This window comes from Crassostrea angulata, chromosome 4 (assembly GCF_025612915.1).
Source record: "Crassostrea angulata isolate pt1a10 chromosome 4, ASM2561291v2, whole genome shotgun sequence".
Classification (NCBI taxonomy): domain Eukaryota; kingdom Metazoa; phylum Mollusca; class Bivalvia; order Ostreida; family Ostreidae; genus Magallana; species Magallana angulata.
The window spans coordinates 32,315,233-32,439,400 of NC_069114.1; the positions used below are offsets into that span (position 1 = coordinate 32,315,233).

The following is a 124,168-nucleotide window of genomic DNA, read 5'->3' on the forward strand; positions in this document are numbered from 1 at the left end:
TGCAAGAATAAAAAGGAGAAGTTGTATCTGGGAAGGAAGGAATTATTTTCAGTTTTGATTTTTATCCCAATCCCTCCTCTTAATATCAAGCCATCTGATTTTAAATTCTAATTTTAAAAAATAGGCTAGAAAAGTTTTTAAAAAGGACGCAGTATATCCGAAAATTAACAAAATAATTTGTTTCGAATTAGTATGTAAGTTGATATTCTCCGCGCTTGCTCGAAATATCTAGTATTTAAAAAATAAATAGAATTCACTTCCATTTGCTATAAATGAAAATATATTCATATGTCCGATTGCACGAAAATCTGCATTGAGATTTCACTATCAATTACAGAAGTAAACAGTGACTTTGTAGACAGCACGCTTATCGCCAAACAGGAAGCGAAGGATGAGGGCGATGAGGCGGCCCTGGAGATCTTGTAAGATACGCACCTGGTCCAGACAATTTCTGATATTTTCTTTGGTTCGTTGTTTTAGTATTTTTTACTCTATATATAAAAAGATATTTTTTAAGAAAATATTCCAACCATTTCGTCAGGTTTGTTGGACAGGTAAAAGATAAATAGTGATTTAGGAAATTGTGGTCCGAGAGAGGAAGGGTTAGAATAGGCATTTTGGTATAAAATTTTCTGTAAGTTTGAATGACAGTAAAATAATGTTTTGGAAAGAAAGCAACATCTCTGCAAACAACAGGTTTTGAACTTAATTTAAGCATAGTTTGCACAAAATAATGATCCGCTTCTGAATTGAGATATCTTTACTAGTCTTTTATTAGTCTTTAAATATTCATATATACAATACATGAACTACTATTTTATTGTGTCTCAGTTTGCTTCTATCATAAAAAAAATTAACACGATTTGGCTATGTTTAAATTTTACTGAAAAATATACAATGTATGTATGGAAGTATTACATGAACATTGGAATAATTATTTTCTTTTTTCTATAGCGGGGTAGATACAACTAGTTTCACAATGGACTGGTTCGTTTATTTCATGACACGATTTCCAGAATTCCAAGCAAAATGTCAGGAGGAAATTGACAGAGTTGTTGGTAATTAATCCATATTAAATATACCCAGTGTAAAAGATTGAATGGGTGTCTTGATTACATTTCAGTGATAATTATTATCACTGAAATGTAAACTTTATTAACAATTTTCAAGATATTGTATAAATTATATATCATGACATGTGGTGATAACAAACAGTGTTAAAAATCAAAAGTCCATAAGAAAAAATACAAAACAGGAGGAGAGAGCACAGACCTCTAAAAAGAGTTAGAGGTAGGATAAAGTGCGATGGAGGAGTGAGCATCCTCCGCTGACCAGTCACACCTGCCGTTTGTTCTTTGTCGTAATCGGGAAAAACGGAAAAGTCCGTAGGCAAATAGGTGATTAATTATGGTCTAACAATAAGTATGAAAAATCAGCAAACGACGTAGTGAAAGATTATATTCGATGACAAGGTCGTTGTATCGACCACAGAACGTACGAAAATATGACTTCATTCGAGACTGGTGATAGTGGTCCTGTTTTATCAACGTGTTTGTCAATAGCTTGCCCCGCCGTACAAACTGTTCGTATAAAGCATGCCCTTGCGTATCAAATTAACTGAGAGGCAAAAACTCAATTTCTTGTGATTTTTTGGAAGAATAGAAGACTGGATATTTTCAGCAATTTTGATACTCTTCATTATGAAACTAACTCGCTGCTTTCCTTGTGTGACTATCTTGTGAATAAAGTGACTCAGCAAATTACGATTTAGAAATCGTCCAACTTTAGTTTGCAAAGAAAAAATCAAACCAAGAGAAACAGGTCTTAAGCTTTGTTAGCGGATTTTAGTACCATTATGCTAAAGAAAAATATAAATTACCTTTTGAATCATTTACAGGTCCCCATCAGCCCTCGATGAAGGATAGAAGCAAACTGGATTATACCGAGGCCTGTCTATTTGAATCGATGCGACTTTCAAATGTTCTTGGTCTAGGGGTCCCACACATGACAATCTGTGATTCACAAATTGGTGAGAATAAATTAACCTTTCACATTGAAATTCTATTATTTAATTTACTTTATTTATTCAATTAATTAAAATCTGAAAACATTTTGAACAATTATGCGAGCTTACCTGTTTCTTCATGATCAACATTTGAATATTTTGAAATCAGGAATCTTCAGAAAAGAGGAAACTTTTTCTCTTATAATGGGCGTTTCATATGAAAGCTTTAAACCTTATCACAATATTTTGAGAATTTGGAACACGTTTTAAAATATTTCATCTACTGATTCAGGGGGATACGATGTACCAAAAGGCACTACTGTATTAGTTAACTTCTGGGCACTTCACCATGACCCTAAACAATGGAAGGACCCAGAGCAATTTGACCCACATCGCTTTCTTGATGAAAACGGTAAAATGAAATTTATAAAACCGGAAAGTTGGCTTCCATTCTCAGCCGGACGCCGAGTTTGTTTGGGAGAAACGTTTGCCAAACCAGAGATCCTACTGATGTGTGCCAATCTTCTACAGCGATTTGAAATAAGTCTCCCAGAGGGCGTGAACCCAATTTAGAGTATGATATTATATGCAGGGATTTGGTGTAGAGCTTAATTCCGATTACAAAATCGTGGTGAAAGAGAGAAGTAGAGATTAAAGAATAATGGCGCCTGCGATCCTTTTTGTATTACAGCCACAGTCAAATTGTTATAGAAAAGTATTTAGATTGATTGCGAAATATGCAGCAGTAGTATTATCATATTTGTTATATCTAAATGTTGTTACGTTATCATTTTGTGGAACCAAATATGGAATGTTTTTGAACAATTACGTGTTAAATACATTCCGTTACAACGCATATCAGAATTTTTGAAAGTTATTTTTTTCAAATTTTCTATTCTTTCCTATAAAATACAATGTAGTTTGTTGGGTTTAAGTATAAATTGTTAACAAAAACATGTTTTTTATTGTTATTTTTCTCGTTTTTTAACTCATTGGAGTTAGAACTGTATATAAACAGTGCCTGTTTGGGAGGGTAACAGTTGCAATTGACACCCCGAGGAAACCATTGTCAAACGACGCGAAGCGGAGGTTGACAATAGTTTTTGAGGGGTGTCAATTTCAACTGTTATCCTCCCAAAGAGGCACTATTTATTGTATTATACTGAATGTCTTAATTTTAGAGATTTTTTACTGCTTTTATATAGAAATGACGTGAATTCTACGGCGAACCGTACGCGCATGTAACAATTCCTTGTGTTACCCGTTGTGTTGCTAACGCGGAGGGTAATAAAACTGATTATCAACTGCCTCTTAACCAATCAGATTTCAGTATTTAACATGAAAGTATAATAAAACGAAATGGTAGTTATCTTACTTGTAATTCAAATGTAAAATAATTCATACCGAACACAACAACTCTACAATTTACGCATAAATATTTAGAGACTGTCCATATAAAAGCCAAGCGATATCAATGGTTTTACCCTTTAACAAAAATTTCTAACCAATTATATCTGATGAACATGTACTCCTGCAATCTGAGGATTTTAACATGCCTGTATTTATGCAACTTCTACCTTGGTTTTGATATATATATATATATATATATATATATATATATATATATATATATATATATATATATATATATATATATATATATATATATATATATATTGTACACACTCCTCAAAGCCTACATCATGATAGGAATACCATCATTCAGCAATTTAAAAATTCCTGTATATTTCAACTCATCTAAGGCAGATCCCACCAAACCTTTCCTCATGGAAAATGTAGATGTTTTTAGTAATGCAGATGTAGATGAAGTTAATAAATGGCTAAATCAAAAGAAAAGCGAGTTCTCTTTTGGAAAAATGCAATTTGAAAGAAAAAAAACTGCCGGTGACAAAATGTTCTCTTTTTAAGGTCTTCCGTTTCCAACGGAAGACCTTTCTATTATTGTGCTGGTTAAGATTATTCTTCTTTTTCTTTTTTTTTTTTTTTCTTCCTAGACGCGAACTTTGAGGCTTCATATCGTGCTCATTTCTGAACGGTTTTTGCTCAAATTTTCAGGGCTAATGGACATTACAAAACACTATCTTCATCAATTCATAAAAGTTAGAATTCCCTTTCCGGTAACGAGTTATTCCCCTTTTAAATTTTTTTAGGGCCTTTGGTTTCCAGACAAAGGCTCCGAGACTATGATAGCAGGGAATGGGAATCCAACGAATTTGAATAGCAGAGACATTGTAGTGGTGCACATTAGTTTTTGTTTTTAGATTACGTATTTTATTTAGGAAAAGGTAGGGGGTCAAAAAACAGGATTCCAAAAAGTGCAAAAATTTAGACATATTTTCCTTTATATCTTTTTAACAAAAAATATTTTGTAAAGACATGTAGAATAAAAGTTGTGCAAAATATCAAGGGCTTTCATTTAACACCAATAAAAAGGGCTGGCCCCTTAAATTAAGGGCCAATAGCCTCCAAAAGTTTTTGCTTAATAACTCAAAAACGGTTAAGATTTTGATATGGCTGTCGCTGGAAAAGTTGCTTGTTGGGATCTCATAAAGGTCGTAACAATGTTATTTTGTAAGTGATTTGTGTAGTATGAGTGTAAAAAGCTTTACATGTTGACATGTACCTGTTTTCATTTGACAAGTTAACGAAAGTCTTTGTGCGTACAACTGGCATAAAGTTGCCGCAGAAAGTATGCTGGTTTATACAGGAGGCATTAATTCATAAGAATTTTTGTTGTTGTTGGAGTATAAGCTTTTCCTTTATGAGTTAAAGTCATTGTTGTTAAGTTCTTATAGTGCACAATCATTAAAAACGGCAATTGGAAAACAAAACATTCTTTTTCTTTTCTAGTAAACCACAAAATTTGGAATTAAAGAACTCTGTGCATTACATTTTAGTTATTAACTCCATGCATTTAAAATCTACCTTGAATCAGAGCTGCATGTGTGTGTGTACCATTACGTAAGCTCTCCCTTGCCCGCGGCCGAGAAAATCGGTTACCATGCTCGCGGCTGGACTACCTAGCGGTCAGCGGTTATCTAATACACGAGAGTTGCGTCTCTCATATATGAGTTTATTTTGCCGCGAACTCAAGAATTGTTTTAGTTTTGATTACACAAAATCTTTTGTGGATTAAACGAGTGGATGTCAAGTAAGAAATAGTTCATTTAATTAATAAAAGCAATGTCATTCTCTAAAGCAATAAAAGACATAGATCAATTGTGGGGTTTAAGTTTAAAATATATAACTTCTATTTGATAGAGTAAGGTCATTATACTGCAAACTTTTCAAATCTTCCTTGGTTCTGAGCTGTGCGTTTCTGTGCGTTGTACCTTTACGTAATCTATTCTTCGTCCACGGCCGAGGAGATCAGCCACGGCTGCATTACCTAGCGGTAAGCGGTTATTTAATACACAAGATTCGCACACCGCGACTTCCTCTTACATGCATATGAACGTGTTTGAGTTAATATAGCCGTATATACAAGAACTGTTTTAATTTTATGTTATAAAAGTTTGTCCTACTTGTATATATATTTAATTAAATATTTGAGTGTAAATGAATATTAATGAACGATATTACTCCAAATCGGAAAAATCGTAGACATAAACTAATGGTTCGTTTGTTCAGGTAATTAAAGTTCTTTAAAAACTGTACAATTAATGTTTTAAATCAACACGCCCCCTTCAAATATTAAACCTTTAAATGATGATCATCCCTCGCACATGGCTGAGGAGATCCGGCGCGAGTGGATAAGTGATCCGCCGTCGGTTCGTATTCTTCTACATGTACCTTATGACGCGTTTATGTTTCATATTTTGCAGGGACACAACTATATTTTATTATGTTTTCAACTATTATATTGGTATAAGACGAAAATATAAATTGATTTTACTTGTACAGTTGATTAAGCATTGATTTATACGACAGCGTACAAGGTAATTTAAACATGAAATCAAATTATAATCAAAGTTCCATGTTTGCGGTAGGGGTTAGCACGATAAAGGAATGCCCTGAATTGAGGCATTCGATTATTATTTTAAAAAATATTCACATGAGTTTAAACAACTTTAGATTAGATTCTATCGGTCACATATTAATCACTTCTGTAGTTTCATTGTGGAAGCGAACTCATTGCTGCCCCCCCCCCCTTTCCTCCCGCCCCGCTGACAGGTGCTCGCGCTGGATTTTTTTTAATTGGAGAAAAGATAACAAGATCTGTCGAAAATCATTTTTGGTGGATTCTTCTTATGTGTAACATTTTGTTTCACTTTCCCACCCCTTTGTTTATTCGGCCAGTCTGTGTTAATTCAATTGCCGCATGCGACCGAGAATCTTGTGTCGCTTCAGCGCACACAACTCAGAACATTTATAGCCCCAGGTCATCAATTGTTATGTAATTGAGTAACAGTTGGAAGGGTGATTTTACTACATAAAATAATAAAATCATAATATAATCTATTTGAATTGAGTACCATGCGTATAGATTCCCATAATAATAAATTTTTTTATTTCCTCTCTATGTTTACATTTAATTTTGTTCAAATAATTAATAAATTTTCTATCAGTTAAATTGTGTGCTTCATCAAATTCTTCATCAAATACTGATTCCGATTACCTTGAAGTCATTAATTTTCCATTGGCTTTTGACAAAAGAGAGACGCCTGACCATCCAATGAAAACAAATACACAGAGTTTGATTGACAGGTTCAGCCAGGTGCAGGTCTCACCCAATGTCCGAGGTTATGTGTGCTGTTTGTACACAGCCGAATGGTCTCAGTAAGAGTTATCAGTAGGAGTTATCGATGTAAATAAATAATAAAAATACATGCCTATCAAAACATGATCGTGCAAGTTAAAGTTGATTTAGGTTTGTTCCAATAGAAATCATGTTTCACTAACTGTATTTAGTATTTTTTATGTATAGCGAATTTAATATTGTTTCAGTACTGAAACATCGCATGAAAACGTTAAATATACATTTACTCTGTAACTAGTCGTCTTTTAATACATATACCTTTCTTTTGTTTGTTAAAAATTCGTTCAATTTTGTTAAAGTAATGTAAAACACGGGCGCCATTTTGAAACAATTAACTTGTCAGAGAGTTCCGAATGAAATCTGATGAACATTTCACACGGTTCTCGCACGCTTTGCCCGAAACGCTAAACGGTTTACACGAAACTCTAAAAGGTTTACACGAAACGTTTCTCGCACGTAGGCCGCACGCTTTTTTGGTGTAGTAGTACGTTTTAGGGTCTGTAAATTTTGTCAGCACGCAATTTTAAACTTGCACACAAAAATTTAGAAATATTTTAATATAGAAGTTATCTTTGAGAAAAGTTTACGTGTTTTGTAGGCGGGTTTAGTTTATAAAAGAAATACACTTCCTGACATGAATCACGAGTACATACTGTTTATAACAATGCTTGCTACCCTTTGAAAATTTAACTCGCCATTAAACATTTCATTTTTTAAAGAATGTTTGAAACGATTACATAAACTCTGCTCGACAAATAGTTTTCCTAAAATATTTTCTTCCTTTCTTTGTTCAAAACACGTTTTATATACAGGCTTGCAATCACAACACGTTTTTATAACAAAAGCAGAACTGAAAGTATAGTCATTATAATCGTTTGACACCATATAACATATATTTTCAACTCGCAGCAACAACGGAAGACCTACTCGGGGCTTTGCCACGAGCTCTGCTCTAGTTTTAATACTGTTCCAGGTAACTAATCAAGTTGAAGATTCCGATGTTTATTAAATGGTCTGAAAATTATTTAAGTGTGGAACAACTTTTTCAATATCTTATTTTTATATTATATGTGATTTTACATGGATAATTCACGTCACAAACTTCCGTTAATTTCGATTAAGTTAACCGAGCACGTATCAAGGACGTTTCGGTTATTTTGGGTATAAACTATTGTCAGACGATAGAGATACATATGTAAGTAAATAGATCAGTTATTTACAACCTAAAATTCGCCAGAGTTCGGTGGGTCAAGTAAATAATCCTCAATTCTAAATAAATGTTGTTTAAATCGACCCCCTATAAATCTGAGACGGCGAGTGTCGTCCCTTTACATTTTTGATTTGAATAATTATGTGTTAAATGCTGTTAGTTACAATACACTTTAGAATTATGTTTTAACTTATCATCGTAGTTTGTTTTCGGATACAGTAATACATGTATTTATAAATAGTATAAAAAAAAAAAATTCTGCTGTTACTTTTCCCGATTTTCATCGAATTGGAAATTAGAAATCGACTGAAATGGTAGTTTATTTTACATGCAAATCAAATGTAAATAATTCATAGCAAATCCGACACTTCCCATATCTCAAACTACTACAATGTACTAGATTTTTGAGACTGTATCTTCTCTCAAATGGTAATGCAATCAGTCATGCTCTTCGAAGACATACAGTTTTGAGAACCAAGAAAATCCGTGAAAATATTTCTCTCCACCTATCATATGTTCTTAAATCTCTGCATATGTAATTGGTGATTATAAAGAGAATCTACGTCACTTTAAAGTTAACTTCAGTTGCATTCGATTACTAGTATCTTGGTAAGTGTCAGGGAAGTAATTTGGCTACCAAAGTAAAGTTGGACTACAAGGATAAGTAGATAGATCAAGACACGGTTGCATTTGTACGTGTAGTTATAGATACCTAAAAATCCAATATTTAAATTGTTGTTTATAATATCAAATATGATTTTAAGTGTTTTAAAAAACGGACCTAAACAAATGAGATTAATAAATTTTATGTATGAAATGGTTTACTTGTGTATTTTGATTGAATCACTAAAACTTGAATGTTAGAAGTCTAATAAAATGCGAACTACAAAGGAAGGAAGCCTTTATTAAACTAACACAAATTTGTCTATATGTATAAACAATACATTGATATTGAATTTCGATATCGTATTTCAGATTTCGAATATCGATTTAGCCTTCTGGGGCTCGTTTCATGGAGCTAAAATTTTTGGCCTAACTTTAGTCTAGTCCGAGGACTTACATCGAAGCTTAGTCGGGCGTATTTTGCATTTCATAAAGCGGCGTAACTAGAGGCGTAAACTTTAGACTATAGCTTTAACATAAGTCCTTGACAACGCAGCTCTGCACATGCATAAAATTGTTTCTATTACTTTTTATATGTACAGGTGTATGTAGCATGTGAAAATAAGAACAATTTTATAGGAACTGGCAATTGTAATAATTTTTATTTAAAAATATTTAAGATTTGATAAACTCTTGTTTCACACAAAGGTGATAATTTTTAAATAATATTCCTTTTTCTTCAAAAATTTACCGGACAAAAAATATAATATCGAAATTAAATTATAAAAATAGATAAAACATTAAACGGAAACCCAAAAAATGGTGAAGTGTTTACGATTTTCTGGAACACTAGCGCAAAGAGTGTTATTAAGTGTCAAAAAATGTTTCATCCACATACTAGTAATACATGTACAAATGTTTAATTTAAAGCGGACTTACTCGGTATTATTTTGGTTGAAGTACACGACTTGTGTAATGTGCTCAATAGAATAATCAATATAGCATTTTAAGTAATTAGGAAGTCCAGAATATATGTTATTTTATTACTTTTATCATATTGAAAATTTTGAATTTACTTGGTCGGTGTAAATTTACAAGTTGTCATACTGATGTTTACATCCAATTTTCTGACCTTTGTCGCTCTTTGTCATTGAGCATTTCAATTAAAATAAATTTTAGGGGTAATAAAACAAAATTAATGTTTCTTTGTTTTCAATCATTTCGCGATGCTTTTTAATTTAGCGCGATATAATGTATTCTATGCATGTACATGTATTATAATGTTACACTTTCTGTATCCAGTATTTAGAAAGTATTTATCAATTCAGTTTGAATTGCAGACTTGTCTAAACTCTAATGTGTCATCATTCTTGTAGTTAAAAACCATGTATCAATAACGTCATAATAATCACTTTAAAAAGAGATTCACAAATTACGTTTATGATTGTGCATTAGTAGCAGTGAGTTTAATCGGCTTCGATTTTCAGTATTATTTGCATTCAATATTAATGCATCTACAGGTACATACATCGTAGGTTATAAAGATATACTGTCCATATATCAATTACAAAAAACGTTAGCTATTTTGGGGGTTGGAGTAGGAATGAAAATAAGGAAATTAAGAGTGAAATTGAAGTTATAGATATACTACGCCAGCTCCCCCCCCACCCCCCCCCCACCCCCACCCCCATCAAGCATTAGGATATTGAAGATTTTGGAAAGTTGGGTTTTTTGTTTATGCTTGTCAAGATTTTTATTTGGACGTGTCTGGCCCCCCACTTTTAAAAACAATGCTACGTGTCTGTAATGTTACACACAAACTCTGAATATTTTTCATCACCTGTTGGTGCACTCGATTTCAGTGCTCTAGATTTATTCTGCGCATGCACTTTCAGCAAAAGGTCTATCGCGCATATCAGACAGGCATTGCCAGTCTTCTCTCGACTGTTTTTGAGGCCTTGTGAAAAGGGTACTTGTAGGCGAAGTTTCATATAGATATAAGGTAGGTACACACAAACTCGTGTTATGTGATTCGCCTTCAATATGGCGAGTTAATCGTGACAATTTTATACTACATTGATCTCTTCTAACAGAAAAACTCTGTATAAATATACGAGAAAACAATCAAGCTTTAAAGCACAGGGGCATCGAACCCGCTCTACACTCTATATAAATAATACACAAGGGAAAAATCGAAAGTAGGACACGATTTGTAAACATTGTCAAAAAACAGCTTACTTGACAAAAGTTACGCAAATCCTCCCACACAATGTTGCAAGTGTGGTCACAAAACACGTTCACATTGAAATATTCCTAATAAACTCGATAAAAAGCGTTTTTATCTCATTAAAACCGCTGTCTGCTGCAGACATTCAATCTCTTCGTCCAAGAAAAGATAACTCTGTACTTTCGCCATCCGAAATCTCTCGGGACTCTCTATGTTCAGTAATGATATACATGTATTGTAAAAATCCGCGAAACATCAATAACAAAACAAAGAAATAATTTCATACATCTGCAGATCCGAACTTGCATCGGGGGTAGGGGTGAATTTTGAATGATGGACAATCTTATTTTAAAATAGATAAGTAGAATTCAGTTTAAAATGTCAAAATATATACATATTTTTTTTATATAATGTAGATCTGCTGTCACAATGTATATATTTATGGTGTATATATTTGTGGTCTTAAAGATAATGATTGGAAATTTGAGAACAATGAATTGTTCGACCTGCTACTGCAATTACTTTATACTGACCATGAGAGCAAGACCATTTGATTTAGAAGAAAGAGACTTGCATAGTTTAAATTTAGTGAAGAAAAATATTTAGTAATTTTAGAATGAACAATTAATGATGATGAAAAGGTGTTGAAACAGTATTTAATTTTAAATATTTTTTCTTATTCTCAGAAATGTAAATGAAAAACTACTTTGGTGTTGACATATAATTTTTTTAACTATTTTCTTATTCAATAATCAAAATACTCATAATTCATTAATTGTCTTTGCAACCCATTTCTTCAAAATTAATTGTCATTGCCTAAGAATCTCAGCATTGTTTTAATTGTCAATATCAAATTACTAGTATATTTACATTTCTACAAAAGATTAAATGATAGGAAATATATTTGTTTTTAAACAATTGCATTTTAATTACGGTAATTAAAGTACATGCCAAATATATCGGAACGAATGTTATTATGTAGGTACATAAGACGTTTCCCCACACATTTAACAGTTTACCGCCGAAATTTCTACTATCATCACTGAACATATATAGAGAAAAAGTACAGAGTTATCTTTTCTTGGGCGAAGAGATTGAATGTCTGCAGCGGACAGCGGTTTTAATGAGATAAAAACGCTTTTTATTAGGAATATTTCAATGTGAACGTGTTTTTTGACAACATTTGCAACATTGTGTAGAAGGATTTGCGTAACTTTTGTCAAGTAAGTTGGTTTTTTTTTTGACATTTTTTACAAATCGTGTCCTACTTTCGATAATCGATTCTTCCCTTGTGTATTATTTATATATGTCATAGAGTGTAGAGCGGATACGATGCCCCTGTGCTTTAAGCTCATGAAATATTGACCAATGTGATTAAAGCATTGTGCAATGCAAAAAGCAATGTTCAGTGCGAAAACGAATTGTTCAGTGCAAGAAAACATTCTTCAATGCAAAAAAGCAATGGCTAATGGGGAAAAAAGCGTAAAGCAATCGTTGTAGATGATACATAGAGAAAGTTACATGTGTTTGCTCAATTTAAAGTTCATATAAAAAGGTTCCGATCACAATAGACAATTATTTTATAACCTGCTTAATATATAGAATATATAATTGAATCAGATATTAACAAACATTCATACGACATGCTTGATTGAAAAAAGAAATATTTTCTCTTCAGAAATTATAGTACACTGTATTACAGTATTTATTTTTTATCAATAGATATGAGTATTAAATATTAGTTGGGTTGAACGTTACAAAGAGCACATAATCAACCAAAATTTGAACGAATTCCGATCCTCAGTCATGTTCAATAACTCTAAATTATCCGGATATATTTTTCATTCGTACCATTAATCTGCCTTTCATACATGTACAAACAACTTTAATTAATTAGTCTTCTAGTTTTAATCTTATGATCAGGTATTCAATGACAGGCTTGGCTTAATGGATTCACTAAGATCTACTACATAATTATAGGTAAAGCCACCGATACTACTTCTTTTAAAAAAAAATTGATCTCAACTTGTTTATTCATTCATTTTATCCACCGTGGGCAAACTTTGAAAAATGCATGGACACCATCAATTATTTTCCTTTCTTTATTTCATTTATAAAAGTTAAGCACGAATAACATTTTTATGATGAAAAAAAGTACATTGGGACTGAGGGTTGGATGACCTTTAAGAAAGTACAATTGATTTACACTGCTAACAACCATATCATGGTTTAAGTCTTATAAAACCAGTAATCAATTTTATGGTCCGATTTCATACACTTCCCGTTTATAGCATCTCCTATATAAATCTACATGACCCATCAAATGTGTTTGAAAACTAAAATTTGTCCAGCTAAGGTAATTTATACGAAAATGCATGTATTTCTTACTAAAATGAGTTTGGTTTTTTTCCTTGTAGAATAACACACAAAAGAGGGATTAAAGTAGCCAATCATGTTGAAGTTGTCCATCAACATCCAGACCATTTTGGCGGGAATGAGCATTGGTCTTTTTGTGTACTACGTCATCAAACGGATGCGGTATCGTCTGCCACCTGGACCATGGTGTATCCCACTTATTGGGCATTATAAGAGTAACGATGTGTTTAATTTCACTCAGAGAGATAACAAGTTTTGTTTTTCAAAATAAATCTCAATGTTAACTATTATAAGCTCCATGTATCGTTTTATTTGTACATAAAATATAGGACGTTTAGAATTATGAATAACAAGCAAGCGTTAAAATATTATTTTATTTCCTATAGTTTATTCATCGCCTGAGTTTCACTTAAAAACCGCAGCGCTTGCAAAGGAATACGGTCCTATAATCCGGCTGTCTGTTGGTGTGTATAAAATTCAAACACTCACAAAAAAGCACACTCGCACGCACACACCTACACACACCTTTGATTATGAATTGTTTCACAAATGGATTAACATTGATAAAATCTAGGAATTACAAATGTATTCTTTACATTTATTGGAAAGGTCCCCAAACCTGGGTTGTTCTTAATGACATCAACTCTGTGCTGGAAGCAATGGTAACCAAAAAGACCGATTTTGCTGGAAGACCACAGATTACATCAGGTACGTGACAGTTGTATCATGAATGAAAAAAGAAAGCCCCCCCCCTTTTTTTTTATAGATTATCTTTTGCTATATAAGTTTACGTAAGAAATTACATATGGTACTTTTACGACATACACGTACAACTAAACTTCGGGTAAAGGATGATATCCCTTAACAAATGAAAACAGCCCCTTTTATGCAATTATGTATAGGAGATCTACCAAGCTTTCGATTATTTTAAAGAAAAGAGTGAATAAATGTGACATATTCTGATATGTTTTGGTAGCTTGGATAGTTTTTTTAATGTTAAGGTTGACACATTATCAATGATTTTGCACACCCTGTAACAGTGAATTTCGTTCTGGTTTGTGAACTTGTCCTTTCAGTGAATGAAAATGAATAGAATGGTTGGATCTTGGTAGAATAATCGATATGTATATGAAGGATTTATTATCGTTTTACTAACAGCGTTACAGTTTGGTTTGCTTGTCGAGGCGTGCTTAAATTTTGTATCCAGGGCTGGTTTTTACAAAACTATCGTAAGACCTATAATAAGACATACTAGTACTTAAGATTGTCATAAGATCTGATTTATGGTAGTCATAAGATTTATCACTTCTGTTTCACGAGGCAATCTTAAAAGTTATATTGTAGAAATCTTAAGACAATTTTAAGTCACACTTCAGGCTTGCGTATACTAATTTTTTTGTACATTATAAAAAAAGAACTAAGGTTACGTGTGGGATGTTTAATTTTTGCTTATATTAGTTTTAAATTTTTAGATAGTTTATTTGAGTTACAAATATTAATGAGTTTTATGCTCTGAAATGATAATTGATTTTGCACCCACTGAAATCTATGTCACGTGACACACATGTGTACTAGAATTTTAATGACCGGAGCAGAACATCTACTAAGATTAATGTAAACAGTTTATCTTTACCATAAATAATGATTCATATCTCCCATATGTTTGGTTCTTTTGAATAGAAATAGGATTCTATATGAGTAAACATATCAAAAATTAAGTACCTGCAAGATAAAGAGAAATTCCTAAAAAAAAAAAAAATTACTGGGGATTGTATTTCACACCATCCTTTAGAGAAATGCACAGGAAATATTATCTTCTCTATAATCTTTAATTTTGATTTTAATTGCTATTTGAATACATTGGAATTTAGCGCATTACTCTTTTTAGTTAAAAAATAACATCACAGCATGCAATCATGAAATATTGGGGTAAAAATAATTATTCAAAAAGCAAATATATCAGAGAAAGGGTGGAATTATGCTATAACTTGTGACTTTTTAAAAAATATTCTTTAAAGCCAATGTAAATAGTATAAAACAAATGTCAAAACTGTCATTTCAGGTGATGTGTTTACGGAAGGAGGAAAGGATATAACCCTGGCTAATTATTCAGCTTCCTGGAAATTACATAGGAAAATAGTCGGAAAGGCCCTAAGGTCAGTTGCACCGTTACTTTTTTCCTATCATGAATATTGAAGTGAAAATGATTACTACGTTTACTTTATTCAACTACAATCAATTTTTAGGAATTATCTTCAAGGGGATTTATTGGAAAACATGATTCAAGACAATATGAATAAATTTTTGGACAAGATGGCCGAAGAGAAAGGACCGTTCGTTTTCAAAGAATACATGGATCTGATAATTTTTCATCAACTGTACACAATATGTTTTGGAGAAAAGTAAGACTCCTAAAACCTTTTGCTTCGACACAAACAGAAAAAATTAAACTTTTTATTTTATTTATATTTTTGGTGAAAAAAAATAGAACTGGATGACAGTGACTGCATAAATAACAAACGACCAAATAGTCGATCCAAGAATTTAGTATAATACAATATCAACTTATAATATTGTCATTTTAGCATATTGGCATTTTACTCGAATACCTTGTAAAATGTAATATAAAAATGTGTTTTTAATATTTAATATAATTACAACGTTAGTCCAGAAATTATCCAACGTAACAGATAAATTAAGCTCCTGTAGAACATACTTCATGTCTTTATCTGTATTGATTAAAATGGTTAAAATACTTAAATGCAAAAGGATGTTTAACATTGAGATAAATCAATTTTCCACATGCCTCTCGCCAATATATTTCTTTCCATCGTTTGAGATAATCTGGCCTGTTTAAGCAAGTTAACTTGCATAACTTTTACCAAGCAGAAAAGAGAGCGAAGAAAAATTATAGATATTATTTTGAAAATATCTTATTCAAATTATGAAGAATTTTCACGTCGGTAAAAGAATGTTTTTATTTACTTTAAAGTCAATTGTGTTAAAAGGTCCATGAACTGAAATCATATATATAATGATTTTATAAAGAAAAAAAAAATAGACAAAATTATAACCTTTTTATATATTCTTAATTTCCATAAGACGTCCTGTAGATGACCCAGAGGTGAAAAGATTTATTAAATTAGACAATGACCTGCTGGAGAAATTTGGTTCGGGTTTCTTTGAAGACGTATTTCCCTATCTGAGACACATCTTTACGACGGCTAAATGGAAGAAAATGCTTGTGTTGACAGAAGAAGTGCTGAACGTTCTCCGGAAGAATTTGAAAGAACACAAAGAAACTTTCCAGCCAGGTGATAAATCACAAGTCTTTACAACATTTCTTAATCCCTCTCCAAACCCCAATCCTTAACCCCCCCCCCCCAAAAAAAAAAAAAAAACCGAAATGTACCTGTATGTGTATAAATAATATAATTAAGAATATATATTTAAAAAAATTAGATTTAACTTCCATTGGCCTGAGTGAAAATATATCATATTTACATATACATCCACACGAGACTCTGCATGAAGATTTCACTATCAATTACAGGAGTCAACAGGGACTTTACAGACAGCATGCTTATCGCCAAACAGGAAGCGAAGGATGAGGGCGATGAGGCGGCCCTGGAGATCTTGGATGACACGCACCTGGTTCAGACAATATCTAATATCTTCTTTGGTTCGTTGTTTGATTATTTTTAATCTTTGTTTAAGGAGTTTTCTTTAGAAGGATTTTTTCATAACTTATACTTGATCTATCTTTTAATTGTTTTCTATAGCGGGGGCAGACACTACTCGTTTCCTTATTGACTGGTTCGTTTATTTCATGACACGATTTCCGGAAACCCAAGCAAAATGTCAGGAGGAAATTGACAGAGTTGTTGGTAAATAATAGTTATAATACATATTGAATATACATAATCTAAAAGACTGAAGGGGTTTTTTGATTACATTGCAGTGAAAAAAATAAGTTACATTTTATAAAAAAAAATTTCAAGATATTGTATAAATTATTTATCATGACATGTGGTGAAAACGGACAATTTTCAAAATCAAAAGTCCAAATGAAAACCATAAAACAGGAGCAGAGAGAAAACGGACCTCTAAAAAAAATTGAGGTACCGGTAGAATCTGTTGTCGGTAATGTATACATATTGTAATATATCTGCATCTATATGCATATATGATAGGCATACATGTATATAGTGTAAGACATTGAAGGAGTATTACATGTCAAAGAATGTAATAAGTTATTACATGTAGTACATGTTTGTTACTATTTCTTGTCATCTTATAGAAGTTTGAATAATTTCGGCATTTCCGTTACTTTCCACCACAGAACACACGCTGTGATTTCATATTGTGATTATCTTTTGATTGAAAAAATCAGTGCTTCAGAAAATTATGATATAAAAATCACCAAATATTTAGATTCTTCAATTGTGGTATAATGTTAAAATTTACTCTTTTATCATGACATTACATATAAAATTATAGAATTGAAAATAAATTATGTAACACATAAACAGTATTATAAAACTTTGTAAACTTCTGTAGGATCGAAGCAACTTTCAATGAAGGACAGAGGCAATTTAGATTACACCGAGGCCTGTATATTTGAGACGATGCGAATTTAAAATTCTGTTGGTTTTGGGATTCCACACATGACAGTCTGTGATTCACAAGTTGGTGAGAATAAAATTATTCTTTTACATTGAAATTCTATTATTTTTTTCATGTATCGATTTATCTAAGATCTGGAATCAATTTTGATTAATTATGCAGGCATATCTGTTAATTAGGGACCCGCAAGGATTTGCGGGTGCCCTATAGTAATCACTCTGTCTGTCCGTCCTTCTGTCTGCCGTCTGTCACTTTTCCGTCCACAAATTTTCTGTTTTTTTCTAATAACTTTTTTTATGGTTGCCCAATCAAGTTCAAATTTGGTATGGTAGTTCAGTAGACAGAAATAAATATTTTGGTGCTAAGTTTGGTTCTCTATGTCTTTTGATTTGGAGCTGGGGTGGTGGAGTAGATTCCTTAACTATGCATAAGAATGAATGGGCAAAGAGAGATAACTGCTGAGAATGTTACCATTGTATACTTGGAAGGCTGTGCAATATTTGTCCTTTGGAATTATTAACCTTCCACAGGAAGAAAATCCTAAGCTTTATCTTTATCTGTCACATTGAGATTAATTACTGCACTGCCTGTGTCTGCAAATGAACTTTGTTTTGAAGTTAAGGTCAATTTTGAATGATGTGTAGTGTGTACATTCTTTGAAATATGGATTTAAAATATAATATTCATACTTTATTTTGGTTAATATACCGTACACAATGATTTATGATAATTTTATTGAATTCTAAAATCAAAATCTTATTGTAAATTTAGAAGAAAAGGATAAGAGAGCAGAACAATTAGTCCCCTGGGATTAATTATCTTGCCTGCTGCAGAAAATTTAGAGGCTTATCTCTATCTGTCATATGAAGATTAATGAACACCTTTGTCTGCAACTGATGTTTGTTTTGAAGTTGAGGTCAACCCTGGGTGATACAATGTATTTGCATTCACTGAAGGCTTGCATTTTATTAAACACCTGTTTAAATCTTTTTTAAATACACATTTAATTTAGTTTTTTTTATAAGACATGAGGTTATCCCTGTTTTATGCAGATACAAGGTTACTATTTAGAGTTTTTGGACATTCAGGAATTATCTTGAAATTTTAAAAATACAGTTGTTACTTATAATTTTGAATTTTTTTTTAAATGTAATCAAATTAAACTCTCATTCCATGAGCTGCACCATTATATTTTTACCCCTCAGTTTAACACTTTAATTGTTGGATGAAAATCATATCCAACTACAAATCATGAGATCCTATATATTGCAGTTCTTTAAATCTTATGCCGGGCATTTATTTTTGATCATTGTTAATATATATATATAAAGAGTATGGAATTCAAAGTTTTTTTCACTTCTCCATATTGATTGTCATAGCGGGGCCCTTCCTGACTGGTCAGTTTTCTAGTTTTCATGATCAACATTTCGAATTTTTTTTAATAAAGGGATCTTTCGAAATAATGATGTTTGTATTCTAATAATGTGAATTTCATTTTTAAATTTTCAACTAAAATTAATCGCAATACTTTGAAATTTCAAAACACGCAATAAAGCATTTTCTATTCTGATTCAGGGGGATACGATGTTCCAAAAGGCACCACTGTACTTATCAATTACTGGGCGCTTCACCATGACCCTAAACAATGGAAGGACCCAGAACAATTTGACCCACATCGCTTTCTCGATGAAAACGGCAAAATGAAACCCACCAAACCAGACAGTTGGCTTCCCTTTTCTGTCGGACGCCGAGTTTGTTTGGGAGAATCTTTGGCCAAATCAGACATCCTACTGATATGTGCCAATCTTCTACAGCGATTTGAAATAAGTCTCCCAGAGGGCGTGAAGCCGAATTTAGAGTGTCATATGAAGGGATTTGGTATGGAAATGCCATCTGATTACAAAATCGTGGTCAAAGAAAGATCTGGATGATCAAACATGGTTATGGACTAGTTAAATTGTGCGTGTACATTATTTGCACGATGTAGGATGATGATGATTATTACATATGCAATTTTTTCAAAAGAAATGTGTTTCTAGCGTCTTTCATTATATTTCTTTCCAATGATCTGCAAACGGATCCTTTTTTGGTTATATAACTTCAGCTTAATTTGAAAAACACTATAACGACCTACACTGTCTGGAATAGATAAATGTACTTTAAGCTCATTTTGTTGGAACAACTGTTTAAAAATTACAAGTTCAACAATTCATTTTAAATATACTTCTCTTTATAATTTCAGTTTCTAGCAACGATCGATTTTTATAGAATATTCCATAAATAAATACGTTAAAATCCTTTTCTATATGATCGTATTCGATCAAATATTCAAAGCTTGCAATTTAATAGTGATGTTTTCTTTTGTTTTTGCCCAACCGAACAAAGTATTTCTAGAAGTATTTTATTTAAGAAAACAGCAACAAACACAGACTTCTATGAATGATAGAAGCAAATCAGTTTACACCGAGGCCTGTATGTTTGAATCGATGAGATTTTCGATTGTTGTAGGCAAAGGGGTCCAATACATGACAATGTCTATTTTTCATGATGTTTGTCACACTGGCGTAAAGAGCAGGGGCCCGTTTCACTAAAAGGCGTAAGATACGACGAAACTTAAGTTAGGCCTTAGGGCGTACGCCAAAATTTAGTCCGGCGTAAACTGCGTTTCACTAAGAGGCGTACGCCTGGCCGTAAACACTAGTATATCGGACTAAGTTAAGGCCAGACTTGCGTCCTTGACAACGAGCTTATGCACATCCGCAGACAGATGATAAACAGTAGAAAGAAAGATAGATAGATAAATAGATATATATTCTTTAGATAGATAAAAAGATAGAGACTTGTCAATCGTTCTTGCGTGAGAGAGAGAGAGAGCCGTAAAGAATTCAAGTATATTAATCCTGTTAAGTGACAAAATCACACTGCAAAACTTGCTAAAATGTTTTATTTGAAAGATATATTTGATGAAGCATATAGGATATGTTCATTAAAAATTATTAACTCAACAGACATCTTTTGTTGTCGATATCTACGGTGATTTAACCATGCTTCGAACACCCTTGGAATTTTTCTTTTTATCATGCGTCAATTGTTGTCCAAGGATAAATATTTTTTTACTAAATTTTCTGGTTTACTCCTGCTATATCATTGAAAAAAAACCCAGTGAATTTGTTTAAAAATAGAAAATATAGCGAATTAATGCAGTATTGAGCTATTTAACCATGGATTGGACAATATCAAACAAGCATCGAACAACCTATCACAGATACTAAAAATAGAAGGTGGAGGGGTGGAGGTGGTTTATAGATCGCTTTGAAAATTTTCAATGCTTAGCTATCGGCGTCCTGAAAGAAGTGAGAACCCACGCTCTTAAAATGACGCTCCCAAGATTTTACCGCGGAATAAATTCATTGGTTACCTCCGGCGACGTTGATTTTGTGTCCATATATGAAGATGCTGAATAACTTTTACAATACCGCAGGAAAGATAACTCTCGCGAACTTAACAGAAATCATCAATATGCATAAAATATTTTAAGAAATCTTAAAAATCATTTATCCATAATTGATAATTTTCAAAATAGACCATTACTGCATATAGCATTATTTCTCACTCATGAAATAATTAACCTCTATCCGCTCAAAATTGAACCACCTGAGCCCTTCATCTTTGTACAGCAAAACATCACATAACAAATATGTATGTTGCACTCTGCCACTTTTGTGACTTTATTGTTAACCAAATTTGATTTGAAATAATCAGGAAAATGACAATAGATGATTATATAACAATAATTAATAAGTTCATAAAATTATGAATATTAAATTCTTTACCCATAATATTTTACAACTAAAATAATCCATATCTCCCATTACTGATGTAATCAATGATGTGATTGATTAGATAATTTATGACAAACATAATCCTTGTGGTCTGAAAGCGCCATGTACTTGATTAATTCTAATTAAATCAAGTTCAGACCCCAAGGAGGGAGGGAGAAAATTTTAAGTGGCAAAGTGCATTCCTATACCTTTAAAATGGACTAATATTTGCCAGGATATACATATGCCTTACAAACTTTAGTCCCATCAACATGCAAACACATACAAATACTATTCATGCATGGGTAAGGATATACATATGCCCCACCCAAAAAGATGTACAATGTAACCTAATACTTGTAATATATAGTAATCATAGGTAGGAACATACATATGTCTAACCCATTCAAAGCTTTGAATGAAAATAACAACTTATATTTCAAATTATTTTAACGCATTATAAGTTATCAAGAAATATACATATGTTCCTGAATAACAGTGTATATCCATAAGTTCACAGTCAGTCTTTGCTCTCTCTATACTAGATTAACTGGTCTAATATAACTTTTGAATGCATCTGATTTCCATCGACCTAACAGTCTAATTTTGCTGTCACTCATGCCAATGTCCGCACAGTGCGACGCCATGCCTATCCGGAAAGAATGGCTAGTAATGCGACTCATATCCAACTTTGCAAATGATAGACAGTTTTTTAATACCGCCGAAAGTTTACCCCTGGAAACTGGAATATTTGGTACATAACAAAAAAGTGGCCCATTTTGTACTCCTCTTAACTTAATGTAGTCTTCTAGGCATTGAACTGGACAATACTTTTTGTTACTTGCCGAGTGAATAGTGAGAAAAAATGGTTTGCCCATGTGATGTTTATATGTAACAAATTTGATAATTAAAAGATCTTGCTGCCTGGAAATTTGATTAAACAGAATTAAATTTTTGTTAATTACCTTTTGACATGATGTTATTTCCCAAACTCTCAAGAATCCATAAAAGGCCAACAAAAACATTGCTTTAAACAAGGCCTTTTCAAATGCATTGGAAACTGTAACTGGTAAAAAGTCACAAATTTGATGCAAAATATTTTTTGTAATAGGTATTCTAACATCTTGTGAAGGTTTCAGTTTGCGTGTTGATAAGAGCAATTTTTGTATTAAAAAAGACGAGCATGGATCCCCAAAACTGTTGAGCTTATGGATGTAACTAATAGCTGAGAGATATGATGAAATAGTTGTTGCAGCATAGTCCTTTGAAAATAGGTAGGCAACATAATATACCAATATGTGTTGCTTCACTGGGAACTCAATAATTAACTCGTATTTCTCGGCAAAATCTTTAAAAACTGTCCAAGCATGAGAGTACGAAGCTAAAGAAGAATTAGTAAGGCTCGCATCCAATAGTCTTTGTATGTCACCTCTTAATTTGGAAAGGGCGGTAGTGGAGATATGTTGACTGGATTGCTGTCGGCCCAGGGTGCCAGTTGTAAAAACTGATTTACCTTTGAACGAGAAAGACAATCACATAGTAAATTTTCTTTTGAAGTCAAATGCTGAGCTTTAAAATAAATATTAAACTTCAAGCATACCAATACCAGTTTTCGCAAAAGAAACATGATGTGCTTATCTTTTGCTGTTTGTTTATTAATGACATGAACCAGTGCTTGATTGTCTGTGTTAAACAAAATGCACTTATTAGCCATATATTTTGACCAGACATCAACAGCCAAAACTATTGGGTATAATTCTAAAACTGCTATGTTCTGATTTTGCCAACTGTCATTCCATTCTCCTTTGAACCACTGACTACCAAAAACCGCAGCATACCCAACAGCTCCAGATGCATCTGTATATAACCTTAGTTCAGTTGAACTTAACCATATATCTGGGAAAAACATTGAAGAACCATTAAAATTACTCAAGAAATCATACCAGACACTTAAATCCTCCTTAACTTGTTTCGTCATCCTAATTCTATAATACTGCTTTTTTACTCCAATGGTCAGATCTATTAGCCTCCTTAAAAAGGCCGTGCCTGGCAACACTACATTACAAGCAAAATTCAATAAACCTATAATTGACTGCAGCTGCTTTAATGTTAATTTAGATTGTTCCATCGCAAACTGGATTTTGTTGACACACTTTACAATTTTTTCCTTTGGTAATCTGCATTCCATTTTTGTTGAATCCAATTCATAACCCAGGTAAGTTATAACTTGGTTAGGACCACATGTTTTTTCAAGTGAAATGGGAACCCCAATATCTGAACACATATTCAAGAAAGATTTAAGCTTGTATACACATTGAGTTGGCGATATATCCACAATGATAAAGTCATCCAAAACATGTGATATACATGGTATACCAAGTTTATTTTGTGCTATCCATTGTAGGGCTGTTGAGAATCGCTCAAATATTTTACAAGATGAACTTAGACCAAACTGCAAACATGTATCAAAGTAATATTTACTCTTCCACTTGAACCCAAGAAACTGATACTGAGATTGATGAATATTTATAATTCTAAATGCTGACTTAATGTCAGTTTTACAACAGAAAGCACCTTTTCCACACTTTTTTATGAAATGAATAGCATCTGAAATAGATGAGTATTGAACAAATGACTCATCAGATGGTATGCCATCATTAATTGATTGATTTTCTGGGTATGACAAATGATGAATCATTCTAAATTCACCTGGCTCTTTCTTTTCAACCAAACCCAGTGGTGAACACTGTAAATTGGAAAATGGTTTATTTTCAAAAGGTCCTTGAACTCTACCAGCCGAAATTTCTTTTTGTATTTTTTGATCAATAATTTCTGGTCTTGTAAGAGCCGAATTTAAATTTTTTGACTCTATTCCAGGACATTCTCCAACAAAGCCTAAATAAAAACCCTTTGAAAAACCCTGAACTAAAAAATTAGTTTCATCTTCATCATACCCTGATAACCAATGAGCAAGTCTATTTACCTTGATTGGTGTTGGGCCCTTGCTTGGATGTGCCAAATAATTTTGATTGGTTATATTGTTTCCCTGTATTTGTACTACCTGTTTGGTTTTGATACCTCTGCATAATCCGAAAGGGCTGCTTGGCTTGCTTTGTACATTGAATAAAAGGGTGTGACCCGCCGCAGTTATAACATCTGTGTTGGAAGCGACAAGAAAAGCCTGCTGAACAATTCTTACCTGAATGGTACTGGAAACAGACACCTCTTGGCATAGAGCTATATGACATATCTTTATGACTTTTGTTAGGTTTTGAAGATAGAGCTGTCGTCAGTCTGGCATTAACATATAACTCCATGTGTACATCACCCCATGAAACTTGTCCTTGGGCAACAAGCATCCTAAAATCGGTGTCGTAAGCTTTCCAATTGCCCTTGGCGTCTGCAATATCTCTGACTGATTCTAAATGTTAAGCTAATTTAGCTTGTTGTTCTGGATATTTAATACAATAAATTGCAGCAAATCTATTCCATGCTGTAAGCCAGTCATGCATGGATGAGAGAGTTACCTCGCTTTGGGAATCGTTCTCTACCTGGTGGATTGTAAGCTTGCCTGGACTGTCACCATCTTCGACCTGTATAGATAACTTACCTTTCTTTTGTTTGTCTTTCGACAAAAGGCTTGCAAATTCTATATACTGGTTTGACCAAATTTTTGATTTAGTTTGATCCGATACCCTTGCATCAATTGGTACTGCTGTACTAACAAAACCTGTCGGACACTTACCAGCGATTTTCTCAGTGTGATCCACAACTACCGCTTCAACTGAGTGTTGAATAGCGTTGTCCAGATGTCTAGATTCTCTTACCAACCCGTCATTATCATTGTTGTTAGATGCCCCTAGAGGATTTATACTAATACTCCCCTGAGAATTTGAAGCACTGTTGCTGTTAATGTTGTTTATCAGCGTTGTCAACTCGTCTCTAATTGTGGCCGTCACCCGCTGGGTCACCTGTGCTGTGATGGTTTCCAGTACATCGGGGGATAAAGCTGGCGAAACGGATAAAGCTGGCGAAACCACTTCCAAGTTCATTGATGTCCTGCGTTTCTTTTGTTTTGAGACTGTTGATGGTTTTGCGCGAGCTTGGCTTGTTCTTTTTGGTGGCATACTTATTCTTGATGACGATAACTAAAATGATATTGGTTAGTAAACAATTGTCAACATCCGGTCTGAATAGATCGGAAAATATATGATAAAACATAAAAATTCCGGAATACTTAATTATTATTATTTTTTTTTTTTTTTTTTTTTTTTTTTTATTGTGTAGTTTATTGAATATTAACTGACAAACCTAAGGAAAGCATAAATGAAAAGTAGATTTAAAAATAAAATCCACTAACAACGCATGCATATAAAATTGTTGTAAATAAATTGTAATGTAATAAAATAAACCTCGGGAAAAAAAAAAAAAATTAATTTGTAAGGAAAATACAAATAAATTTGTGTTAAACACAAGTAGATTGTGTTTATTCCAATGCAATGAGATCCGCCTCAGGGAGGCAAAATTTTAAATTTGAAAAATCTCAGGAAAATACACATTCCAGTGCAATGAGATCCGCCTCAGGGAGGCAAAAATTAAATATGAAAAATCTCAGGAAAACACAAGTAAATTGTGATGATTCCATTGCAATGAGATCCGCCTCAGGGAGGCTAAAGAAATATGAAAAATCTCAGGAAAACACAAGTAAATTGTGTTGATTCCAGTGCAATGAGATCCGCCTCAGGGAGGCAAAAATTAAATATGAAAAATCTCAGGAAAACGCAAGTGAATTGTGATGATTCCAGTGCAATGAGATCCGCCTCAGGGAGGCTAAAGAAATATGAAAAATCTCAGGAAAACACAAGTAAATTGTGTTGATTCCAGTGCAATGAGATCCGCCTCAGGGAGGCAAAAATTAAATATGAAAAATCTCAGGAAAACACAAGTAAATTGTGATGATTCCAGTGCAATGAGATCCGCCTCAGGGAGGCTAAAGAAATATGAAATATCTCTGGAAAACACCAATAAATTGTGATGATTCCAGTGCAATGGGATCTGCCTCAGAATGGCAAAAATTACATATGAAAATTATAATGAAAACACTGGTAAATTATGCTTATTCCAGTGCAATGAGATCTGCCTCAGTGAGGCAATAAAAATTTGAAAATTTACAGGAAAACACAAGTAAATTATGATAAAACTATGTGATGGATATCAAATACGGGATTCCATTCCTTGCTTATTACAAGAAATAAAATAATACTAAATATGTATGTAGATCTACATATATAACGTTATAGATATATATATGATTACTTTGAAATTACAAGAGATAATCGCCCTAAACTTTAACGCATTCTAGACAAAATAAGTCCGCGCAAACTTCTATAGAGATGAACGTTGCCTTGTTTATTGAGGTGGACGCCGTCAAAAAGAAATTTATGGTCACACGCCTTGAACTTGGGCGAAGGGAAGAGGTCATTATGTACGGCGGCGTGGAAGGGCCAGATGAAAAAATAAAAAATTCTTATTTGTTCGGACAAATAAGTTATTTGTTCGGACGAATTACGATTTGTTCGGACGAATAAGTTATTTGTTCGGACGAATTAGGATTTGTTCGGACGAATTAGGATTTGTTCGGACGAATAAGTTATTTGTTCGGACGAATTAGGATTTGTTCGGACGAATTAGGATTTGTTCGGACAAATAAGTTATTTGTTCGGACGATTTAGGATTTGTTCGGACGAATTATGATTTGTTCGGACGAATTAGCTATTTGTTCGGACGAATTAGGATTTGTTCGGACGAATTAGGATTTGTTCGGACGAATTAGTTATTAATAGTGGTACATGTATGAGAGAGAACGAGAGAGAGAGAGAGAGAGAGAGAGAGAGAGAGAGAGAGAGAGAGAGAGAGAGAGATATGTCATAATCATGGATACATAAATATGAAAAGTCTAATCAGTTTACATGATCATGCGCGGATCCAGAAAAATTTACCGGGGTAGTGGTGGTGGTTGGGGGGGGGGGGGTCTGACAGATAGTTTTGTTTGCGGGGTGGGGGTGCAAGGCCCCCCCGACCACCCCGGCTCTAGATCCGCGTATAGATGCATGCCAACTGTAGGCAGCGCAGGTTTTTTCTTTGCTAACTATAAGTTTTATTTCATCATTTCATCTACATCATTACCAGAGCAGATACATGTAGTCTAAATATACATGTAGTCTTTATATTATAAAGTATAAGTAAAAACTAGTTTGTTTTATAAGTCACTTAAGTAATTGTGCGATTATTACAATTCCACGAAGCATATCAGTTAACTTTGACCGTATACATGTATATGTATAAAGTTAAGGCGAAAGATAATTTCGTATGTCCAGTGTCCCAAGTAAACAGGAGAATGACTACATTTTCAATATAAACATCGACAATCGAAATCCACCTGCGGAATCATATAATTATGGCTAGTGGAATCATTTCTTCTGGCATTGCGCGAAATAAAACTTATAGTTAGCAAAGAAAAAACCTGCGCTGCCTACAGTTGGCATACATCTATACGCGGATCTAGAGCCGGGGTGGTCGGGGGGGCCTTTCACCCCCACCCCGCAAACAAAACTATCAGACCCCCCCCCCAACCACCACCACCACTACCCGGTAAATTTTTCTGGATCTGCGCATGATCATGTAAACTGATTAGACTTTTCACATTAATGTATCCATGATTATGACTCTCTCTCTCTCTCTCTCTCTCTCTCTCTCTCTCTCTCTCTCTCTCTCTCTTTCTCGTTCTCTCTCATACATGTACCACTATTAATAACTTATTCGTCCGAACAAATCCTAATTCGTCCGAACAAATAAGTTATTTGTCCGAACAAATATCTAATTCGTCCGAACAAATCATAATTCGTCCGAACAAATCCTAAATCGTCCGAACAAATAACTTATTTGTCCGAACAAATCATAATTCGTCCGAACAAATCCTAAATCGTCCGAACAAATAACTTATTCGTCCGAACAAATCGTAATTCGTCCGAACAAATCCTAATTCGTCCGAACAAATAACTTATTTGTCCGAACAAATATCTAATTTGTCCGAACAAATCCTAATTCGTCCGAACAAATAACTTATTCGTCCGAACAAATCCTAATTCGTCCGAACAAATCCTAATTCGTCCGAACAAATAACTTATTCGTCCGAACAAATCCTAATTCGTCCGAACAAATCCTAAATCGTCCGAACAAATAACTTATTCGTCCGAACAAATAACTTATTTGTCCGAACAAATCATAATTCGTCCGAACAAATCCTAAATCGTCCGAACAAATAATTTATTCGTCCGAATAAATCGTAATTCGTCCGAACAAATAACTTATCCGTCCGAACAAATCGTAATTCGTCCGAACAAATCGTAATTCGTCCGAACAAATAACTTATTTGTCCGAACAAATATCTAATTTGTCCGAACAAATCCTAATTCGTCCGAACAAATCCTAATTCGTCCGAACAAATAACTTATTTGTCCGAACAAATATCTAATTTGTCCGAACAAATCCTAATTCGTCCGAACAAATAACTTATTCGTCCGAACAAATCCTAATTCGTCCGAACAAATCGTAATTCGTCCAAACAAATCGCTTATTCGTCCGAACAAATCCTTATTCGTCCGAACAAATAACTTATTTGTCCGAACTAATAAGAATTTTTTATTTTTTCATCTGGCCCTTCCACGCCGCCGTAATTATGTTCCCAGAATGAAGCAAATTCAAATCTGTGCAGAGAAGATTTGAGAAGGATATTTACTTCATCCACAGTACTGTTGTAATCAAAACATTGCTTAAATCGTGGCAACAATTTACACACATGGATCTGAGCGACTCCAAATCTATAGTGCAGTACCGATACAAGAGATTCAATATTTGCTGCCAATTCTTCGGAAGACGTCGCACGTCGAACATCATTGCCCCCAACAATTAGAATTATGTTACGAGGTTTTACTTTTTCAATGAAACTCGCATCCTCGCGGAGAATGCCCGAAATAGTGCGACCTCCCACTCCTCTATAAAATATCCTATGATTTGCTCTTAGACCAAGATCCTCACAGTACCTAACATCCTCATTACTTACTAGGAATTGCTGAAAGCGGCGTACAATAGAATGACCCAATATAAGTACTTTATTGGGCTCCATCAGTAAAATAAAACAAAAATATAAAACTTACCGCTTTATAGATCGCTTTGAAAATTTTCAATGCTTAGCTATCGGCGTCCTGAAGGAAGTGAGAACCCACGCTCTTAAAATGACGCTCCCAAGATTTTACCGCGGAATAAATTCATTGGTTACCTCCGGCGACGTTGATTTTGTGTCCATATATGAAGATGCTGAATAACTTTTACAATACCGCAGGAAAGATAACTCTCGCGAACTTAACAGAAATCATCACTATGCATAAAATATTTTAAGAAATCTTAAAAATCATATATATATATATATATATATATATATATATATATATATATATATATATATATATATATATATATATATATATATATATATATATATATATATATACATGTATATATAATCCCCATACGGAGGGAATTACATATAATATGTGGAACATATGTCACAAAATGCCTATGAAGTATTGATTTCCATTAAGAGCAGACAGCCGATCGATGATCGAAATCTTTTTCAATGACTTAAATGTAGCACGCTTGACAGCTATTGTGAAAGAAAATACTTATGGTAACTCTATCAAAATACTGCGCAAGGAATATTACTTTCTTTTTTTACGAAGAGATCGACGATTTTTATAAAATTCAGCCGCGAATGAACTTCCATAGCATGGCCCATTAATATCCTCAGTGCACATTATTGTATATAAAATGTCGGAATTTGCAATTCTTAATAATTGATTTATCCATGGAATGCAAGCCAAGGAATACAAAGAATGAAAAAAGCCTATACAGCTAGGTTTGAAATAAGAACTTTTTATGATGCTTGCACTGATTAAAACTCCAGTTTCTTTATTATCAAAATATACGCTATTAATTCAGGAAAGCTATAATTACGATTGCTAAACCTTTGGGGTACTTCATCACATAAACATGGGTGAGGCACCGGTGCACATTTATTTTTAGTGAAAGGCAGTGAGAATCAAATAAGAGTGGTTTGATTTCAAACAATTGTTTTTTGAGATTGTCCACAGTCGACCATTGGTCGGTTTTCGGCCTCTTCTATCAATATTGCAAATCTGATTCAAAAATCAAGGTTGTTCTGGACAAGATTTTTGAAAACTGCATCATTTTCTACGTAACCGGTACATAATGACCATGGAACACGAGAAAAAGGGGACCAATGTCACTATTATCACGTCATTATGGACACATATATTTACCACAGTAAAGATAGTTACTATGTGAATCATTTATTAAAGCATTTTTATAATATTAGAAGAAGGTCCATGACTGTCCACGTAAAATTGTCATATGCTACTCATCAACTGAATTTTTTTTAACACAGTTTATCGTTTCACAGACCTCTACATGTTGTTTTATTGACAAATTTCGGGAAAAGTAGAGATTAAATTTTCAAATGAACTTATATATCATGACAGTGGTTATGATAAATCTAATTGTTGTAAAAAAGAAAAAAAGAGAACAATCCTTTGAATTTATCATTATGAAATAATTTTAACATACAGAAATATATAGAAATTCAACGCTTATTTAACTTAACATAATTTTGCACAGACTGGGGATATGTTTCTTAATGGTTTTAAAACATAAATTAGTGAATGTGTAACTGAGGTAAAAACTAGGAAATTCACATTTATAACGTAATATATACTCTACAAACATCAATGAATTAAGGAATAACACAATAAATATTAGCGCATCATTAAGATCGTAATCCTCCGTTCAAAAAAATATTTTTAAAAATCCTTAATCATTCTAATTGGGTTTTTTTTTCGATCAACAAAAAATTTGGTCTTCATGATCACCCGTTTTATGCTTGTGCAAAGCAACGACGAAATGTTTCCTTATTACATGGTGTCATTACACACACACTGTTGGTGTACTAGATATTCAACTAGAAGATCGAGGTCAGTGTACTAGATTTATCCTGCGCATGCACTAATCTATAAAAGCAACTCTCAGCTGTTTTTTGAAGACTTGTGAAAACGGTACTTAAAGCGAGTGTAGCATTCAGAGATAAGGTAGGTAAAATGTACGTCGATTTCCCGAGAACATGCGTTATGTAATCTGCATGCTTTTTAATTTACCTTTGTGATCATCTTTTGTACGGTAGCCTCTTTGGGTCAGAAAAACTAATAATATCTTATATGCTATCTTTTGGAGTTTCCCTGTACTATGTACAGAAGCCATTTATGGATAATTTAAAAAAATAACTGTATATGCTTTGTTGTGGAGGGCTTCCCTCAATCGGGAAATTGCTCGTCCTTTTCCGTCAAGTTGATTGTATACATGAAATTGCCACACAATATATACATGTATACGTACAGTTATCGTTGACTCATGAATATTATAAGACACCTTCGTCACTGAATGATGTCCTAAGTGATACCATATCAATTTCACTGATATAAGACAAAAATATTGTATATTTTAATGTTTTTACTGGTTTTAGTCATTTAAAAAAAACATTTTCTCATTTTTCATCAGTAGACAAGTTTCATGAACTCAGTATTATCTCATAGAATTGTGCTTAATTTGTATTAGATGAAAATGAAGTTAACGTTATTAACTTTACCAAACATTAACATGTCTCAGGGTAAAACTCTTCCCTTACACTGTCGAATAATTTGCAATTTTATACTGAAACAAAAAAAATTAAGAAAGATACAAGAGGAAGTGGAATTAGATATGTGAATTATCACAAGTTCTACGACACTATAACTAAACATTGCAAATTTTAAAGTTAAATGTTTGATAGGTATTGTTATATAGAGACATTCTTACACTATTTGTCGTATTTACTGCTTGCTATGTAATTTTTTTTCTCAAAAAAATATATTTCCAAATAGAACTTAAAATTAAAATTATGGCATCAGTTAATTCTGAAATACACAAAGTTGAATAATGGCCCCATTATTCATTTTATAGAGTTTTTGTGATTTCTAATCGTTTGTGTTTATTAAGTTTAGAAATCTTTGGTTTTAAACATTAGATGTAACACATTTTGTCATGAATTTGACCAACCATGTGTTGTTCTAACAGAGAAACCAGCTGAATTGTGAAAATTTGCAAACAAGAGCATGATCAATTCATGACTTCTAAATCAAGTTTCAAAAGTGCATATGATCAAATGTAATTTCAAAGAATGTTCAATTAATTAAATTTGCTAACAACTGTATATTATAAAATCTATTGTTATCATGGTCGGATTTTCAACACTACCTTCTTAAAGCGTACGTCACATTAATCACCATTGCACGCATCAAAATGTGTTAGCAAACCAATATGTATTTGTATCAAGCTAAATCTCTTCTATACAAATGCATGTATTTCTTACTAAAAAAAGATTGTTTCTATAATAGAATAACACACAGAGAGAAGGAATAAAAGATTCAATCATGTTGACGTTGTCCATGAACACCCAGACCATTTTGGCGGGAATGAGCATTGGTCTTTTTGTGTACTACGTCATCAAACGGATGCGGTATCGTCTGCCACCTGGACCATGGTGTATCCCACTAGTTGGACACTATAAAAGTAAATAATTTCATTCCACATATAGAGATACATGTAGCAGGTTTGTCTTGATAAAACATAGCATAACGTTACTAGTAACTATTTTAAAAGTTCTATATAAAATTGAGCACGTTCTAATCTTATACAATAGAAACGTTAAGAACATAATACTATCTTTCCTGTTTTTTAGTTTATTCATCGCCTGAGATTCACGTAAAAATCGCAAAGCTTGCAAAGGAATACGGTCCTATAGTCCGGCTGTCTGCTGGTGTGTATCAATTATTTCATACATTCAAACATATACACAATCTCAAGCACACACGTAAGTTTACTCACTTAAAGAAGAATGTAAAAAATAAATTACAAATGCATATTTTATTTATATTGAATAGGTCCTCAAACCTGGGTTGTTCTTAATGACATCAACTCTGTGCTGGAAGCAATGGTAAAGAGAAAAGCTGATTTCGCTGGAAGACCACATTTTGCATCAGGCACGTGACAGCTGTATCATGCAATGAAAAATGAGATTTTTTAATGAATGATTTTCTTTTACAGTAATCAATACATTAAAGATTAAATACTGTGCCGGATAATTATGCCAGTGCCAAGGTGGTATTTTTGCACCCGTCTAAGCTGCATACATCGAAAAATTCAAATATGCCATATGATAGACCATATCATAGACCATAGGATTTGTAGAAAATCCTATAGGATTGTCAATATTTCCTGTAGGAGAGTCATTTCTCCTATGGGAATTATTATTTCCTATGGGATATTAGTTTTTAAAGGTAGATATTTCACCTGTCAGGTAAAACACACTGAAAACAAAAGTGGTTATATACTCTCTAGACAATGGTCTATCATTTGGTATATAAGAATTTTTCCGAAACTGCATCTTACGGGGATGCAAAAATGCCACCTTGGCACTGGCATAATTATCCAGCACAGTGTTATTAGCTTTGACTTTAAAAAATATCCTTTGTAACTTACGAATAGCATTTTATTTATACGACATATATGTATGCACGTTGGGTAATTTGAAAAAAAAAAGCAGAGGAAAAGTTGTCTTCCCGAGAAACTTTAATTTTTATTATTAATTTATACACTTTAATCTCTCATAAATATAATGCATTCTATTTATCTCTTGATGTATTTTTTTTAGAAAATTTAAAATTATATATAATAATTTAAAGATAATCACAACAATCATTTCATGTTTTTGTAAAAATAATAGAAAAGCAAAATTGTCAGAAGAAAGCGGAATTGTGTTCAAATTTATTATCATTTCTATATGCTTAAAGCGACGGTAAATAGCATAAAACAAATATCAAAACTGTCATTTCAGGTGACATGTTTACAGAAGGAGGAAAGGATATAGCCTTGGCTAATTATTCAGCTTCCTGGAAATTCCATAGGAAAATAGCCGGAAAGGCCCTTAGGTCAGTTGTACCGGTACTTTTTTCATACCATAAATATTGACTTGAAAATGATAACACATTTTGGTTTTATTAATGATATGTTAGATTAATAACTATAATCTATTTCTAGGCATTATCTTCAAGGGGATTTATTGGAAAACATGATTCAAGACAATATGAATAAATTTTTGGACAAAATGGCTGAAGAGAAAGGACCATTCGTTTTTAAAGAATATGTGGATCTGATGGTTTTTCATCAACTGTACACAATATGTTTTGGAGAAAAGTAAGACTCCTGAATCCTTTTCCGTCCATACAAACAGAAAAAATGAAACTTTCAAATCATACTTTTGGCGAAAAACTATTATATTCAGAACTCTGATTACTGTGACTGTATAAATAAGATATTTTGATTTTGTTACTGTGATGCCTATTTGATTAAGGTTAAGCCGATGTGGCCCTGGACTTATAATCTTTTTACATGCATATCTTGATACGATAAGATCAAGATACGATAATTAAGATATGTTTTAAATGTTGAAAGACAACGTTAGTATGAAAATTATTTAATGTAACAGATAACTCTTGCTTCTGTAGAACATACTTTATTTCGGATTTATATGGTTAAGATAGCCAAAGATTTTTTTTTAAATACAATTATCACATTTTTAAAATGTCCTTCGCCAAAATATTTCTTTCTGTCATTAAGACTGTTTTAACCAGATAAATGTTTGACTTGTAAAACTTTTACAAAAAGATAGATACTGAAAATGTCTTTCGTTAAATCATTAGGGACTTTTCATTTTAATAAAAAAAATCTTTACTTTGAATATATTAAAATACATTTTAATTATTAAGTATATACTCTTTATTTTCATAAGACGTCCTGTAGATGACCCGGAAGTGAAAGAGTTTATAAAATTAGACAATGATTTGTCGGAGAAATTTGGTGCCGGTTTTTTTGAAGACATATTTCCCTACCTGAAAAACATCTTTACAACGGCAAAATGGAAGGTATTTCTTGTGCTTTCAGAAGAAGTGCTGAACATTCTCCGGAAAAAATTCAAAGAACATAAGGAAACCTTCCAACCAGGTGATAAATCATAAGTCTCTACCCTCCCTAATCCCTAAAAAGTCCCTAACCTTCCCAAAACCCCCAATTTTTTTAACCACCCCCCTTAACAAAATGAAAGGTCCTTTTTGATATTTCAACACGTGCGAGATTATTTCCGTTTACATGATAAGTAATAGTGGGGAATTAATTTTTAAAAAAATACTTTTATTTGCGACAAATCAACCCGAAATATAAAAAAAATGTGAGTAAGGTGGTGGACACGCTTTGGCGGATCTAAGTCAGTAAGAGTTTGCATCAAAATATACACTATACAGAGTTGGGGTCAATTACTTTGAAAAGTAATTAATTACTTTCAAATACATTGACAATTTTATCAATTACTTGCAATTACAATTACATTGATTTTTAGAAATGTAACTAATTACTCTCAATTACTTTGATAAATGTAATTAATTACATTTCAAATACTTTAGTTTTATTTTTTTAATCTTGATAACATATACATATATCAACAGCATTAAGATATGTACGGTTATGTTTTTAAAGGATGTATAGTTCAGTTCAGATCAGATTTCTTGAAAATTTCTAGAAAAAATTTCTTTAACATTAAATTCATAAAGTACCATTGAGTTCATTTTTGGTTCTGAATAAAATTTTCTCTAAAGTGAAATAATTTTATGAATATTCACTTATTTAAACTTTGTTTATTTAGAAACTACAACTTTCGGCAGTACAGCATATAAATAATAATTGCTATAATTCACAAAAATGAGATATTTTGACTCCTTTCAGTCTAAAACCAATGGGGGTTCTTTGGAATAAGAGGAGTTCACACCTCCATAAAATTAGATCTTTACCTATTGCCCTGGGCAGTGTGTTATGCTGTATAAACATATGAAACATTATGGGACATTTAATTATTGTATAATCAAAAGTCTATGCCAAACATGTATAAATTCTATTTATCATTATAAGACACCTTTTTTATATTTTAAACTTGGAAAAAAGTAATTGAGATGTAACTGAAAAGTAATTGAAAATACACAATATTTTTAGAATGTATTTAAATACATTCAATTACTTGTAATTGAAGACAGACTCAATTACAAATTACTTTCAATTACTTTGAAAAATGTAATTAATTACACTCAATTACAAATACTTTTTTCAATTACCCCATCCCTGACACTATATACGATTAACTTAGAAATTAAGATACATGTAAGACGGATGTTGAATAAATGTAATGAGCCAATTCGTTTCTTCAATGTATGCTTTTAGTTTTAATAGAAAGAACTTCTCAGGACGGGATAACACAGAACGTTTAAAGTATACCAATAAACATGCATGCACTCGTGTAATTAGATTTCATTTATTTTTATGCGACTGACGGAATTGGAAGTTAACTTTAAATATTTTATTAAAAATTGTAAACTAAGAATAGATTGTGTTGACAACTCTACGCCTGTATGAATAAATCATGCAAGAATAAAAACGGAGAAGTTGTATCTGGGAAGGAAGGAATTATTTTCAGTTTTGATTTTCATCCCAATCCCTCCTCTTAATATCAAGCCATCTGATTTTAAATTCTAATTTTAAAAAATAGGCTATATAAGTTTTTAAAAAGGACGCAGTATATCCGAAAATTAACAAAATAATTTGTTTCAACATAAAAATTGAATTAGTATGTGAATTGTTATTCCCCGCGCTTGCGCGGGATATCATCTTGTATTTAAAAAATAAATAGAATTCACTTCCATTTGCTATAAATGAAAATATATTTATTTGTCCGTTCGCACGAAAATCTGCATTGAGATTTCACTATCAATTTCAGGAGTAAACAGGGACTTTATAGACAGCATGCTTATCGCCAAACAGGAAGCGAAGGATGAGGGCGATGAGGCGGTCCTGGAGATCTTGGATGATACGCACCTGGTCCAGACAATTTCTGATATTTTCTTTGGTTCGTTGTTTTAGTGTTTTTTATCCTATATATAAAAAGAAAATATTCCAACCATTTCGTCAGGTTTGTTAGACAGGTAAAAGATAAATAGTGATTTAGGAAATTGTTGTCGGAGAGAAGAAGGGTTAGAATAGGCATTTTGGTATAAAATTTTCTGTAAGTTTGAATGACAGTAAAATAATGTGTTGGAAAGAAAGCATATCTCTGCAAACAACAAGTTTTGAACTTAATTTAAGCATAGTTTGCACAAAATAATGATCCGCTTCTGAATTGAAATATCTTTACTCGTCTTTTGTTAGTCTTTAAATATTCATATATACAATACATGAACTAGTATTTTATTGTGTCTTAGTTTGCTTCTATCATAAAAAAATTAACACGATTTGGCTATGTTTAAATTTTACTGAAAAATATACGATGTATATATGGAAGTATTACTTGAACATTGGAATAATTATTTTCTTTTTTTCTATAGCGGGGGTTGATACAACTCGTTTCACAATGGACTGGTTCGTTTATTTCATGACACGATTTCCAGAATTCCAAGAAAAATGTCAGGAGGAAATTGACAGAGTTGTTGGTAATTAATCCATATTAAATATACCCAATGTAAAAGATTGAATGGGTGTCTTGATTGCATTTCAGTGATATTAATAAGTTTATTAACAATTTTCAAGATATTGTATAAATTATATATCATGACATGTAGTGATAACGAACAGTGTTAAAAGTCAAAAGTCCAAAAGAAAAAATACAAAACAGGAGCAGAGATAACAGACCTCTAAATAGAGTTAAAGGTAGGATAAAGTGCCATGGAGGATTGAGCATCCTCTGATGACCAGTCACACCTGCCGTATGTTCTTTGTTGTAATCGGGAAATTAGGTGATTAATTATGGTCTAACAATAAGTATGAAAAATCAGCAAACGACCTAGTGAAAGATTATATTCGATTGACAAGGTCGTTGTATCGACCACAGAACGTACGAAAAGATGACTTCATCAGATACTGCTGATAGTGGTCCTGTTTTATCAACGTGTTTGTCAGTAGCTTGCCCCGCCTTAGAAACTGTTCGTATAGAGAATGTCCTTGCGTATCAAATTAACTGAGAGGCATAAACTCAATTTCTTGTGATTTTTTGGAAGAATAGATCTAGAAGACTGGATATTTTTCAGCATTTTTGATACTCTTCATTATGAAACTAACTCTCTGCTTTCCTCGTGTGACTATCTTGTGAATAAAGTGACTCAGCAAATTACGATATAGAAATCGTCCAACTTTAGTTTGTAAAGAAAAAATCATAACATGAGTTTGACAAACCAAGAGAAAAAGGTCTTAAGCTTGTTAGCAGATTTTAGTACCATTATGCTAAGGAAAAATATAAATTACCTTTGGAATCATTTACAGGTCCCCATCAGCCCTCGATGAAGGATAGAAGCAAATTGGATTATACTGAGGCCTGTCTATTTGAATCGATGCGACTTTCAAATGTTCTTGGTCTCGGGGTCCCACACATGACAATCTGTGATTCACAAATTGGTGAGAATAAATTAACCTTTCACATTGAAATTCTATTATTTGATTTACTTTATTTATTCAATTAATTAAAATCTGAAAACATTTTGATCAATTATGCGAGCTTACCTGTTTCTTCATAATCAACATTTGAATATTTTGAAACCAGGAATCTTCAGAAAAGAGGAAACTTTTTCTCATATAATGGGCGTTTCATTTGACAATTTTTTAACTTAATCACAATATTTTGAGAATTTGAAACACGTTTTAAAATATTTCATCTACTGATTCAGGGGGATACGATGTACCAAAAGGCACTACTGTATTAATTAACTTCTGGGCACTTCACCATGACCCTAAACAATGGAAGGACCCAGAGCAATTTGACCCACATCGCTTTCTTGATGAAAACGGCAAAATGAAACCTATAAAACCGGAAAGTTGGCTTCCATTCTCAGCCGGACGCCGAGTTTGTTTGGGAGAAACGTTAGCCAAACCAGAGATCCTACTGATGTGTGCCAATCTTCTAAAACGATTTGAAATAAGTCTCCCAGAGGGCGTGAAGCCCAATTTAGAGTATCATATGCAGGGATTTGGTGTAGAACTGCCATCTGATTACAAAATTGTGGTAAAAGAAAGATCTGGATGATTAAACGTGGTTATGGAACAGATTCTTCATTAAAGCTGCTTTGATCGATTTTTTCGCTGTAACATTATCAAATTATTTTCCATACAAACCAATTATCTTAAAAAGTTAGAGAGTTTCACCAATTTAAAAGTACATAAGCAGAAACAGTCCTCTTTCAAAATTAAAAATAATCAAATCAAATTTTATATGGAAACAAAAAATGCATCATAGGATTTTCATTAAAATGGGAACTGTTTGGTTTTATCTCACGATTTGTTGGACTTATATTCAACGAATGAAAACAATACAAACTTCAAAAATATCAGTAAAAAATGTACACTTTTTTTATATGGGTCAACAGTTTTAGAATCCTATTGGGGTTTTTTTTACAGTAAATGTTAAAGTCTAAATGCAATCGCCTCCACGCTGGGGCAAATCTTAATAAGGGACATATAACGCAGTAACTTTCAAGGAAGGTTTCTAATGTTAACAAATTTTATATCATTTTTTCATGGAAATCAAGCTTAATTGACTTGAAAAACTACTGAAATACCTTTTATTTTATACTAGAACATATATTATACAAACCCGCCGCTAAATGTAAAATCGGATCAAGCAGCTTTAAAAACACATCTATGTAAGAATGGAACAATTACAATTCTGACATACCTTGCTGGTCAAAAAAAAAACCGATCGAATTACCTATTTACATAGTTCATTTTATCCTTAGGGTTATTAGATTTATCTCTCATATCACTATCACTCATTATTTGTGAGTCAACTTGTTTACTTGGTTATATTTTTTCATTATCCACTTAGCATGACATCATCAATCAATTCTAGTACAAATATGTCACACTTGTTTTTGAATTTTTTTTCTATTAGACGATGATGATAAGAAATGCATAATTATGCAGTAGGTACATATACTAATGAATTGTTCATCTACCATCGCTTTCGATGTACCTATCAATTGATCTGTCAACGTGAAACGTTATTATTTTTTTGTTGTGTATGCTATAATTTCAACTTGGTTTGAAAAAAACCCCAAATGTATCGGGACCATTTATATACCGTAATTGTTCTATTAGATACATGTTCTTCAGGTTTAAATTGTTTGTAAAATTTTTAATTTATATTGCTTAAAAATAAATGTTCATCAAGTCATTTTACATGTACTTTTTTATATTATTCGAATTTCTAGCAAAGCTCGACTTTTATTTCTATAAGGAACAGAATACGGTATTCCTTAAATAAATACCCGAAAATCCCTTTCTTTTTAGCTCACCTGAGCTGAAAGCTCAAGTGAGCTATTCTGATCACATTTTGTCCGTCGTCCGTCTGTCCGTCTGTACACTTTTTACATTTTGAACTTCTTCTCTAAAACTGCTTATCCAATTTCAACCAAATTTGGCACAAAGCATCCTTATTGGAGGGCGAATATAAATTGCAAAAATAAAAGTCCGATCTGTATTCAAAGCGGAGAAAACCTTGAAACTGTAGAAAAAGGGGGTGCATTTTTTAAAATCTTCTCCTCAAGAACTACTGATTCCAATTCAACGTAGTTTAGCATAAATTATCCTTATGGGAAGGAAAATATAAATTGCAAAAATTATGGGCTAATTCTGTTTCAAATCTGAGTTATTACGAAAATAATAATAAAGGAAAGACGTGTTTCAATCAGTTTAATAGCTTCGGGTTCGGCATCCGGTAAAATGGGTAGGCAAGACTTGGCCTGGGCAAAACAAAGATTGGCAGTTATTAATCTCATTAAAATTTCAGGATATTTGATGGACCAGTATATTTGTATTCGCTGTAAATATTGCTGCAAAAAAATGCGTATTTGGAATTGACGATTGTCGATCTGCCTAGGCTTTTATTTTGCCACGGTCCGTGTTACCATACCCATTTTACCAAGACTCGTATTCCATACTTCTATAACGTTCTTTGTTTAAAGCAGCCATGACATTATACAAAAAAAGGGTCGATCTGACTATGATGAATTTGCTTGTTGTGCAACAGTTCGCTTATGAAGGGAAATTCTTGAAACATGCAAATTATATTATTGCCGATTTTGTGAAGTAAATTGAGGCTAAATATTTCAATGCGTTGACAGTTTTCACACAATACGTTGGTGTTAGCTTGTTCTGATTTTCGTTTCGTTTTCATTATTTATGCTTTGTAACCTGGGAACTATCGTGTGTATTTCGTGGTTTTTACGTATCAAATCAAACAGAGACTTCGTTAAATCAAAGAGTTAACTGTTTACCTGCGCAAATTAAGCAAAATCTGATGTATCAAAAAAGTACTGAAATGCAATTCATTCTATCGGTAATTCGATCGGCATTATCTTTTGCGTAATGGTAGATTAGTGCAATAAGTTGTGTTGCGATGCTCGGCATTTTCTCGAGTTTATTCAGTTTGAATAGAGTTTGATATCGCTGACGGAAATATGTAGGTATAAACATGTATATATATGATTCATTTCGAAAAAATAAATTGTGTTCTTTATTTGTTATAGTGAATGTTTCTTGTGTTTAATTTTTTTCAATTTCTATTTACTAACCATATTTGAGTGTTAAGCTTCAAATTATAAGCAAGATACAGAGATTTGCTCACAATTCTATGTTTGTACACAGATCTTAAAAACTAAAGATTAAAAAAGTAAAAAAAATTGTCGATATTAATTAAGAAAATTTCAAAGTCTGTTCTTCCAGAAACCAGCTTTAACAACTTATTGTATTGTAAACTTAACCTTTTTTCGTCTTAATTACTCCTACTGTAAATGTGATCCTTCACTGTGTTTGTGTACATTTGTATAAACTGATTTTGAACCTCAAATACCAGTGAACTGGTCTTGAGTGAATAAAAGAATTGAAAATCTTTGGCCAATCTTTTTTTAATTTTAAATGCTGAATAGGAAATACCAAGTTAAAAATCATAAGCTGAATGTAATAAACTGATGTGAACAAAATATGACTCAAACCTAGGCGAACTGTGGGCTCTGTATCTTGCTTATTATTCTACGATTGACGCTGAAATTTTGGTTGAACATTAGAAATTCTATATGAATTAGAGTATGTTAAATACTTGTACAAACAAAATTAAAGAATGATATTCTGTATAAACCTACTCTTTGGGGCCCCCTCTTTATACAATAAATAATGTGAAATCTACATCAATTTTGATAGTTTTTCAGACACGAGTAAATAAAAACGACATCTTTAAAAAAGTTTCCATAGTTCTGACACATTTTTGTTGCGGGGATAAAGTAATTATCATTATTCCTAAAAATATCACAGCGGAAAATTATCCTGGTTGGTACGCGAAGTAAAAAACAGTCATTTGATTATAATGGAGAAGACAAATAAAAATTTTGAATGTTATTAATTTGAGGAATTGAGCACATTGAGGTACAATTTTCTTCTTCACATCTATACATGTAGGATTTTTTAAAATAAAAAACAATAACTATTATATTTTTTTTATAAATACAATAACTAGTAAGTAGTTGATGAAAAAAAATGTACCTATATGCTCTCATATATTTTGATCGCTTTACAAAGTGGGAGGGGGGGGGGGGGCAGAACGAAAATATAGAGAATTGGAAGTTAATAACTTAACAGTGTACCCCTACCAAATGTTTAGTTTTATATCTTGCGTAGGATTTTCTTATTCTGGTAAAAAATAGTATTTCATGAAGGTACAATGTCAAAGATTACGTGTATGCAAAAATAAGTGTAAAATTCGAATACTTTACAATATTTATTTTTTGTTATTCTACTGAGGTACCATATGGCACAATATCTTTTGAACGCCCATTGTTGCTCAGGTGAGCGATGTGGCCCCATGGGCCTCTTGTTTAACTTATTCATCCAATATTGTAAGCTGACAATATAATGGTCATGTTCCCTACAATGATAATCCATAATCACTTCTAACCATTACTAGTTATAACCCTACTCATATGATAGTTACCGAATAACTCTGTTTAAAGGGGCATGGTCACGATTTTGGTCAAAAGTTATTTTTTCGATTTTAATGTTTATAATGCTTCAGTGGGGTATTTTTAATAGGCAACCAAAATTTGCGTGTCATTTGTTGAGTTATAAGCGAGTTACAAAGCTTACAATTCCTCGCATACGCAAACAAAGCTTTTGTTTACATTTTGAATATTGAAGTAAAAATTCCAGTTTTAGACCTAAAATGAATGTGTTAATCGTTAGGAACTGTTTATTTATGCTTAAAATGAATAAGAATATAGACGAATCATCTTGAACAAGAGTTTTGCTGGTATATTGAACCTATGTAAACAAAAACAGGGCACGAGCCTTACTTACTTGACGAAGAATTGTGAGCCCTGTATCTTGCTTAAAACTCATCGACGGGCACCCAAAATTCATTTGATCATTAGAAATGCAATCATAAAGCATTGTAAATAATGAAAACAGAAAAATAAAATTTGACCAAAATTGTAACCTTTAACGTCTATCTTAAACTTTTTCTAAAAAAAAAAGAAAAAAAAAAAGAAAGAAATTTAAAGTTTTATAGTAGGTTTGGTAAATATTTGCCCCCAATAAAATCTTGCTTTTGTAGGCTTTCAATCTTACTGATCATATTTTTGCATACGATGCCATATCTACCATTGTTAAAGATAGTACGTTTGACCTTTCCATCTTAAGGTGGCTCACTATACCTTGAAATATTTTCTCAAATCAGCAGAAAATTACTTGATTATGATAAATATCATAATGGATAAGATATTTAAGTCAAATAGGCAAAAAAATGTGCAATTTTGGATGAAAAATTACATTTTTATAAATTTGATTAAGCACCCCTGTGAATGTGTTCGGAATGTTTTCTTTATCGTTGCTAAGTATGTAATAAATCCAGAGGTGCTCGAATGAAAGTTCACGAGACTTCACCGAGATTTGTTCAGTTCCTGTGAAATTTCGAGCGGAAGTATAAGTGTTCGGATAATATTCTCAAAATATGTAAGTACTGGTCGTTTTTATATCATATTCTACATGGATTCATGTCAAAACGTGAAAACCTTTTAAGATGTATATCTTATTTCACCATCTAGCGCTTATTTACATTAAACGATAGCATTCAGAACAGAGTTATCGTTCGTGTTCAGCCACGTGTAGAGTGGTTGACAATATAAACATTGGGTTGCTTAAAAAATCATAGCCATGTTTGATGCTTATGGTGTGCAATACCATGTTTTAAGAATAATAATGGGTGTCTGTTTTGCATAAAGACTTAGTATATCGAGCCATTTTCAAGGGGCATTCTGCATAAAATAGTATAGTATGTTTCACTATTGATGCTATTACTATATCAGGCGCGGATCGAAAATTAATCCTCAGGGGGGATCTCTACAAGCATGTTAATTGTTGCAACATCAGACAAAAACTATTTTTTGTATTGTCACATTTATTTCTAGAACACATTTTATCCAACATAATGAAGATAAAGTTTAAAATGAATAAACCTCTAGATTTTATATTTGCTTACAAGTACATGTACCTAGATTCTATGAAATAGACTATAAACACGAGGCATGATTTTTACTGCGAAACTGAAAGGGTCAAATAAAATCAGGTGGTCTAAAATTTAAATGACAATAACATTTGCAGGGGTGTTAAGTAAACATGAGCAAAAGCTGCAGGTAGACTCGAACTCATGATCTGCGGTTCAGAAGCCCAATACTTAAACCACTGATCTACGACGATATACAACCCAATCGAACGATATAAACAGTTTAACAAAACATTTAAACGCCATTTTGTGGCGTAGTGGCGAAAATGTCTAGGTGTAGCGAGGCACCTTAGGTCGGTTGTTTAAAATTGATGAAGGCACATTTATTCCTTTAACTAAAAACCGGTATTCTTTGTTATATTCTTTGTTAGGTAACACATAAATTGAGAATTTTGGTTTATGATTTTGAGAGAGAGAGAGAGAGAGAGAGAGAGAGAGTACTCGATTTTAAACTTTAAAAGGTCATATTTGTTCTGCCCATGCACTATCTTTACAAAAAGCTTTATCGGCTGTATTTTTTAAAGTTTCGTGTGTCGACTGTTGCGTTTAGATATAAGGAAGGTAATGTTTTTATGCTTAAAAATGGTTCGAAAATCCGCGCTTTGTTGCAGTCAAAGCAGTCACAGTCACCTGACACTCACGTCATAAAAAATATATAAACCCCCCCCCCCCCCATACACCTTATAATGCACTAGGTAGAAATCGCCGAAATTTTAATTTTTTTAAAAGGACTTGATTTGAGCTCAAATTTTTAATCTTAATTTTTCCATTTTTAATGTCTAGAATGGTCAGTACGGATAATTTAATGGTTCCTCAAAATGTGAAAGTCAAATATCGAGTAACAATAAAGATACAGAGGTTAGAATTCTTTGTTAAAGTTTGAGTCCTGTTATTGTTTACATATGTGTTTTATTTAAATTCTAATCTAATGTTGTTGTTTCGTTGTTGTTCATAAATTATTTAGAAACACATTGAATCAGTTTAACTTGTTTGTCACGAGTCATTTTGTTAAAGAAATAATAATCTTTTTACTTTCAGTTATCTGAAAACAAATATAAGACTCAAGCTTTGTTTACATAACAATGACTTCTTACCTCTGTATCTCGATGTGCCTTGACTTTTAACAAGATAAACAATAAAAGTTTGTATGAAGTATCGCTCTCTTTTTCCTTCTTTTTATATACATGTATAATTGACCTTGATCCATTTTGAACTAATGAACGTACTTATGAATAAATTAAATGCGTGATAACGATTATAGAATTTTAATACCTAATGTAATTTAAATATTTTTTAAGACATGAAAGCTTATGCAAGGACTAATTTCTTAATAGAGTCCCTAATTATAGTATGTATCATTAATTTAATGGTAGGTTTTAGGGACACATAGAAAATTTGCGAATGAGTAAGCATTAACCAAAATACACAGATTGTCATAAATTTGATATTGCCTGCCTCTTTATTCAGACAAACTTGCGAACTGAAATTGGCACATTGGTACTAGAGAAGAAGACAAAAATGTTAAGTCCCCCACCCCATTTCTTAGATCAAGGGGTAAGATCACAACATAGCTTCTGTAAAACTGCGTAATTTATTTGATTTTACACATAAAAGCCTTCATGTTCCAAGGAAGTATAATTTTGAAAAAATTGTTTTCTATTCATTGATGATGAACTTTAAACCCTCAGTGATTAAGACCCTTTTCTGACCACTGGGATCTTGATTCAAACACGCGTTAATCTATCATATGATAGGAAGTTATGTTAACGTTTAGATTTTACAGGATATTCTGGTTTTTTAAATAAACTTTAAGAAAGACCGGCAGTATATATTTTTTATTTTTTTCTTAATTATTTCTCCTTAGAAAGGGTATGGTCCTCAATTTGAACAAACACGGAACTCTTCACTGTAGGGTGCTTTATACAGAGAACGTTGTAAATAAACCAGAAGTTTAAAATAAGTTAAGAATGTAAAGAATCACGACGAAAACAACATGTACAACAGATAGCATAGAAGGATTGATGAAATGTGGAAAGCATCTTATTTACCTGTATATATAAAACACAAATTTACAAATTATCATGAAAGCTGAATTTTTCCCGGACTGAAACTTTTTATTTAGTATGTTTTCTACGAGAAAAGGAAAGAAAAAAGTAATATATTGTCTTGTATGTAGTTTCATTCATTTTGTTTTAGTCGAAAAATACATGTGACGTTTATAAATGAATATTTTATTGTCAATAAATGCAAACAGATTATGCAAATATATAATATACGTCAACTTTTCTACATGAAACCAAAATCTGAAATACATATACTGTAGACTTATGCATGTTTTAAAATGTTGTTTTATGAGGCAAAAAATTGTCTTTTAGCAAAATCCAGTCCTCTTAATATTTATGCAATTGAAAATTAGAATAACATACTATGTACACTTGGGATCGAGTAAATACGGTCAAATACTTGATAAAAAGTGGTTACATATTTGATGAAACAAAGTAATCATATGACGTTTCAATGAATGCTGTTAGAATTTCGTAAGAATATATTGCTTTTATATTTCTAACCAAGTAGGATTTAAATAGACAGTACAGCTGAAAAACATGTGTGTTTACTTCAGATTTACCCATTGTATCGTAAGGAAATAAGATATAACGTTGGTTGTGACAGTTTAAGGACATAAAAATCTAATTGATATAATTATGAGTTTCGGGAAATTGAAGGGTCGTACAAACCGGATTAATCTTATATCGTTTATTTGTGGAGTTTGATTGACAGTAATTGACGTGTGCTGAAAACTACAAGAGCATCGCCCAACTACGGCCATCATGGTATACGAGGTAAAAGGGACTCTCTAAACGGAACACGTCATAACTTCCTGAATAGATTATAAATAGTTTACTATTTTCGGTTAATTTTAACATGAACAGACATAAATATGTCAAATGACCACCGTCAAGAGACCTTAATGAAAAAATTAAATTGATTTAATGAAGAAATTTGTAATTTTCTGAAAGTTTATACATTTTTGAGTAGTACATAAATACCGAATCTGATCAGAAAATTTCGTTGTTTTTTTTTTTAAAAACATTAAAAATGAATAACTATTTATGGTCCATAAATACAAACGTGTTACGGGTTTCTGTCTTCTATACTATTACGCATGCGCATTTACTATTATATAATAAATTCTGCTATGTGATATTAATTTCGTAAATATTTCATCTGTCAGGTGAGACACACTTAAAACAAAAGTGGTTATAAACTCTCTAGACAATGGTCGATTATTTAGTAGAAATGGATTTTTACAAAACTGCATCCTGCCGGTGCAAAAATCCCACATTGGCACTGGCAAAATTATCCGGTAGTGTTCTGTATAAAAGAAATCAGGAAATGGTAATTGTAATCTATCAGAAACATAACAAAAGCGTTTTCGTGGATCAATTATTCTATGCATTCATCCATTTTATATCATTGTATTCATGTTAACAAAGACAACTTAATGTACTGGTATTTTGCTGTAAAAACTTCTTTTTTCATTTCTAAGCAAAAATCCACAGTGTGCAATGAAAATGATTTAATAAAATTATATCATTAAAACAAATACTTCATAGATTCATTACATGGTATACATATTTATTGAGCCACCCTAATCAATGATAACATTCTCTGAAATCCTTCATTTGCACAAGCCCGGTTTGCATGGTCCTATAACAGCGGAGTTCGTATCCTGACAAAAATTCATGCGTGTGTATAGAGGTTGTATTCCTGGAGCTGTCAAGATAAAAAAGAGAGTAATCAAAGAATCAACGGCAGATAATTTCACTGATTTCCAAGCCCATATTTACATGTTATTTTATACTTATATAGAGTGTTAATGCTCAATATTTGTAACAATATCTGATAAATACAGAAGTTTTAGCAGTGTTTAGAACTCAATACCATTTTTACCTTTTTTTTATTTATAAGTTATCGTTATGGTTGTACATTAAAAGGAAATACCCCCCCCCCCCAAAAAAAAAGATATATAATAATTTGCAGTTTAAAAATAATTAGTTATACCGTTTTCGTCTTTTTCTTTTTCTTTTGTAGATAACAATGCAAAATAATAATGCCAGCAGACTTATGGACAAACCTGAAACTTAAATGGTAAAGGTCTTAATAACTGTTACATATATACATATACAATGATATAGAAATATGATTATTCATTATCAGATGATGTGTAGTATACTAACTTGAAATTGATAAAAGGGTCGCTGACGTTGTCTTCTTGCTGGCATCTGTCCTCGATACATAGGGAGTAGTTGACTGATGTCCAGCTGCTCGTGTTTTTGATGGTTGTTTGGTAACAGTTGATGGTGGTTTTGATGGCAGTTTAGTAAAGGTTGACTGTGGTATTAGTGATTGTAGGGTAAAAGTTGTGAATGTTTTTGATGATTTTTCGGGTGGAGCTGTCGATGATGTTGATGGTGGAGCTGTCGATGATGTTGATGGTGGAGCTGTCGATGGTGTTGATGGTTGTCTGATAACAGTTTTCAAGGTTTCCGATGGTTGAGATGCCATAGTCGTGTTTCTAACTAGTATCGTTAATGCTTGTTGTGGTTCCTGCAGTTGGTATGTTCTACTCCTGGATACGTCCTTGTCTGCTGTTTAAATCAAATAGAAGAAAAAAATATTTATTATAATCCGCTGTAGACTGAATCCGCTGAATGAATTATTAATGTATGTATTATGTAGATTCAACATTGATCTAATATATCTTATAAATCTGAAAATGATATATAGAAATAAATTCAATATGGCTGCAGAGTTTATACTCGACGTATAAACTGGATTGGAACAGTTTACACTTTATAAACCGCTTTTACAAACCAATATTGTTTTACAGACAGATATTGGGTCAACTATAAATTAGCCTTAAATAATTGAATCATTACTTTTTTTTAAATTACGCATCTAGAAAAAACGTACAAATTATAATTACTTGTAATTTTTAAACAAATGTATTTTTGTAGGTTCAACACTGATCTCATTTTTTTAAATCGAAAATTAATCACTATAAGTCTCATCATTTTTTACATCAAGTATCGATGAAACTTTACAAGTAATAAAGTCTTACAAATTCGCTACATCACAATGCCATATCAGTAAAAATGTATTTAAAAAATCACAAAGATAATTGCATTTTATGCTGTACTGTTAATAAATGTTCAAATATTAAGTTTCTTTTATTGATTATTTATCAACAATGAAGTACCAAACTTAGCACCACATTCATTTAGACATACACACTTACATGCATGTCATCTGTTAAATACTAAATAAATGAAATTGGAGAAACTTACCTATCAAGTTCATTTCCTTCTCAGCGTTTGTCTTTGTCGATGTAGATGATGCTTTAATATTAAACAATGAAATTGAGTCTATTTTTGTTGACATTCTCCAGGGGATCGATTTGTCTTTCATTTTAAAAGCCTTGGAAAGAGTTAATGTCGACATATCTACATGTAAAAATGGCGTTAACGTCATTTTTGTAGACGTTCCTAAGCTTGTTGTAGATAAAGGTGTTGGTAATTTCGAAAGAGAAGTCACACTTCTATTTTTAGCGACAATTTTCTTAAAGACAGTTGTTGTCCTCAAAGTTGAATGTACGATTGTTGACACCCGGTCTGTTGCTGAAGCTTTCGAAGTTGAAGAAACTGTGGATTTTTTTCGAAAAGAAGAATCATATTTATTTTTATCATATCATTGTTAAAAAAAGGAATAAATTAAGACGTAAAAATTCGTGAATCAAAAACACGGGCAGCGATTAAGTGTACCCCATAATTTACATTAACACTATCAGCTTACACTTCAAGTGTACCCCATAGTTTACATTAACACTATCAGCTTACACTTCAATACTGAAACAAGTGCCTGTGATATAAAAAAATCTTCTGAATTGCAATTATAAAACAATTATACATGACTGTAGTACCTTTCCAGTAAAGGCTGAATCCCTTACGAGTAATGGTCCTGTCAGATATAAACGACACCCGAATTTCTCTCCCTCGCCCCTTGATATGGCCACTGAAAGTACCGCATCTCTTAAATAAACGAAAGCAGCATGGGTCCGCTTCTGTTATCTGTATTGAATCATCATGATACTGATTTGCAATCAAATTAACTTATAAACTATACAAAAAGCGCCAATATTTTTGCTTTAAGATGCAGTTATAATTACCTCTAAATAGTCGCCACATGGAAACCCTTGAGTCTTTTCGATATCCATTTCTTGAATGTAAAATGTCACATTGGCTCTTTTGTCATCAGTCTTTATAATCCACGTGTCATTTACATTGTTTAGGTAATTACCGGGGTAACCTGGGGATGTAATTTGCCCATCGTTTCCCTGGAGAATGACCACTTCCGGTTTGGCCTGTACCGATGAATGATCTAAAATGCGTTAAAAAAAATTTTTAAAAGAGTAAAATTCGCTGTTTGATTGATATATATATATATATATATATTAATTTACCAGTAATCGAAGTTCTTACTTATCAAAATGCTTAAAAATATCGGAATCCATAGAAACATTATTATATTGGTCAACGTCATACATATCAGGGGAAATGCTGCATGAATATTAAAGTTGAAGTTAAAATGTTTTGAATCATTTCCTTCATTTCTTTTAGGTTGCTGAAGGTTTCGACCAATCGCTATACGGGGCGTGTAGAGTTCATATCATGTCAGTTTCTACAAAGCTATGAATTACAATCAATTTCCGTAGGAAGTAGAGGAAATCATACTTGGTGGATGTAAATATAACTTTTTAAATATCGTAATGGTTGCAAAAAGTACGTTAACTAAATTTCTATAGCATTTTCCCTTCAAGACTTTACTGCTAAGGAATGATATTCTCGTCTACTTCGTCATTTTCTCATTCCAATAAACCTTACCGTGTGAGTGATAGTCAATGAAATAGAACCATGTTTACAAGAGCCTGGACTGGTAGTTGTGTCAAACAGCATTGTGACGTAGGCCTATAGCTGTTTTGTTCATTGTTAGCCATTTAGCCATGGGTCTTTGAAATAAATCAAGATTTGTCTGGCTTTTAAGCTACATGTAAGACTACTCAGTCTGTTCATATTTCACTTGAAACCAGCGTCTGATGCAAGAGAAAGTTACATCTTACCGATAGTCCAAGGTCTTGTTAAAATGGTTCCAATATGGATATAATATGATAATTATTAACTAAGGAAAAACATTTTAGTTTAGTATAATTTTTTTTTATTTCATTTGAAACCAGCGTCAGATAAAAGAAAAAGTTACATTCAATGAATGTCATTCAATACCAACAATTGGTTGTTCTCGGCATATTCATTATCTTGAATACTTTATTTTCACATAGACAATCATTTTGATAGCTTTATAAGGAAAACAAGTGGAGGATTGGTATAATTACAACATTCATAAATCCCCAAAATACAACAACCAATTAACTAATGAATTGCTATGCACAGTCTATTTGCAAATGCATGCAATACCTTTTTACCTTTGTTAAAATCAAAAATAGAAGACATTAGTTATTTTGAATGATGTGCTTCGGGGAAAGAGGAAGATAGGCCGGATATATAAATAATTATGTCCTGTTCATAGTCCAAGGATTTTCCGTTTGGCTAGGCGACACCTGTCGATATTAATCTGGATAAAAAGTATATTATAATCAAAATACTTTCACCGGTTTAAAATTTTCAAATTTTACAATATTTGACCAAAAATGTTAAAAGGTGAAAAGTATTAAAGCCCCAGCGAGATTCGAACTCATGACCGTTAACTATGGTTAAAGATTCGTTTACTAGAGTTTTCATTTGTAAAACTATATTTAACGGTTGTAAACTATAGTTTACGAATGCGAATCTAAGTTTTTCTGTCTGTAAATAACGTTAACGATAGATTTTGCTGAGAAATATAGATTTACATCTGTAAGCTATTAATAGTTTACATTCGTTAACTATAATTAAAAGTTTTTAATTACAGTTTTACAAATTGTGAAACTATATTTATCAGATGATGTTTTCAGTGTTGATAATAGTTTTAAACTTCTAAAACATAGAAATCGCGTTTAATACAGTATATACATGTATAAAACGTCGTTAACTATACTTTTCTGCCCATAAACAATAGGAGGTTTAAAACCGTTCAATCTAGTCTATCGACTGTGAAACTATGATTAGCTTACGTTGTGAATTTGGCGTGCCATACAATGTTAGGAAAAAATTTGGGGAAAGAGAGAAATTATAAATTATATTTGATCTTGATTTTTATAATTATTATTTATTTCGAAGGGAAGTACGTCACAATATGGAAGGGGTCCCACGTGTTATTTTAAGTTTGCCCACGAATTCTTTTACATATAGTCAAAGGTTAAAGAGGGCGATCAGGAATAAAAGGCTTGATTAAAATATTGATAACTGGGACCAAACTTTGGCAGCTTGTTAGGATGAAAATCCTGATACGTCAGGACCATTTCGATTTTATGTTTTAAATCATTACTCTTTTTCTTTGCACATTTAACCACATGCAAAACAATTACTGTTACTGCCTGGTATGATTACAGTCAAACGTGCATTTCAACACCATGCATGTAACATTACATTTATAGTATTGTCTTTTGCATTTACTATGACTTTATACCGGTAGTAGTCAGGGTTTAATACATAATGAAATCGTTTCCGGGTCGTACACAATTCAAAAATGCTGATTGTTGTATCATATTTAATACGTATGTACGTGGTGCTAACTAGCACGTTTGACTTAAAAATAATCCACAAAAAACCCAAGAAGTTCATTTTATCAAATCATTTGATTAAACTTTTATTCTAGAAACAATACCAACAAATGAAAAGTTACGTTATGCATGCTCTTTAAAGACATCATATTTTCTCTAAATGTAACTGGGGTGTCATTTCCGAAAGGGGGGTGATGGGGGGGGGGGGGGGGGGACGGCCGAATTAAGGGGACTGTTTGTCGGCGATAATGCTTACCAAATTCTTTACCGTGTTTTAATAAATTTCTATTCCGTTAAAAGCAATAACAAGAAGCCAAGAAAAATTAAATGAATGGGTCATGAGAAAGAGAGATCAACCATGAAAGTCGATCGCGAAGTTTATTTTTCTGATCAACTGCATGTACATTTGATAGACAATTTAGCATCATCTTGCTTAAAAAAACCAACCAAAAAGCAATCTCGTATATCATTCTTTTTAAAAAAAGCTGTGTATAACTTTGTCATGTATGCATAATAAATGTGCTCATTGTATCATTTCACCTGACCTTTTAAAAACAAGAAATCCGATTATCTTCATTTATAGTAAAAAAGAATACCGGTAGATTCATCATCTCTCCTTTTTTTTTTCTTAAACTGGACAAACTTAAAAGCTTTAAACCTAATATCAAGTTACATTTACATCTACCAAGTATTACTCCCTCTATTTCTTATGAAAACTTATAGTTAATTCATAGCGCTATAAAAACAGCCAGACTGAAATATACATGCCTCGTTTATCGATTGGTCGAAATCTACAGCGGCTGAAACTGAGAAGATATTGACAGGTCTGAAATTGACACGCCCTGTTTATTGATTGGTCTAAACCATTAGCGACCTACAAATATCACGGACTGCACGAAGTAATCATGATGATGTCAGACTCAAAGTCTCACAGGAGACGATTTGGCTGTTTCTTCTAGCTAACGTACTTATGTACATTAACAGTAATTTATTGATTTCTACTTATTTTTCATAATCAATTTATTAATTAGTTAAAAGAGAGATGTTAATATAAACAATAACATAGGTAATCACAGATTACAAAGCTCACCGAGACGAGACATCACCCTTATGAGACTTCACCTTTATGAGACCACCTTTATCATTTTAAATGAAAATCATACTTTATGATCTTGGATATTCATGGATTCTGTTTTGACACAATATCGTATATCATATGTTAAAAAATTGTATGATAATCATATGTTCATATGTTAATCAATACAATAATATATAATTAAATATTGCATCCTATCATATTTACAACATATATCATATAATACAATAAAATACCATAATAAACAATAATGAGATATGATATAACATATGATATGACATTGTATTGTGTTATACGTTATTGTATTTGATCACATCATACAATATCATAATATATAAAACAATATAGTATTATAATACAATATCATATTACATAATACATCATAACATTGAAACATATGATATTATATTGTATAATATAGTATGATATTGTATGATACTGTTTCATTTTTGATACATAATATACTGTTTCATATGATACAATATAATTTGATACAACATTGTATCATATCAAATGATACAATATTATGTGATAAAGTAAAATATTATATAATACAATATTATAAAATATATATTGTATCATATCATACAATAATATATCTTACAATATCATACAATAAAATTTCATGTAATGTGATAATATATCATATTATAAACCAATATCGTATGATACGATATTATATAATATTACAGTATCATATTATACAATTTCATGTGATATAATTCTATATTACAGAAACTAATATCTTCTTATACAATATCGTATGATACAATATTATAGAATATACAATATTGTATCATAGGATACAATATTATATTTTGCAATATCTTATGTAATAATATCATGTGATAAAATAATAAATTAATAATACAATATAATATTATACAATATTGTATCATAATATACAGTACTATACATATCGATATCATGATACAATATCATATCATAAAATATCAAAAAAATTGATACAATATCATATCGTATCATATAACTTTTTATAATATTACATATGATTTTATATTGTATCATATTAAACAATATTGTTTCATACCATACAATACTATATCATAGGAATCATGTTATATCATTTATCAACAAACACATCTATTTATCGAGCAGGTTTGAGTGAGGTAGGAGATTTCTTTAGCATCCTTGATAATGGAGATCAGGCTCTGCATCTGAAGCAACCTCTGCGTTTCATTTATAATATAGTTTAATCAACTATGCAAGCTATCATCTATAAAACATGTGACCTGTTCCAAAAAAACTAAACCTCATCCAGCATCCGAAACCTATGGCTCAGATTCAGCATTCAAGCCTGTCAGGTGCATCAGTATACATAAGACGCATCTCCATGCAAGTTTGGTGAAGTTCAGACCAGTAATAACTAAGATATCATCATCAGAGGGCACTAGCAATTAAAACCTTAACCTGCTCCAGCATCCGCAACCTTTGGCTCAGATTCAACATCCATGCCTGTCAGGTGCATCTGTATCATAAGACACACCATCCATTCAAGTTTGGTGAAGTTAGGACCTGTAATAACAAAGATATATTTTTAGCATCCTTGAAAATGGAGATCAAGCTCTGCATCTGAAGCTTCCTCTATGATTCATTCATATTAGAGTTTAATCAACTATGCAAGTTTGGAATAGTACTATTATCTATTAAACATGTGACCTGTTCCAAAAAACTTAACCATATCCAGCATCTGAAACCTATGGCTCAGACTCAGCATTCAAGCCTGTCAGGTGCATCAGTATCATATGACACACCATCTATGGAAGTCTGGTGAAGTTAGGACAAGTAATAACTAAGATATAATCATCAGAGGGCACCTGTTTCAAACACTTTAACCAGCTCTAAAAACCTAAACCTCCTCCAGCATTCAAAACCTATGGCTCAGATTCAGCATTCAAGCCTGTCTGGTGCATCAGTATCATAAGACACACCATCCATGCAAGTATGGTGAAGTACGGACCTGCAGTAATAACTAAGATATAATCATCAGAGGGCACCTGTTTCAAACACTTTAACCAGCTCCAAAAACCTTAACCTCCTCCAGCATCCGAAACCTATAGCTCAGATTCAGCACTCAAGCCTGTCTGGTGCATCAGTATCATAAGACACACCATCCATGCAAGTATGGTGAAGTACGGACCTGCAGTAACTTAGATATTGCTATCAAAGGGCACCTGCAACAAAAACTTTAACCAGCTCCAAAAACCTTAACCCTCTCCAGCATCCGAAACCTATAGCTCAGATTCAGCACTCAAGCCTGTCTGGTGCATCCGTATCATACGACACACCATCCATGCAAGTTTGGTGAAGTACGGACCTGCAGTAACTTAGATATTGCTATCAAAGGGCACCTGCAATAAAAACTTTAACCTGGTCCAACAACCTTAACCTCCTCCAGCATCTGAAAATTAGGACTCAGATTCAGCATCAAAGTCTTTCAAGTCCATAAGTAGGTCCAGATGCATCATCCATGCAAGTTTGGTGAAGATAGGACAAGTAATAGCTTAGATACAGGACCTGCAACAAAAACTTTAACCAGGTCCGGATGCCGACACCGAGGGTATAGCATAAGCTCCCCCTGACTTCGTCTCGGTGAGCTTAAAATGCTTTCTTTGATGATTCATGGGGTTATGAAGGTAGCTATCATTGCAGGAAAAATTATTTTTTCTGCAATGTCGTTACCTTCATATCCCGAATGAATCCCCAAAGAAAACATTTTATTGTTTAAATAACTACCAGTATAAAAAACAAATGATAACTGATACTAGTGCCAGAAAAAAGTGCTTGTACGTTTTCAACACTTGTCCATTTGTGTACAATATACTTCCACTTTCTTTCTAAATGAGTTTGAATTAATATCATGAAGTTTGTTGCCATGCGTGTAGAGATCCGTCAGTAGCAGCAGAGAGAACTACGTTTTCCATTGGATGCCATGAATGGGTCACAACTTTCACTTTCGAAAGGTCATTACTTCCATTTTTAACATGTCCCTCATGAACAAAAACTGGGGATGGAGAATTCGATGAAAATAGATAGACATTTCCATCAAACCCTGAAAAACAAATAACCAAATTTGTAAACATTAGAATATTATTCATGTACATGCATTAATCATTAATCTACGAAATAACTAGAGGTACTGTGAGCAAGCTCACAATTGATACCCCCCGCTAAGAAAAAAATCATAACGCGTGTATTTTTGCTATTATAGAAAATATTGGATGAATCTATTTCACTGTCCATTTTCTATAAATAACAACTGCTTTATTTTTTAAAACTGTTAATTTTTAGCTTCTAATATTTCCATTAATACAAAACAAGACACAGACAGAATTTAGCTTTTTTGAAACAATGACCTTGAACTTTCTCAATTGACCTTGGGTCAAGGTCATGACACATCCTTTAATCATAAGCAATCTTTGTGTGAAGTAAGAACTTCCAATGTTTCCCCATAAGAAAGATATGGACCAGACATGAATTTTGCATTTTTCTGCCAGTGACATTGACCTTGCCCAAATGACCTTGGGTCAAGGTCATGACACACCCTTTAATCATAAGCAATCTTTGTGTGAAGTAAGAACTTCCAATGTTTCCCCATAAGAAAGATATGGACACTTATACAAATTTATAGTCATCTATAAATTATATAGCAAATAAACAATATACAGCCAACTTTAGAGTTTATTTCATTTTTATATATATATATGATTTTAACAAATCAGTTCAATTAAAATTGACCATACTTTATTTCAAGCATATCTCATTTAATAAGCAAAATGCTCAAAAATATCATTTGAAGTTTTAATTACATTGAATTAAAGAGCATATATATAGAAGACCTTCTAGACAAAATAAATTAAATAAATTCAGATTTAATTTAAAAAAAAATAACAATATTTATTAAGCTTAATGAAATGACAGGCTTCAGCTGTAAGCATTTTTATCCCATCGGAGTTCATACCTATCAAAATGGTACAGAGCCAATACATGTATAGACATATACATATATTGACATCCTTAATTTATTAACAATACTTTCCCAGCCTGACTTACCATTCCCTATTACATGTAGTATTGAACCAGTAAATTTTTTTTAGAATTTTCTGCATGTAATTAACGGGTATGAACTATTCCCTATGTTCTACATGGATTAAATTTCTCCAAGGGGACAGCTAGATCTTAAAAATTCTTACCAGACACAGAGTACTGATGTAAACTTCCATTTTGTTTCTGATAAAAAAATAAAAAGATTCAGGTAATAAAAACACAAGTGCTTAGGCAAAATGTTTTCTAAGCAATGAATGTAATAATTTGATAAGTTCACTAGGTTTGTATTTAGGTGGTATAAGCTAGTCTTAAAAGTGTTTGTTATATCTAAATGAATTAACCGTACCTTTAAGCAGATCTTTAGGTACTCAAGATCCTTGGAAGTGAAACCTATACTATTGGAAAGAGTCATGTTACATGTTTTAGGTTTCCTTGAATCTCGGAACTGAATGTCTCCCCCAGATGACAACTGAACCATGTCCGTTTCACTGCAGTCCATGGTCCATTGCACAGACTTATCACACTCTGTTTCCTGTAACGAAGGAGTTTTCTCCCTTGTGTCCCAAATGAGTAATTGTCCACTTGTAAAACAGCCACACACTATATGTTCATTTAAGTTTCTTATGCATGAAAGTCTACCCTCACAATTAAAATCTGAAAAAACATAATTCAGTTAAAATCTGAAAAAACATAATTCGGTTAAAAAGTATTTTATAGATTTCAAAGATAAGAATAAATGCATATCTTTTCTAATGATTTTACAGTTTTTATCATATTTCGAGTTGACTTTTGTAATCAATAATCTAACCAACACATACCAGTAGTATCTTGCAAAATAGTTTGAGACATGACATCAGCATAACAAAGGTTATCTCCATGGGAACCGAAAATCACATGACTCTTTTTCAGCTCAGAGATTGATGAGCATACCCTGTTTATCATAGTAAAATATATATTTAATATTCATTTTGCTGTACATTTCATCAATCAGCACTTATTTGTTGAAAAAAGATCTCTAGGCAACATAAATACAAAACAGAGAAATCTAAACAAATGAAATAAACCAGACAAGCCATTCCCTATACATGTACATACCCTTTAGGTTTTCTGTTGTTCAATCTTGTTTCTAACTTGATCAAATCTGCAACAAAATCAAATTTATATCAATCAAAAGACACTATCCATCAAGTATTTAGAAATGTAAAAAAAATAACATTGAACAGATGCATGTGATTCTTTACCCATTATATTAAGGTTTTCATAATTGGGTTCAGAAATTTTTTCCAAAGGGGCTCTGAGGGATAATTGTGCTTGCTAGAGGGGATCTAAGGCCTATTTTCAGTAAATCTACAGTGCAAATTTAATATTAAGTTCGAATTTTCCGGGGGGGGGGGGGGGGGGGGGGGGGGCACCAATCCTCTTGATCTGTGCATGGGTTTGGGAATTAAAGAATGCATTAAATCATTAATCATATTAATTCACTTTTTCCAACACTCTGCCTTGTTGTATGAATATTTACCTGTTTCTGTAGAACCCAGCTTCCATATTTCTAGATGACCATGATAATTGACAGAACTTGTACATATCATCCTGAATAATAAAATAAACATGAAAATAGAAAAAAAAACTTCAGTCTGTTTATATCAAAGATTATTTATTGCATGTTACATCTCAAAGAGATTCATTTATTATTGAATGTTTATTACCAAGTGTGTTATGATTAACTGCTCTGTTTAACCTTATAAGAAATTCTACATGCCATCAGATAATCAAAGCTTCAAACATTGAAATCAAGACAAGTAATCAAGTTCACAATCTCAGACATGTAGATCTATGCACTGATAAATACCTTTTTAAGTCTGAATCATTTTCAATAACATTACAGAGTATTTCAGTGTTTAATTTGTTGTATTTTGATTTACTTTGATGTATGGGGTTACCTTGTATCAGGTATGTGCTTAATGGCGTTTATCTGTGCAGAGCTGAACCCTCCCGTCACAACTTGAAAGTCTCTGTTTTTGGACAGGGCCTACAATCAAACAAAAATTAATGGAATGAAAACCGTAAATGTAAATCTACATGTATCAACTAAAATATCACACCTGTCAATAGATCAAGAATTAATTTTAAAAGAAGTCTGAAATTCATTTAGTTTGCTTCAGTATTATATACATATATCAGGTACATATGAAGTTTGTGTCTTAATATACGAGTACAAACTCAAAACAATAAAACTCCTTAACGGTTCAGTTTCTTCAGGTAGCAAACATTGTAGAAAATTAAAGGAAAACATTTGCAACAAAATACATTCCTCACATTGTAATGCACACTGAAATTAAATAAGTTCACAGTAATTTCAAAATGTTAACATTTTGAACAATGCGTTTAAGATATAAAGTACATACCAGGTCCTCGGATGTACAGAGCTTGTCTGGTAAACTCAGTTCTGTTATTTCATGTCTGGACCTCCCTCTTGTTGCCACACATACATCTGAAAATATAAACATATATATTAAATACTAATAGTACTGAATTTATTTACTTTTTTGTGCAGTGATAACAGCATCTCAAATTGTGGTCAGAAGTCCATATAGTTCTCTCCACTTGGGAGAAGTTCAAACATATTCATTGGTAAGGTTTGTGACAATCGAAAGATAGATACATCTTGGTCTTGTGAAAGACTCTGGTATAGTTAGATGTATAGGAACACTGTACAAATAGTCAATATTTAATACATACTGTACACATGAACAGTATGTGCAACAAGATAAATGTAATACAAATCTAGAAGCCCAAAGCTTAATGGTCACCAAAGTACAATACAACAACCTAATGGATCCAAACAATGAAGTGTAAATCAGGTGAAGTAAGACTCTCTCCTCTCCCTCTCTGACAACCAATATGATATGCCTGCCTATAATTGGCCAGGAATATTACATGCAAGCTTAAATTTGAATGGGATAAAATTGGTTTCCTGAAACCCCATTACTTGCCCTTTTTTGATGGTCTTTAGAATTTGGTAGAATGTAATATTATTTACTGACATATTTTTAAAGCAACCTCTTTTAATAAATAATCAATACCAATTATGACAATGCCCTCCTTTGGGGCCCAGTGTGTGTGTGTGTGGGGGGGGGGGGGTTGCTCTCTAATCTCTAGTTTTTGGCCATGACACTTTTATAATGCCATGACTATAGACTTAAACATGTCACTGTTGCCACTAACCTTGTATACAGACATAACTGTTTATTGGCCATATTACAAGTAAAAGTTACCATTACAACTTACAATTTGTATTGATCCAGTCTAATGCTGTTACTGGGTACTGCAGGTCGTACATGTAGAGATGCTTGTACCTAAATCCATTCATTAAATCAGAACAAAAATAAATAAGCTATTAATGTCAATGTCCTTTTAAAGTTATTTCCTTTACTTTCAATAACTAATTAAATTAAAAATAAACATCCTGAAATTATAACTGTTTCCAAAAAATATATTAATACCAGTTTTTCATTCAAGAAATGTACAAAGCGATTTTCTTGAGGGTGGGGTGGGGGTGGGGGAGGGGGGTTAAGAATGACCAAGCCTGAAACTCAAGACCCTTCAACTAAAAAAATACCCCAAAAAACCTAAACAGACAAAACCCCTTCCCCTCCAAACAAAGCCCCTAATGTAAATTCTCTAACTAGTGGTAGCATAATGTATTTAAGTGACAGTGCTGATTGTATATGTAAACGTTCTATCCCAATATGTTGACAATTTATGATTATAGATATAGTTCTGGACTATACATTTTACAAAAGATTTTGACAGTCATAATTGTTTTGTAGGCAAGTGAAATGATCTTTAATCAATGAACAAGATTGATATAAAACCATTTATTTACAACTTTTTTGATTTCCATGAATACATATTCTAAAGTCGTTGATTATTATAGTGTGCTAATAGCTTTGTTATTAAACATGATCAAAAAAACTTAAGATCGACCCGTCTTGATGTTTAAACTGACGTCTTCAGGACGCTGACTGAGAAGCTGCAAAGCCTACGGTTGCTTGTGCCAATAGCGAGCAAACTCATTATAGCCGAAGTCTAAATTAATCTAAAGCATCGTGTATCTGTTCATTTAGGAGCATTGCTAAACAGTGCTAAACAAGTCAGGGTAAGGTGAGGAGAGCCGAGAGGGATTCATCATTTCACAAGTAAATACTTATTATATGTTTATACCTAGATATTGAATCATAAAACCAATCATCGTCATCCGAAGAAAGTGTCATTTCTTTTTTAGCAACAGTGCACATCATCACATGTTTCTACTTTCAGTTTTGGTGATGTCGAACGTCGATCCCGATTTGAAGTATTTAACTATTACAGCCCACGTACATTATATTGATTTCTCTGCCCCTAGTGTGCAAGTTATTTTTGTGTTAATTATATCGACATGCAAGATAAATATGTTGACATGCAAGATATTTATGTCAACATGCAACATAACTATGTTGACATGAAAGAAAACTGCAAACAAATAAGAGTTATTTACAAAATCTCAAATATTGCTAACATGTGACATCTAAGATTTTAGATACGCTACCTTATTTATGTTAACAGGCAACTTCTTTATGTCGACATGCAACTTATTTATGTCGACATGCAACTAAGTTATGTTAACATGCAAGATAAATATGTTGACATGCAACATATTTATGTCGACATGCAACTTAGTCATGTTGACATACAACTTATAAGTTGCATGTCAACATATTTACCTTGCATGTAAACATAACTAAGTTGCATGTCAACATATTCATCTCGCATATCAACATAAGTAAGTTGCATGTTGACATAAATAAGTTGCATCTCAATATAAATAAGTTGCATGTCGACATAATTAAGCTGCATGTAAGCATATTTATCTTGCATGTTGACATAATTAAGTTGCATGTCGACATTAAAAGGTAGCATCTAGCATCTTGTATGTCACAGGTGGGCGATATTTGAGATTTTTTGAGATTTTGTATAATTCTTATCTGATTGCAATTTTATTGCATGTTAACATAGAACCATTATAACAGGAGCTTGGACTTTGGGTAGTTGTGTCAAACAGCAATGTCACGTATGCCTATCTATTTCATTGCTGCCCACTCAGTGAAAGCTCATTGAAATCAACACGATTTGTCTGGCTTCTGAGCTAAGACTACGCAATCGGTGCATATTTCACTTGAATCCAGCATCATTTTTAACATGTTTTGACGCAAGAAGTGATAGCTACGTCCTACGGAAAGTCCAAGGCATTGTAATAATGGTTCTAATTATGTTGCATGTTGACATAATTATCTTGCATGTCGACATATTATCTTGCATGTCGACATATTTGATAGAAAATAACTTGCACACAAGGGGCAGAGATATTCCACCATAGTATAGTATGTTAGAGATACGCCTTTGAATAGATTTTTCTACTTTTCCCCAGTATTTACTTTCCATAAAATCAGAAACAACTCGTAGCATAAATTTCAAGCAGTTACGTGTGTGAATAACATCAATAAAGATTGAGCATGTTGAGTACAAGAATGGCCCGCCATACCGAGATAAATCGGGGGGTTGACGCCCCATTTTACTGTTTTTACTGGCTGGAAGGTCGTTTCAGGTAAAATTACTAAAAGATTACTACATGTATCTAAAATTATGATAAAAACGTGTACTTATGTACTGATATAAGTGTGCTTATGCAAGTGTGTATATATCAGCGAAAGGGGGGGGGGTCGGAAAAATATGTAGGGGTGATTTAATATTGAAATAGGTCTATCCAGACGGAAAACTTGTTGATAACTGACCAAAAATAGATGCCTATTTTATACATAATTATGTTGAATTATAACTGCGTTAAGTCCTGTCCATTCATTTGGAAATGAAAGGTTAATATTTAGCATGCATGGAATCATAACCAGTTTCTCCATTTTTAAATGACGAGTTGTTACCTAAATAGCATCATATATATACAATGTAGCTCCAACAGAACTTAACTCGAAATGAATAAACTATATATTAAGACCAAAAAAGTTTAATACTTTCTATGGTGAAGAATTAAAAAACACAGTACCGGGGTATATATATACTCAATGTATTAAAAATATATCATTTATTGTCATCTCTTTTTAAAATTATTTTTATCATGATTGCGTATCATATCAACTGATTTTACTATTTGATACTACTACATGTACATGCATTGAGGAAATTGTCTCGAATAATTTCAAAATCGTTCTTTAAAAATAAAAATTAACACAAGAAAACTGGAAAACACATATTTCTGACGAAATAATGTATATTACCTGACTATTAAAAATGATACACGTATATGTAAAGACGCCAAGCCTGGGTGGGAAGTGATTTAAAAACAGCTAGAGACATTCTGCATCACGCTTAACTGTCAATTGCTCTAAGTTTTATAACCGCGTTGACAATTTTTGCACAAAATTGTGCTTGCGACTTATCGTCAAAATCTTCACGTTCTTTTAATATAACTTTAATTTCAGATTATTAATAGCTCTGTGCCATGGCCATTTTGGAGGGTTGTTTAGCAGTAATGGCTGCTGTAACAGCCACTCTTACCTACAAATTCTTCGCTTTCCCAATTCCTCCTAAGGCAGAAGAAACTTACAAGAGAAGAACCCTCCTTCTATTCTGGTGGATTTTGCAAACTTGGGTAAGCTTATTAATAACTAATTCTAAAAATAAATTTTATTTTTCATATAAGTACTGTACACATGGTTATTTTTGCCCCCCTAAACTTGCGAATGGTCCCCCCACCCCGAAATAGGGCGAAAATAAAACTGGAGCGAGTATTTTCCTGTATACAGTATGCACCCCCCCCCCGTTGCGCCACACATTAACGTCATTTGCGTCATTAATGGAATGTATTGGACGATACGTGACAAATCTAATTCGTTGTGTCACCACAGACAAAAGACACCAAAAAATGTAAATATATTTTCAGATAAAGTTCAAGCTATGTTTTGTGAAAGGCCACGAGATAATGATGGCACGAGTAGAGGCGCCACCTCGCTCGTACCCAGAGGACACTGTTGTGGTAGGTATCCACATAAGTGATACATGTACATGTAAGGGATACTATGTACAATGAAATATACCATGATAACAGTTTTATATTGAAAGTATTTGAACATGTTTGAATTTATTCTGTTTTATTTTCAACATAGGACAATTTACTGAGTATGCATGTCTTGAAGTAGAAATCATGCAGATAGTCCTAAAATTATATATATTTTCCCGAAGAATATTTTTATTTATTATGAAATGATGTCGATAAATACTAAGTTGAATTTCATTATCTCGTGTTTAGTATGCAAAAATTGATTATAAACTACCGTGATCCGTACCCTGTAGTTTATTTTATTTCACATCAAACGGAATATCGCTCTATTCACATTTATTGATATTTTCAAATCACAACATTAAATTAAACTGCGTTCTCAATTTCAATGAAGACAGAAGACACCGAAATGATGGGAGTTCCTGTCCGGATCTTTCGCCCCAAAGGCGCAAGCGACGACAAACTGCCAGGGGTCATCTATTATCACGGCGGGGGCTGGTGTTGGGACCTTTGGGGTGAGAGTCTTTATCAACTTCTCATCAGTTTTGTTTTTACTTTATGCAACATCAGAATTTTTATATCAGCAGTTAAAGTTGATTCTATGTCAACCCCCGTGGTTGTTTTCACGCATCATGCGAGGTTTTCTTTCGCGAAAAAGTACAAAATTATGTGTTTTACATGTATTTGAAAAAATTAGACATCCGACAAAAACATGCCATTACAAGTAAATATAATTATATAAAGAAAATCAAACAAAATGAAATGAATTTAATTACCAATTTTAACGTTCAATTTCGGAGACGTACATGTAACTTTCATGAATTCTGATTGCAATTACATGTAGTATTATAACATCTTCGCTAGCAAAGGGTTTCTGATCCGCACCGCTTCTCACGGTAAGCCAAGGGTTAGTGAGGAGCGGTGTGGATCAGAAACCCTTGGCTAGCGAAGATGTTAGTATAATATTAGTATAATTCCATTAACTATCTGCATTTTTTTGTACTGACACCATATTTTGTTTTGTAGAGGCATACGATGCAACGCTGAGAGTTGTGGCGCGGCTGGATAAAATGGTCATTGTTTCCGTCCGGTAAGACTACTCGCTCTTTCCAAGAACCGTAACGTTCTCAGATCAGAAATAGTGCAGTACGATTTAGTTTAACCTCTAGATCTCGAGACTCGATCCGCTTTAACTGTATGTATTGCTGAAGGTGTAAAAAAATTTTTTTAATAATTTACAAATTAAAGAATATCAATCGCAACTTCTCTGACGTTATCGGAAAAACGTTGGGAAAGACCCGACAGGACTGTTGCCATTAACTTTATATGTTCTGTATCAGTGAAATATTAACTGTCTTCTTGGGAGGGGTTGGGTTATGGTGTTAACCAACTAATTGTAATGACGTAGTAATCATCTTCGACTGTATCTTCTTTGTTTCAGATTGGGAGTTTCTTGCAGCTTTAAACTGTTAAAAGAATTGAACATGGCAGATAATATTTACATTACCCACATATAATTTTCTGCAGTGGTCATTAATACCTTGAAATCTTTTTATTTGTCACAGCTATCGACTTGCGCCAGAGAACCCTTTTCCCGCCGGACCAGACGACTGTTTTGTCGTCACTCGTCACGTGTTAGAAAATACCGAGACACTCGGCATGGATCCAGAAAACATCACATTGATGGGTGCGTGGACAAAATTAATAAAAACAAATCTGATAAATTGATAAAACAAAAACTTGTAGAAATAGTCTCTACTGTCTCAATTTCATACATTATAATTTTCTAAAATCGTATTTTAAAAATTATCAAAATGTAGGAGACAGCGCTGGAGGAAATTTAGCCATGGTCATGATGATAAAATTACTATCTTCGTCCAAGAAAATAGACAATCTTCCAAAAGTGAAGAATTTGGTTCTAATATATCCTGCTTTACAAGCGATGAATTTTAAATTACCATCATATAGACAACATAAGGGATCTAACATACCTACAATTCTCTCTTCGGAGCTAATGGTAAAGTTTTACGTTGCTTACGCCCTCGGCATGGAATCCGTTGATGTTGAGGAACTTCTAGAGAATTCTCACTGGTCAGAAGAAATGGAAGCAAAATCAACGTGTAGGTGGATCAAAAAAGAAGCGGATTCTCTTCGCGATGCCACAGAGTCGGACCCAAAACACAGGAATTCTTTTTTAGCGAAAAAAGTTAATAAATATTTTCTCGATCCTCACTTCTCGCCTCTTCTCGCAGACGACACGATTTTGAAGAGATTTCCAAATACTTACGTTTTATCGGCAGAAATGGACCCCCTGCGGGATGATAGTTTTCTGTTGGTAAAAAGACTAAATGAGTTAGGGGTGAGGGTCAAACATCGCCACTGGGAAAGCATGGACCATGGTTTTATAGGAATCACGATTCTTTACACAAATGCACAGAAAGCTTTGGAAGAAGTTGTAGAGTATCTAAAGCAACAATCTACGGATGATATTTAGGGTTAAATTACGGACCCCAATATTACCATTAGTCCGTTTGTGCACCAATACAAACAATTTTATTCATTTGTACAATTTAGAATAAAAAGCTACATTTCCCATTTTGCGTGAGTTTTGTTTCTACGAAGAACCAAGTTACATTTGTACCAAGCAACCAGAAATGGAAATACTTATGACAAAGTTAAAAAAAAAAAAACCTTCGGAAAATTACATAATTTATTCTAAATAAAACGAGTTTCATTCTTTCAAATAAATCTGACAAATCTCAAAAAATACTCTATAAATGGTACAAGCACAAAGACAATATAATCACTGGCAATAAACATTCTAAATGAATAAGGAAAGAGCATGCTCTTGTAGATCGACTTGAAATTCAAATCACCATTTCGCAGAAGTAAATGTGTTATTGGTTTAAAGGTTGATGCGTAAAATAACCTTGTGCTTAACAACTTTCATTTAATAGCTAAAGAAGTTTTTGATGAGAAGCTTAATTTAATTCTAATATTGTAAAGCAACTGAATAATACTAGTAAATGTTATTTTCGCGTTCGCGAATACCGCTAACATTTTGTCGCGAACAAGTTGTTTTAGGTACATGTTATTTGTAAAATACGTAAATGTATACAATGTAGTCGCATTTTTGATTGAATAATATACACCCCCGATCAATCATTTTACTTCCAAATTCATTGATAAGAAAAAACAGACAATGAAGGTTAAACTCAGATCTCATGAAATGCAAAAGTATAAATGGAATTCAAAAATCAGTACAATGATGCTAGAAAAATCTCATCTTGGCTATTTTTCGAGGAATGATAAAACAGGTATTTTTTTCATTTTTTTTTTTTTCAAAGCGTGCCCTTTATATTACAGTGTGTTGAAGATAAACCAGTTCTTTTGACAATTTTTTTTTTTTACAATTGACTCTTATCATACAAAACAATTTTGAAAATAAAACGCCTTGGAAAAACTCTTACACATTAGAAAGACATTACAATGAAACATTTTAAACAAAATTTTCGGCTGCAGGCAATGGTAAATGTTACCATAGACACATAAACAAAAGTATAACATGGGAGATTTATATCATAAAACAACATTCCTTCTCCTTTGGAGCGGGACTTAATTTAATATATAATAATGTACATGTATAACAAGACAACATAACAACAAATTAATGCAATAAGTCTGCTTCTAAATATGGGCCCCTGACAAGTGAAGCCTTCCCATTTTTTTTTTAATGAAATTTTTATTTTATTTATTTTTTGTCTTTTTATTGCTAAACATTATTTATTTGGAGTGGTTAGAAAATGTCATTTCTGTATATTCAATTCACACAATGAAATGTCTTCTTCTTTTTTTTTTAACTGTAATTACCATCATATGTACATGTAATAAGATAGAGATTTTGAATATGTATTAAGAATCTTAGGCATTTTTAAATACAACCAATCTCTTTATACACGTATTATTAAAGACAAAAATTGTCATTATCTATTTCCAAAATGTATGATAAATTTAAATATTCTGAAAAAAAAACCTGATGTTGGGTATGTGGGCCATGTCATCTATACATTAGGTGCCTATGCAATAGAATTAGCAACAACAAATTATGATTTCAAGCAAATCACTACAGATTTCAACACAGCAAATATAGTAGAAAAATAGGAATTATTTTGTATAAAAAAAAGAAATAAATGCATAGCCTGTATCGATCCAACTGTCACAGAACCTTCAATGAGATATCAGTATACATGTATTCACATGCACATAGAAAAACAGGATAAATCTGCTTGGGGAGGGGGTGTTAGTTTTCACAGGGCTGTTTGACAGAGTGTAACTATGTTATGCAGAGTAAGGTGGAGGAGGGGGGTGGTTGTCCGGCAAGCCACCGATGGGTTCTGGGGGGACGCAGTCAATGGCGTGCTCTGCCTCTAACAGAGAGTGCGATTGGTCGTCCTCGTTCACTGGGTATCTCCGTAAACAGTTTAATGCGGTGGCAAACACTCCCATCCCGCCGGCCGCGGCGATTAGGTAGAAACTGATGTCGAAGGTCACAGTCACCTTACTTCCTGTGTGGAGTTTGGTCATTTTCTGCAGGAAGAGCACCTCCGACACTAGCCAGTAGCAGAACAAGTCTATGATCACACAAAGAATGACTGAAACAAATAAACAAAGGAACATTCATTTCATACCATTGTATAATACATCATTCTGGACAATTTGTGCGGACATTTGATCAATTTCAATAATCTTGCATTTCTACCTCCATTTTTGCTTTTTTTTCTAGCCTGTCCACTGAATCAAAATGTTATTACATATACTGGCTATACATGCACATTATAAAATTTATGCTTCAACCACAACTTTCATGTTTAATCAAAAACGCAATATGTAAATGATTATCATAAGTGAAACTTTCACAATTGATAAAGTTTACATTACTCATACACGTAAGCCCCCCCCCCCTTCCCAAACACACACACATACCAAAAAAAAAATGAGTAAAAATTACACTCACCTGCTATGATACTAAAGATGGCATTTCTGTGTATGAGTTTCAGGGACCGCTGTGTGGGTCCCACCAGATCCAGGATAAATGCGCACAGTGTGCACAGCATGGCCAGAAATGTGAAGGAAATGATTGTCTTCATCAGCTTTACAGCTTTATGGGTCACACAGTTGTCCATCACTAAAAATTAAAATGTAATAATTTACCAAAGCTTTTGTAAATAATTGTCTAATTGTTGTTGGCATCTAACATTACATGAATTTTTTTTTAAAATGACCCAGTTTATAGTACTTTTTTTTTTCAAAGAAAATGATAATAACGCGGCATTTTAATGCTGACTTACAATTAAATGAATCCTCTCCATACTTGTAAACTAAGTGACTCCCTGACATTCCATCTTGACAGGTAAAATCATAAGAATCTACGAACTGGCCACTATAGAAGAACTGATAAGTTCCAATGTGATCGAGAGGGATACAATCACGTAGCCGACACCCTCCCCCGTGCAGTGAGATCCATCGTGGCTCAGCAAGTGAAGTGCACATGATGACGATGGCTACCATGCTACATAATGCGGACCAGAAATTCTTCTCCTTCAGTTTACGTCGGCTATTCCTGCGTGAGGAGGACCTGTGCCGGCTTCGAGTTCTGTTCCGATGGGCCTCTCTACCGCACTGAGTGCTACGACTTCTGTTGGAACGTGGCATGTCTTGTTATCTATATCTTTTTTTCCTGCTGACAAATTGGTATAAAATGATATATATATGACAAGATGTACGTTACATTCAACAGGTACAGTCAACATTTTCAAAGTCAAATTAACCTTTAATGTCAAATACTCAATATAAAGAACCACAGTTCATATTGTTGTGATAAACGGTCTTACCTGAATATGGAAGGGGTACATAATAGAATTACAAAGCCTTAAAAACCAAACACGTTCTTTCGTAAAATAAAAATTCTTCCTTTCAGTTGTTTACTTGTTCCTGTTTACATTATGCATTGGATAAAATTGGGAAATGGTGAGCGCCGATGCGCTTTTATTCTTTACTTTAAAAAGTGACGTTTCTAGAATTCAAAAAGAATATCATATAACACAAATTTTTCGGACTATCGAGAAGATATCACTATCAATAAAAATGATAACGTTTTAATCGTGTGAGTTCTCACTCTTATTTCTAGTTTTACCCATTTTCTTTCTTAGCTAGTTCTATGTCAATTTCAGGGTATGCATAATAACCGTAATTTTTTTTTCTCGTAATTATATTTTCTTTAATTTTATTGAATTCAAAACGTTATGTGTTATAATTTAAAAGATAGAAATATCTTTTAGAATAAGATGAATTATTTTTAAAGATAAAGAGATTATTATTTTGAAATATGAGTGAAAAATTTTAATACATGGCTCTGGAAATATTTAGGGTCATTAGGCGCATTCATATTTGCTGGTTACCTCCTCATTAAAAGTGAGGTAGTGTATTCGCCCTTATGCTATTTGGGTCTGAAATTTAAATTCTCTATAGACTATTAAATTGATATAAGTTTATTCAAAATTCTTAATTTTAAAATTTCCAAAAAACTACAAAGCCTTTAGATAATAAATATGAATATCATTGTGTTTCTAAACAGTAAAGAAACAAACAAACAATACGAACCGAAATAAAAGGGACAAAAGATGGCGGCTGTAAAAGATGTGAAACCAACATCGCCTCATTTAATCGATGAATTAGAGGAGTCATTTCAGGTATATTATACTGAGCACGGTAAAGTTGTTTAACTTTGGGTACCATTAATTGGGTTCTTTTGCAACAAGTTGCTGATTTCTCTGTTTAAAATAAAATTGGGATAGATTTATAGTTTTCTGTCTTCCTCAGCTATATTCATCAGCATGATCAGTGTTCATACAGTGCGTAACGTAACTATATATATTTTGTGTCAAGGCCACATATCAGTTCAGCACATGCCTAATATATTTTAATTAGAAATGCCTGTACAGTTCAGACCGGAAAGTTCTGGACCACTGGATGGTATTTTTATGATTTTATTCACTATAGTCTGTCCCAAGTTATTGCTTCCATCACTTTTTGATGATTTTTGATAAAAATAAATCGCTGAAATGGAAAATATCCAAGATATCTTCATTGACAAATTATCCCTTTTCACACATAAAAGATTACAGGAATGAAAACAAATTTCTTACAGAGATTTATAATGGGAAATGTTTACATCTTTTCTCCATTCGAAAGTACTCGGGACACCTCACACAATTTTTCAATGTTATCATGCGGGCTTATTAATGGCTGATGCAATGCAAACTCCTTAGACTTTCTATTTTTGGGATGATGTGTATTGAAACCAGAAGCGGTATAGGGGGCTTTTCAGAACAGATAATCTGGACATTTTTCATATTAGTGGATGAACGTAGTTTGAGCACAAAGGTATTTATTATTATTAATATATCAAGCGAAAAGTGGTGAAAGCAAAAACTCAGGACAGAGTATAAGTGATTCACTTGTTGAAAACAAAACCGAGATCATTTTATCTTTAATAAAATGAGATTTTTTTATGCATCTTCTACAGTAATTAAAGTACTTTTTGTATTTGTTATTTCAGAACTGCATAGAAAGTTTAACCTCTCAAGAATATTTTAATGTGCAAGACTATGATGAAGTTAAGACAGGTAATGTTAACACTTGTGAAAACTTGAGGATGTGCTGAGACAGAGAAATTTTAGCCTCAAGGGGGATGCAGCCCTAGCTTTCAGTTGCTATCTCACATAATCCAAAATATTTCAGATCTGATATCTCTAAAGCCTCTTTAATGTAATTTCTCACTCACCAGACCTGCATGCTGGTATTAAAACAGAATTACATAAATAATATTATTTTGAATTTCACACCTCTAGGAAATTCTGTTCTGTTTCTTCTCTCTATTTGTGATATTTTTTAATCATTTTGAAAGAATATTGTCTGCTTTAAATTTCCTTTTGCACTTCCTGAAAATTTGCCAACGAAAAATAGTAATTTTATCATTTAATTGTTGCCTGCTCATACTTTTTTCCATCAGATGTCCAACAAACAAGAAATAAAATTGAATGCTATTGACCTACGCCCTTTTGGGCCGCGGCCGATACCAACCGCTCTGTCTGATGCCAGGGCCAAAATAAAAACAGCAGAGTGATATTCTATCTGTAGTAACGATTAACATTTGCATGTACCATTGTCACCTTTTATAATTCCATTTTTTAATTTCAGGGATGGAATTGAGTTTGCAGAAGTTCCTAGAACTTGCAAGGCAGACAGAGGCTTTCTTTCTGAAGAAACGTTTGATTCTTTCTAAGCAAAAGCCAGAACAATTTATCAAAGATGTAAGCATTTTTCTCTTGGAAGTTTATAATATGTACTTTAATAATTGGTTTGCATTGTGTGAGTTAATTAATCTGTTCACTTAGTTACCAATTTTTTTCTCTTTAAAACACCATTATCCATATATCATTACCAGTACTTTTCACCTACATGTGTACCCTACTTTGAAACTTTTATTGTGAGTCTTTAATTAATAAATGACAACTTGTCCTCATCTGTTATTTTTATTATTAAACCTTGCAGGAAACAGAGGACTTGCGGGCAGAGTTGGAGAGAAAGGATATCATGATAAAAAAGCACCAAGAACGACTACAAAAATGGCAGGCAATGTTAAATAGTGTAAACAAAGGATCCTTCTATTCCTCTCAAGCCCAGCAGCAAATGTCTGGGCCCTCAGGGGGGCAGCAGTATAACCCCCATGCTGTACCTCCGGGGCCCTACACAGGGAGTGGGGGGATGCCTGGCCAGACTCACATGGGGCTGTCTTCTTCGGCCATGTCAGGTGGACAATTCTCCCAGACCCTGCCTCAACAGTCCCCCCACATGATGATGTCACGACAAGGCCCCACCCCCCATCAGCAACAGCCTCCCCCATACAATACCCAGGGACCCTTACAGTACCTGGAACAAAGCATGTCTAATATTGGTCAGTCATTGTCAAGACCCTAATGCTGATCTTCTTGTGAATTTGTATTACTGTAATTACTTTTATATGTTGTACATATATATGATACGTTTATATTAAAAAAATCCTTTTGATGTCTAATTCTTTTCTATTTTTGGTGGATTTTTTTTCTAGTGAAATGCGTCTTCTGAATATTGATATCCATTTTGTTAATTTGATCTCTGATATTTTTTTCTGTATTTTTCAGTAATTAATGATAGCTCTACATGTTTCTTAAGTCTTAATAAATGATAAATATGATTGAACCAGCTTTTGAGGGTTGATTGGTTAAAATCCATGAGAAGGAAGATATTTCTCTGAATATATAGTACAGTAATTTTCGTTCAGGGTGGCAACAAAGTAATGATTCTTCAATTAAAGGCACTTGGTACTTTTTCCCCAAGAAAAATATGGTCATGAAGGTGATAAACTTAAGATATTTTGGTCATTTACAAGTAATTGGTGAAAAACAATTTTATAACAAGGCATACTGATATGAAAATTGCAGCCTACATTGCTTTAATACTATATGGTACATGTAGCTGAATTGTTGGGAGACTTTACTATTTCTTTCGTTATGGCTACTTCATCAAAGCCATTGTTCGTCAGTTCTACAGTGTAAGAACTTGTTGGAGTAAATTGTATGTTGCTGAGTGGAAAAAGTAACTGGAAAAGCGTAATAAAAAAATTGTCAAAAGTTTATTTAAAAGATAAATAAGATGATTATATTCATGCATATGAAATATAATCGACTAAAAGGCAATGGAGACAGTTTCTGTCCAGTTTCTAGATTCATTGTTGATCTTTGCACAAAAGCAATTTATTACATTATGAACTTCAGTATTAATTACACCGGTTATGAATATTTGAATACTGTAATGATTCTGGAAGAAGAATAATTGACATCCCAACTGCATTTTGAATCGTGTACTACTAAAAAATTATGAATGCTTTTCATGTGTATTTTGTTGAAATGGTGTAAGTGAAGAGTCAATGATTGTTCACACTGCCGCATGATGCATTTGAGCCTGTAGGGCTACAATCTTTCTTCCAGTATGATTATTTGGTCCATGTCTACTTTCGTTGGTTCTTCAGAATACAAAATTGAGTGAGAGAAGAAAATTTCCTTCACATTCTCGTTGCGTTCTTTTGCTAAGACCAGCCTTCGTTGTAAGGAGATTTCCGGGTTATTCACGAGAGTGTACGCGAGTAGCCACTTCCATTTGGCTTTTCGTCTCTTACGGTCCAACATTTCTTGTTTCTCATCTACGATCAAAGACACCGAATAGTTTTATTTACAAACATTATCATCATTCATGTTAAAAAAAAAAGATGAAAAAAAAATAACGCTTGATAAACAATTAAGAAGAAAAAACCAAATGGTTAACAGTGGTTAAGATTGGGTTCGGTTCAATAAATCAATACTTTTGATATTAGTACATGTATGCGACATTTGGTAAAAAATTTAACTTCGTTGCATTTTTTGTACAATCAAATCAACTTCTTAAAAGTTAGAACTAATCAAAGCATTAATTTTTAACATAAAATTTATTTTTATATGTATTGTATACGTATTCAAGTACGTGTCTTTGCATTTATAAACATGTGAATTATATTTCATAATCATCAAACTGTGCACATCTCACCCAAAGGAATAATATCACTGTTGTTGCTTTTCTTCCTTTTCAATGACGTAAGCGATTCCGCTTGTAAAATACTGATGAAAACCATAGCAACAGGATTGGTATGAGTACTCTCTACATGCATGAATCCACAATATGCATCGAAACCTGAAATTCGGTAAGCCAAAAAATAATAAATAAACAAATACATGAAATAAAAGAAAATAATCCTAGAAATAATAACAGTTTCAAATAGTAATTATGTAAGGAAATTGTTCGCAATAATATGTTTGATAAGCACAGCAACGCAAAATTCGGCTGAGAATTCTTTGACGGTTAAAAAATACTTTTAAGAAGAGTTACCGCAACTTACCGGGGTCCATTTGTTGGAATTTTCTAGGAAGGGTGCTGTGGTCCAGTCGAGGAAGGAATAAAGCTCCCAGGATGATGGATTTTATGATCCTCATCAAACAAGAAAATATTCCAATGAAAATGTTGTAAAAGAACATAAAGTATGTGAAGATGAAGAAGAGGCGCCTACAAAGATACAAAGACATACAAATTATTTACCTCAGTGGTTTTTCTTTATATAAATAGAACAATTCTAGATAAAATAGTATTAATTCTATAAATCTAAGACCGTGAGCAAGTCATACATGGAAGGTTTTTAAACATTGCTGTCACCCTAAAATAATTCGAAGAAGATGGCACACGACACGTTCCACAAACATCATTCTTATTTAGTATAAATAAATTCCAAACAATTATTTCTCATGTATATTTAATATGACTTATCCAGCTAATGGCGAATGGCTGTAACATGTAGATGTACATTGTTGTGTATAGATAACCATCACCTGTTATCCATGGCCAATATCTCGCCGTTTTCCTGTAGGAACAGAAACTTTGACAGCAAAAGTTGAACCATGTTTAACACCAAGGAAGTCAACAGAACGGGCCTGAAATGAAAATAGAGATTATTGCTTATATCTGTACCTTGATAATGATAGATATGTCCATAATTTTATATTTATCAAAACCTTAATAAAAGTCTCGTTTATTTCCAGTTTTTGATTTAAATTTTGATTAGCTACTAAATGTGTAAGAATGAATGTTAAAAGGAATTATATATTAGATGTTAATATCAAAGAAACATTATAACTAGGAAACAAGTAAACGAGTAAACATGTTATACAGGTATTTCCTATTAATATTTTTAAACGCGTTATTGACGGTCAAAGACTTTGACTATATAGCAGCGGGTAAGGTAAATGACTCAAAATAATCTGTTCACTTACCATAGCCTCATTATTTGTTCCAAAATGAAGTTATCTAGAATACCCCATAAAGTCACAACCGTTGCAATAGCAACGGAAAAAATCAACAGCAAAAGAAACTGGATGAAAAACCCTAAAAATAGTATACATCATTATACTTTAAAAATTACATTTAATCTACACATAAAGTATAATAGTGAGTCTTAATGTAATAAATGAAAATTGTCATCGAATAAAGGAAACTCTCTCAATGCACCTACCCCATCCAATATAGCCAACCTGGTACCCTGCATATCTCATGCTCCCAACCTTATAAACAAAAGATAGAAGACTGCATTAGCCTAAATCCACATACTAGATTAAAATATAAAAAGACATCATACAACTTATTTAAAAAGATTTCAACACAAATATAACATGCAAAAAGACAGAGAGAAGATTTTAATTTTTTTTTTTTTTGGCTATAACTTACTATACCATATTGTAAATACTTTATAACTCGCCAAATCAATAATACTCATAAGCGGATGTGAGGGAGGGAGGTCAGCCCCCCTGGAAGCATCAATAAACGTTATTTACATGGTAAAATTAGCGAAAATGCCCCTCGAACCTTAATAAGTACATCTCAAAATTTCGCTCTAATTCTTTTTAATACTCAACGCTATAAGGGAATTTTTGTAAGGACACTGACATGCAATGAACTTGATTTTCATGACTGAAGTATCTATAGAGATGAAAAGTTATTGCAACATGCATGAACTAAGAAGGTACATAATTACGATCAGGCTAGCGTTGGACTTCTCGGTCCTCGGTGTTAGATGCTTATTGTCTCCCTTGTACAGCGAAAGCAAATTTTCCCTAAAACATCAAAATTCAGTTTCATACAGATAAACAATTTTTTAAATCAGGCAACCTTTGTTTTCCCATGATAACATACCGGTATCAATTAAAAGTAGTTAATTGAGTAAACGACACCATGGTAATACAGATGCATGTTATAACAAATAAAGAAATACATTGATAAAACTATATTTTCCGATATCATATTAGAAAATACAAACCTGTACGAGGTCAAATAGTGAAGCAGAAAAACAGCATTGATGGCGAATGCAACCATTATCGAAGTAAAAAAACAACCTAAAAAAAATAATACTTTTAAATCGACAAATGGTGTTTATATAACTAGTTTTAGTTTAAATTCAACCAATGCATTTTTAAGGGAGTTGAGTTGGATATTTGGTACTGACATATACAAAAAAATAAAAATAAAGTAATGAATACCTCTGAAAGCTATAATGAAATAATATGACACGTAAATGCCCGTTCTGAGGTTTGTTACAGCAGGATCTTCTTCTGTTGTTATTTGCCGTCCAATAATATCGAGACTGGCGCTCAAACCCTTCTCTGCGTAATCGAATATTTGATAGAACACAATAAAAAGGAAAAATGTGACCTGGAATAAAAGAAACTCCGATGTACCAAAAGCATTGGAAATACTCAGACCGCAAATTAGGCTTTGTAAATAAGAAATAATCATTTTAATATAATTCTTTATCTTTGCGCAAATGTATTCAATTGAAATGTTTTACTGGAATTTAGCTTTGCTGGTGACTGCCTCACATAATAAATTTTAAAACCAAATTATCTTTCCTGATTCAATGCAGAAACTAACCTGATATAGCAAGATAAATCCAACAGCCATTACACTTATCATCCTGGCCGAATAACGGAAACCTTATTTTGATGAAAAAAATACTAGTAAGCAAAATAATATACACACCACATAGCCACATGTAATTTAATAAAAACACAATTTGAAATCTAATGTTGGAAAGTTCTTTGATATATATACACTCACATACATACACACCTTTTGTCCGTTTGTAGAAAATCTTTTCTGAAATGGATGTGAGCAAATGTGTAAGCTTTTCCTTTATTCCCTCCGGAGGTCTGAAGACGAAGATTAAACAAGTAAAATATTCTAGTTAAAAATTTTAAGCTTTATGAAAGAAGAAAACAATCATGCAAGTCGCCCACAGACAACATTTTAACAAATTTATTTCTTTTAAGAAATGGCACTAAACACTCTTACATATATTTTACAAGCAGTTTGAAATAGAAAATGACCAATACAAACAGATCATTATAGGTAAATAATTCAATTAACCTCTTGACATTGAGATAATAAACTGAATAAGGTTATTTTCGCTACTTTTTTTAAGGGGGGGGGGGGGGTTGCTCTTCTTTACTTCAGTCTTGCGAACGGTTTCGCCGTCTTGAATTAAAATTTTGAAAAATTCTAATTTTGGAAATACTCATTAAAAAACGTTAATCAGAAACATATGAATTTGCTCAGTCTTAAACAACGAGAGCGAAACGAGCGAAAATAAAACGGGGGCGAATATTTCCATTGTATACATGTATACAGTGTATGCGTGGGAAAATACAAAGCAGCGTGGACTTACGAGGGAGGGGGTGGCGGTCTCTGAATCAACTTTGTGACGTGGATCCCTTGATAGGACTTGCGAATGGATTCATACAGATCCTCGCTACTCTCAAAGTCAACTGCCAGTTTGGTTTTCCTTTTGGGTTTTGCAAGGGAGATAACGAATCTGACAGGAAGGCTGAAGCTGAGATAGAGGAAACATAACATTTCCGGAAGTACCCCAACAATTAGGACCAAGTAGGAAATCTATAACACGACGTAAAGGTTTCTGTTAGAAGTCTAGCAAAATGATGGCACCTGTCTCAGTTGATGTGTATTATGGAAAGTGTAATTTCCCATAGGAATACACAGGTAAGAACATGTTAAAAGCAATGATATTAACACTTGAAATTATCACCATGAAAGACTGCAATAGGGATATGCATGATAAACAAAATATATTTGCAAATTGAAAGCAATCCATCCGCAATATTTATATGAATTATTTAAGTCTGCATGCATCTATCACTTACATCCAGCTGTTGTTTACAAAAGGTGTTTGAAAAAAACTCAGCCGTAAAAACCCACGAGAATAGAGTTGCTACCAGATATCCAAGGGGACTTGCTGTGGTAATTCCGGCAAATAAAGGAAAGTACCCCAAGCCGTATATTAACATCGAGACTAGGGCAATAAACACTGAAATTGAAAGACCACAAATATTTCAGTAATTACATATGCGTTACTTTTTGTGAATATTATTTAAATGAAAATTCTGTTTCATAACAAAACATAAACTATTCCTTTTTATTTAAGAGTGTTGCCATCGACAAGTTTTTAAAACATGTATGAAACATGGATAAATATTATTGATCAACTGTCTGCAAGCTTAAACCTTTTAGGTATGTTGGTCCAATGTAGTTAAAAGCGTATTTCGAATCAAACACAATGTCAGAACAAAGTCGGGCTAATGTTCCAAATGCAGCTGCGTAGGAAAAACGATGGGACGTTTTAAGAATATCCATTGGACTGTAAAAAAAAATGACAATAACAAGAAAGTAAGATAAAAAGAAATTAAATATGAATTATTGAGAAATATTGAAATAAAATTTAATTAAATTACTGCTACATATTTTAAATGTTTTAATTGTAGAATAGAATACATACGATATGAGTCCTGGGCGCCCATTTAATACATGTAAAATTTTATTCGTTCGTCTGGTTGAAAATGCCAAAATCAATGTCGAAATGGCCTGAAAGTTAAAGAAAGTCTTATTCATGTTCATTTTTTCAAGGAGACAAAGTTTTGTTCTCTTCAACAGTAATAAGAGAGTATCAATAAAGAAAACTCCACTGAATTAATTCTTCGTCAACGGTATTCCGATCTTCATGGTTACGACAATTCTGAAATTCACTTATAATGGTTGTTAAAAGGGGTTAATTTTTGCAAACAATTCATACCATATTCCCAAAAATCAAGCCGGGGCTTTCTGGAGCGACAGTCTGAAGGGGATCTTTAATAAACTTGCCCCATTTTAATAAATTTGTATGAAAACCATTGGTTCTTATGTGGACACTGAGTTGATGAAAAACAACGAAAAAAGTAGAGGACTTACCGCTGGAATTAGCAAGAAGAGTCGAAACTCTTGATGTGGGAAAATCCTAGGACAAGCTTCTCTGAAAGGTGTTACATTTTACAATAACATGTTATTGATGATATAAAACTTATGTCAGCAAAAACGAGATTATAGTGCTAGTGGTTGCCATAATGTCGGACAGTCCGATTATATTGTCATGTACATGTATATATGCGTCATTACAAATGAAGAAGCGCTGAGTCAGCTGTCGTTTATCCTTTACGTTCACAGTGATTCTTATTATATGTTCATATCTCTCTCTTTTTTAAATATCACAAGTTTTAAGAAAGTTATTTTTGTGATTGAACATGTTATATGATGGTTTCTAGTTGGGTGTTTTTTTTACTGTGTCCAAAACGTGTTTGGAAAGTTCCCTTGCTTGAATTTGGTTTTACTTTTACAATGCTAGTAATTATATGAATGATATTGTAAAGATAACGACCAAAGTATGTCAAAGATGTGACGTATACTCACAGGGTCACCGTGTAAGTGAAAGTTGTATTGACCGGAAAATCCAGGTAATTTCTCAGGAGCTCTGCAATGGACGCCATGGTCCGGAGGAGAGAATTTCAAATCTTGAGGGGGGAAATGGCATAATTACACAACGTTCTTAAGAAGATTGAAATAGTCTTATAATGGTAACTTTTATCGATCCCGCTTAACCTTATTTGATTTGAATTTTCGCGCGCAATTAAGTTCATTATATTCATGGAAACGTAAACTTTCTCAGTTGTGCATTAGCATCACAGATCTACCATTAAAAAAATATCAGGAAAGTTTACATCATGGCCCAGGTTTCTGATTAAATCTCATTAATCAATGCATTTATCTAAAACTATGAGTTCCTCATCAATATTCTGTGTATCTACGCCATTGAAGATAATTGTTCAGATCTAATGATTTTGTTAAGCGTAGCCGACATTTAAAATGTGTGATCAGTGGGGTTATTATTAAGTTCAGGTTAGTCTTGGTAAAAGGGGGTCATAAGGTCATTGCGATTGCTTAAATGTGTTCATTTTGAATGGTTTCGGCTTGTATGACCTCTTTCAAGATTTTATTTATGTAAAGATAAACAGCAAATCGTTAGAAAGTCTCCTTATTTCCCATTTTTTGATAATATATACATAGAAATGCATTCATTAAAATCAATTAATGGCTCCATTGTTTCAAGACATTCAACAAAAGTTACATACCTTTCACGTTAATATTTCATTTACTAGTATTCCCCATCCCAACTTATAAGTGACTGTTCAACATTATTTTGACGATGAAAAGGTGTACCATCCCTGACTTTTGCAATCGTTGTCCGTGGGATTTAAATTCGTTCGATAAGCTTATGTGGAGCATTGCTCTGTTTAAACGTTTTTGTGTTTACCAGCCTGGCATGGAGTTAATCAATAGACAAGTAACCGGTTTATTTCTCATCATTGCGCAGACTGCATGGTCTGGAGGCGCCAAGGACCCAAGAAAGAATAGAATGCTTGAGTAGTCTTATGCCTTGTGTTGTAATTACGACCGCTGAATTAAAGATAACATCAACAAAACTTTTAATTTTTACTGAGTCGATGAACACAAGCTAAAAGAATTCAGGTGAACAAAGAGTTAATGACAAGTGGGGTACCAGAATGGCGCACATGCATAAAATTATGCTCTAGTATCCCTGTTTGAAACTATTTTCATTGTTGATAACAAAATACTAATAATGATTTCCTATAAAATACGTCGTTGAAAATCCCAAAAGAAAAAAGAAAAATTAAATCAGGTCAAAAGTATCTAATTTTCTTTAGGTAAGGATGTACATGTAGTGAGTGCATCAATTTCCAATTTTCCGCAAAAAAATATAACATCAAATTCTTGTAAGACCGTTTTCACTCAAATTTTAGTAGCCGCTATAATGAATTAATTAATATGGAGATAAATAAGATAAAAAGAAATATACCAATACTGATAAAGTGAGACTAGAATATGCAACGGAAGGCTATATTTGTTGTAAATCATCAAGGAAAATAAACATGCATAAAAGAAACTGTGTTATATACACTATGAGAACAAAATGTTATTTTCGTGCAATTATTGATTTATTTATCAAGAAACGTTTCATTCGAAAATGAATATTTACACCTATATAATCAAAAAACATAGAAATACAACTATACATGTTTCAAGTACGAACGACGAATAGGGCCATCAAAAAAAGAATTATTTTTATATCGTAATTACGAGAAAATATCTCGTTAATAGGAGTTAATTATCTCGTTATTACGAGAAAAGATCTTGTTAATAGGAGTTAATTATCTCGGTATTACGAGAAAAGATCTCGTTTATATTTAAACATATTTTTTGTGTGGTCCTTTTCGTCTTCCGTAATAAAGACATTTTAATGTCGTTGATTGTTACAAAATCATGCTTAACATTACAAATGTAATCCATTCCCCAATGTTTACATCCATTGAGTAGTTTCTTTTTATTCCTGCTTTATGTAGAATAATATGTTACAAGATCAATGAATATAAACTGATTGAATATTTATATCAATAATGACAGGAGCTGCCTTTAAGTTTTTCGGGCCTTATGTGCCAGCGGGCACGAGGAGTTTAGGTGAGATGAGGTGCCCCTCCCTCGATTGGACACCAGTCTATCGCAGGTTAATTAACTTCCAGCATAAACCGGTACCCAACTTCAGTTGGGTCGACTGAGACAATGTAGATAGTGTGCCTTGTCCACCTAGTTATATGGTATATGGCGAAACTGGACGATTTCCTCTGTATATAACCATTTTTACTAGAATGATTTCATTCTGGGCCAACATTATCAATAGCAGTGAAAACAAGTTAAGCAAAATCATATATATGTATGTACGTATTCTTTTTGATAAGGGACAAATATTAAATCCATGGCTATGCTCTATAAAAAATGTTTTAGATAAATGTGGGCTTTCAAATTTATGGTGTGATCATGAATCGTACCATTATAACTCCAGTTGGATTAAGACAACTATTAACCAAAGGTTAAGAGATCAATTTTTACAAAAATGGCATAACGATATTCAGGAATCGACTAAGGGTGTTATATATAGAATTTATAAAACAAATTTTGAATGTGAACGCTACTTACTCTTGTTACCCAGTAAATTAAGAAAAATATTAGTTAAGTTTAGAACTACAAATCATCATCTTCCGGTTGAAATAGGAAGGTGGGGTATTGTTGAAAGAAGTAAACGTTATTGTAATTTGTGTAATTGTAACAAAATTGGTGATGAATTTCATGTTATATTAGAATGCAAGGCATTAAGTAAATTACGAAGTCAGTTTTTAGATACATATTACTGTTCTTCTCCTAACACCAAAAAGTTTTATGAAATCATGTCTTCAGTCGATTATGTCACATTAAGAAAACTGTGTTTCTTTATTTCAAAAATTAATCATATTGTTCGTTCACCCCACTTACTTTCTTGAACTTTACAACTATATTGTATATATGTAAATATGTTTGTTCTTCTTATGTACCTCTTGTACCATTATATGGTGTTGAGTGAAAATAAACTGAACTGAACTGAACTGTCTAGGTGCACAACACACAACTTCAAGTGACCACAGCGAGGTTTGAACCAGCGACCTTTTGGTTACTGGCATAACGCCCATGACCACTGAGCCATGTGCTCCACTTAAAATAGCATTAACATAGGAAAAATTCAGACAAATCGACTTAAATGAAAAAAAAAAGATAGAAACTGTTCCAATGGTGAAACATTGTAGATCATATAGTGTTTCATTTTTAAGCCTGTGACAATTAAGTTACACCATGTATAAAACAAGTAATGAATTTAAAACCATGACAAAAGTTTATGCTTTGTTTCTTTTGTTTAGCTTTTTTGGATCATTGCACAAAAGCAAGTGAAAGTTTCTATCATTAAAAATTTCCACCCGTATTGTTCGACCCGGATAATGCATTGATTGAAGACAGAATAAACATAAAGCCAGATCTCTTTATCACCGTATGTTACATGTATGTACGTTACATGCATTATTCTTAAACATTTTTCTAAGAACCTCTTGCTCGAGCATTTCGGCGACATCAATTTGCTAAATGCAGTATATTGGCTATATTTTCTTATCCTGTATAATAATTTGGTCCAATTCAATTTTCTTTGATTCTTCTTCTGTGCACAATGAGGATCTGGAGAAGAAAATTTCCTTTATATTCTCGTTTCGTTCCTCTGCCAAGACCAGTCTTCGTTGTAAGGAGATTTCTGGGTTATTCACGAGAGTGTACGCGAGTAGCCACTTCCATTTTGCTTTCCTTCTCTTCCGGTCCAACATTTCTTGTTTTTCATCTATGATAAAGTATATCATTTATAGTTATAATAAAGACAGGAAATGTTTTAAATAAATTGTTAATAGAAAAAAAATGTTTGTGAAACACTTATGCCCCCTCCCTTGGAAACATCTGCGAAGAAAATGAACGGAAACTACAAATAATTGGAATTTTTCTAAGCCCAAGGCGCATAACTCTGTCAAATAACTGCTCGATCGTATTGAGTCAAATTGAATTTGACCTAGCTATTATTTTCAAAAATCTGTGTACCAAGATTCATTTCAGTAAGTGGAACCTCTGCAAAGAAAATGTTCAGAGACAACTGACTTGAATTAATTGGAATTTTTCGAAGTCCAAAAGGCACAACTCGAAAATGGGTCGATCGAACTCAAAATTGAAATTGACCTAGATATTATTATGATACCAAATTTGATTTCAATATGAACAACCTCTGCGAATAAAATGAACGGGAACTTCAAACTATTAAATGGCTCGATCGTACCCAAAATTAAAATTGACCTCGATTTATTATAATCATTTATGATAATTCTGCATACCAAATTTGATTTCAATATGAGCAACCTCTGCGAATAAAATTAATGGAAATTGCAAATAATTGGAATTTTTCTATGCCCAAAGGACATAACTCTGTTGATAATGGCTCGATCGAACCCAAAATCAAATATGACCTAGATATTATTATGATAAATCTGTTCACCAATTTCATTTCAATATGTGCAACCTCGGTGAAGAACCGACCGACAGACTGACTGACCGACCGACAGAGAGACAGACGAACAGCAGCAAAGCAATATGCCCTCCCTTCTTGGTCATACATGTAATTTACCATGAATTACATTTGAATATAAAGAAATATTGGTTTAAATAAATATAACAATGATATTTATCAATCTTTTATATACATAATTTCATGAGGATATGACACCTAAGGTAATAAGACACAATCTACATCTATTCATCTTTCCGGGCAGATTTTATGTTCTTGTTATTTTATCACTCTTCTTTTATTTTATGATATCACGTCATCACAAACTATCATACGATGTTTTTGGATAAAAACTTTGAGCATATCTAAATAAATTGACTTTAAAATGTTGTATTTCAATCAGTACATTTAAAATCAAAGTACCGAAGAACTGTTGGGAGTTGATTTTATCGATGGTTATTTATTTTAAAATCAATGATATGTTATTTTGCATGACAAGTACGGGTAGTTTCTAATCGGTATTTGAATTACGCACATTTTTATAATATGAATTTTCGGACTTTTTCGACACATGAATGTTGATAAAACCCCATATGAGTCATGTTAAGTAATATTTAAAGGTAGAAAAAATTCAATCAAACTATGTATTAGTGATAGAAATATTTCTGGAAAATTAATGGATCCAAGCAATATTGAATTCTCGTCTCGTTAAACCAAACACTCGGCAGTCCCCGTTAATCTCCGACAAGCAAGAGAGACTCTCTGCTCGTCGGAGATTTACGGAGACAGCCGAGCGTCGAGTTGAACGAGACTACATTGAACTCTGGCGTAAGAATACATACAACTACAAAAAATATCTTAATTGTTTGTACCATCTAAAATCTGACTATTTTCAAGGTATTTATGAATATGTTTCCTTGAAAAACAATGCTTTAGCATACATTATTTCGGATTTATCAATTATTCTTAAGAACTAATTCTTGTCAGCGGCGATGATTTGTGCTATGGTCCAAACACTGTTTCACTTTCGGTTTGTCAGAGTAACTGCATAGGAGAGTTGATTAAAATCAACTCCCAAAAACCGTTTTCTTAGCGAGAAAAAAATTATTTTCTTATTGGTGTTCATCTTTTTAAATAAACTGTTTAGAAGAAACGATAAACTTCAAAGTATTAATATGGTTATATGAAATCAATATTTTCTTTTATAAGAAGCAACATTGCGTAATACACCTGGGTGCAAATCATCACATGTATTGATGATACATGCATGTGCGTTCAACAATGTATGAATAGTTCTATAATGCAATATAGTACTTATAAGTCTGAATACATAGACATACCCTGGAGATTGATATTTGAATGTTTTTTACTGTTCTTCTTCAATGAAGTAAGTGATTCCGCTTGTAAAATACTGATGAAAACCATCGCAACGGGGTTGGTATGAGTACTTTCTATATGCATGAATCCACAATATGCATCAAAACCTGAAATTATACAACGCAAAGCATTTAAAACTTTCGGAGGGAAAAGTTTCAGCCATGTTTTACACAGAACGTTGAATAACATTTTTTAAAAAAAACAGCATTATAAAATGGTATGTAAAGTTACCAGGGTCCATCTTTTGGAATTTTCTAGGAAGGGTGCTGTGGTCCAGTCGAGGAAGGAATAAAGCTCCCAAGATAATGGATTTTAAAATTCGCATTAAACAAGAAAAAATTCCAATGAAGATGTTGTAGAAAAACATAAAGTATGTGAAGATGAAGAGGAGGCGCCTACAATTAATAATGCAAAATGACAAACAATTTTATTGTTTTGTTGTTGTTCTTGGTGATATCGTCATGTATTTCTGTCCTTCAACAAAACATTTTTACATATACACAAATATATAGTGTGTTTTAAGGTGGTATGGGATTCCTTCATATTGTGACGTACTTCGGATGGAAATAAACAATAAAATCAAGTATTATTTGATAAACGTTTTCTTTTCCGAAAATGTTACCTAACAGCTTAGCACGTTAGCTAACAATCTGTAAGTCATGAGTTCGAATACCGCTGGGACTTTTATTATTTCTACCTTTCAAAAAAATTTAAAACATATTTTTTGATCAAATATTGCAAAATCTGAAAAATCTAAAATGATGAAAGTACTTTGATCATAATGTATTTTTATCCACATTAATATCGACAGGTGTCCCATACCCCCTTAAGTATATTTTTAAAGAAGACAGGATAGTTGTGGCTATTTTCAGACTTATGAACTCCTTAAAAAGAACGGCCATGTATAAAGATATAGGTTTGGAAAGCATAAGAATTTTCAAAGATATAAAACGGATTTTTTAAAATCTAATTAACACTTAGCCATAGACAACAATAGCTTATAAATCATATATAAAGTGGGTACCGGGGTATGATGGGTAATTTGTTGACCGCTTAGTTTTAATAAATAATATTTAAATTTGCAACTGACCCATAGCTAATAAATCATATATAGAGTAAGTACCGGGGTATGATGGGAATTTGTTGACCACTTAGTTTTAATAAATAATATTTCATTTCTGCAACTGACCCATATTTTATCAACTCTGACTTTCATTTTCCAATGGCCAATGACCATAAAACTATGATTAAGATAAAGTACTCACCTATTATCCATAGCTAATATCTCGCCACGTTTCTGTAGGAAAAGAAACTTCGACAGTATCAGCTGGGTGATGTTTAACACCAAAGACGTTAACAAAACAGGCCTGGAATGGAAAATGAAATTGTTAGTTTATTTAATTGTCCTTTCATGATAATATAATATTTTAGAAAATATAATAATTGGATTTAGATATCGATGAAATAATGTTATGTATGTAACAGGGTTAAAATCTTACTTAAACCCGAAAATACATGGAAGTTGGCATATCAACACCAATTAAATTGTCTTCATGTACAGGTATAACAAGATCGAGATTTACCATCACTTAGACACTATATACATAATTATAAACTTGTATTGAAGAATTTCGAAAAGATTGGTAATGTTACAAATTGGAACTCAGAAACCATGTAATGATTTTTTTTTATATCACCAAGAAAATTCTATGTAATAATAGAAGTTACAGACTAAATTATACTCACCATAACCTCATAGCTTGATCTAAAATGAAATATTTCAGAAAATCCCATAATATCACTATCAGTGCTATGGCAACGGTAACAATTATCAGCATGAAAAACTGGATGAAGAAGCCTAAAATATAATATAATTAGTTCACAAGAATGAATTAAACACACGATAAAATAATACTTACTTAGTATGTAATTGATGTTATTTTTAAAAGAGAGTTTTTAAAATTATGACTACTGTATACAGGGTTATTTTCGCCCCGTGTAATTTTCACCCTTCTATATTTGCAAACAGTTTCACCCCGTCTTAAATTCGCCAAAATACAGTATGCTTAATGAGAAATAAATTGAAACATTGAAATTCACCTACTCTCAAATTCGCCCGCTGACAACAAGGGCGAAAGGGGTGAAAATAAAACGGGGGCGAATATTTTCCCGGTATACAGTATCCTAATAATAATAAAAATAATAATAATATTTATGATATTATTGTCTAATCACAATTTATGCACCTACCCCATCCAATGTATCCAACCTGATATCCAGCGTATCTCATGCTTCCAACCTCGTAAACAGAAGATGAAAAAGGTTAAGGATTACACTAATTGGACAAACATGAATTTAGATTACATTCAATGTCTTTTTACATATAACACATACATATTCTTATAGTTTTTTAACTTATGGATGGCAAAAACAAATGTTGCGTGTAGAACTTTTAAAAAATGTTTATGGATTTAATAGCGATCTGCCTCATGAATATGCATTTGATGATTTACTGTTTAAGCACATAATTTGGTTTGGTTAAAATTTCGTTGTTTTTAAACTAACAAAACGTTGGCATTTAATTTCGTCATATCGTAATCTCTGATATATATCACGTATCAACTCTATATGTATTAATACTTGGGTTAACTATTCGTTATGGATTTGATTTCGTTGATTTATACTGCTAACGAAAATAACGAAATTAAATCCTCTCCTTCTAGAGCATATTCAATTAATTTAAATTAACCAGTAGGGTCTTTATCATTCAACCCTGAAAAGTCAACACACGTTAATTGATTTGAACTTACAATCAGGCTGGCGTTGGACTTTTTGTTTTTCGGTGTGAGATGGTTGTTTTTACCTTTGTACAATGAAAGCAAATTGCTCCTGAAACAAATAAAATCATAATTAATATATGCACGTTTTGGTAACATTAATCTTTTCTCCTTTTCAGTTACCAAAATACGAAGTATACGTAACAGTTACCCATATATTACCTAAAGATATACATATGTGTACATGGGACTTCTAGAATATTATTTCAAAATAAGAAAAAAACTATGAAATATCAAAAGAGCCTACCTGTATGACGTCATATAGTGAAGCAGAAAAACAACGTTAATGGTAAATGCTACCATCAGAGAAGTCAGGAAACAACCTTAAACAATAAAATTAATATATGCTAGCATATAATATACACTTTCCATTATCTGTAATAAAATATACAATAATGCAATACGCAATTTCCTCTCTCATTTTACTCTTGGATTTTGGCTTTTACAAGTGTATCAATAATTTACCTCTAAATGCTATTACGAGGTCATATAACACGATTAGGATCTCTCTAAGGCTTGTGACAGCAGGATCTTCTCCTATCTCTTCGATTCTTCCAATACTATTAAGAATGTGTTCCATGCCAATTTCCGCAAAGTCAAATAACTCAAATAACTGAACGAACAGCAAAAACGTAACCTAAAATACCAAACAAGTTTACTTTAAAAAAAAAAAGTAAAAATCCGAATTAAATGCGAATGTTTGAATATTTTAATTTTAGTAATTAGTATAATATTACTTTCATGCAAAATAGGTACCGTTTTATATATATATATATATATATATATATATATATATAAAAAGCACTGAATAGAATCAACAACACTAGGCATCTTTAAGGTGTCGGATCTAATATATAGATACTAAGCCAGTAAACTGAATATATAAAGCACTAAAAATGGCTAACGACAATTTCTATTGTTCGTGTCGTTAGCCATTTTTAGTGCTTTATATATATATATATATATATATATATATATATATATATATATATATATATATATATATATATATATATATATATATATATATCTTGTTTTAATCAGTAAGGTCAGATTTCAAATTCATATTTTTTTATTCAACACGTTCTCTTTTTTAGAATTTAAATAAATAAAAGACGCATACCTCATACAGCAAAATAAATCCAATGGCCATTACACTTATCATCCTGGCTGAATACCGGAAACCTAAAGAAAATGCAAAGATCATTCATTTTGGTATTTCATATTGAGGTGTTTCCCTTTTAAATTTTAAATTATAAGGATTTTATGTCAAAAGTAAAAATCATTTCATTAAAATGAAAAGCAAATATTGAACAGTACATATTTTACTAGGTCTTTAAATGTTTAATCTCTTAAAGGAAGTCAAAAGTATCGTCTTTAGAAATAGATACCACAAAAATAATCAGGTATTATACATGTATGTGTCTATGATGATGTGTTTGATTTGTAGCATTGATATAGGATTTATGACTCTTGCAAAATTACTGTACCTTTTGTACGCTTGTAAAAAATCTTTTCCAGCAAAGATTTTAAAGAAGATTGAAGCTTTTGCATTATTCCCTTTGGAGGTCTGCGCATATAAAATGAAATTGTCTATGAAATCATTTTACTCGTATTTAAAATAGAATTTATCAATTTTTGGGAGTTGCTTTTTATCAAATCTCCTATGCAGTAACTCTGGCAAACCGAAAGTGAAACAGTGTTTGGACCTAAGCACAAATCATCACCGCTGACAAGACTTAATTCTTGAAAATAATAGAAAAATTCAATGTAATGTATGCTAAAGCATTATTTTTCGAGGAAACTTATCAATAAACATAAACAAAATTGTAGATAGTCAGATATTATATAATACAAACAATTTAGATATTTTTATAGTCTCATGTATTCTTACGCCAGAATTTAATATAGCCTCGTTCAACCAAACGTTCGGCTGTCTCCGTAAATCTCCGACAAGCAAAGAGGCTCTCTTGCTTGTCGGAGATTAACGGAGACAGCCGAGCGTCTGGTTGAACGAGACTAGAGTTCGATATCAATAGTGCTTTGATCCATACAATTTTTAGAAATGCTTCGATTACTATCTATCTTTAAATATTACACAACATGATTCATATGGGGTTTCTAGAAATTCTTGTCGGAAAAGTCTAAAATTCATATTATAAAAAAGTGCGTAATTCAAATACAGACTAGAAACTAATTCCCATGCAAGATAAGTTGATTTTAAAATAAATGATAATCGATAAAATCAACTCCCGTCAGTATTTCAGTACTTTGATTTTTAGATATCATTATGCCAACACATGCAAATGATTTGGAGGACATTGTGAGAAATAGAACCTTCCGTATGCTAAACAAATAAAAACATTACTGGCATAAGAAGAATTTTTTTTCTTTTATTAAAAAATGGCATTCAAAAAGCGTAGACTTACAAGGGAGGGGGTGGTGGTCTTTTAAACAACTTTTTGACGTGAATCCCTTGATAAGAATTTCGAATGGATTCATAAAGATCTTTGCTGCTCTCAAAATCCACCGCTAATTTGAATTTCTTTTTGGGCTTTGCAATAGAGGCAACAAATCTGACGGGGAGACTAATGCTTAGATAGAGAAAACATAATGTTTCTGGAAGCATTCCAATAACAAGCACCACGTAAGAGATCTACAATATAAGTACAATCAATTATTGATTTTAATTCTTTTTCAATTAACAATACAGTCATACAGCCTGTTTCAGAAGCTGCAGAAGTATAGCTCCACGGGAAATTTTGGTTGACGGACCCAAATTTTCCACAGAGCTACACCCATTTCTGCAGCTACTGTCTCAGCTGATATTCATTGAGTAATCATTCTGTATCGAATTGAACATGATGTTAAATAAAAGTATCAAAACGAAATCAAATTCACCAGTTCATGCATCTGCGTAACCATTACAGTTTATGTACATGCACTTTTAATCGGGTATTTCCGCTATTCATAAATATTCGTAAAAAAAAACCAAATACCATAAATAATAACTTTTTTCCACAACATTTCTCGACGCCAAAATAACCTTACATTAATGTACGTATCATCGAAATACATGTACTTACTACCCCCATTGGTTGTTTACAGAAATAATTGCCAATAAATTCTGCCGTGAAAACCCAGGAAAACAGGGTGGCTATAAAGTATCCAACGGGGGCTTCAGTGGTTATTCCCGCAAACAAGGGGAAGTAACCCAAGCCGTATATCAACATGGAGACCAGGGCTAATAACACTGTAATAAAAGAAAGGTGACACACGTTTTAAACTACATTGCATTAGGTTAAAGCAATATGAGCTGTACTTTTTTAGAAGTTTATTTCGCTGCAAAAAGCTGCCAGTATGATTAGTCTGCGTGTAACTTAAACTCTAATGATAATTAAGATTTGAAAGAGTCATTAATTTTCGCCAGAAGAAAGATTTCTCTTCTAAGGAATATATAGCGGATCAATTTTTGTACAGAACGACTATAATTCAATTTTGCTTCAATTAAGGCTTCTTAACGGCCTTTTCCAATAGAAATATGGCTAACAGAACTTAAAAAACCATGATATTTTTGTCATTTCAGTAGAAAATAACATTTTCGTAAAAAAGATATTCCAGCAAGAAAACTGCAGCTCATATTGCTTTAATGTTCCATTTCTAAATAAAGTTCATGTTTCTTTCTAGACATTGTGCACAGTTTTGGAAATAAGTAATTTCTAAAGAAAGAAATGAAATTATATTGAATAAACTAAGTACAAAAACAAACAAACCTTTTAAGTATGTTGGTCCGTTGTAATCAAAAGCATATTGTGCATCGAACACAATGCCAGCACAAAGACGGGCTAGTGTACCAAATGCAGCCGCGTAGGAAAATCGATGGGATCTTTTTAAAACATCCATTGGGCTGAAAAAAAATTAATTCAAGACTTTAAAATGACTCTTATCAACATTTATTTCGTCAATTTAGAATGTGTAGACAGAATTTAATAGCAATTATTATAGCATCTATTTCTTCATTTGTAATAACTTACAATATAAGTCCTGATCGCCAACATAGAATGTGTTGACAGAATTTAATAATTATAACATCTATGTCTTAATTTGTAATAACTTACAATATGAGTCCAGGTCGTCCATTTAACATTTGTAACTTTTGTTTGGTTCGTTGTGTGGAAAATGCCAAGATCAAGGTTGATATAACCTGAAAGTATAATACGTTTTTCAAATCTACATTTTGTCTCAATTAGTGATAATAAGTCATTTCATTTTATATGTACGACACCACTTTGGGTTGTGTTCTTCGATAAATTGAGAAATAGTGCATTTTTAGAAATATTGTATGGCACCATCTACATCTATTATAGCATCATGTCAGTCGTATGCGTGGTCCAGTACAAGTCAATACTGGCTCTAAAAAGTACTGAAAGTGCCATTTTTTACTGATAATTTCTGATATTTACTGATATTGTACTGTTAGTGCTGAGAATTGCTGATATTTACTGATAATTTTACTGCTGTTACTGATAATTGCTGTTGGTTCTGATATTTACTGATGCTTTTGCTGTGAGCTCTGATAATTACTGATATTTACTGAGATTTACTGTTGGTACTGAGAATTGCTAATAATTACTGAGAATATTTTAAGGCCCAAAACATTGTCTTTTAATTATTAAATAACACATATTTCAGATTTAACACAATTCATTTAATTATATATTCTTAAGTTTTATTTATTTGATATTTAGCTTCTTTTGAACTTCGGAAACTCACAGATCACATTTTAGACAATATTAGAAAGCCGGTCAAAAATTGGTACTTAAATTTAAGGCAGACTCCACAAAAATTTTAATTTCTAAATGAAACAATGAAAAACCCCATAATTCTTAACATGATTATTTTTCTTTTCAAAATAGAGAGATACCCGGTCAGGACTTTATATGTCTTTGAGGTTTTACTTCACAGAAAGATTAGCGAGGCAGTATCTGTGTATAGTATACATACTTTCAGCAGATCAAGAGGTTTGAATGTCGCAATTCAACCTTGTAAATTGTCAGTCTGGCACCTTGTGTATGACATTACGTAATATCCGTATACAGGAATCCATGATCTTGAGAATATTTATTCAAAGAGAAAAGTATTATTTTTATTGACAACAATATAAATAACGTATTAGAACGATTTTCATATTCATCATCTTATTTGTTCCGCATTCAATTGATTAAAAAAAGTTGGATAAATAATCTCTCTCTCTCTCTCTCTCTCTCTCTCTCTCTCTCTCTCTCTCTCTCTCTCTCTCTCTCTCTCTCTCCTACCATTTGCTGAAATCAAAATAGGTAACAATCGGCGAAGAATAATTTTTATTGTCCGACCTTTCACTCTTTCTCTTTTAATACATATGTAATATATCTTCTGTTGCATTGCTAAGTAATGTTGTCAGTGGCGTAGCGTCCTTTACGCAAAAACGCAAATGAATACACAAAATTTTGCAAAGCATAGGTCTTATGATTTGAGTTTCCTATTGTTTGCACGTAAAAAATCGTATTGAGACTCCACTGAATTATAATCTGCATATTTAGTATTCAGTTCTCATCGTAAACCATACAATTACTACGATTCCGGAACATACCGTCATTCCATACTTTACATTAAATTTAATTGGAAGTTCGTTTGAATCATAAATTAATATGGACGAGCTATACCTTTGACTTTCATGTTATTCGCTTAAAGAATGATCTACAATAAACTTATTAAAATGAGATGAACAACATTTAACTCCTTTAAAGTTTAAATATTCATACTAAAATCTGAAAACACATCAAGTTTTGAGTGTTTGTCCGTAATTGTATTCTGTCAGTCTATACTTGCATGTAATTTAAAGTCGGCGGTCGGGTGATTAAAATTTTGACAAAGTCACAATACATTGTGATAAACTTGATCAAAAATGTGTCATTTAGGTAAGTATGTTACGGTTTGAATAATAGACCTGTTTCAAAACGCCTATTATCTTTAGTCATATGCAGTTGGTTTCCGCTGGGGTATCAGTGTTTCAAATATAATTACACATTCTTTTAAAATTCAACATTTCCCTTACACATACAGTATGTAAAATTGTACCATTTTGAGACAATATCTCATCATCAAAAGCCTGTAAATCTTAAAGCTAAAACCTAAAATCCAAGAGCATCGATGGTCTTGAAATTTTAAAGAAAATATTCGAAGAGTACCAGGTAAATAATGTTTGTCTCGGAATTCAGCAACTTTTGTTCATATTTATTGGAATCATAATGCTTAAAAAATGCCATATTTTTAAGGCTGTTTTGTCATTCAAATAACATAAAATCCAGGAGCTTCCGGGGGCTTCGCCCTAGGCCCCCAGACCCCCTACCCTTTTTTAATACAGTAAATTAAAAGGTAGCTACGCCACTGGTTGTCATGATCTAGTTCTATTATTGTAAATCTGCCCACCCTGCTCTCTCTCTCTCTCTCTCTCTCTCTCTCTCTCTCTCTCTCTCTCTCTCTCTCTCTCTTGCTCGCATATATTATCTAGTCCTAAAATTTGAGTTTCCGAGTCAAAATGGCATAACGTCATTAGCACGATAAAGTTCTATTTCAGCATCACAACTGCCATTTCAAACACAGATTTCGAGTGTAAACTTTTCTAAGACTACAAAGAACACCAGCTTAATATAGTGAAAAAGTGTTACGGCTTATCATGCTTTAATTCTCTCTCTCTCTCTCTCTCTCTCTCTCTCTCTCTCTCTCTCTCTCTCTCAGATAATCTATTATAACGTATTTTGAGGCGTCAATGCAGAAAAGCATAAGCATGATTATGTCCCATTACAGTATCATAACCACCGATTGCAACAGCGATTTGATTGAAAACCTCTCTCTCTCTCTCTCTCTCTCTCTCTCTCTCTCTCTCTCTCTCTCATTAATACTTTATTAATGCACTTGTATGCGGTTATATGACCAGCGGCTATATAATTTTGAAAAGAAGACACACGATTTAACTGATTTTCCTTAATCTATGAACGCTTAGATATTTAATCTCCACGCCTAAAAGCAAGCAGAAAAAATATTTTGTATGTCTGGGATTAAGAAAAACTCAGAACTAACAGAGAGCACTCAGACTATACACACGACAGGGTGACCACGGCAAGGTGTGAAAATTGACCACCTGTGTATATGTCTGGCAGTCGCTGAAAAGATTCTTTTGTATGTCTGGGATCAAGAAAACCCTCAGAACTAACAGACAGCGCTCAGAATATATACACAACAGAGTGACCGTGGCAAGGTGTGAAAATTGTCCACCTGTATATATGTCTTGCAGCCTCAGAATAAACAAATATAAATGGCCGGGAAATACAATGTGAAACAAAAGTGTTTGATTTTATTTTGAAAACAAAATTAGTGATTATGGCCGGGATAAAAACATCTTAAGTTTATAATTATAAATATTTAACACGGTTCAATTAAAGAGTTGATCGCTCAAAATTTAGAATCATTAAATAGATGTTTATCAATTACATATAGTGGTTAAAATCTTTATAATTTTTTTTTTACTATGGATTGTTCTATATATACAATGTAACACTGTAGTATCGAGTGGATTGGCGCACGGGGATGGGATATATAGCAATTCTGCAATTTCTACATTCATTTATTTATGTGCTGAATTGTGTTAATCAGCTAAAATAAAACTTAGAACAAGAACAAACAGAAAAAATATGCATTGAAATAAATAAGCAGATTATAAGAAGAATAATCAAATCTAATTTTTGTGGTTGTAAAAAAGAAGTTACTGTTGATAAAACTTTAGTTAGATCTTAAATATTTCTTTTTAAAAAATGCCCGGTATTTGTTTACCGATAATTTTAAATAAATATAATTTGCATGTTACAGTAATTAAAATTAATCTCTTAAATATCCCCTGCCTGTAATTCTCAGTAATTATCAGCAATTCTCAGACCCAACAGTAAATCTCAGTGAATATCAGTAATTATCAGAGCTCACAGCAAAAGCATCAGTAAATATCAGTAAATATCAGAACCAACAGCAATTATCAGTAACAGCAGTAAAATTATCAGTAAATATCAGCAATTCTCAGCACTAACAGTACAATATCAGTAAATATAAGAAATTATCAGTAAAAAATGGCACTTTCAGTACTTTTTATAGCCAGTATATATATACCGAGTGCTTTTGATTTTGAGGGTTGCTGGTTCGATTTTCTAAATCTATTTTTTCCCCTTATTTTTACGGAATATATAATATGTTTTACGGTGCGCCCGTTAGGGTGAGCGCAGCAGGACCTACACAATGACATACTAGCATTGATAGCTTTGCCCTACAGGGGCTCAGTTGTGGGATAGATTAGTGCTTTATCATTTTTTCCCGAAGACATTAATTATGGTTGAAATTCACACTCTTATTTATATTTTTGTGAATTGCAATTAAAACATTCACTGAACCCCCCTGTTTCAGTTATGTTAAAAAGTGTATTTAATGTACATTTTTTTAAATAAAAAAAGTAAAGGGACGACACTCGCCATCTTTGAATTAAAAGGGGTCTTTGATTCACGCTATATTTTCAACAAATTCTCCAGTTACTCCAACAATTTCTGACTAGATCTAGGTTGGAAAATAATCAAATTACTTATCCCTATTGTCTCACTACATTTATGTGCCACATCATAAATGCATCGTGTCAAATATGTACTAGGCATTTGCCAAAGTTATCGAAAGAAATGGAAATTTATTTTTGAGTGAATAATTCTCAATATAATTATTACAATAATTGAGATGTTCCAAAAACGTATGATGAGAGAGAGAGAGAGAGAGAGAGAGAGAGAGAGAGAGAGAAAGAGAGAGAAAGAGAGAGAGAGAGAGAGAGAGAGAGAGAGAGCAAAAAATTCCGTAAAAGAAAAGATTCCACTGGGTATATCTCATTTTTTGGTCTCTCTTCAGTGATTACATGCCATGATGGCGAGTTAAATCATCAGTAGTTTTCATATAAAAGTCGTGGAGTAAATGACATCATATGTCAGCTAAAATTCAGATAGGTACAATGATTTTTACGTATAAATAAGCATGTGTATTGCTTACTTAAGCGTTTTTTATGAATTTTGATTGTTAAATGAAAAAGATTTACAGGTAAAATCCCTCCTTAGAAAAGTTAGTTTTTTCAAGTGCCTTAATAACAATGTCTTTGAACAATGTGCAGATTTAATTCGAATTTCCTCCAATTTTACATGTCTATCGACATCGGTGCGCTCGCTATTAGAATAAGAATGGAAACATCTTAAAATTGTGTTTTTAGAGTATTTTAATAGTTGACAAGTACGTTTTGTCAGGTATTATCAGCACGTGTATGTAACAGTAAGACAATGCCTTATAAACCTACTGCATATAAACGACCGCAGTTTAGTTACATCGTTGTATAATTCAGCTTAAAACTCAAATTAACCACAGAGGAGAGGAAAGAATGAACTTACTGCTGGGACGAGTAAGAAAAGACGAAACTCCTGATGAGGAAAAATCTTCGGACATTCTTCCCTGTAAAAAAAACTAGGTTATTATCGATGATTGTTTCGGTTATTCAGTCACGTTTATACATTATTGTGCTTTTTATATTCCATATTTTAATGCCACTTGTTTCTTGTTTCCAAACGTTATAATAATCTTTATTTTGGATTTGTTATATGTACACAATTTTTAAGCTGGTGTCTTATAATGCGCTAGTGTCGCACTACAAAGTTACTGTAATTGGATATTACTTACAAAATAAATGTGTAGGTAAAGTTGGTGTCCACTGGGACCTCTAACAGCTCTAGAATAAAGTCCATGGCTGGGAGGTGTTTAGGTAGACCTTGAAAAGTAAAATGGCAGAAAATGATATAATTATTTTATTGCCCTTGTTAACTAAAAAATAAAGATATTGCCTTTGACCTCGGGCAAAAAACCTAACTTTGGGTTCATCACATTTTCTACTGATAATTTTAAAGAATAAAATAACGAATCTCCAGTGCCTGTTGTGTCTTAAAAGCATCTAAATCAGCTAGAAAGAAAAAAAGTCCTATTAAATGTTTATTTGGCTCTGGTTCAATCTATTTTTATATACGTCATGTTATATCATGGACTTTTGCATTAAACAGGCATCATTAATTTCATAAGTAAAAAAAAAAATGAATAAATGAAATAGTTCACATAAAAAAGGAATTTAATTCAATCAAATCGTCAAAGATTATATATTAGGCTATATCGATGAGCAATCGGAATAATTCAGCAGTTCTCTATCGGAGATCAGAAAAAAGTTCCTCTATATACATCCCTTCATACGTATCTTTATAATTGTTCATTTAATGAGTAAACGCTAGTCAATAAAATTTCAATAAACATTTAATTTATAGTAAATTTTCGTGAGCTGCTCTTTCTAGGGTGTATTATCATAAACTAATTAATCACGATAGTGAAAATATTTCGATCATCATTTGTTGTATTACTACTTTTGACCTACATGTACTTGTTTTGATGACAAAACTTTTCACTGTATGTGTTGCTCGAGTTTCGTGGATTTCACAGATATGGTCAAACTATGTACTTACAAAATGACCCTCTGGGTGTTTTTTTTTTAAACCATGAACAACTCGTTACAGAGTCCTCGGTTAAATGATAACCTACATACAAAGTAGTACTTTATACACAAGGATCGTGTACGGTATAATCTGGTCTTATTTTTACTCGCTTTAAAAAGAGGATCAACTGTCTTATTTAAGTGTGGTTTAATTCTTTCCCTGATTAGAACTTACATGTACTAGTCTACAAACAAAACCGTGGGTAACAAGTGTGATTTTGGGATGGGTTTTTTTAAGTTGAGGCATTAGCAATATAGATACATCCTTGTTTCGAAATGAAAACTTTAATAAAATGTACTATTGATTTGATTGTCCTTTTTTTAAATGATTCAAAATAACTGTTTTAGCCCCATAGATCAAAATATATAACTATAGGCAGTTGTTATCCATAATTAAGCCTTAGGAAGTTATTCCTCAAGTTTCTAACAAAAACATGTACTACAATGTAGGTTTCTTTCATTAACTATTGGTAAAGATTTATCTAATAGATGGCCGTGAGACATTTTATTCATTTCATTGATGACAATACACTTACAGAAGAAACAAGAATGTAAAGAATTTTGCCGACTGTACATAAACTTTTTAATCGGAGACTAAATACGACTTTGAAGTATGCATTGACAATAATAAACATATTTACGTTTTCTCGTGCTGCACAAACTCATCTCATCTAAGTTTTCGCTCAATTAAATTTAATGAATCAACGTCCATGTTGAAATGAAATATGTCATTTATTGAAATTAAAAGACGGAAAATAATGGGAAATAATTATACAAAATGCTAGTGGGTCAAACTACAAACGTCACTCTAAGTGGTTCAGTTTCCTCACCCGCTAACACCTTAATCAGATGAAATGTACATTGTACATACCTTTTGTGACTCTCCAGCTACATGGTCCACAATTAAAAGGTTCAGTGGGTATACTTGGGATTGCTCTCCCTCAAAGAAGTCGACCATAACTAACATTTAATCCGGCCGATGAATCGTTATTGTGAAATAACCGGTTTAAATGGTCAGCAAGTCTGAAGGTTTTCAACTGGAAACACAGCAGGACTTCTGTCAATTTGGACACTTTAATGCTACACTGGCTCTACAGAGAAAAAAAGGTCTGACGATTAGCTCTCAACAAAATAGGATAAAAATGACTGTTACTAGTTTCTTACAGTTATTTTTTGCAGTACTTTTAAAATAGTATCGACCAGAGCTTTGTTTCATACGTTTTGTTAATTACTTTAAAATGATTATTAGGAAAACTTATGACTATACCGGGTATGTGTAATTCACTGGGGCAAAATTATTTTTGTCAACAAAATTTTTCCATATATATAAATATATACATGTATATTTATGTATATTTATATATGTATCTATACATGTACCTGGAATTAAAAGATTACAATGAGTCCAAGTTCATTTGTAGTGAGATAGAACAAAAGACTGGTCGTTTATTCAATAAACCAAATATGTATTGTTAAAAATGAAAGCATTGGTTGCTGGACATGTTATGAATACAATTATTATTTTTACAGGTATAATTGCTACATTAAAGTTTTTACATTCAGAGAATTTAAAACTATACATTTACATTTCCAACTGTCTTTATCTATGATAACAAAAGGAATCAACTTTGAAGCCTAGAGCCCAAATAACTTCATAAAAGATGAGCGACACAAAATGGGCGTGTGTGGCAATGCACTTTCAAAATAATAAGCACTTTGAAAAAAATCCAAAGTGAGTTTAATTTTGGGACCAAATGTGCGGTATGGTCAAATATCTGCCCCCGATTTCAACCAATTTTCAAATAGTTTCGTATAAAAATAAAATCTTCACAAATCATTGTATAGAGAATCCCTATAACTTTAATCTTGATTTTAGTCATCATTGCTCATTTGCTGTTAATCTATGACGTCACCTAAATGACCTAATTCTCGCAAATTTGCAAAAAAAGGAAATTATTCTCATTTTTGCTCTATATTTTGCATTCGGAAGTATAGATTAAATAAACTGTACGTGTAAGTGTACGTGTAAAATAATTAGATTTAACATTTTCAACATGTTCAGTTTAGTCTCATTGTTTATAAAATAGTTCTATGAATTTGATGAAACCAAAAGCACAATCGTCCTCGTCTTATCACCTGCTTTACATAATTCAATAACGTTTGATATACATTAAATCTGTAATTGTATTAAAAAATGCTACAAGTATTCACCTCCGTGTAGTTTTGATTCTACAAGTTTTGTACAACTTGTAGAATATTATGCGGTGTGCAGAAATTATGACGTAATACACATAAAATTAGGGGAATCTCCTTGTTACACATACTCGTACTTGTTCAAATGCTTAACCTCTCTAATATCGTTTTAAACCATATATCATAAGGATCCCACTACTATGTCATAAAGGTCCACTGGGGTGTCATCTGGAGTGTTATGATATTTTGGCAATCGGTTTTTAGAACGCAGTTCGCAGTTCGCAGTTCGCAATTGAATAGTGAACTGCGTTCTATAGAATGCAGTTCGCAATTCAAAATTTAGTGCGATTGAATAGTGAACTGCGTTCTATCTAGAACGCAGTTCGCAATTCAAAATTTAGAATTCATATTTGGGGCCCGCTTGCCTTATATGCAATTGAATAGTGAACTGCGTTCTATCTAGAACGCAGTTCGCAATTCAAATTGTTGAATAGCGAACTGCGTTCTATCTAGAACGCAGTTCGCAATTCAAAATTTAGAATTCATATTTGGGGCCTGCTTGCCTTATATGCAATTGAATAGTGAACTGCGTTCTATCTAGAACGCAGTTCGCAATTCAAATTGTTGAATAGTGAACTGCGTTCTATCTAGAACGCAGTTCGCAATTCAAAATTTAGAATTCATATTTGGGGCCCGCTTGCCTTATATGCAATTGAATAGTGAACTGCGTTCTATCTAGAACGCAGTTTGCAATTCAAAATTTAGAATTCATACTTAGGGCCCGCTTGCCTTATATGCAATTGAATAGTGAACTGCGTTCTATCTAGAACGCAGTTCGCAATTCAAAATTTAGAATTCATACTTGGGGCCCGCTTGCCTTATATACAATTGAATAGTGAACTGCGTTCTATAGAACGCAGTTCGCAATTCAAAATTTAGTGCGATTGAATAGTGAACTGCGCTCTATCTAGAACGCAGTTCGCAATTCAAAATTTAGAATTCATATTTGGGGCCCGCTTGCCTTATATGCAATTGAATAGTAAACTGCGTTCTATAGAATGCAGTTCGCAATTCAAAATTTAGTGCGATTGAATAGTGAACTGCGTTCTATCTAGAACGCAGTTCGCAATTCAAAATTTAGAATTCATATTTGGGGCCCGCTTGCCTTATATGCAATTGAATAGTGAACTGCGTTCTATCTAGAACGCAGTTCGCAATTCAAATTGTTGAATAGCGAACTGCGTTCTATCTAGAACGCAGTTCGCAATTCAAAATTTAGAATTCATATTTGGGGCCTGCTTGCCTTATATGCAATTGAATAGTGAACTGCGTTCTATCTAGAACGCAGTTCGCAATTCAAATTGTTGAATAGTGAACTGCGTTCTATCTAGAACGCAGTTTGCAATTCAAAATTTAGAATTCATATTTGGGGCCCGCTTGCCTTATATGCAATTGAATAGTGAACTGCGTTCTATAGAACGCTGTTCGCAATTCAAAATTTAGTGCGATTGAATAGTAAACTGCGTTCTATCTAGAACGCAGTTCGCAATTCAAAATTAAGAATTCCTATTTGGGGCCCGCTTGCCTTATATGCAATTGAATAGTGAACTGCGTTCTATAGAACGCTGTTCGCAATTCAAAATTTAGTGTGATTGAATAGTGAACTGCGTTCTATCTAGAACGCAGTTCTCAATTCAAAATTTAGAATTCCTATTTGGGGCCCGCTTGCCTTATATGCAATTGAATAGTGAACTGCGTTCTATAGAACGCAGTTCGCAATTCAAAATTTAGTGCGATTGAATAGTGAACTGCGTTCTATAGAACGCAGTTCACTATTCAATTGCATATAAGGCAAGCGGGCCCCAAGTATGAATTCTAAATTTTGAATTGCAAACTGCGTTCTAGATAGAACGCAGTTCACTATTCAATCGCACTAAATTTTGAATTGCGAACTGCGTTCTATAGAACGCAGTTCACTATTCAATTGCGAACTGCGAACTGCGAACTGCTTGTCCCAATCTGAAGGCTTAAGAGTCGACTCGCTCTCAACATGTTGTCAATATTTTGATGAACATTATTTTACTACATTGTTAGTAATACAAACAAACTCATTTCTGTCTTTTGTAAATAAATTAAAAATAGGAAATCAGCGATTATAGAGCTCACAGTGGCAGACATCACATATATGAGACCACCTTTATCATATAATGATAATCATAGTCAATGATTTTTACTAAAATATTGTATATAGTAGGGTGGTTTGGCACAATAATCATTTAATATCATATGATACAATATCGCATTATACAATGTGATCTTTCATTTTGTTATATAATAGTGTACCATATTATATAATACAATATTGTAGGACATACACTGTACACCCAAAACTTTCACCAGGTTCGGCAGCTGGCGATATAGCATAAGCTTCCCCCGACTTCGTCTCGGTGAGCTAAAAATCGTTCAAATTTTCGCTAAGTTGTACATTATAAAATTTTAAGTTTGTGAAGTTTTAGATATACATTGAATCATGGTTCATGATATTTACATATTTTGGCTGCCATTCAATACAAAATACTCTTCCATGTTTTCATATCAAGATTTGCCTTTGTTGAAGCTGACCATAAATTCAAATTGAATGCATACCCGGTTTTTGTGTTATGGGCAGAGAGATTACTGGGGAGATGTTCTTCTCCTGCACCCCCCCCCCCAATTGTATTCGCACGCGCTACAACATTCTCGCCCTGATAAGTAAATGCGATCAATCTATACATGTACTAATAAACTGACGCCCCGTAGTCAGTGGTAAATTTGTTGACTCGATGTCAACAAACTCATTATTGGACATCAATACACATTTTTCCATGAACAACATACGACATCTATATTACGCATGTGCTTCAACAAATATTTATGTATTTCCCGTTATGATGAACTGAACCCTCCACTTACAAAACATCTTTTTCTCAAGGTTAAAAAATTCAAATCAAATTTTATTCGGTTCCTTCTTTCTGATTCAGGTGGTTCGTACATGTATCGACAACGAGAAAAAAATATATCAAAATCTTGCAAAAACATATTCATAACACTGTAACACACAAAAGAAATAATAGAAGGTTTAATTTATTTCGATTATTTAATGATTCATATAGTTTTCAATAAATTTAAGCGAATTTGAAATGATAATCCAAATGTTGTTAAACAAAATCATCTCAACCAAAATCGCAAGGATACATTTGTTTCTGAAAAGAGGTTCATGTTGCGTAGACACTTATCTCTTTGCTTATTATTTGCATGTATTTGAAGAGACGCTGATGGTGACTTGCTCATGCGCGGTATTAGAGGGGGGTCGGGAGAATATAATGCCAATCACTGAATATGTCAGCAGGGAGCCTATGGAAAGAAACTTCAGGCAAATTATCTTATCAATTTGGCTGTCGCTTCAAGCTGTATATTTTGCATTGCATGGACTATCCAGTGATAAACATATAAATATTCATAGAAATGTATTGATTGACAATACAACTGCTGTAAACAAAATTGTCAAAAGGTTCTGTTTTATCTTGTTTCAATTGCAACACCGAAATTTAAAACAAAAAGTCTAATTCTTTAAATTGTTCTTGAAAATAAGTTTGCAATTGTATTTACATTTGGTTTTTGCTAGAATGACAAAGAATCATACCGTTCTTCTGCATGCACATCTAATGAAATGGAAATGCTCTCGCAACTCTTGACTCAGGTAAATCATAGAAATGAGCCCTTTGACAAAATTAAGTAAACCATGCATTTGTATCTTTAGTACCATAGCGTTAAATCTTTCAAGTTTAGTAAATGATGACAAGATTTATAAGGTACACGAACAATGATTTCTAGCTTTTTCTGCTATTTCAGTATTGAGTTGAAAAGCGTCAATAAGTTGATCGGATCCTGGACGCCCCGTGCCTCGTTATACTTAAGGTAGCACGGGGCAGGTTTTTGTTACATTTCACTGTAGCCAGAGGATGTGTGTCTTCGGAACTCTGTTACTAGAATTTCCTCAGTCCCCATTCAGCACAAATACCTTTATTTCACTCCTTACAAGGCCAATCGCCAATTTCTGTGGAAAATTACTACCGGTAGACAGAACGTGTACAATTTTCTGCATACTGGTATTTTGTGAGATTTTGACGCTTACATATTTCGCCCATTTCTCATGATTTTTTTTCCGCTTTTTAGATTAGTTTTCTGTGTAAAGTCAACACATCAGTCATAATTACAAGTTTCCCATTTCACTTCTGATTCTCATGTACTTAACATTAGAGGCCTACACATAACATATCAATTTCAACAAGAGACAGAATTCAAACAACTGATCATCATTAAAAATATTTCATGAATTTAAACAACACTCATAACTTAGGCATTCAGGTACAGCAGCTCTCAATTTTAGAAAACTATTGACGGACTCTTTTTCGCTACCATAGGCATCGATTGCGTCCAAGGAATCGCTTTGGTCCCGGATGTTGCAAAGCAGGCAACCCTGCTTTGGGTTTGTGGCCCAATAGCATTAATGGCTCTCACGTAGCGTAGCTAGGACAAGTTGGATATAAATATCCGATCACTCCGTATGACACACTTGTGGACCTTCATGATATAGTAGTATGTTATGATACATATCCGAAGAAGAACGACCATCAACTTGGTAAGAAGAGGTTATTTACAAATTTTGTACAAAATCAGACATTCATTGTCAATTCTAAACACGTTAGATAAGGGGGGAAATCTGTTACAGTAGAGAATATGTTCTTAAATTATTTTACCTTGCGAAGTTCTAAAAAAAAAAAGAAGCAAGCCAGTTCATTTATTAGCAATATCCTAAACATGGTCGGATTGTTGGACATCATATTTCTACACTTAAATCAGTAAAATCAGATTTACATAACAACCGTAAGTAAAAATAAATGCCTTTATTTAATAAAGTATGCATATTACAATAATACTGCATAAGCGCTTCTCAAGAAAGAAATGCATTTTGATAACTTGAATCAATTCATGAATTGATCCTTAAATGCAAGAGACTTGGGTTCTTCACAAGAGTGAAAGCAAGGCCCCAATATAATTTTGCTTTTCTTCGTTTGCGATCTATCTTTTTCCTGTCCTCTGTAGAACCCCATTCTGAAAATAAACACAAAAATCTATAGAAGTGCTTTGTTTTTTAGTAAGTTATATTTTGGAATCAGTCATGACATTTTCAATTGCAATAAATTAAATTCTGTACACTTTTTGTACTGTTAGTGTATTTACTTTATCTCTTTATCATTTTTAAGAGCAAGTGATTATTTTTTATTAAAGTTTAATATGTTGCATATAAAATTTATAAACAATACTTTATGAATAAAATTATCCTTTCTATATGGTTTTTACACTTATCAAAGTTATCAAAAGCTTTTATTGCCACTGGGTTAGATGAAAAGATCTCAACATCAAAGAATTGACACTTTCACTGATAATTTAATCTTTTTACAAATTTAACTTTAAGAATATCATTGCTTTCGTATGTCATTTTCACAAAATCACATCTAAATTATGACAAGTATTCACTATGGGAAGTGTGATGCTATAACGGAAAGATTCCTATTTTATATTATTTAACAGTATAATAGTTGAGTAAAAAAAACCGCAAAATAATCTGTATCTATAACTTGTGAGAAAAAAACTGCTTAAATCACTTTTTCCTACAGCATCTGCATGACAATGAAAGAGGTATAGAGCCTTTTCCCATTATTTCGCCTACACCTGTGCACCCCTGCGAATGTTATTGTCATTCAAATTTTAGACCACGTGGTTTTATTTGACCCTTTCAGTTTCGCAGTAAAAATCGTACCTCGTGTATAAAGTCTATTTCACAGTACATATATCTAAGTTCTTAATATAGTAGTCAAATATAAAACCTAGAGGTTTATTGATTTTAAACTTTATCTTCATTAATTGGTGAATAAAATGTGTTCTAGAAATAAATGTGACTATACAAAAATATTTAGTTTTTGTCTGCTGTTGCAACAACTAACATGCTTAAAAGAGATCCCTCCTGAGGATTAATTTTCGATCCGCGCCTGACCTAGTAATAACATCAATAGTGAAACAGACTATACCATTTTATGCAGAATGTTCCTTGAAAATGGCTCGATATACTAAGTTTTAATGCAAAACAGACACCCATTATTTTTTTTTTTTAAACATGGTATTGCACACCACAAGCATCAAACATGGCTATGATTTTATTAAGCAACCCAATGGTTATATTTTCAACCACTCTACACGTGTTTGAACACTAACGATAACTCTGTTCTGAATATTATCGTTTAATATAAATAACTGCTAGATGGTAAAATAAGACATACATCTTGAAAGCTTTTCCCGTTTTAACATAGATCACAGTAGGATATGATATGAAAAACGACCAGTACTTACGTATTTTGAGAATATTATCCGAACACTTATACTTCCGCTCGAAATTTCACAGGAAGTGAACAAATATCGGTGAAGTCTCGTGAACTTTCATTCGAGCACCTCTGGATTTATTACTTACTTAGCAACGATAAAGAAAACATTCCGAACACATTCGCAGGGGTGCTGTGTTTGACGAAGAGTACCTGTTACTAAAAATAGCGTCATGCACCCAGCTGTCGCAATATGATTTTGGAAAATTGGATATACACTGTACTGATATTATAAAAAATTATGTAACAACTGATTTGTCATAAATTCGGGAAACTCTGTATATAACAGTAGTTGATATTCTGAATCGTGATAAGTTCAAGCAAAATGCAATTGAGGTAAGTGTAAATAGAGTACATGTACATGTAATAGTGTCAATGAAGAAATCTGTTTATATAAATTGGTATGCTCATACTCAGACTGAATTAAACAAGATAATTTAAAAAAAAAACAATATAAGAATAGATACATTAACTTAACCCCTCTATTCTGTTCATGTTTCAATTTAAGTGAAAAAACTACTTAGTGGATTCGATCCAGCGACCACAAAATCAAAAAGACCTCCGTATTACCACTAGGCCACGCATCAAACGTATCCAGCAGATGCATTTTCAATATATAAGGCTATATAAATGATTGTATTAGAACAGACACTAATTGAAATATTTGTCTAATTTTCAGTACGAAGACCACGTTAAACCAAAACTAATTCAATGTAAACGTGTACTACAATACCTGTAGAACATAATTTTAATTGGATGTCTTTGGTTTAGAGTGGTTCAAATAGTAAAAATATCCTATTTTAATCGTATACTAACTACTTTCCTATATACTGATATATCCTTAACAAAACCTGAATAATTAATGATGTCAAGTAAGATAATTAAGACTCTTAGAGCATGGTGATTGTGTAATTTGCGTTTCTTTGAATATATTTAAACTAAATATTGAAAATGTCTGATGTTTGCAAAAGGCTATATTTGAGGCCAAATCGTATATTAAGTGCACTATTAACTCTTTCATTATTTGCGGGCTACTTGCTGTTTTGGAGGAGTGGGGAGGCAAATTTTTTACTATTAAAAATGAGAGAAGATGTATATTGCCATCTTAGAATCACACGTCATATTTTTCATAATGACATAACAAAGAAATGTTTCCTGTTTCATGCCATTATACAAGCATTTGAAATGTTTTACTTCACTAAAATGTTATATGTTATAGATTCAAGTTTTAAAAAAGCACGGGTTGTTTATGATTTTTGAAAAATCATATAATCAAATTTACACAAACATTGATTTCAAACTACAATTATGTACCTAAACATGTTCCATAGCCTTTTTCATAATGTTTCCTTTCTGTCCGTGAGCGTTGAGATTCGGCTTGCAATATCGAAATGAACACCATTGCAATGGGGTTGGTATGGGAACTCTCTAAGTGCAAAAATCCACAATATGCAAAAAATCCTATGAACATAAAAACAACATTAATGCCAATAAAGTTATTGATATTATAATATTCAAAACCAATCACATATGCCGGATTAATATATCTATATAGAGAAAAAAAACATTTACCTAAATCTATAATTTGACATTTTCTTGGAAGTACACTATAGTCAATGCGAGGTAGAAGAAACGTCCCGAAGATTACAGAGGCCAAAATTCTCAAAATGGAATGGAAGATGGCGATGAAGATATAGTAGAAGAACATGAAGTAGGTGAACAAAAAGAATAATCGTCTACAACGAAAACAAAGAATCATTCATTATGATGCTTAAGAGGGTGGAAGGTCGTGTCGATTTTTGCACTAAATTAATTTCCTTAAAAATAAGATATAACGATACAGGAACAAATTCAAGTTTCAAAGCAAAAATTTGTTTGAACTGTTTTTAATATAACACAATTAATAGCTAAACACATCATGTCTAAAACTTTTAACTATATATGATATGAGTAAAATTTGGCCCCCATAATTCGCCTTTTTTTTTTAGTGTTTCGGGTACAATAAAATGTTATGTTATATTTTAGGAGAGTTGATATGACATATATTTTTCATGTATTTATTTAATTTATGTTCACTCACTGGCCGTATATGACGTCAGAAGTGACGCTATTTCTATAATTCAATCAAAATCAGTCAGAAATTGATAATTTTCTTATCTTTTTATGAATGGGAAATATACAGCGCATGCTTGAACAAAGAAACTTTTTTTTGTCATTTATTAGCCTTGGCTGGATACATCATTGATTAAAATATTTTTTTTTGTTCAAGCATGCGCTCTATGTTTTCTGAAAGAAAAACTGCTTGAAAATAAGCTGTTTATTGCTAAAAATGCAAAAATGGCTGGAAAAGGTTGTCTTTACGATGTCATATTTCTAAATTGCTGGCAGCTGAATCAAAATGAACATTGTGTAAAAACATCACATATATATCTGTACAAAAAATAAAGAATAACAGTAAAATGATGATGTTCATTTTAGGGGGCCATTTTAGGCCAATATCATATACATGTATAGCCCAAAGTTTGATGAAGAATTTGTCGATCATTTTTTCTCCTTTGATTATATTTTGTTGAAACTATATTGTTAACAAATTTAAGAAATAACATTATTTTGAAATTCAAAGTATGCGAAATATATTTGTTTGCAAAATAGATCACATAACCTGCTTTCAATGGCCAGCAAATTGCCTTTTTCCTGGAGGAAAACAAATTTGGACAATAGAAACTGTATGACGTTAACTATAATGGCTGTGTAAAGTATTATCCTAAAATAAAAAAAAATCAACATATGCAATAAATTACGTTTTACTCTATGACTAAGAAAATTGAAGCATTTCAGTTTGAAAGTTGTATGGCTGTAAATAACTCACATAATATCTTGAAACTTGTCCTGAAGATATTTTCCAAAATACTCCCACAATGCAACAACCATTGCCACAACTGAGGAGTTGATTATCGTCGTAAAGCACTGGATCGTAAATCCTGAACAATAAGTTAAATTTGATCTCTCTCTTGATTATTTTCCTTAAATAACCACATTTAATGAGTTTAATTAAGAAGTATAGCAATTACTATTTTGTTTTACTCTATGCATTTTTCTTGGGCTCAAATGTTGGGAAATTAATTGGGATTGGAAAAAAAAAGAAATAAGTACAGTTTTGATATTGAAATCTTATTCTAAGCCTTTTCGCTGTTCAGGAATCAGAACAGATTAACAAATACAATTTCACATGATTTGAAAAAAAGAACTTGCGTTTACAAAAAAGTTTTACATTTGAACATACCACCTCCAATATGGCCCACTTGATATCCTGCGTACCGGATACTCCCACACTGGAATAGTACAATGTATTTAAAACCGTATGGGAGAAGACATAAATATAATACAATATCTCTTATTTGTAAAATTGTTATTATTTTTTTAGTCTCGTGTGCTTAACAAAGTACATACATGAGAGAGAGAGAGAGAGAGAGAGAGAGAGAGAGAGAGAGAGAGAGAGAGAGATGTACCATCAGTCTTGGATTTGACGTTTCCTCCTTTGAAGTTAGATGCTTTGGAGATATCCCTTTGTACAAGGACAATAAGTTGTTTCTGAATATTAAGTGATATAACGCAAATTGAAATTTGTTAAAATGAATAAGCACATTTATCATAGATGGAAGAACACATCGGCAAATAAGAATTCAAGATAGCTCATATATTTTTAAATAAATAATTATAATAGATTACACGGGAGCGTATGCAGATTGCAATCAAATGTAAAAATGAAGAGCATGTATTGAAGTGTTAGACCAATAGATAGTGCGAGGCAAAGCATACTATATATAATGACTTTTTATTTTTCTAGATAGGATACATGTATTTATTTACCTGTATGTTATGAGTGCCTGGTTTAGAAAAATGAGATTTAGTACAAAACACGTAACCATGGTCATCAGGAAGCACTCTAATTAAAAACAAGATAAAAAAAAAACAGGAGTTTTAAATTTATATAAGTGTATATATCCAAGTCATTTAACATTATGATGTTTTATTGCATTAATAATATTATTTGCGTTCATGCAGAAGTTCTACCGATGTCACAGAATTGGACTTTATTCCGGGATAGGTTCGAAGTGTTAAAAATAAGCGATTTTTAAGCCCTTAAAAGAAAACTATTCTGCAGGTACCTTAAAAAACAAATGGACACGTGCACGTTTAAATGATAACATATACATGTGTAGACAACGTCGGTTCCAATACCATGCAAGCACCAAGGGAGACACTAACGAGGCTACTTTCATTAACACGATGACGTGTACTTTGCGGATGTGAAGCATGTCTCACAGTGTTAAATTTAATCTTCCGGACTATTTGTCGATCTCATATAAATTATTATTTATTTTTTTTTGAGCTAATTGTAACAGACACTTCTCTCATGTTTCGACAACTGTTTAAAAACATTCTAAATTCCACACAGCCTTAATCCTGATTGAAATCATATGGCGACGAAATAATTCTATAATTTAGTTTTTTGTTTTTATCTATTGACACTTTAACTTTCATCTTATTAAAAATTTAAAGTACATGTACGTGCTGCTTAAATGCCGTAAAATACTTAATAGTTCTTTGATAATTGGTGTCTTTTTTATTTTTTGTAAACCACTTCATTGTGTTACGTTATTGTTTACTATCTATGACTTTGAATTGTATACATCGTCAGTTGGAATCCCATCCCTGTCGCTGATACATCCCAAACTTATGTACACATTTAGCTGTATAGCCCATGCAATTCAAGATAAAAGTCTAAAACTATAACGCATATATAACTTTGTAAGAGGTTTCACGAGTCTGTTTTCAAGAATGAGATAAAAATTTAAGGTCAAGATTTGTCCAGTTATCATCCTTTCCGGGAGAAAACTTCAAATGTAAAAAAAATGGCGGGTAATAAAAGCTCACAACATATAACAGTCTGTTTTATTGCACTTGTCGGATATTTTTTTAGAGAATTTTTTTTGATTTCATGAATAAATACAAAATACATATCTAAACAAATTACCTGACCTTTAAAATTGATCACAAATTTATAGGCGATGAAAAGTAATTTTCTGAGAGCTATTATGGCGTCTGTATCAGTCGATTGAACGTCGATACCTATTTCTGCAAACTGACAAATAATGTTTTCCTGGAAAAACCTGGTCATGTCATAGACGTTAGTTGTGACGATGAAAGTGATCTGCCAAAAGAAAACGTAGACTGAACATTTATATTCGTCCATTTGCCAGTAAACAGTCAGTAAAAACAGAGAGAGAGAGAGAGAGAGAGAGAGACTGTATGCAAAATGTTTCATGCCAGATTTTATTTACTATTATATAATGGCTATATAATTGTACAATAGGATATTTTAAAATAAATTTAGAAAATATTCTTACTTTATAGGTGATTATCAGTCCCACCGTGATTATCGATACCATTCTTGCGGAAAGTCGGAAATCTATAATTCAAATTAAACATTTTTGATACCAACTGTTGTTCACAATTTCAGTCAAATATTGTTTATAAAGATTGCATTTCGTATGAATGGTAAACGATTAAAATCGAAAAAGAAACCATTCAACAGATTGAACAAACTCGATTGTCTATACACATTAGACGCATATTGTTTAAATACAGCACATTATCTAATAATGAAACATCGGTCATCGCTGGACTGTATGATTGTCTTGAATATCATAAAAACAAATAAGTGTAAAAAAAAAAAAATAAACAGTGTATACTAAAATGGCCATTAAAGACCTTTGCTTATCGTCAGCCAAATATTAGATAGACAGGTGAGAAAAGCATACATTTTCTTCAAATGTAAATATAATTTTAAAAGTACACACCATCAGATCTTACATAAAGCAGGCACTGCATCAGACTCTTTAACTTTTCCACACCCTTTTGATGAAAATGCTTGTTTGTTCTGACAAAAAAAATACGCAGGTTGTGTTTTAATACTGATAAAAAACGCTAGAGTTCAAATTCTAAATCGCCGCTGAATGAACAGTATTGACAAATACATTTTCTAAGAATTTTCTAAATAAAACATTTTGCTTGTTTTCATACCCATATTTTTCTTGTCTTTTACTTCATTGTTATTGTCTTTAACTATAATGTTATTTTTGTCAACCAAATTTTTCCATAAATATAATACATAAGCATTTCCAAGAGAAACACTTTATTAATTTTGCCCAACTTTGAGCTTTGTTGCTTCAAGTAATTTACCCAATACAAGTAACTAAATCCAAAATCTTCCAATGAGTCCAAGTTCATTTGCAATGAAATAGAACAACAGATTGCGTTAAAGGTCGTTTATTCAATGAACCCAATTTGTATTGTTTAAATTGAAAACAATAAATTAAAGAAGAAAAAATCATTGAATAAATGACAAATTAATTTGAAAGGTGGGGTTAAAAACCGCCAACTCACAATAATTCAAATACTCAATGAAAGTAAGAATAAATGACAAATTACATGTTATTGTCTTTAACAATATTGCTATCGTCTTTAACAATATTGTCTAACAACTTACAGAGGTTCATGAGATTTCCGTAAGAGATTCTTAACATAGGTCCACTGGAAGGAATTTTCCATGGATTTATAGCAGACTTCATTTTCCGAAATATTAGATGTCGTTTTTGATCTGCATTTAAATCTTTTCTGAAGGGAAATTCCCAGTTGTAGTGGAAGACCAACGCTGAGGATTACAAAACAGACGATCTCTGGTAGGACGGACATGAATAACAAAATATATGATACCTTGAATAGAAAAAAAGCTAAATTCCCTTTTTCGTCGGATATCCATCATAGAATATATATTGTATAACCTAAATTCTACACCGTACTTTCCAAGGTAAATTGAACAGTAAGACTGGCAATGAAGGGAGCTTGATGGTTAAAAAATTTACCATAAGATCTGCCTTAAACTTTTAAACATAATATTTTTGGTCATTATCTATTTTTAAGTAAAGAAATAAACCAGAAACTTGATTACTAAGTACTGTAAACCAACTTTTAATCGCGTGAGAGAAATTTTCGCAAGATTCGCAAGAGCCTCGCCGTCGCGAATATTTCTCGCCGCGAACCAGTCTTTATCGTATGGTTGTTATAACAAAATACGGGTCTGGGTAAGGCTTGGTCGCGAACATTAGTCGTCGGAAACCAGTTTATTGGAAGTAAATGTTGGTTTACAGTATACATCGAGCCTCTTAAGATAAGGATTAAAAATCAAGACATACTACACAGTATCAAGATTTGAGTTGCAAGTATATTGTAATACCCAACAAAATTTACAATGCTAGCAGTGATAATATAGGTTACAAGTTCATGACTTAAATAACTTTTAAAATGGTTCTTTGAATTTGTAAAACAGAAACTAGGATTTATAACAACAATGTACGTACAGCGTTTTCTTGTCGGCAGAACGCATTGATGAAAAATTCGACAGTGTAAATCCATGAGAACAATGTTGCAGCAAAATAGCCTAATGGACATTCCAAAGAAATTCCCAGGATAATTGGTAGGTATCCAATACCATATATCAACATGGACACCAAAGCAACAAGACCTAAAATATAGTCAATTTTGCAAAAATATAAATGTGTTAACTATCGATTACAAAGTTTAAAAATAAGTATCAATAGAAATAACCACACAAAATCATTTATTAAATTAATTATCCATGCTTTCCTAGGTTTTTTTTCAAAGATAAACCTTTTGTTGTTTTTGATATATTTAATATTCAAAATATACACCCTTTAAATGATCTGGTCCATGGAAGTTAAAGGCATACGTAGACTCCGCCATTATTTTGGTGCACAGGTGTGCCAATGTTCCATATGTTGCCGCATAAAAAAATCTGTGTGTGCGCTTAAAGATGTCCAGTGGGCTGTTTGTGACCAAAAAAAAGCAATGTATCGTATGAATAGTTTGTTTTTGCCTCAGGGAAGTTGAATCTTTCCTCCTAGTAAGACAAATGTAATGTAATAATAAATATCTAGGTTATTTAGTGGTACATTTAGAAGTGATGTCTTATTTTCTTCTAACCGTTAGGTAGAGGGTTAAATTATTGGTATCAAAAAGTAAAGTATATCTTATTATTTATATTCAATGTAGCCATACACGTATTTTTGTTCGAGATAATATCGCTTCATTGCAAAACCGCTTTGCGGTTCATAAAGCATAAATTGCCTTAACCTACTCTGCATATACTTTGGCAGCAATTCAAATGCATCAATGTGATAGAGAGAACTTAGGAAGACTTAATCTACCTCATCTGGAACTACTTTCCAGTTTTGATCGTGAGGAAGCTTGAACTACCTTCTTATAATCAGTTTTGGTCATTCGAAACATTCTTATCAATCTATAACATAGCATATACTCACAACATGTATCCTGGCTTGCCAAAGAGTAAATTGAATTCGTGTCCCGTTTGAGTATTATAGACGACCAGGACAAAAGTGAACACGATCTGAAAGTTAATGCACTAATAAGAAGCGTTTTTGGAATTAAGAATCAATTTATATTTATTCATATGGAAAGCAAACAATGTATTTTAAACAAAGGAAGGTTTGTTTTTACTCCTTTTTGTGTGATTTCAAGGCGAATTAGGATGAAATTGTTTTATTTGGAGGGACAAACCTGATTTTAAACCGAATCTGAAAACCGGACTCTTTTAACGTGTAACTGTACATATTTTGATATTTTGTTTAAAAAGACTGGTAAGTACTTCTAATTGTATTGAGTTGGAAATGTGAGTTGCGTCTAGGATTGACTAGCCAATTTGCCTGGGGAAAGGAAAAGATAAAAAGGGTTGCCTTCTTACAGCACAGCTTGATATCACATCACCTGCTTCACAGCAGTTCCTTTGATACGAAAGTAATTTATTTCTGATAAATATTATAAAAAGAACCTATTTTAAAAAAACGGACATGAATATAAATGATACGTACATGTATACAGTCTACTGTAAACGTATTATATTTGGCGTGTACGATATTTGGCGGAAAATAGTTCTTGAACAAGTTGGCGTGGATTTGAATTAGCGTATTCCTGAATGTGAATATTCTTATACATATATGCATGGCATTTAGCGATGTACTTGATTTAGTGGAAGCCGCATTCCGCCAAAAACGCTAAATAGAATACACAGTCAAACGTAATACGTTTACAGTATTTATGAGATTATGCTTCTACTTATACTCATTAAGTAAATGTACCGAGATAGGATATTTCCATGGTTTATTTTTGGGCCATTTACTTTACCACAGTATGATCATACTTTAATTTGTCAAGTTTAGTTCTGTTAGAAAATCCTTTTATCTTTGAGAAATAACAATTTCATATATTTTTTTTTTAATCTTTACCGATTTTTTATATCCATTCTATAGCGCTTTTACCAAAAGAATAGTTTTGGCCTCCGAAGTTTTGGAATAGATACATGTTTTAAAAAAAAACAAAAGTGGTGCAAGCGTAATGGTCTGTATCATTTATTATCAATCCATTTTTATAACTTGTATGAGCAAAAGTGTTAAGTTTAAATCAAAAAGTCACATTAGCAATGACATTTTCGTGGATACTTATCAGAAAATTGTGTAATTACGTATTTGATGATGAAAGTGCATTTTCTAGTCAACTAAAAAAATTATAAAATGATATAATCAGTTGTATTAGACTTCTTGAGGGCTAGAGAAGTTGTCATTCCTTTTTTCTTAACTTGAAAATATTTAAGGTACGTACCGCGGGAAATAAAAGTTGCATCCTAAATGTCTCATTTGGAATAACATTTGGACAACTGTGTCTGAAATAACAATGACAACTGTTATTTCATATATATTGGAACCGTTAATTTTTCTGATAATCATGCATCACATGTACGCTTAACGTTGAGTACCACATCATCATAAAATGGCTGACCGCTGATCGAAACGACATTTCGTTTTATTAAAACGATTTTATGGACTAAAACATGTAACTTACTCCATAGCCGAGTGGATAAAGTGTCGGACTTTTGATCCGTACATCCCCAGTTCGAATCCCGCAGGGGTTTTTGTTGTTACTTACTGGAATAATTATTTTAGATATTCATTTTTTATCCCCAAACTGCAAACAGTTGCTTATTTGACATTTGTACAGTTTATTTATCATTATATCTTTCATTTTCAAAAAAAATTCTGATAATTTGAGTGATTTTTTCCAGGTGTGTTATTCCACCTTAATTTGAATGTTGTTTCCAGGGATTGACCGGGTTTATTTGTGTCATAAAATGTGGTGTTATTAGCCACTGTACGTCATCATATTTATCTTAATATAAAATTTGTTTCGCACTGTTTGTACATAAAGCTTTATTAACAGGCACTTAATCCAATTTTTAATATGTACAAAATGTGATTTTTCTTACTTGCCGTGTTTCCATTTCCTAGACAGATTGCATTTCGTATGCATGTACGAAAGTGTTAAGCGGGTATCCACACGAGGACATTATTGATGTTTGGTTTATAAATGAACTTTATTGAAAAATATCAGGATGTTAAAGGAAATTATTAATTTTAGGTTTCTGAATGACTGTCTAATGAAAATTGTTGAGGTGTTGAAGGACATAGGACAAAGCGTTGCCGACACAAAATGCCGTTAACAAACTGTTTTTAAGTATCTTGTTTTGTCAAAAACCATAGCCTTTTTATAACAAAATATACTGTATAAAAAGGAAATTTTTGTCCTGTGTGATTTTTTCGCCCTTAAACATTTTTAAAGTGTTAGTACCACGTCTATATTTGCCCAAACACAATTGCATTAAATGAGAGAAAGATAATTTGAGACATTTGATTTCGCCCTGTCTTAATGTGACCCCTGACAATGAAGGCGGAAGGTGTGAAAATAAAAGGGGGGGGGGGTTCCGTGAATAAAATTTAAAATGGAAAATGCAATGAAAAAGCGTTTCGTCACTCAACTCGCCATCTTGATAATACCATTTGCTAACTATAGAATTTTATATGAAAGAGCTTTAATCTGACCTTAGTTAAAGTGGCTCTATACACCCACAGTTTATTCCAATTTTCAATAGAAGACCACAAAACATATACTTATCAAATATTAAAATGATGATCGGGTACTATAGGTATTTTAAAATAATTTTTGAATGTTTTTACGTGTGATATTGTAAAATAACTTTTAAAAGGTTAACTATTAACAAATTGAGAGAATTTTTTTTGTCATACGATGGATATTTCCTTCGGACACCTAAAAATAAATATTATAATATTTCTTTACATTCAAAAATTTCATTATTGAAATTTTTTTAAGTATTTCCCTAAAACATAATTTTTCATATTTTGATACTCTGTTGACAAATCATCTGAAAAAGCTGCTTAAAGTTATAAGAAAATGTATTTTAATAACTGTGACATAAAAAATTGAATGAAAATCATTGCAAATAAACACAAAAAATATTTTAAATTCTATTTGGTATGAAAGTTCCTCAGGTAAGAGTTATCGTTCCTAAGTCCCAAGGCCCAAACATCTTGGGAACTTTTCATTTCTGAGTTGAAGAAAATTTCCTAAATATTATGATGGAATGATAAATACATACATATTTCATTATAGGCCTATATAAGTGAATTTATTCGCTTTAATGAAAAACTAAGTCAAATAAATAAAGGGGAAAATTAACTAATAGAATTTATGTATCCCAACCTGAGAGAAATTCAAAGCCACCCTCCCATCCCCTTATGGTGGTTGGGAACATCCGCAAATATTAATGTGGATTAAAGTATATTATAATTGAAATGCTTTCACAGGTTTAGTATTTTCTTTCACAGTATTCAACCAAAAAATACGTTTGAGAAAAATTTTGAAAGTTAAAAATTTTATTGTCCTCAACGGGATTCGAACTCATCACCAATTCAACAGATTTGTAGTGAACCCACTAACCCACTGCGCTACGCTGTAAGATGTCGAAAATCGGAAAGAAACTATTGGAAAAATTATACTTGATTTTATTGTTTATTTCGATAAATAATACGACACAACATGAACTTAAGGAGTCACATTACTTGTAAGTAATGATTTTTCCAATTAACAAATTAAATCTAAGACTATCCATTTAACAATTTTTTTAAAGAGCGGCCCCCATACAATTCGCCTCAGTTTAAATCAGCCAGTACCGGAATTGCGTGCTTCCAGATTTACTTTTTTGCGTACTGCGTCATCAAAAAGTGGTGTAAAGAGCCACCTTAAACAAGATATTATTAATATACCTACAACAGATTGGTATATGACACGTTGTACTTTTCATTGTTTTCAAGCATCATTATAAAGGCAACCGCATAGTTTTTCATGTTTTCTGAAAGTAGTTAAAAACTTAAAGACTTATTGAACAGTATTCACACTCTATTTCATGCAACATAAAAAATGATGATTAATTTACATTCTAGTCAGCATAATTATGTAACAGTACGAAGCGTAATTGCAAGCTCGCTAAACAAATCAATGCTTACAGCGAAGTGGTTTTCATTCGAAAAAAGTTCTAAATTTCACAGATATTATTAATTTTCCTTATAAAGAAACAATATCGTCGCTCTCTGACAGTTCGTTATAATTGTGTTTACTTGACTAATACTTCATGACTTTTATATAAAACTCAAAAGATTATATAAGATGTCAATAAAGCTTATTCGCAATTAATGGTTTAAAATTCAATATTCGATATTTTAAACTTTGATGCATGAATATGTAGATCGAAATACCGATATTGGATACAAGATTTATGATAAAAAGTTTTAAACACAAAACCATATAGTCTCCAAACAAATGTTGCTTCAAATTGCAACAATAAATGTAAAACTTTTAGTAAGACAGAAAAACTGTAGAAGATCAAACATTTAAAACAAGAGAGGTATAAATTTAACTGAAATGTGATTTCATTTACTGAAAAACAAATATCTACATACCGTCTGGAAGAGATTCCAAATAGCTTTTGTAACTAAATATTTTTGATGACAGTATCAATGTCTATCTTCTGTACAACTGTCTCATATCGAA

The 124,168-nt window shown here is 32.5% G+C and overlaps 11 protein-coding genes, 1 long non-coding RNA gene and 1 pseudogene across 15 annotated transcripts in view; 5 read left to right on the plus strand and 8 right to left on the minus strand.

Annotated features, from left to right (window-relative positions):
* The window catches only part of LOC128180511 (steroid 17-alpha-hydroxylase/17,20 lyase-like), a 4,409-nt gene extending 1,440 nt beyond the window's left edge, over positions 1-2,969 (plus strand). The window contains exons 2-5 of the mRNA XM_052848635.1: positions 338-466; positions 955-1,058; positions 1,898-2,029; positions 2,298-2,969. Of these exons, the coding sequence (XP_052704595.1) occupies positions 980-1,058; positions 1,898-2,029; positions 2,298-2,578 (492 nt within the window). The 5' untranslated portion in view covers positions 338-466; positions 955-979 and the 3' untranslated portion in view covers positions 2,579-2,969. The remainder of the gene's footprint in view (positions 1-337; positions 467-954; positions 1,059-1,897; positions 2,030-2,297) is intronic.
* LOC128180515 (uncharacterized) overlaps positions 1-10,976 on the minus strand; it is a 14,139-nt gene extending 3,163 nt beyond the window's left edge. Inside the window, exons 1-2 of one of the 2 annotated variants that reach the window (XR_008243237.1) lie at positions 10,837-10,976; positions 1,880-2,012 (exon numbers count right to left, since the gene is read on the minus strand). This is a non-coding gene — a long non-coding RNA (uncharacterized LOC128180515). The remainder of the gene's footprint in view (positions 1-1,879; positions 2,013-10,836) is intronic. The other variant, XR_008243236.1, reaches the window with a different exon arrangement.
* LOC128180509 (steroid 17-alpha-hydroxylase/17,20 lyase-like) overlaps positions 1-21,941 on the plus strand; it is a 26,363-nt pseudogene extending 4,422 nt beyond the window's left edge.
* Positions 21,942-22,080: 139 nt separating this feature from the next.
* Positions 22,081-29,889, minus strand: LOC128180510 (uncharacterized). Its single transcript, XM_052848634.1, has 3 exons — positions 29,865-29,889; positions 25,394-25,796; positions 22,081-23,161 (listed from the first exon to the last, which is right to left on the minus strand). The coding sequence occupies exons 2-3, from the start codon at positions 25,773-25,775 to the stop codon at positions 22,185-22,187; spliced, it is 1,359 nt and encodes a 452-aa protein (XP_052704594.1). The 5' UTR covers positions 25,776-25,796; positions 29,865-29,889; the 3' UTR covers positions 22,081-22,184.
* A 1,859-nt stretch (positions 29,890-31,748) lies between these two features.
* Positions 31,749-41,097, plus strand: LOC128181954 (steroid 17-alpha-hydroxylase/17,20 lyase-like). 2 transcript variants are annotated; one of them, XM_052850537.1, is made up of 11 exons: positions 31,749-31,868; positions 33,210-33,384; positions 33,554-33,631; positions 33,756-33,854; positions 34,709-34,802; positions 34,912-35,067; positions 35,663-35,874; positions 37,691-37,819; positions 38,295-38,399; positions 39,226-39,357; positions 39,627-41,096. In XM_052850537.1, exons 2-11 carry the CDS (start codon positions 33,246-33,248, stop codon positions 39,980-39,982), a joined length of 1,500 nt encoding a protein of 499 aa, XP_052706497.1. In that variant the 5' UTR covers positions 31,749-31,868; positions 33,210-33,245; the 3' UTR covers positions 39,983-41,096. The 2 variants fall into 2 exon arrangements, with proteins under 2 accessions (XP_052706497.1, XP_052706499.1); XM_052850539.1 differs by having other exon boundaries at positions 31,772-31,879; positions 39,627-41,097.
* A 7,936-nt stretch (positions 41,098-49,033) lies between these two features.
* LOC128182063 (mucin-5AC-like) lies at positions 49,034-52,115 on the minus strand. Its single transcript, XM_052850683.1, has 7 exons — positions 52,045-52,115; positions 51,732-51,943; positions 51,486-51,633; positions 50,854-51,207; positions 49,744-50,154; positions 49,568-49,646; positions 49,034-49,279 (listed from the first exon to the last, which is right to left on the minus strand). Exons 1-7 carry the CDS (start codon positions 52,103-52,105, stop codon positions 49,159-49,161), a joined length of 1,386 nt encoding a protein of 461 aa, XP_052706643.1. The 5' UTR covers positions 52,106-52,115; the 3' UTR covers positions 49,034-49,158.
* Positions 52,116-58,104: 5,989 nt separating this feature from the next.
* LOC128180524 (WD repeat-containing protein 73-like) lies at positions 58,105-63,772 on the minus strand. The gene is made up of 10 exons (XM_052848643.1): positions 63,667-63,772; positions 62,731-62,798; positions 61,848-61,933; positions 61,383-61,471; positions 60,962-61,032; positions 60,538-60,583; positions 60,261-60,373; positions 59,789-60,096; positions 59,589-59,625; positions 58,105-58,447 (listed from the first exon to the last, which is right to left on the minus strand). Exons 1-10 carry the CDS (start codon positions 63,741-63,743, stop codon positions 58,254-58,256), a joined length of 1,089 nt encoding a protein of 362 aa, XP_052704603.1. The 5' UTR covers positions 63,744-63,772; the 3' UTR covers positions 58,105-58,253.
* Positions 63,773-64,966: 1,194 nt separating this feature from the next.
* On the plus strand, positions 64,967-69,146 carry LOC128180523 (arylacetamide deacetylase-like). The gene is made up of 7 exons (XM_052848642.1): positions 64,967-65,086; positions 65,976-66,145; positions 66,437-66,529; positions 66,948-67,068; positions 67,580-67,643; positions 68,119-68,240; positions 68,374-69,146. The coding sequence occupies exons 2-7, from the start codon at positions 65,996-65,998 to the stop codon at positions 69,045-69,047; spliced, it is 1,224 nt and encodes a 407-aa protein (XP_052704602.1). The 5' UTR covers positions 64,967-65,086; positions 65,976-65,995; the 3' UTR covers positions 69,048-69,146.
* A 1,583-nt stretch (positions 69,147-70,729) lies between these two features.
* On the minus strand, positions 70,730-72,684 carry LOC128180525 (transmembrane protein 127-like). Of its 2 annotated transcripts, none has more exons than XM_052848645.1 (4): positions 72,445-72,684; positions 71,902-72,290; positions 71,568-71,738; positions 70,730-71,205 (listed from the first exon to the last, which is right to left on the minus strand). In XM_052848645.1, the coding sequence occupies exons 2-4, from the start codon at positions 72,263-72,265 to the stop codon at positions 70,892-70,894; spliced, it is 849 nt and encodes a 282-aa protein (XP_052704605.1). In that variant the 5' UTR covers positions 72,266-72,290; positions 72,445-72,684; the 3' UTR covers positions 70,730-70,891. The 2 variants fall into 2 exon arrangements, with proteins under 2 accessions (XP_052704605.1, XP_052704604.1); XM_052848644.1 differs by having other exon boundaries at positions 71,902-72,293; positions 72,445-72,572.
* A 549-nt stretch (positions 72,685-73,233) lies between these two features.
* LOC128182225 (mediator of RNA polymerase II transcription subunit 28-like) lies at positions 73,234-75,592 on the plus strand. Its single transcript, XM_052850822.1, has 4 exons — positions 73,234-73,302; positions 74,172-74,238; positions 74,813-74,925; positions 75,167-75,592. Exons 1-4 carry the CDS (start codon positions 73,234-73,236, stop codon positions 75,590-75,592), a joined length of 675 nt encoding a protein of 224 aa, XP_052706782.1.
* A 921-nt stretch (positions 75,593-76,513) lies between these two features.
* On the minus strand, positions 76,514-83,912 carry LOC128181294 (receptor for retinol uptake stra6-like). Its single transcript, XM_052849648.1, has 18 exons — positions 83,740-83,912; positions 83,021-83,121; positions 82,526-82,586; positions 82,077-82,162; positions 81,805-81,938; positions 81,445-81,608; positions 80,952-81,178; positions 80,357-80,436; positions 80,159-80,220; positions 79,768-79,939; positions 79,548-79,623; positions 79,266-79,344; positions 78,747-78,795; positions 78,508-78,619; positions 78,067-78,168; positions 77,583-77,746; positions 77,234-77,377; positions 76,514-76,853 (listed from the first exon to the last, which is right to left on the minus strand). Exons 2-18 carry the CDS (start codon positions 83,095-83,097, stop codon positions 76,624-76,626), a joined length of 2,019 nt encoding a protein of 672 aa, XP_052705608.1. The 5' UTR covers positions 83,098-83,121; positions 83,740-83,912; the 3' UTR covers positions 76,514-76,623.
* Positions 83,913-86,110: 2,198 nt separating this feature from the next.
* On the minus strand, positions 86,111-103,396 carry LOC128181296 (receptor for retinol uptake stra6-like). Its single transcript, XM_052849649.1, has 18 exons — positions 103,309-103,396; positions 101,585-101,672; positions 101,299-101,359; positions 95,920-96,005; positions 95,575-95,708; positions 94,888-95,054; positions 94,231-94,457; positions 93,292-93,371; positions 92,925-92,986; positions 92,267-92,438; positions 92,049-92,124; positions 91,775-91,853; positions 91,215-91,263; positions 90,711-90,822; positions 90,230-90,331; positions 89,196-89,359; positions 88,928-89,071; positions 86,111-86,879 (listed from the first exon to the last, which is right to left on the minus strand). The coding sequence occupies exons 2-18, from the start codon at positions 101,647-101,649 to the stop codon at positions 86,647-86,649; spliced, it is 2,013 nt and encodes a 670-aa protein (XP_052705609.1). The 5' UTR covers positions 101,650-101,672; positions 103,309-103,396; the 3' UTR covers positions 86,111-86,646.
* A 6,175-nt stretch (positions 103,397-109,571) lies between these two features.
* Positions 109,572-118,685, minus strand: LOC128181722 (receptor for retinol uptake stra6-like). The gene is made up of 13 exons (XM_052850230.1): positions 118,534-118,685; positions 117,663-117,889; positions 116,974-117,053; positions 116,521-116,582; positions 116,153-116,324; positions 114,980-115,055; positions 114,619-114,700; positions 114,393-114,441; positions 113,979-114,090; positions 113,772-113,873; positions 112,682-112,845; positions 112,424-112,570; positions 109,572-109,784 (listed from the first exon to the last, which is right to left on the minus strand). Exons 1-13 carry the CDS (start codon positions 118,675-118,677, stop codon positions 109,660-109,662), a joined length of 1,542 nt encoding a protein of 513 aa, XP_052706190.1. The 5' UTR covers positions 118,678-118,685; the 3' UTR covers positions 109,572-109,659.
* Between the last annotated feature and the right edge of the window lie 5,483 nt (positions 118,686-124,168).

Bases quoted from the DNA above. Each gene is read 5' to 3' on its own strand.
- LOC128180510 (XM_052848634.1), bottom strand. From the start codon at position 25,775: ATGCCACCAAAAAGAACAAGCCAAGCTCGCGCAAAACCATCAACAGTC. The intron at 23,162-25,393 runs GTAAGTGTCCGA...TCTCGTTCAAAG, and splicing joins TCACACTGAGAAAATCGCTG to GTAAATCAGTTTTTACAACT.
- LOC128181954 (XM_052850537.1), top strand. From the start codon at position 33,246: ATGTTGACGTTGTCCATGAACACCCAGACCATTTTGGCGGGAATGAGC. The intron at 33,855-34,708 runs GCACGTGACAGC...CTGTCATTTCAG, and splicing joins AAGACCACATTTTGCATCAG to GTGACATGTTTACAGAAGGA. The intron at 39,358-39,626 runs GTGAGAATAAAT...CTACTGATTCAG, and splicing joins AATCTGTGATTCACAAATTG to GGGGATACGATGTACCAAAA.
- LOC128182063 (XM_052850683.1), bottom strand. From the start codon at position 52,105: ATGACGTTGACCAATATAATAATGTTTCTATGGATTCCGATATTTTTA. The intron at 51,634-51,731 runs GTAATTATAACT...GATTCAATACAG, and splicing joins CATGTGGCGACTATTTAGAG to ATAACAGAAGCGGACCCATG. The intron at 49,647-49,743 runs GTTAGTATACTA...TTACCATTTAAG, and splicing joins GACCCTTTTATCAATTTCAA to TTTCAGGTTTGTCCATAAGT.
- LOC128180524 (XM_052848643.1), bottom strand. From the start codon at position 63,743: ATGATGTGCACTGTTGCTAAAAAAGAAATGACACTTTCTTCGGATGAC. The intron at 61,934-62,730 runs GTAAGTTGTAAT...TTATATTTTCAG, and splicing joins AGACTGGATCAATACAAATT to ATGTATGTGTGGCAACAAGA. The intron at 60,584-60,961 runs GTAAATATTCAT...ATTTTGTTGCAG, and splicing joins GCTGGGTTCTACAGAAACAG to ATTTGATCAAGTTAGAAACA.
- LOC128180523 (XM_052848642.1), top strand. From the start codon at position 65,996: ATGGCCATTTTGGAGGGTTGTTTAGCAGTAATGGCTGCTGTAACAGCC. The intron at 66,146-66,436 runs GTAAGCTTATTA...ATATATTTTCAG, and splicing joins GGTGGATTTTGCAAACTTGG to ATAAAGTTCAAGCTATGTTT. The intron at 68,241-68,373 runs GTGCGTGGACAA...ATCAAAATGTAG, and splicing joins AGAAAACATCACATTGATGG to GAGACAGCGCTGGAGGAAAT.
- LOC128180525 (XM_052848645.1), bottom strand. From the start codon at position 72,265: ATGCCACGTTCCAACAGAAGTCGTAGCACTCAGTGCGGTAGAGAGGCC. The intron at 71,739-71,901 runs GTAAGTCAGCAT...TTTAATTTTTAG, and splicing joins TGGAGAGGATTCATTTAATT to TGATGGACAACTGTGTGACC. The intron at 71,206-71,567 runs GTGAGTGTAATT...TATTTGTTTCAG, and splicing joins CATCTTTAGTATCATAGCAG to TCATTCTTTGTGTGATCATA.
- LOC128182225 (XM_052850822.1), top strand. From the start codon at position 73,234: ATGGCGGCTGTAAAAGATGTGAAACCAACATCGCCTCATTTAATCGAT. The intron at 74,239-74,812 runs GTAATGTTAACA...TTTTAATTTCAG, and splicing joins CTATGATGAAGTTAAGACAG to GGATGGAATTGAGTTTGCAG. The intron at 74,926-75,166 runs GTAAGCATTTTT...TAAACCTTGCAG, and splicing joins CAGAACAATTTATCAAAGAT to GAAACAGAGGACTTGCGGGC.
- LOC128181294 (XM_052849648.1), bottom strand. From the start codon at position 83,097: ATGGCGTCCATTGCAGAGCTCCTGAGAAATTACCTGGATTTTCCGGTC. The intron at 81,939-82,076 runs GTATGTATTCTA...TTTTTTTTACAG, and splicing joins GGGCGCCCAGGACTCATATC to TCCAATGGATATTCTTAAAA. The intron at 78,169-78,507 runs GTAAGTGAACAG...TTTTCATTTCAG, and splicing joins GAACAAATAATGAGGCTATG to GCCCGTTCTGTTGACTTCCT.
- LOC128181296 (XM_052849649.1), bottom strand. From the start codon at position 101,649: ATGGACTTTATTCTAGAGCTGTTAGAGGTCCCAGTGGACACCAACTTT. The intron at 96,006-101,298 runs GTAAGTTCATTC...TTATACTTTCAG, and splicing joins TTTTCTTACTCGTCCCAGCA to GTTATATCAACCTTGATCTT. The intron at 90,823-91,214 runs GTAGGTGCATAA...ATTATATTTTAG, and splicing joins GGTTGGATACATTGGATGGG to GCTTCTTCATCCAGTTTTTC.
- LOC128181722 (XM_052850230.1), bottom strand. From the start codon at position 118,677: ATGTTGATATATGGTATTGGATACCTACCAATTATCCTGGGAATTTCT. The intron at 117,890-118,533 runs GTACGTACATTG...TTTCTATTCAAG, and splicing joins TCTGCCGACAAGAAAACGCT to GTATCATATATTTTGTTATT. The intron at 113,874-113,978 runs GTGAGTTATTTA...TTTTTATTTTAG, and splicing joins GACAAGTTTCAAGATATTAT to GATAATACTTTACACAGCCA.